The following is a 140,415-nucleotide window of genomic DNA, read 5'->3' as shown; positions in this document are numbered from 1 at the left end:
CTGATTCTGGTTTTCTGGTATTATGATTTTTTATCAAACAGACATCTTAACAGCAGGCCTTTTAAAATCTGGATTCTAAGCCCCAGTGCCCGATGTCATCTATTGCATGGAATTGATCAACTTCACCCTCCATGCATCTAGATCAGTGCCATCCTTCTGGATTCTAGATTTGCCTTTTTTTTTTTTTTTTTTTTTTTTGAGACAGGGTCTTGTTCTGTCACCCAGGTTGGAGTGCAGTGGCACAATCTCATCTCACTGCAGCCTCCGCCTCCTGGGTTCAAGGGATTCTCTTGCTTCAGCCTCCCGGGTAGCTGGGATTACAGGCGCCTACCACCACACCTGGCTAATTTTTGTATTTTTAGTAGAGACAGGGTTTTGCCATGTTGGCCAGGCTGGTTTCAAACTCCTGGCCTCAAGCGATCTGCCCACCTCAGCCTCCCAAAGTGATGGGATTACAAATGTGAGCCACTGTGCCCGGCCAATTTGCCATTCTTATGGGAATTAAGAAATAATCACTCGAATTATGTCATGTACTCTGGGTCAGATGAGGAATAAGGAACCCTGTTCGGATGAGGAAGCCCAGTTGAGAATAGTTGCAAGCTACCTATATCCTTAACCTTTCAAACGATGTTTCCTTTGCTTTCTTTCCTCTGAAGACTCAGTTCCCCTTCAATCTCAGGTTTAGTTTTTGTTGTGGTTGCCATTCTCATTTACCTTTGGTTTCTCAAGCTTTAAATTGCGCTGTTGTCCTTTCCATAGCTTTCATCTCTCTGTTCTCTCACCCTTTGGCAAAAATCCTTCCTCCCTTTAGGATCACAGGAACTCCCTTGAATTGTCTTCTGTTTATGAAACCTTCTTTTTTAGTTTTTTTCGAGTCTCGGATATGTATTAATTAGTGTAATCTCCAAAATAATACGTCAAGATGATTTCATGTATTTTAGAGGAGAAATGTTTCCTGGTTAAGTGGGAAATTGTGCGGATGGCTCCTGGAAGAGCTTCATTCTAAGCAGCTTTAGAGTGAAACATTTCATTTAGAAATCTGGGCCTTCTTGCTTCAGTTTGCTGTAATCCACATTCACCGAGTTGAACTTGTACTGATCATTGGCACCCAGTTTGTCTCAGGGTTTTTGGGTTATTCTTTCTGCCCCTACTAACATCTGATCGAACAGTGCCAGATGCAAGACATACAGTGCTGCTCCAGGACCTCCAGCTCCAATAAATATTAAGAGGAGGATCAAGCTTGGAAGCTTCTTGGCCTGGCCGAGGATCTGGTGGAGGATGTTTGCCGCAGAGGTCTGATTGGAAAGGAGAAATGCTATGAAGACTTCTTAAGAGATGCCTCCCCTGAAGGCTGTATCTTGACTGAGCCCCTTCCCATTCTCCTTCCTAGTTCTTTCTTTGCCTTCAGGGCACTGATTATTTTGTGACACTCATATAAAGACATATACATAACCTAGTTAATTATGTATATATAAAATTTTATGTAATTATTTTTATGAGTAGTGGATATAAATCTCATTCCTCAGACTCAGGTATGCAAGAAGTACAACTTAAAGTTTTTATTTTAGGCCAGGCGCGGTGGCTTACACCTGTAATCCCAGCACTTTGGGAAGCTGAGGCGGGTGGATCACCTGAGGTCAGGAGTTCGAGACCAGCCTGGCCAACATGGTGAAACCCCATCTCTACTAAAAATACAGAAATCAGCTGGGTGTGGTGGCAGGTGCCTGTGGGCCCAGCTACTTGGGGGGCTGAGGCAGGAGAAAGGCTTGAACCTGGGAGGTGGAGGTTGCCGTGAGCAGAGATCGTGTCACTGCACTCCAGCTTGGGCGACAGAGTGAGACTCTGTCTCAAAACACATATATTTTTTAAAAATTTATTATTATTTTTAAACAGGGCCTTGCTCTGTTGCCCAGGCTCGAGTGCAGTGGAATGATCACATCTTAATGCAGCCTTGACCTTCTGGGCTCAGGTGATCCTCCCACCTCAGCCTCCTGAGCAGCTGGGACCACAGGTGTGCACCACCACACCCAGCTAATTTTTAAATTTTTTGTAGAGTCAGGGTCTCCCTATGTTGCCTAGGCTGGTCTTGAACTTCTGGGCTCAGGCAATTCTCCTACTTTGGCCTCTCAAAATGTTGGAATCATAGGCCTGAGCCACCACACCTGGCCAAGAAGTACAAGTTTAAAATTTTTCTGTAACAGGGAACATTTCTGACTCTAAGCCTTCATTCAGCCCAGGTATGAAGCTTAATCCCAGTCATATCTGTGGCTCCCTACTGCTGCCTCTGGGGTTTTGTCAAGTTCAGATGGTTCTGCAGAGCTGCCCTGGTGGCAACTGCTCCTCTGCTTCTGCCAGGCCCCTCCATCTGGGCTCAGGCCTGGGTCGTCTTTCCCACCTGCACTCCCTCCGTGGCTAATCTTCTGCAATTCTTGGATGCTAAGTGTCATCTTTGCGTAGATTTGTCCATAGCCTCTAGGGCAGACTTCTCCTCAGAACTCAGGATGGGTGTATCCATCTGCCCACTTGGCATTTCCACCTCAATATCTAATTTCTCTTTTCTTTTTTTTCTTCTTTTCGGCATGTTGTCCAGACATCTAATTTCATCTTGGATTTACCTGAACCAAAGAGAACTCTTGATTTCGACCCTTTGCCTTGCCCCTCTCCCATCTTCTTCCGTAGCTCTAGCTAGACACTCATGAGCTCTCCCTGGTGCTTGTTTTCCCCATCCAGGCATTCAGCAAATTCTTCTGGCCCTACTCCCAAAATATATCCCCGGTCCATCCACTATTCTTTATTACCAGTGCTTTCAACCTAGTCTAGAGTATCACCTCTCACCTAGAATACTGGAAGATTTCCCTTACTTGTCTTTAAACAAATTTTTTTTTGAGACAAGCTTTTGCTCTATTGCCCAGGCGGGAGCGCAGTGGCGTGAATATGGCTTAATGCAACTTCAACCTTCTGGGCTCAAGCAATCCTCCCACCTCAGCCTCCTGAGTATCTGGGACCACAGGCATGCAGCACCATGTGTAGCTAACTTTTAAATTTTTTGTAGAGACGGGGTCCCGCCATGTTGCCTAGGCTGGTCTTGAACTCCTGAGCTCAAGCAATCCTCCCACCTTGGCTTCTCAAAGTGCTGGGATTATAGGCATGAACCACCGCGCCCAGGCCCTTACTTCCCTTTCGGCTTCATGCTTGTTTTCTTATAAGCGTTATTCCACACAGCAGCCAAAGTGTTTTGCTAGGACTAAGACTTGGACTAAAATGGTGAGACTATGTCGTAACTCAGCTTAATAGCCTCTGCTTCCCGCTAAACTCGGAATAAAAACCTAAGTTCTTCCTCACCGCCTTCTGTTATAGTGAACTGGGGTCTGCTTGCCTGGTGCAGTAAAACCAGACATCTACCCTGAGGTTTTGCAGTGACAGAAAAGTGTTCATTTGCAGGGCACCAAGCAAAGAGGACCAAGCAGTTAAATGCTCAAATCCTGACCTTCCCAATGGTTTGCAGGCAAGGGTTTTTAAAGGCAGGAGTAAATTTCAGGAAAGCAGAAGCTACAGGCAAAATCGTAAATCAATACATGGAGATTACACATTGACTTAGGCCTAAAAGGGGAGGATATCTTGAGGGGGGCTTACAGGTCATAGGTAGATTCGAAGATTTTCGGATTTGCAACTGGTTAAAGAAGAGAAGCTTTGTTTAAAAATTTGGGATCTGCAGAAAAATGTTAACTGGCTGGGATGGGGTGTGACTTTCTCTAAGCCCCATCAGGAAGAAGTTTTATCTTCAGTTTCCCCCTTATCTGAGGTCTAAATGCCAGTGGATCTGTTCGGTGTGGTTCCTCAGTGGGGGTTTCTGAAAGACAACTCAAGGACGTATGTTCAGCTGTTGTCTTTAGTTCCTACAGGGAAAGCAAACATCTCTGGAACTCAAACGTCCTTGGCTCTTGTTTTAGGCTACTATTACCTTCTTATTTACTTCTGGGGATAGTGAGGTGCCTGGAATTTCTCTTGAAGGAACTTAGGGTTTTTCTTTATTTTCATGCTTGGGGTCTTCAGGCTCCTAAGAAAGGGGCCCCTGTTGCAGCTCAGTTCCATCCTTGTCACTCCACAATCCTGAGGGGTATAGGGGAACAGACCACTCTGGCTACTTCCTGCTGAATTGGGGCAAAGATCGGGGACTAGGATATGAAGAGAGAAAGTTTCTATAATAGCATGGAGTTCACAATATTCACGAGTCCCAGGCATGGCACCGTGGTGCTGAACTATCATTGTATTAGTTGCTTTAGTCACAGCTTCACTACAACATTTTAATGCACATTTGGTCATAATAGAAAGCATAAGCACAATTAACAAGACTGACATGCCTAGTTTTAGCCACCCAGAAAACATAGACTGTTTTCCACGAGGAATCCAAGAAAACAGAAAAGAAAACCAGTCCTCAGAGACAGTCTGGGAGGCTGTTGTACCCAAGTGGCTTGCTCTCTAACTTTTCCTAGATGAGTTTCTACCTCCACGGATTCGTTTATGTAAATATAGCACGCGGTATTTGCAACCATACATACTCCTCCCTGCTCCGCTAAGATGTAATCTAGGGCTATCCTATTATCTAAGACAACCTGACCCAATACATTAATTCCTCTCTGCTGGGCTGCGATTGCAATTTCCTTGACAAGAATTCATAAAGGGAGAGATTTCTAATTCTGCGCTCATGGGGCACCGTTCTCCGCCAAGGTAACAAAGTTTATCTGAAGAAATACCCAGCTCTGTCTTCTTGGTACCAGGCAAGTATGAATCTGTATATCTCGAAAGTGAGTTGTGGACCATTTAGTTTTACCAAGTAATTTTAGGGAGCTTTTCCAGTGCTTGGTTTCAGCAGTTTTGTGTACAGAAAACTGGGATAAATGAGTATCCTTACAGGCAAGTTCCTCCTATATGCTAGCTGTCAATACATTCATACATCCAGAGGGTTTCTTGTTATCCCCTACAAACAAATAGATATTCTGAGGATGCACAGAGGAACACAGAAAGATTGTATAGATTAAGTTTAGAATCTTGTAGCAGGGCTTCGTGGATTGGATTAAACCAAGGACCTGGTAGGTCTATTTCCGAGTGTTGCTTTGTAGTAAGGAGTTGCTGAATTTAACTCGATCCAAGATACAGCTTGGAGGCATTCCTGAACAGGCTGTTAGGGAATCACAGTAATAAGAGTAAGGGCATCTAGAATTCCCATCAATCTGATAGTAAACTAAACAAAGGGGAGGCATATGATTCCTTCTTCGGCAAACTTGATCAAGGTAGCTCCTAGAAGCAAGGGACATGTAATGGTATTTCTCTCTCTTTTTTTTTTTGAGATGGAGTTTCACTCTTGTTGCCCAGGCTGGAGTGCAATGGCGCGATCTCGGCTCACAGCAACCTCCGCCTCCCGGGTTCAAGCCATTCTGCTGCCTCAGGCTCCCGAGTAGCTGGGATTACAGACATGCGCCACCACGCTCGGCTAATTTTGTATTTTTAGTAGAGATGGGGTTTCTCCATGTTGGTCAGTCTGGTCTCGAACTCCGGACCTCAGGTGATCTGCCTGCCTTGGCCTCCCAAAGTGCTGGGATTACAGGCGTGAGCCACTGCGCCCGGCGCTATTTTTCTGTTATGCAGTAATTTGTAGTTGAGTCAGAAAATGAGAAATTAGACAGTGGGTTAATTATGGTGAAATCAACAGGCTTGGGGTGGCTGAGGCTGGAGCATTGCTTGAGCCCAGGAGTTTGAGACCAGCCTAGGCAGCATAGTGAGACTTCATTCCTATTAAAAAAAAAATTAGCCAGACATGGTGCGTGCCTGTAGCCCCAGCTACTTGGGAGGTTGAGGTGGGAGGATCCTGTGAGCCCAGAAGGTCGAGGCTGCTGTGAGCTGTGATTATACCACTGCACTCCAGCCTGGGTGACAGAGTGGGACACTGTCTCAAAAAAAAGTGGCAATAAAGTGGCAATAAAGGCACTCTCGTTATCACTGTGTATGGGGAATGGAACCCCAAATCTGAGGAAAATTTCTTTCAGTAAGGCTTTTGAAACCCTCTCAGTGTGGCAGGGAAAGGCTTGCACCTGTCCAATAAATGTGTCCACCATGACTAACAACTAACTAAAATTTTCTTTAGCTCTTGGCTTTACGTTAAAGATCCAAATCCTGGCTACCATTCCCCAGGTCCTAGGGAATATTATAGCCAGGAAGCATTGCAATAAAAAAAACTTTTTCTTTTTCACAAGCTCAAAGCTAAAAGCAGCCCAATTCTGCAGAATACATCCTACCGGGCCACAAGGAGGAATAGAGCACACATTTCCCATTTTAGATGACAACCTTAGGTGACAAACCCTTAATGCCTCAGCTGGGCTTTGAACTGTGTTTAAACCAAGTCAAACAATTTTAAACAAGTCCAAAAATTTTAAATGTGATTTCCCAAGGTCCCAGTCCCTTCAGCTGTCTATGGGGTATCTCCCACCCAACGCTCTGAAGAAGCAGAGCGTAATATCTTGCCCAAGCAATGCCAAGATGTCTTGCCAAAGTGGGACCAAATGTCTGAAGGAAAAATACCTTGAGGCCGTTGTCCATGAGCCTGCCACTTAACGGCAGACGTCTTCCCAGCCAAGTGCCTTGTTTTTAACACTGCAATAGTCATAGCACCCCACGGGCCAGTGGTGCCTGGTTATCAGCCAAACACACAGATCCCTGAATGAAATAATTCGGGCAGCCGCTAGATGGGGTCTGAGGGTGACTATGACTAGAGGCTGATGTGCCATAAGCGAGATGCCCACTTCGGACTTTTGTCCCTTCATGGTTGTTAATTGTTTTAGAACTGAACTAGGACCCTTACCAGGCACAATAAAACCAGATTTCTATACGGAGGCTTTGCAGAGATAGAAAGAAAAGCTAAGATCAGGGAAGGAGAGACCAAGGCAGGCTTTTTCATTAGCAATGGTGTTGAGCAGGCAGTTTGGGTAATTTCTTTTCTTTTTTTGAGATAGAGTTTCACTCTTGTTACCCAGGCTGGAGTGCAGTGGTGCGTGCTCGGCTCACTGCAACCTCTGCCTCCTGGGTTCAAGTGATTCTCCTGCCTCAGCCTCTCGAGGAGTTGGGACTATAGGTGTGCGCCACCACGGCTAGCTAATTTTTTGTATTTTTAGTAGAGACGGGGCTGGTCTTGAACTCCTGACCTCAGGTGAACCGCCCGCCTTGGCCTGCCAAAGTGCTGGGATTACAGGCGTGAGCCACTGCGCCTGGCCTGGGTAATTTTCTTCTATACCATCCCAGGTTTAAATTCTGGCCATCCTTCCCTGTCTAGCTGAAATTCCATGGTCTGAATGAAATTTTTGTGTCCCCACTTGCAGGCACCTTACCATCCTCTGAATTTCTCAAGTACACTTTATATCTGTGTTGTCTAAGCAGATGGTTCCTGTCTTTTTCCCTCAACCAGACCATCAGCCCTTTGACGGCTTTCTTTCTATTCTTTTTGACTCCCTTTGTGCCCTCCCCTATTCCCTGACCCACTCCATCCCGTACCAGGCACAGTAATAGATACTCAACAAATATGTCATTAAATTGACTAAACGATCCCCTGCAGCCACATGCACCTGCCTGTGAGCTGGGTGACAGGCTACTTTATTATCTTTCCCATTCTTTATCACATGCCCCCTCCAAAAACAACATTCTAAGTGCTGTATTTCTGGGAGGCTCAGAGACCATTTATTTATTTTTTTAAAGGTTTTTACCTGCATTGTGCAGTGGAGGGGCAAATTCTAGGCCAGACCTGTGGTCAGAGCAGAAACGTAGAGTGGTCTGTGCTGCTCTCAACACTCATTCCAGGATCAGCTGCTGATGGCTGTATCATCTCTGCTGCAAGGCTTTGAGAAGAGCTGTATTCGGGCAGCTCTACAGGAAAAAAAATGTGATCACAGTCTCCCAGGTTTTCTCAGGCAGCAGCAGAAGGTAGTAGCAAACAACCCAGACAGTGGTGACCTGTAGCTGTTTAGGGAAAAATATAGGTGAGTGAATGAAGGAATGAGTGGAAGGAAGGATGGATGAATGAACGAGATCACAAATGAACAGCATGCTGTAGTGGAAAGAAACCTGGAGACATGGGGTTGGCATCCTAACATTTTCCTTATCCTTTGTGTGATGTTGGAAAAATTGCCTGATGTCTTCTCAGTTTCCTCATCTGTAAAGTGGGGCAAAAGTACATACTCCTCAGGGTGGTTGAGAAGATCAAAGGAGATGATGTTTGTGAAAGTACCTACTTCCTTTGAGGCCATGTCTAACGTAACCAGGGTCTCAGTGGACACGTAAGACTGGGTGTGATGGGTACGTGTGTGTCTGTCCCCCACACGTGGGGTTTTAATTGAGTGGGTTTCAATGTGGAAGGTGCCCACTGCATCCTGTCTCCCACCCCGTGATGATCGCCAGCTATTTCAGATGTGGACAGCGGTGTCCCTGGGGGCTGGGCTTGCACTGCAGCTGGAGTTTTAGAGATTCTGCTTTCCTGGTGAGCTCAACTGTGTGAAGGCTGATGGCGGGGTTCGGCCAGTGGCACCATCCGTGTTTGCCTGTGTGGGAAGAGCAGGTGCCAATCTGATGAGCTCTAGGGTCCAGGGCAGGCGGTTTGGCCCAGCTGCCTGCAACAACACTTAATCTGGGAGATCCCAGCTGATTCTCTCAAATGGAGACTTGCTGAGGCCATGCCTCATGTTCCAGGATTCCTGGGGAGCTGCTGAACCTGGGGAGGGGTGGAGGTACCTGACCCAAGTTCCCACAGCTACTCTGTCCCTGTGACTTGAGGTTGCAAACTTCCCCAGGGCTGAGGGCACGCTCTGCTGCTCTGTCTGAACCCCCAGCTCTGCCTCCTGAGCAGATACTGTGTGGCTCTGAACCAGTTGCTTAACGTCTCTGACCTTCACCCTCATTGGTAGACAGAAGACAATAATACCTACCTGAAGAGATTGGTATGATAATTTCATGTTAATTACCATTATTGAGTACTTTCTAAGAGTGCTAAACACTTTATAAACACTTTACAAACATGATTTCAACAGTAAACCTGAGAAAGGCGGTATACTTGCCATTTTACAGCTGAAGCAGCTGAAGCTCAGAGAGGTTAGGTAGCTTTCTCTGGGCCGCACAGCTGGTAGGTTTCAGAGCCCGTTCATACCAGCTGTCTTCCTCTTTGCTGCCCTCAGGTTGCTTCCTGCAGTAGATAAGATGAGATGCGAAGAGCACTCGGCCTGCAGTTGACTGGATCTGAATCTGACAGATCCTGTGGAATTTGCTGAGAGATTGATTGGGACTTTCTGGGGACTGGAAAAAATGGGGATGGGGTAGAGAGGAGATTAGTAAGCCTGGGACTGTGCTCCCCAGCCTTTGTAGGCGAATCATCCGAGTCCGGGCTGTGGGGGATTTTTGGTAGCAGGCTGTTGACTCTTCTCCAGGTTCAGTCGGAGGGGGAGGGCAGGTAATGATGCTGAAGGACACAGCTTGTTCTGCAAATTTGTGAAAAGCTCTGCAGGCTCACATCCCAACGTCATTGGACGTGCTCTGGGTTCCCTGTACTATAGGGAACATTTGAGAAATGTCATATGGATGTGCTTCTGCCATTAGGGAGCGCCCAGTTGTCAGACAGACATGGGCACGCATATGAGTGATTGGGAGCAGCAGCCAAGGCAGTGAGCAGTACGGGGTGAGGATCTGCAGGACAGGAGGTTGCTGCAGGTGACTCATCAGGGAGGGCTTCCTGGAGTAAGTGGGGCTGTGGCTGAAGCATGGGTAGAAGTGACCAGGAGAGGGATGGCAGCTGAGGTAGTGAGATACATCAAAAGAGAGGGCCCTTCCCAAATTTGGGCCAAGGGCTCATTGTATTATCCTGATCGACGTCTCCTTCTTCACATTTTTAAGTATCCCGTGTTGGCCACTCTGACAGGAAGCCACTGACAGAGACCTGGGTCCTGCCTCCTGATGTCTTTCCATCAAAGACAGACAGGCTGGTGCCCACTTATGTGAAATGTCACCTGCAAAACATTCTATGAAGCCATAAGCAGCAGAGAAGGTTCTGGTGCCTGTATTTTCCACCTTCTCCTTATACCAGGGCTACCTGTTGGCCTCAGAACAGAGGGTTCTTCTGGCCGAGAGACTTCAGATGTGGCTTTGCCTTCTTTCCTCCCTCACCAAGGACACTCCCAGTGGACAGCCAGAGCCACTGCAGCCTGTCCCGCCCGAGGCAGGCTGCCGTGGAAGGACTCGTGCTCTCAGTCCACTCTTCTTTCTCTGAGCTTGGCCCACCCTCCTGGTTGGGCTGGAATTGAAAAACTGGCTTTTCTCTCTGGAACAAATGGCGGTTTTATGGCTTAGGGTTTCAGCTCTCTGCAAGTCTCCCCTGTCCCCAGGCACAGAGAGGGCAGTCAGCTTGCCCCCGCCTTCCAAAGCTGGGGGTGGGCATTAGCACAACTCCTTCCAGCTGTCCCTGAGTCCACACAGCCAGCTGCTGCCTGCTGCAAAAGGACATTGATGCCACCGCCATCTGCAGCTCATTTCCCTGGAATCAGCTTTGCAAACAACCTTTTTAATCACGTTTATGACCTCAGCATATAATTGCTGCAGGTTTGAGTTTCCAGTGATGATGAAAAGCTTGGCTATAAAGCCAGCAGGTTGGGTTTCAAAATCTCAGCCTCATTTTGGATCCTTTCCTACCTTTTTCTCTTCCTTCCCTCCTCTTCCCTCCCCCTCTAATCCTCAAGAGGACTAGGATATTCCTTCATTTTCCTGTGCTGTTTATGGTTTACAAAGCACTTCTATTGTTCCTGTAAGGAAGATGCATTATCCCCACTCTATAGGTAGAAAAACTGAGAGTCAGAGAGGCCAAGTGATCTGTCCAAGGCTCCTGGTTAGAAGCAGCTGAGCTAAGCCTGTGATCCTGGTCCTGGATCTGCATCCTTTGTTGCTCTCACTCTGCGGGGCAGCCTTGGTCTGGCTGGCATGACAAATGTCCTTCCCGGGCATCTCAGAGTCCTCTCCTGCCCCACCCCCGGGACATATTGGGCTGATCAGTCTGCAGCTGCCAGGATCCAGCCTGCTTTGTGTTGAATTGTGGTTTGTGGCTTTTATTTGTTCCCACGATGCCCTGTGTGAATGTCACTGAGTTTGTCAGGGCCGGCTCCTTCTCCTTGGCTAGCTAGGAAAACCGAACCCCAGATGGTGCTCTTCCCCAGAAAGCTTGGCCAACTCTCCCATGTCTCATGGGGAGAGCCCTGGCTGGGAGTCGGGACTCCTGGCTTTAGATCCCAAGGCCAACTAGTCTATATTCCCTATTTTAGGGTAAAATCCCTTGCCCTTATTTCCTCACTCAACAATGGAGTTAAAGGTTACCTCTTCAAATCCCAGTCCCTAGTGGGGCAGCGTGAGGGTCCATTGGGAGAGTTAGCAGGGAGCAGCAGCGGATGCACTATTTAGTGCTTAGCTCTTAGGAGCAGGGGGCACCGAAGGTCTTTCGCCCATGGGTGTGCTGGCTGTGCATAGTAAACATGAGTAGCCGGCGGGACTGGCCCGGTGTCTGTACAGCACCTTCATCCCCAAGCTGTTTCCTCACTTCAGGTTCTCTCTGGTTTCCCCCAAAACATGACCACCCCAAAGGAATGACCTCCCAAAGGAGGTCAGGTGGCCATCTTCTCAGCCTGGAGAGGGGTATGTGGGTTCCGCAGGCACCCAGTATGGCAGGACATGGCTGGCATTAGACCTGAGGGCACCCTGATTTGTCCCTTGGTCCTGCCTTCTGTTTTCCAGGCCTGACTGTCATCCTGGGAGAGAAGAGGGCGAGCACACTCTCCTCCCTCATGAAAAAGAGGGAGAAAGGCAAGGCATGGAGGGGTGTGGGTGGAAAGCGAGTGGCAGGGCTGTTTTCACATCCTTGCTGGGAACGCGTGGCAGGAGACTGTCTGACTGGGACGTGGCCCCTGTCTGAGCCAGGCCTGCCTGTGCATGCTGCCTCCCTGACTTCAGCCTCTATTGTCTGTGAAAGGCACACACTTGTACACATGTGCAGAGGGGACGTCCCCTGTTGGTCCTAATTTTTACCCTCATTAATATGATCATCATGGCATCTATATTCCCATTTCCCCAGCCCTCCGTGGTGCCCTGCCAGGCAGCCTGGTCCATGTCCCTGTTCTGCTGCCTGAGGTGGATCCCAGCAAACAGGTTCTGAGGGATGGGGGCTCTCCTTTGTTTGCCTTGTAGAAGTAGCAGCAGCAGTGACTTCTGAACATCTCTTTGGGGGCTCTGCTGGGCTTTCATGTGATGTGAACTGGGTAGGGGTTAGTTGCATAGGTGCAGACAGTGGCGTTGCTGGGGCTGAAACCCAGGAGTCCTGGTTCCTGGTCTGCTCTCTTGGACTTGGTCTTCTTGGAGGGTTATCAGAGCTTCTGACAGGGTCGTGACAAGGAGGGTGAAGAAGAAGGCGATAAGCAAGGAGCTGAGTGGGGGTGAGGAAAACAGCCAGGGATGTGGAAATTGTGAAATGGAATAAAGGCAAAAGAATGCTGGCTGTAGGGCAGGAACAGGGAGGGCATCTCCAAGATAAGAGGTACAGAGAAGTTTGACAAAGAGGGACAGGCATCATGACCTTATGTAGTCCCCCTGTTTCTATTACTCGCCTTTTTCCTCTTAGCTTTTATATATTGTGGGAATATTTAAACATGCACAAAAATATGGTGAATAATGTAGTGAACCCCTATGTCACCCTCACCTGATGCCACATTCTACTGTGACTTTATTCCATCTACTCTCACTCCTTTTTTTTTTCCCTCCTGGAGCATTTTATTTATTTGAGCTGAGGTCTCATTCTGTTTCCCAGTTTGGAGTGCAGTAGTGCGATCTCAGCTCACTGCAACTTCCACCTCCTGGGTTTGATTCTTGTGTCTCAGCCTCCCGAGTAGCTGGGATTACGGGCGTGACACCGCATCTGACTAAGTTTTGTATTTTTAGTAGAGATGGGTTTCACCATGTTGGCCGGACTGGTCTGGAACTCCTGAGCTCCAGTGATCTGCCAGCCTCCTGGAAGATTTTAAAGCAGATTTAAGGAGATACGCAGGTGGGGTATCTCCCTGCATCTTTCCCCGCCTGCTTGTGTCTGGCTGGGTGGATTCACCTGTTCCTGGGCCTGAGTTGATGGGGGTGGTGCTGAGGAATGGTGCTTTCTTCTGGTGGGAGGTAAGTAGGTGCAGAGGCCCTGGGCTTCCTGCTATTAGCCAGCTCTCATTTTCGGAGGTATATACACTCCCCACTGCCAGCCCTCGGAGGAGGGAGGCAAGAGGGATCTAAGCCACGATGCTGCTCTCTGTGTCTTGGGATTTCTCTGAATGACTTTCTTCTCTCAGTCACGTAGCTGCAGGCAGAGCCAGCCACCGCTGAGAGCACCAGCCTTTCCCTGGTGCGGCATGCTAGCCCCTCCCAGCGTCTCTCCTTTCCCCAGCTCTGCATTAGGAAGGACCCTCTTACAAAGCAAGAGAGGTGTTAGACAGCCAGCTTCCTGCTGCCTTCAGTGTATGGGGATGCTGAGCTTATCCCTGGTCTCCTGGGGAGGAAAAGCCAGGATCTTTGGGTCCAGTTCCCTGCCTTCCCACGGTCAGCCCTCAGAGGATGAGGCCCTCTGTAAAGCGTACTCGACGGGAAGACTCGGTCTGACAGGCACACTTTTGGATGCCACACTGGACTTTAGTGACCTAACAATACAGCCCAGTATCACTGGCATCATCCTCTTCCCCCCTTCTCTCCGGGATGGGAGCTCTGCATACTCAGCCCTTTAGTAGTGTCCCCTGTGGTCATTACTGCCCCCTGCTGAGTCCCCTCGGGTGTGTGGCCGTGTGTACCTGCCTCCCCTGTGTCATCCTCACCTGATTCTCATGGGGCCCTGGAAGGAAGTGATGACTGTTTCATTTTATAGCTCCACAGCAGATGACACCCAAGGTAAGAGCGGTTAAGTTACTTTGCCAAGGTCACATGGCTGGTCCATGAGGGAGGAGACATTTAAACCCAGGGCTGTCTGGCTTGGAACCTCTGCTTCTCACGCTATGCCAGCCTGTCTCTACTGCACTGTGGTATTAACCACGAGCACAATATTAACTGCTGTGGTTTAATGTGTGTTTTATATATTACAGCAATGGCACTAAGATGGCAAGGATGTTTGAGAGTTGTGGCTTGCTGGTTGTTGCTGTAACTAGGTTTGTACATGAAATATTAGCAATCAATAAACATGAGAAGGAATGCAGAACATCACTAGTAATCAAAGAAATCCAAATTATGGCAACAATAGTATACTACTTTTTGCCTTTCTTTTTTCTTTATTATTATTCTTTTTTTTATAGAGATAGGATCTCACCTTGTTGCTCAGGCTGGAGTGCAGTGGTGCAATCATAGCTACTGCAGGCTCAAATTTCTGGCCTCAAGTGATTCTTCTGCCTCAGCCTCCCTAGTAGCTGGGACTACAGGTGCATGCCATCTTGCCTTCCAAATGTGCACAGATTTTTAAGCTGATAACTGCTAACATGATGCAGCCCTCTACTCCAGCACTGGTGGAGTATAGCGTGTCAAAACCTTTGAGAAAAGCCTCTTTGCAAAGGGTACTACAAGCCTTAAGAACTAAGGCTAAGGGCACTAAAGGCATATCTTTGGACCAGTAACTGCACTTCTAAAACTCCATATTAAGAAAATAATAAGAAAAGCTATCAAATATCTTATGTGTTAGAGTGCTCATTAAAGAGCAATTTATAATAAAGGAAAATCAAAAACAATTTAAATTTCTTACATTATGGGAACATTTTATTTATTTACTTTTTATTTTTTGGGACAGAGTCTCACTATGTTGCCAGGTTAACATGCAATTGTGTGATCTCAGCTCACTGCAACCTCTGCCTCCCAGGTTCAAGCAATTCTCCTGCCTCAGCCTCTTGAGTAGCTAGGATTACATGTGCATGCCAGCATGCCCAGCTAATTTTTGTATTTTTAGTAGGCATGGGGTTTCACCATGTTGGCCAGGCTAGTCTTGAACTCCTGACCATGTGATCCACCCACCTTGGCCTCCCAAAGTGCTGGGATTACAGGCATGAGCCATTGCACCTGGCCCATTAGGGGAACATTTTAAATAAAGTATGGTATGTGCATGGATGAGTGGGTTTGGGAAACTATTAAATGACACAGGGAAAATGTTCTCAATGCACTGTGAAGTTTACATACTATGTATATATGTATAATTATGTATTGTATTACCAACATACATGCCTTAAAGTTTTCTCTTTTTATTTATTTATTAATTTATTTTTTGAGACAGGGTCTGGCTCTGTTGCCCGGGCTGGAGGTGTAGTGGCACCATCTCAGCTCACTGTAGCTTTAATCTCCTGGACTCAAGCCTCAGCCTCCCCAGTAGCTGGGATTACAGGTGCGCACCAACATGCCTAGCTAATTTTTGTGGTTTTTGTAGAGACAGGTTTCGCCATGTTGTCCAGACTTGTCTCAGACTCCTGGGCTTAAGCGACTCACCCACCTCAGCCTCCCAAAGTGCTGGGATTATAGGCGTGAGCCACAACTCCCAGCTTTAAGTTTGCTCTTTTTGGTGTACAGTTCTTGGAGTTTTAAAAAACACATACAGTTGCAGGTGTGTCCATGTAATTTCAAGTGAGGAAAAATAGAATACAGTATTTTCCTAAGTTTTGAAAACATATATGTTTTCCTCATATGGCTGGAAGGAGAGCACTAAAGAGTAATCAAAGTAAGTGGACCTGGCTTAGTGGCCCTGGAGAAATGGCGTGCAAAATTTTAAACAAACATTTTCCTCCTGGGCCTCAGTTTGTTTTCCATGAGATACCATGAGTGCCCTCAGTCCTGCTGTAGTCAGTGTGGTAGGTGTGGGCTCCAGGCCACGATAGGCCCTGACTGTGGGCAGAGGCCCCAGACTTACCAGTGTGCCCAGTGGGGCTGGAGAGGCGGTGGGGCATGGCCAGCCTGGGGCTCTGGTGTGTGTCTCTTGGCTCAGTATAGAATGAAAGGCTGCCAGCCGGGGCCGTGTCCTGGCTGGAGAGCAGTGGAGGGCAAAGTCCTCTCCCTGCACCCTCCTCACTGTCTCTGCCAGGCAGCTGCTTCAGAGTTGGGGCCCAGGAGGTAGAGGGCTCCTAGAGAAGAAGTCTGCCAGTTCCCTTAAAGAACTAGAATCCTCCGTCTTCTTCTGGGTGGGGTCAGCTAATCAGGCGAGCCAACATTCTGCTGCCCAGCCCTCTCGCCGCCCCCCTGCCTCCTCTGGTTCCCGAGGCTGGCTTCATGGATCCCCTCTCAGAGCTTCCTTGGTCCCGTGAGGGTGGCGTTATTCTTACTTTGTTCCCAGTAGGGAGAAGCCTTTGTGTGTAGTTGGCTGAGCATCTAGAAGCTGCTCTTTCAAAGTCACTAGCCGGGGTGGGATGAGGATGGGCTGCTTTAGGGCCAGGGGGCCCTTGCCAGCAGCCTGGGAGGGGCTCTGCCACTTGCCCTGCTCTAGGTTGTTTTGGGCATGGCCCAGGCCCTGGACATGCCTTCTGTCCAATGCCTGGAGCCCTGGGATGCCACCCAGTCTGTCCCCTGTCCCCTCCTCCATCCACCAGTGAGCACGGCTCCCATTCTGCAGATAAGGAGCAACAGCCTAGACATGCGACACAGCCTGCCCAAGCTCCCATGGCCAGTTCTGGAAAGAGCCCAGAGTAGAATCTGGGTGCCCCGATGGCCAGGAGTTTTCTTTCCCCTTTGCCTGCCAGCAGAGGATGTAACAGACGAACAAGGGGCTCCAGTAGTCGCTGGGCTTGACCCAGGCCCGGGGCCTTTCCTTCTATGGCGGCCGCACCCGTACCTCACGCACATTCCCAATTGCGCAGAAGTGAAGTGTGGGCCTGTCCTAGAGGGACTCTGAGGCAGGGTATTCAGCCAGGAGTTCTGTGGAGAACTGGGTCCCCAGAGGCCTCGTAGCACAGCCTCTGAATCAGCCTGAGAAAGCTGGGGTGTGGGTGGTATATTTGGGGGAATGAAGGAGGCTATCATTGTTGAGTCTTAAAAACCAAAGCAGAGGCCGGGCATGGTGGCTCACACCTGTAATCCCAGCACTTTGGGAGGCTGAGGCGGGTGGATAACCTGAGGTTGGGAGTTCGAGACCAGCCTGACCAACATGGAGAAACCCCATATCTACTAAAAATACAAAATTAGCCGGGCATCCTGTAATCCCAGCTACTTGGGAGGCTGAGGCAGGATAATCGCTTGAACCTGGGAGGCGGAGGTTGTGGTGAGCCGAGATTGTGCCACTGCACTCCAGCCTGGACAACAAGAGCAAAACTCCATCTCAGGAAATCAAACAAACAAACAAACAAACACAAAAACCAAAGCAGAAAAAAATAACTGAATACAGAGGCGTCCCTGCAAGCCTGTCATAAGGATGTTTGTTTCTCATGAGCTTTTCCACCTTCTTCCTTGTTGCGAGTGGCTGCGCAGTGGTTGATTTCCATGTCTTATTGTCTGCTGGGCTCAGCCATCATGTGGTGGTGACCCCACTGCCATCACAGCCACCGTTTGTGGAGCATCTCTCATAGGCCAGGCGTGGAGCGGGGTGCTTTACCACCTCACTGAATTTCCGATACAACCCCAGGAGGTGGGAGCTCCTGTTTGTTGTTCCTATTTTGCACATAAGGGGGCTCAGAGTAGTTAAGTAAGTTGCTCGCGTTCCACAGCAGTTTGTGGGGCACCAGCTCTGGCTGACTTGAGGTCCTCACTCTTCCTCAGGGCTGTACTGATCCCTTCCTCCTCACATGGCTGAGCCCTGAGCCCAGGAGATAGAGCTGTTGGCTAAGCAGCTTAGTGTGTGCCCAGATCACAGCAGGAGAAGCAGCCAGGCCTCTGCCCCTCCACTCTCACCCTCCCTGGCTCCCTTTCCATGGGCTGGCCTTGCATGGGTTTGGCTGAGGAGGGCAGCGAAGGCCCCGTTGGTTTCCTGTTTCCTCTGAAGTGAGCTGTTGGGCAGACGGAGAGCCCAAGCCAGGTGCCAGCAATGGGCGGCAAAGGGGCGAGAGGTGACTGAGCTCAAGGGCACCGCCTTTGAGAAGCCAGCTCTGATCGTGCTGTCCTGAGGCTCCACTGTGCTCACAGGCTCTCTCGCTGGGAACCAAGGGCTTACCAGCTGGCCTTGGCTGTCAGTTGTAAGTTCTCTGGTGCCTGGCACCTGGGGCGAGGCTGTCCTTACAGCTTGTCCATCGGAACTGCTGGGTGTAAGTGTTAGCAACAGGGCCTGTCTGGGGGCACCTTGCCCCAAACAGTGCACTCCAAGGTGGAGGGTGCTTACGTGATGCTGTTTTTGACCCCAGCAGTCTGCGCAGAGGCAGGGAGATGACTATGTCTATGACTTAGGCTTCTTGACCCAGAGTCCCGTCCCCTCCCCAAGAGACTGTCAGCCACATGGACCCTGGTCCCTGTGGATGAACAAGTCCAGGCTGGCCTCATCCTCTTCCTGGGCCTCCTTTTCTTTCCCTGAACTTCCAAAGCCCCTCAACCATTTCCCCAAAGCCTGTGGACATCTCGGGAGGTGAGGAAGGTAGAATTCCCACCCGCTACCTCTCTGTCCCAGTGGGCAGGAGGCCAGGTCCTTCTCTGCCAGCCGCAGCCCTGGAGCTGGGTCCCAGCCCTCCCTCGATGGCACGAGGTGCACAGTTGGGAGGAGCAGAGGCAGCTGGTGGTGTGGGCTGGGGCCTCTGAGGAGTGGCCTGGCGAGCTCTCCTTTGGGAAGACATGCCCTCCAGTCACCTCCTGCCCACCAGACCCTGTGCTCACAGACAGCGAGCGCCAGTGGCAGCAGGTCCTGCCAGATGGCAAGGCCCCAGCTGCCCCTGTAACCGGGACCATGTGGTGGCTGGTCTCTTTAGTCACAGTGTGAGAGCCGGCTAATGTGGGAAGAGGGTTCACAGCGGCCAGTTCCTGCTGGAGTAGCAGAGAAAGGAGCGCGTGTGGTTCACTAGGCTCACACCACCCCAGCCAGGCTCAGGAGATGATTCCTGTGGAGTCAGTAGCCTTGGGGGCTTCCTTGCCAGGGCTCTCCCCTCCCCTTCCCCTCCTAGGGCAGTTGACCTGGTGGCCTCATCTCTCAGCATCCAGCAGCCTGCCTTGGGAGCTTAGGGGCCTCTTCTGCTGAGCCTCTCTCCCTCTTTGTGCCTTCCTTCTTGACCCTAAGAAGAAGGGCACTGGGTCTTTCCAAGGACTCCGGTAGCTCAGCTCACCTAGGTGCTCAGTGATCCTGGGAAGAATAGCAAACACCACCCACACCCCCAGGCCCTGCTCCCCTCCAGCCTAGGCAGGTGCATTCCCTCTGCTGCTCACTGGCAGTGCCTGGTTCTGGAACTCAGCACACACAAGGGCAGGGCTGGCTTAAAGGTTTTCATTTTAAGTCTCTTAAAATTAAAGGATTTTATTTTAAAGAAATTAAAATTTCTTCCATTTCTCTGAAGGAATGAGGCCTACCCATGCTAGGTAGGCAGCTCCATCAGGCCTGGTGGTAGGGGCCGTCTGTGGAGGTCAGGAGTGTACCCGCATGCCTGCTCCCCTCCACAGCACATTGTGGTTCTCCCACGAGTTTATCTGAGTTCTCCTGGTCTCAGCCATGTTTTATCCTGTGTCATCCCCACGGTAAGGAACTCCTTGCCTTTGCCCGTTGTGTAAAACTCAACTGCCGTTTATTTGTCCTTAGATCATTCTTTTGAGCTTCAAGGGATGCCTGGGGTTCTGTTTCAGGTCTGTGTCAGTTCTCTTTATTGTCCTTTGTGATTTTGCAGACTTGATCCAATGCCATCAGTCCTGTTTTTCCAGAATGGAGTTCCTGGCTTTTTGTATTCACCCGTCATGTCTCACCATTTCATGTGCCTCTTGGATGTCTGGTGTGCTTCATGTGTCAGAGTGAGTCTCCCCAGTAGAGTTGGGGTGCCCTGAAGGCAGGGCCTTTATCCCCCTTTCCTAGATCCACCTGCAGCCACACACACAGGAAGACCTTCCCACCGCACAGATAGACTCGAGAAGCCCCGTCTCTGCTCCCATTCTAGTCCCAGCCGGACCATGCTGAGGTCAGCTTCTTAGTGGCCACAGACATTGCCCATCCCAGGTTGGCTCAAGGCACCAGGTCCATGACACCAGAACCCTTTCCCGCTGCTGTGACAGGAGTGCTGAAGGTGTGCAGAGCTGGGCTCTTGGACTTCTTCTGTGTGATTGTTGGCTGCCAGGCTCAGGGAGCAGCCAGGTTAGTGGCCGTGATAGGCACAGCAGCCCTGAGGAAGGGCCTTGGATGCTGGGAGGGACTGAGGTGATAGGGTAGCCTATGGGGGTGGCACCAGGCTCTCTTCCATGCACCGCCTCATCTCCTGTCTGCTTCCCCTCCCTTCTCAGCTCCCTTTCTTCCTCATTGTTCTCCTCTTCCTTCCCTGCTGTGCTTTGGGAGTTATCTCAGTCGCAGGCATGCCCTCCCGCCACCCCATCTCCAGGAGAGAGCTCGGAAGAAATTCCTCATTGTTGGCTTCATACTGCCATGGGTTACTTAGAGGCTGGGGCATTTTTGAGATCAAAGGCTGCCGTTAGAGATGGTCAGAGAGCATTGGTGGCATGCAGAGCCACAGCAGAGACCACCTCCAGGACTAAGGAAGGGAGATGACAGTAAGTGTGCACCTGCTGTGTGACACATGCTGTCCACAGGGCCTGGAATCTGGCAGCAGAGGGAGCTGGGTGCTGTGGCCTTCCCAGCAATGAGCTGCCCTGGGGATGAAATCCCTGCACTGTGACACCCTCCTTGGTGTGAGTGTACCATGGGGTCTGAAGGAGGAGGGGGCAAGGTTGAGGGCTCTGAGTGGCTGATCTTGACAGATGATGGATGTGTCTGAGAGGGGAGAAGGCCCAGCCTTGCATTCTTGGGAACAGGTGCTGATTGCCTTCAGGGCTCCAGCCTCTTTTCTTGGCCTTTTCAATGCTCAGACATCCTCTTCCTTGCCCTCACCCCTGCTCTTCCCACATCTTCAAAGCTGAAGGAGTCTCCTTATTCTGGAGGTGAGGAGCAGTGAGGGAGAACTGCCTGTAAGTCAGCAGAGAACTGGACAAGGGTGCCTAGCCTTGCGCCTGGGTCAGGTCTGCAGGTGCCTTCTACACCAACCTTGTGCCTAAGTGCCAGGTTTCCAGCTAAATGCTCAACACATTTCTTCACCAAAAAGAGAGCTGAAATGAATGACTGTGGGGTTCTGTCTTGTCCATTCTGATAATGATAACAATGATGACAACAGCATCCAACACCTGTAGAATGTTCACTAGCCACCAGGCACTGTTTCTTATGTTAACTTAGTTTTTCTTTGCAATGATCTTGAAGGGATACATTTAACATATATGAAAAATGAGTTGCAGATGAATTGAGTCGCCAAGGGCTCTGTTTACAAGCATGCCTCCCCACCATCCTGTCCTTAAAATAGTGATTCCAAGTTAGTTTTCATTAATGATCCATGAGTGATGGCCAGCATGCAGCACCTAGTTTCATGTGGACATTTCTCTCTCTGGTTTATGACCACTGCACGGGGTGGATGGTTATTATTATTGGGAATAACCGTGTATCAGAGTGCAGCTCTTAGCCTGGAGAATGGGAAATGGAAAGGACCAGAGATTCAAAGAAGGCAATTTACCCAAGGTCACACAGCCCTTTAAGGCCAAGTAGAGCCTCCTAAGCATTTCTTGCCACACTCTCCCAGGCCCACCCACACCTCTGTTGCAATGGAGGGCCCCACTACCCAGGAGAGCAGGTCTAGGGCACAGTGCCAAGCCTGATGAATGTCCTTCATACCCTTTTCAAACAACAGGCTACGATTAGGCCTAATTATAGGGGCCTGGTCCCTTAATATTCTTCCTGGCATGTCTCTTGCCAATCAAATCAGTGCCATCTGCAGTGTGATTCCTGCTTTAGTGGCATCAAGGGGAGGAGTTAATTCAACCCAATGTAAATAGATTCTGCCCTCACTTTGCAATTTAAGGAGTGTTTTTCCCTCCTGTCCCGCACCCCCACATGCACCTCCTTCCTTCTGGCTCCCTAAGCTCTAGCCTGGGTGAGCAGGGTCTGGACACTCTATACCTAGAGTCACTAGCCACTGCCCAGTCTGTGTCAGAAGCAGGCCTCGAATTCCTCAGGGTTAGAGTGGGAAGAACCCATGTGTGCACATTTGCGTTTCCAACCTGGGCACCATTTGGCAGCTGATTCGGGCAATTCTCTCACCACCACCACCCTGCCCATGTACCCCTGTTTCCAGCCTCTATTTCCCTCTTCAGCCAGGGATCCTTTCTTGTGTACCCAAGGTGAGGAGCTGAACTGAGATCGTGTATGGACAGGGTTCCTGGCAGGTACCCAGCACCTTATAAGGATTGAAGAAATGTTGCCTCTTCTCCGAGCTCCTCCATTGTCCCTACCAAATCCCCAGTCCCTTGTCCTGCCCCCTCCCTCCCTCATTCACTCAGCAGGCATCAGCAGAATCCCATCTCCTATGAGCTCCTGGCCTCCCACCAAATGCTTTGTCTCCCATCCCCCTCCCCACCTCCCCGAAGCTGTGCACACAGTTGGGATGAGGGCTGTGCTGTCTCAACACCATGCTACCTGTGGTGAGTGGGTGCCGGTGGGCGTGGGTGGCTCTGATGCTACCCACAGGCACCACGACTCCTGCGAGGACCCAGCATTCCCTGGCAGGTCAGACCTATGCCTTGCCCGTCATCCCACCAGACCTGCAGTGAGAGGAGACCGTCCGGCAGGTGGCAGATGCCTGGCAGTGCCTGCAGAAGGTCTCCAGAGACATCTTCAGTAGGTGGGAGCTGCCACCCACCCCCACCTGATCAGAGGGGGTGGTTCTGGGCAGTCCTCTCTCCAGTCCCAGCAATACACCCTCTGGGAGCAGCCCCTTTGGGGATTCCTGGTCCTGGAAGACCCAGCTGTCTTCCCTGGGTGGGAGGGGCCAAGGTGAGAGCCCAGCTTGGAAGCTTTTGCTCCTGAGAGCCTGAGAGCTCACTGCCTTCCACCCCACTTTGCCCCCTGGTTTCCTGTGGTGGCTCTGCTCTCCCAACTCACGCTCTTCCTCCCACGGCGAGGGGGCTAGTCCTTCACTCTTTCCTGCAGCCAGAAAATATTTACCCAACAGTGACTGTGAGCGAGGCACTGAGCAAATCTCTATAGATCCAGTGATGAATAAGGCAGCGTCCCTGTCCAACTGGAGTGCATATTCTGGCAGGAGAGACAGACCTAAATAACCAATGCATGAGCAGTTGTTTAGTTACAGTTGTGATAAAGCCTATTTATAATATTCACTAATATGCATATAGCATTAACCATGCTCCACCATTGATCTGAGTGCCTTAACTCATTTAACCCTCACCACATTTTATGAGCAGGCACTGCTGTTATCTCCATTTTATAGATGAGGAAACCGAGGCACAGAAAGACAGAGACTTAGCTGAGTGGCAGAGCCAGGGTTCAAAGCCAGGGATCGTGGCCCTGGGTTCTGTGGGTTATGATCACCTCTGTGGAGGGGAGATGAGGTTCTGCGAGGCTCATCATGGGGGGCCTGGCTGGGTCAGGGAAGGTGGATGTGAGGAAATAGCATTTGTGGTAAAACCTGAGGGTGAGTGGGTAGGTCAGGGAGAACATTCCAGAAAGAAGGAAGCACATGACCTACAGCCCTGAGGTGGAGGACCTGAAAGGAGGCCAGTGTGGCTGCAGCGCAGAGAGGCCGTTGAGGAAGCCGAGCTGGAGGGCTGCAGTTCTTGTATCGGCAGCGCTGACCCCGCACAGTCCTTTGGCTCCAGTGACTTTTCACTCAGTGTTTATCTAACTCGAGTGAGTGAATAGTGTTTGCTGTTTCCTGCAAAGGTCCCAGGGGTTGTTGGGTACACAGGTCCTGTCTTTGGCCGCAAGCAACCTGAAATGAGGCTTGGTCTTCTTCCCGGGACCTCAGGCTGTGCCTCTTGAGGGACCCCAGCACGAAGTATGTGACTGCCTGACTCAGATCCCTCTCCTGATGCAAGCCACCCTCACCCTGGCCCACACCTGATTGTCACCAGACCTGGAGTCCCTGCTCCTTCACTGTGCAGCCTCCTCTTCTGTCATGAACTGGAAGCCCACCTCTTCCTGGAAGCCCTCCCAAACTAAAAAATGGGGGATGAAGCATAGTCATTGCCTCCAGATCCTCTTAACTATTCTGCCTCTCCCCTGCCCACTGACTCACTGGCCTGCTTCAAGCCTGTCTAGAAAGTCCCTGTAAACAAGAGGCTTTGCACTGAACTGGCTGAGAGGTTGCCTTGGAGCTGATGCCTTGGCTCAAATCTGGCTTCCCTGTTTGCTTGCTCTGTTCCCTTGGCAACTTACTCAATCCCTCTAAGCCTCAATGTCCTCATCTGTGAAACTGTGGTAATCATGGCATCTTCCTGATAGAACTGTTGCAAAGATTACATAAATTAAAACATGCAAAGGAATGGAACAGTGCCTGGCACCTAGGAAGCCTTCAGGAAATGCTAGCTCTTGCCTGTTGATAATCTCTACTCGTTGACTGCCCATTGAATGGTGGCCATTCATCAACTTGCTACCAACAGTTACAGAAAGTGTTGGACGCTCCTTTGTGCTTATTGTTATGCTAAATGTGCCCAAGGGATGCCTCGGCAAGAGGACGGAAGTCTTTAAGAGCCATCAGCCCCTGATTATGGCCGCCTCATGTCCAACGCTTGGAATGGAGGGGAAAACTATTCCCTCAGAAACTGTTTCCTCATCAAGATGAGGACTGCATGCTTGCCCTTCTCTGAGGGCAGCCTTAGATTTTGGTGGCTTTCCTTTCCCATCCTGGTACTAGGCACCTGTAGACAGTTGCATGTCCCCTGCCCAGGGATGGGATGAGGAGAAGGCAGGAAGGCATATCCTGGGGAAGGGAGTGCTGAGTTCGTTGAGAGTGGGTGCAGGTTCTCCAAGTGGCTCGCATGGCCCAGGGAGGGGAGGATGTCTCTCAGGAATCCTGGGCCTGTGTCCCAGCTCCCTCACACCTGAGTTCCAGGTCACCACATCCATCTCCCACCGTGTGCTCCCCATTGTGCTGGACCCTGAGAGACACCAAAGATGTGGCCAACACGGTGTCCTTAGGAGCTTAGAGGCCGGAATGGGAGAGCACAGGGCGAGGCTGATTCTTCATTGCATAGCATGAATCGCACAGGCTTCCAGGGGTCTAGAGGGGAGAGAAATCACTAAAAATTGGTGGCACCCTGTCAGTCGGAACTCTCCAGACCAGGTTGAGCAAAAAGTAACTAATCAGTAGAGCAGGCTTCGGAGTTCCAGGGCTTACACGACGTCATCCAGGCCTGGTTTGCTTTCCTTCCATGTCAGCTTGCTTCTTTTGGGCTGGCTACATTCCCAGACAGGCCTTGCTCTCGTGGTGGCGAGGTGACAACCAGTGGGGCTGGACTCATGACCCAGGGTTAGGTCTGGCAGGAAAGAATGCTCTCCTTTGTCCCCACTTCCTCCAGAAGCCACACTCACTCATCCCACCTGGCTTGGTCCTCGTGTCTGTCCCAGAATCCATCACTGAGGCTGGGGACTATGACACACTGATTGGCTTAGACTGAGGAGCTCTGGGGGCAGTCTGATCTGATGCTCATGAATTGAGATGGATTCCCCAGAGGAAACAGGGCCATTGCTTGAGTAAGGAGGCAATGGGTGCTGGAGAGGAAAACCATGTGCCTACTCCACACAGGGCAGGCTCCTGGAGGAGGGGGCTAAGGTAGCGAGGCTGGTGTGCAGGTCCCGGGGTGGGGTCTAGAAATGGAGGCCACAGGCTTGGAGAGAAGCCTGAAAGTGGCTGGGAACTCGGAGTATGACAGGCTGCCGGGGAGGCCGGCCTGCACAGGGGCTGGGGCTGGGACTTCTGCACGGGAAGCACAGACAGCGCTGCCTCTCCCTTGCACTCAGCTCCTTCCCTGCAGAGCAGGGGGTTGGAGGCTGACTTTCCACATGCCTGTGGGCCTGGTCTCTCTGGATGGTGCCACAGGAGCTTTGCCTTGGTTCCTCTGCGTCCTCCACGGTGCCATGGGAGGCTCCCTGGCAGGGTGTGGGGCAAGGCAATGAGTGAAGTTGGGATGAGTAAGTTAAGGCCCATGGGGTACTCAGGACAGGACTTCAGGTTTGATTCAGGAGGGTGAGGGAACTGTGATTGGGTCCTGAGCAGGGCAGGGATGGGTCAGAAGAGTTTGGGGAAGGTTCATCAAGCACCTGTCACAAAGGGGACAAGAAGGGAGAGAGAGAGCAGATGGCAGAGACACCCAGAGGCTGTTGCTGTAGTCAGGACATGGCGGGGATGAGGCTGCAATCAGGGGACTTGCAAGCAAGGAGGGCTGGGTGAGACATTCAAAGGGACCAACCACAGGATACACTGACAGATTGGGAAGGAGAATGAAGGAAAGGGAGGAGTCGGTGATAATTGGGAGTGGTGTGGGGAGCACCCACCGCTCCTCCTCCACCTGCCCCCTGCCTGTGGCAATGGAATGGGCGAGTGTGTGGGCTTTTCATTTCCCATGGGCTTTTTCAATGGGACTGTGACCAGTTTAGAACCTCCCCCTTTAAATGTGCTTCACCTGCTCGGAAACCACCTGCACAGAAGAGACAGGTGGGTAGAGGAGAGACTGTCTCTCTCCTCCCCACCACCCCATCTCATGCCCCAGACTGGACCCTGGCCTCATTGGCACCTGTGCCTTGTGACGCAGGCAGGTGAGCTCCTGGCAAATTAGCATTCCTGGCTATGCTCTCTCCTCCTGCTCTGTCGCAGTGGGGGAGCTTGCAGAGACTGGAGGGAATGACAAGCACCTCCCAGGCTCTCTTCAGCCCCACCCTCCAGCCCCTCCCAGCCACTTCTTCCTGTCCCTGCATCTGCCCCCTCCACACCTGGGAGAAGCTAGGCCCCAAAATATTGGGCCAGATATGTCACCTGCTTCCCAAGATATAGATGACAAGGCAGGGCGGGGGATGGGGGTTGTTGAGACGGCACGGGGAAGAGGAGGGGACAGACTTCGTGTGTGGAAGTTTGGATGCTGTTATCTGCCTTTTCCCGTCAGCCCCTGCCCAACATCTTCACCCAAGAAGCTGCACCACTGCCCAGCACCTTTCCTTAGAAAAAGGGGGAATTTTCTCTGCAAGGCTCTTGGTCCTTTCCTCCCTCTCTTTCTCCTTCTTTCCCCACTCCCCTTCCTTTCTTCTCCCTTTCTCCCTTCCCCTTTCCCCTTGTCCTTACTTCCTCCATCTGTCCTTCTCTCTCCTTCTACTCATTGGCATCTGGTGGCCCCCAAGTGGCCTGCATAATGAGCAGATCATTCTTTATTTTTTATTTCAATGGTTTTGGGGAGCAGTGTACACTACATCCAATGTGTGGTCTTTTATCCCAGAATGGAGAAGGTAAAGGTGAAGGCGAGAGCCCCGGTTCAGGGTTTGCTTCCCTGGGGTCATGACAGAGGCAGGGGAGGAGAAGCAGCGAATCTGGGTCAGGAGTGGGCGCTTTCTGCTCCCTTCTCACCATCAGCCTCTAGGGACTGGCATGATGATGGGCCAGGGCCAGTGGCAGCCCTGCAGAGGTCAAGGGCCAGCCTGGCTTCATAGGAAACATTCTCATGGGGAATGGGGATGTCGTCTTTGGAGGCGGTGGAACAGGGAGCCCAAGCATGGTCCTGCCCATCCCTCTGCCACCCCAAGAGGAGCGTGGTTCCTACTGCGGCTCCTTGAAAGGCACAGCTCCAGCCAGAGGCGCTGCTTGCTGTTGCTCTGCTGTTTCGTCCTCCGCGGTGTTCTCTTGCAGAGTGTCTGTCTCCTAAGCCTGGAGCTTCCCTCTCCGTGATCTGCTCTAGACCGCCTCCTCCCTGAAATTTTGCCTACTTTGCCCTGCCCACTTGTGGGAGTTCTGGGTTTCCTGAGTGCCTGAAGCCCCTCACTACTCCCCGTCTTGCAGGCAATAATAGCCAATGCTGAGGACCTAGCTGTGTCAGCCAGGACAGGAGCACCAGACATCACCAGCTCCTTTTCACCTTCGAGGTAATTCAGTGAGAGGTAATTCAGTGACGCAGAAGTGACCATTCCTGTTTTTCAGTGGAAGAAGCTGAGGCGTTGACCTGTTAGTGACCTCCTTAAGGTCATGCTGCTGCTAAACAGATGTGAAACCCAGGCTTGCGGGGCGTTGTGCTTACTGATGTTCCTTTCTTCCCTCCTGGGATCCCTGAATCTCTTTGAGAGTGGTTGTGTGTTGTCTGATTCGTCTCTGGCTTTCACGGCCCCAGCACTGTGCTTTACAAACTGAATGCACTCAGGTTATCTGTTGAACAGTGAGGGGTGGGGAGGAAAGGAAGAAAGTGAAGGACGCATTGTACAGATTATTTTGACCTTGGAGAGTCGACGACCATGTGTCTTAGGGATGATCTTCTTGTGAAGTATTTTTCAGGGGTCTGTGCATTTCCTGATTTTGAAAGTTGGCCTCTCTAGCTAGCTTGTGGAAGTTCTCATGAATGATATCCTGAAATATGTTTTCTAAGTTGCTTCCATTCTCCTAATCCTTTTCATTAATGCAAACAAGTCATAGATTTGGTCTCTTTACATAATCCCATATTTCTCAGGGGTTTTGTTCATTTCTTTTCATTCTCTTTTCCTTATTCTTCTTGACTGTCTTATTCAGAAAGCCAGTCTCCAAGCTCTGAGTTCTTTCCTCAGCTTGGTCTATTCTGTTGTTAATACTTGCAATTACATTATGAGATTCTTTTAAAGCATTTTCAGGTCTATTCGGTTGGTTACATTTTTTTCTATACTGGCTATATTGTCTGTCAGTTCCTGTATCCTTTTATTGTGATTCTTAGCTTCCTTAGGTTCAGTTTCAACGTTCTCCTGAATCTCAGTGATCTTCATTCCTATCCATATTTCTGAATTCTATTTCTGTCATTTCAGCCATATCAGCCTGATTAAGAACTCTTGCTGGAAAGCTAATGCAGTCATTTGGAGGAAAGAAGACATTCTGGCTTTTTGAGTTGTCATAGTTCTCATGCTGGTTCTTTCTCATTTTTATAGGCTGATATTCCTTCAGTCTTTGAAGTTGTTGTCCTTTGAATGGGATTTTGTTCCTTTTATTCTATTTGATGACTTTGGGGGTTTGATTGTGGTATAAGGTGGGTTTGATTTACTGGCTTCTTTTCTGGAAGATATTAGAAGGCCAAGGCTCAGCTCAGGACTCCTGAACTGCATGCACTAGTGCAAAGGGACAGGTCTCAGGTCCTGACTTTGTTCCCTGGCTCCTCAAGGTTAGGAACCTGATGTGCTGGAGGGACCAAGGTGCTCCCAGACTGCTGGTCACAGCATTCTGATGGGTGGTGCCAGCCAAAGCATTCTGCAGTGCAGTGGCAGCAGGATTCCTCCTCATTCACACATGCCACCAGCAGCAGCAGCTCACACATGCCACCAGAAGCAGCAGCAGCAGTGAGGTGGGGTGCATGCTTGTCAGCTTCAGCAAGGTACTAGCAGGTGCTGAGGTGCCAGCCTCTGTGCAGGTGTTCCCAGCAGCAGTAGTGGCAGCACAATTCTATGGGACAGGGGGCCCCTGCTGGTGACTGTATGCTTTCATGCCGATTGTGATGTTAGCATGGGGATAGGGGACTGGTGGGTGCAGGACCATGTGTGCCCTCTGCACATTCATGTGGATGGCAGTGGCCACTCAGGGCAGGGGTGAGTCTGCTGTTCTCCATGGCTAGTGTTACGTCAGCAACAGTGTTGGCACGGGCACAGGAGCAAGGCACTAGCAGGAGCTGGGCTGGTGGGCCCTCTGCCTGCAAACACTTCAATGACAGTGGCAGTGTGGCAGGGAGGAGGGGCGTGATGTGCACTCATGCCAGCAGTAGTGGCATGCTAGGGTGCGTGTGCACATGCACATTGGTGGGGGAGGAATGCAAACAAGGCAAAGTCAGGGGTGATCATGGGTGAGTGTATATCAGCAAAATGGTATGGGAGAGGCTGCACTTGGGAGGGAACGGGCAGGCTAGTACATGTCCATGAGGGCTGCTCTGTTGGAGCACTGTATTGGTCAGGTGAAGTCCACCAGCTCAGGAGCTATAATGAAGGCTCCCAGGAGGTACTTGGGGGCTGCACTGCAAGCAAGTGCAACCAGTCTGGGCCCCAGAAGAGGCCAGCAGACAAAGGGATGCTCAGGTTGGACTGACCTCATCTCATTTTCAAGACTGCCCCGCAGGGTTCGGGTCTAATACTTTCCCTAAGGCTAAAGTCTCCTATGGGAGCAAGTAAAGCCTAGGAGTGTGGGGGACCCTGGCCATGCTCCATTACAGACACTCCTGCAGCACACTCTATGGGCTCCACACTGGCTGAAATTCTGCCCTGCGATGGTTAATATTAAGTGTCAACTTGATTGGATTGAAGGATGCTAATTATTGTTTCTGGGTGTATCTGAGCATTTCTGGGTGTTGCCAGAAGAGATTAATATTTGAGTCAGTGGACAGGGAGAGGAAGACCCACCCTCAGGAAGACCTACCCACAATGTGGGTGGGCACCATCCAACCAGCTACCAGCCAGCTAGAAAAAGCAGGCAGAAGACGGTGGAAGGAGCTGGCTTGCTGAGTCTTCCAGCCTTCATCTTTTGTGCTGGATGCTTCCTGCCCTCAAACATCAGACTCCAAGTTTTTCAGCTTTTGGACTCTTGGACTTAAACCAGTGGTTTTCCAGGGGCTCTTGGGCTTTCGGCTGCAGACTGAAGGCCGCACTGCTGGCTTCCCTACTTTTGAGGTTTTAGGACTCAGACTTGGCTTCCTTGCTCCTCAGCTTGCAGACAGCCTATTGTGGCATTTCACATTGTGATTGTGTGAGTCAATACTCTTTAATAATCTCCCCTTTATATATACATCAATCCTATTAGTTCTGTCCTTCTGGAGAACCCTGATAATACACGCTGTTCCTGTCATTTGGGCTTATCCCCCAATCCCCAGGAACTGGGATGGAAGCTGTGTTGTTATAGGATAAGAGAATAAATTTTATTGACAAATATATAGATATACTGACAGTCCAGCTAGATATACTGACAGTCTCTCTCTCTCTCTCTCTCTCTCTCTATATATATATATATATATATATATATAGAGAGAGAGAGAGAGAGAGAGAGAGAGAGAGAGAGAGGAAGAAAGAAAGAAAGAAAGAAAGAAAGAAAGAAAGAAAGAAAGAAAGAAAGAAAGAAAGAAAGAAAGAAAGAAAGAGAGAGTCTTGCACTTTTGCCCAGGCTGGAATGCAGTGGCACACTCACGGCTCACTGCAACCTCTGCCTCCCAGGCTCAAGCAATCCTCCCACCCCAGCCTCCTGAGTAGCTGGGACTACAGGTGTTCACCACCACACTCAGCTGATTTTTGTATTTTTTGTAGAGACGGGGTCTCACTGTGTTGCCCAGCTGGCCCTATCTACTAGACTCAAACAACCCCCCTGCCTTGGCTTCCCAAAGTGCTGGGATTACAGGCATAAACCACCATACTCAGACTGACTTATATATTCTTAAAGTACCCTAGGCCCTGTGGATTTTCAGAGACTCCACTTCAGGAAAATGTGAGTGACTCTTCTAGTACAATTTGTGATAAAGGTTCAAGGAAAATGAAGGGAGTGTACTTTGTGGTACATAACACCCCTTTATGGGAAACCTTTTTTTTCTAAGTAAATAATAAATTTTCAGTCCCCATTTTACTTATGTATTTAGTAGTTAACCTGATTACATAATAAAATTGCTCCTCAAATTATAAGCAAGCAAGGAAGGCATAATGAAGTCAGCTATTTGGTATAACTAAAGGCAAAGAAAAAGTCTTGGATTTAAGGTTTATGGTGGAAAATTCTCAGTGTCACAATGAGTATGTAAGGTATTAAGGAACTGAGAGAAAAATACCATCTAAAGAATAGATGTGGGTAGATGAACAATACAGCTCTCTTACTCGCCCTTTTCTTTTTTTTTTTTGAGACAGAGTCTCGCTCTGTCGCCCAGGCTGGAGTGCAGTGGCGCGATCTCGGCTCACTGCAAGCTCTGCCTCCCGGGTTCATGCCATTCTCCTGCCCTCAGCCTCCCGAGTAGCTGGGACTACAGGTGCCCGCCACCATGCCCAGCTAATTTTTTATATTTTTTTAGTAGATACGGGGTTTCACCACATTAGCCAGGATGGTCTCGATCTCCTGACCTTGTGATCCGCCCGCCTCGGCCTCCCAAAGTGCTGGGATTACAGGCGTGAGTCACCGTGCCCGGCCCTTGCCTTTTTCAATAAAACCTTTCCCCAGTTTCTTTTTGAACAGAGTACTGAAGTCATTTTCCGTGTCCAGATTTTTATAGTAAATAATGAACATTTTAATTCAGGAGTGTTGAATGGAAAGTGCCAAGCTTTGATGTGATTATATTCATGTGATTGTGTATGTGTGAGTGTGTGTGTTTAAGAAGAGGTCTTCAGTAAACTAGACTACCACGGAATATTTCATGGAGGCTGTATAGCTCTGATTTGGAGAAGGTTTGTGCTATTGAAGCATCACATGGCACTTTTATGTCCACCATTCCTGCTCCATGCAAAAGTACTTTGAACAATGGGAATAATAATTAACTGTCTCTATCATTTTCTTATACAGTAATCACATACTTTTTTGCAATTTGAAATAAACTTTGTGTGTATATATATGTATATACATACATACATGTATACACATATATACCTACAATATGTGTATGTATATACATATACACATGGGTGTATATATGTGTATATGTATGTATACATGCACATACACACATATAGTATATGTAAGTATACATACACATACACATGTATACACATGTACATGTGAATATATGTATGTGTACAGATAGGTGCACATGTGTATACACATATGTATGTGTGTATGTGCATACGTATACATGCATATGCCCATATATATACACATATATGTGTATATATGTATGTGTGTATATATAAATGTAGATATATATATTTAATGAGTAGCTGAAACCCTTAACACTAACATCTCCTTTGCTATGTTCTAGAAATCTCATCCTGTTTCGCCACCTTCTCATTCCATCAATTTTATTGTCTTTCTCTTCTTTATCCTCAGCCTCTTTCTGTTTATTGTTTTCTTTTCCTTCCACCATCACATATAATCCATATCCTAAAGATGGATTATATCCATATCCTAGAGAGATGGATTATATTCCCATAATAATCACATTTTCCTTCTCACTTTCTGGATATTTAATGATCTTCATTTTGACCTCACTTTCTCTTACTATTAAATAATTTTTTTATGATTCTATTGCAAACCCTCTTCTCTTCTCACTATACACATTAAATATCCTGCATTTCAGTTACTGTCTGTATTTTTGTGTATCCCAAATATATGCCTCTATATTCACACTTCAGTTCCACATATCCCACTGCCTAAGGTGCTTCTTTAACTGAATGTCCCACAGGCACTTCAATAGGATCCATAATCTACTCCAAACCAGTTTCTCCAACTTAGATCCCCGCTTCGGTGTGTGACAATATCATCACCCATCACCTAAGGGTCAAATTTACCTCCTTCTCTCTCTCATCTCATTTTCTCTCAGTGTTGATAATTGACAATTGTTGATCTACCTCCTGAATGACTCATAGACCTACATGATTTTATCCAGCACTGCCATGCTGCTTTAGTTCAGACCTCCAGTCTTGAATGCTGATAGTTGCCAAATACTCTTCCTGGTGTTTGGGAAATATCAATGCATGAAAATAGTAAAAACAGCTGCCCTTGTGGTGCTTGCATTCTAATGGGGGAGACAAACAATACGTATAATACAATCAAACGAAATGCGCAAACATAATAATGAACATAATGGGTAAGCAAAGTCTAGGAAATTAAGAGGCTATAAGTGCTATGGAAAATATAAAATGAAGAGAAGGGCAGGAGGATATAGAACACTCTGGGAGGTGAGAAGACTGGAAAGCTAAACACAAGGCTTAGGATTGATATCATTGAGGCAACGACATTTGGGCAAAGTCTTGACGGAGGTTATGGAGTTGGCCACATAGACATCTAAGGAAAATCTAGGCCTGGCAGTGAGATCAGCTAGAAAAAAACAAGGCCCATAAAGTTAAAGTGTGTCTTGTGTGTTCAAGAAACAACAATTAAGTTAGCATGGCACTAGAGCAGACGGAGCAAAGAGGTGCATACAGTAGTAGGTAGAGAGATAAGAAACATGTTGGGGCACCAAACCAGGAAGGGGATCAAGGGTCATTGTTAGGGCTTTAGATTTCACTCTGAGCAAAACTGGGAATGATTTGCAGGGTTTTGGATAGAGCAGTGACCTGATCTGATTATGTTTTAAAATAATCAGCTAGCTGCTGTGTTGAGTATAGGCTGTAGGAGTGCAGGAGTAGAAGTGAGGAGACCTCGTGGAGGTTGTGAAAATAATCCAGGCAAAAGGTGATTGTGGCTTGGACCAGGGTTGTAGCAGGGGAGAAGCTGGTAAGAAGCAATAGACTCTAGGTATATTTTGAAAGTAAAACCAGTATGATTTCCTGATGGACTGGATACAAGGAATGAGAAAAAAAAAGTGATCAGAGATTATTCCCATGCTGTTGGCCTGAGCTAATTCTATGGAAAGAATTGCCATTACCTGAGCTATGCCATGGCTGACATAGGTTTGGGGTAGAAGATTAATAATTCATCTTTGAGCTTTTGATTTTATATACTTAAGTGGAGACATCAGGTTGGAGGCTGGACAATCAGTATAGGAGTTTGAGAGAAAGAGAGAGCTCTGAGCTAAAAAAAATATATACATTGTGGAATTGTGAGCACATAGACTGTGGGATGGGAAGAGATTACTCAGGCAGTGAGTCTGAATAGGGAAGAGAATTTGGGCCTTTTCTGTGAAGCTCTTGAATATGTGGAGGTTGGGAGGAAGCAGATTGCGAAGAAATCAGCCAAGGAGACTGGGTAAGAGAGAAACCAGTGAAGTCAGAGGAAGACCAAAACAGTGTGGTCTCCTGGAAGCCAGGTCAAAAACTGTCAGGGAAAAAGGAGTAGTCAACAGTGTCCAGTGCTGCAAGTGTGTCAAGGAAATTGAGGACTGTAAATTGATCATTTACTTACTTAGGCAGAAAAAAAGTTACCCATTTCTTTCATCCCATAAGGGACAGCATATGCCAAAATAAGCTGGATTTGTTCTTTTAAACCTCTAGCACAAGTGTACTAGAAGGTCACATTTTTCTTGGGTGGAGTTTCCTTGAACATGCTAGGAGCCTAGGTTTTTTTGTTTGTTTGTTTTTAATGTGACGTCTCACTTCGACCAACTTAATAGGATTGCCGAAGCAAGGCAGTGGTTCTCAAACTCTACTGTGTGTCAGAATCACCCAGATGGTGAGATTGCTGAGGCTCATTCCTGGAATTCTGACTCAATAGGTCTGGCTGAAGCACAAGAACTTGTATATATATATTATACTTTAAGTTCTAGGGTACATGTGCACAACATGCAGGTTTGTTACATATGTATACGTGTGCCATGTTGGTGTGCTGCACCCATTAACTCGTCATTTACATTAGGTATATCTCCTAATGCTATCCCTCCCCCCTCCCCCAACCCCACAACAGGCCCCGGTGTGTGATGTTCCCCTTCCCGTGTCCATGTGTTCTCATTGTTCAATGCCCACCTATGAGTGAGAACATGCGGTGTTTGTTTTTTTGTCCTTGTGATAGTTTGCTGAGAATGATGGTTTCCATCTTCATCCGTGTCCCTACAAAGGACATGAACTCATCATTTTTTATGGCTGCATAGTATTCCACGGTGTCCAAAAATGATAGACTGGATTAAGAAAATGTGACACATATACACCATGGAAGAACTTGTATTTTTAAGAGGATCCCAAGTGATACTGGCACTACTAGCCCCAAGACCACAATTTAAATCCCTTGATCTAAGGGCATAGCTTGGACATCAGGGTTATTCCAAGCTTCCCCAGCCATAGGTAATGGTGAACTGGGGTTCAAAGGCTCCAGAGCCTTGCTACTCTAAGTGTGGTCAGAAGAGTAGCAGTACTTGCATTGCTGGGAGGCTGTTGGAAATGAATGCAGAATGTCAGGTCCTACCCACATATGCTGAACCAGAATCCACATGTTAACAAGATCATCCTCAGATTGGGTATGTACAAATTAAAGTTTGAGAAGCACTGCTTAGACCATCTCTGGATTCTTCTTTTAGGAAACTCTGCCCATGTTAATATCATAATTGTTCTTGCTGTTCACTGATCTTTGGGAGCTCTCATTTTCTTTTTACTGTACCAAAGAATGACATTTTAGTATTTTTATCCTGCTCACAACTTTCTGTTCTCTCCTTCCCATCCTTCCAACACAATGCAATAGTCAAAGTGTCTTGAACAATCCACTTTTCTCTGTTTGTGGTTGCTCACACATGAGATTTTCCTCTTCTTTGTAAGTTTAGAGAATGTGTATTTTGCTCAGGCCTCAAGTGCTCTCAGATGAATCATGATTTTGTTTTTTAAGTCAATCATATTATCACAGTCCCCTCTTACAGTGATTGGAATCCACAGATCAGGTTCCACAAAACGGAGACTCTGAGATGAAGATTTGTGGGAAGAGGGTTTATTGGAGAGAATTCTAAAGATCAACACCTGTAGAGGATGAAGGAAGCAGGATTGTACAGAAAAAGGAGCTGTACTACAAGGCAGTCACAATAAAGTTATCAGTATATCCCGTGGGGAGCTGTGGGGTTGGGGTGATTGTTCAGAGTTGTCCTAATTTAAGGCAACAGAGCTGTGCATTTATACACACATAGTACCCATTATTGTGCACTGAGCTGCCCCTAGAAAGGAAGAGGAACCTGGGTGAAATGTTTCTCTGATGCTGAGGGAGGTTCTCAGAGGTGAATTCATCTGACAGCCAACAGCCACCAACATTCCTAGCAGCTAGGGTCATAAGTGCCTCTGCCATGAAGGGGATTATCTAGAGGGTACACTCTTTGGCCTAGCAATGAGAGATATAAACCAGGCGTGGATAAGGAGCTATACAGGAAAATTTCCTAATATAGCATCTGCAATAGTTTGTAAAAGAGGTGGGGGGCAGGAAAAGGGAAAGAGAGAAGGTGGAGGAGGAGGAGAAGGAGAAAGAAGGAGAGAAGAGAAAAGAAAAGAAAAGAGAGATGTAGGAGAAGAAAATTTTTTCCTGCTCACTCTTTTCATTCAGATTGAGATATTGCTGGGAAGGAATAATCTTTGCTACGTCAGGAGCCAAAATTGCAAATAATACTGACACATCAAGGAAGTAGGGTGGAAAGAATTTAGGAAACTGTTTGATGGCATGCATGAGCTGCTGAACCAATGCCAGTCCTCCATTCTCAGGATTTGTGCCAAATGAGATTATAAATGTTTGATTTTTTAAAAGTCTGTTTAGGTATTCTGTTACTTGCACCTGACAAAGATGTTCTTACTTTTCTTTTTCAATTCCTTTCCTCCTTTATTCTATAGCATCATTATATAGAACTTACGACATCTCATTTCTTTTTAGTTGTTTCTATATTGATTTCAGGAAAATCATTTTGGAGAGCGCTTGGCTGACATGAGTAATCCATTGTTCATACTAATGCTCTTTATGACTAGAATTTTGTAGGGTGTGTTTGGTGGTTAGGGGTGTAATATTTAGTCTCTGTAGAGGCTTACCCAGTGTTTACTGTGTCAGTAACTGTTCTAATCACTTTAAATATATTACTTGTTCAATTTCCACAACAAGCTTATAAGGTATGGTATTGTGATTATTCCCATCTATAGACAAAGGAAGGGAAGCACAGGGAATTCAAATAACTCATCCAAGGTTGATCATCTGAGAAGTGGTAGAACCAAGATCCAAACACTCACCATGAGGCTCCAAGGCCTTTGTCCTTCTCTGTAACTACCTTACAAGGAAAGGAATGAATGTTTTACACACAAACCAAATTCTTAATATGTTAATATTTTAAAGTCAGGTTGAGTAATTGTAGTTTTCTGAAAGCTACTGTCTATGAAAAGAGTCAAACTCTGTAAAATATTTGGAGAGAGTTATTCTGAGCCAAATATGCATGACCATGGCCCATGAAGACACAGCCCCAGGAGATCCTGAGAACATGCGCTCAAGGTGGTTGGGCCACAGTTTGAATCTACATGTTTTAGGGAGACATACGACATTAATCGATACATTTGTGGTACACGTTGGTTAGGTCTAGAAAGGCAGGACAGCTCAAAGGGGGCAGGGAACTGTGCTTCCAGGTCCTAGGTGGATTCAAAGATTTTCTGATTGGCACTTGATTAACATAGTTTATCTAAAGAGCTGGAATCGATAGGAGGAAGTGTCTGGGTTAAGATAACGGGTTTTGGAGACCAAGATTCTTATTATGCAGATGAAGCCTCTGCGTAGCAGGCTTCAGAGAGAACAGATTGTAAATGTCTCTTATCAGACTTAAAAAGGTGCCAAACTCTTAGTTAAGTCTCTCCTGGATCAGGAAAATGACCTGGAAAAGGATGGCGATTCTCTGTAGAATGTAGATTTTCCCCACAAAAGACAACTGTGCAGATCCATTTCAAAATATGTCAAAGAAATATATTGTGGGTGCGGGGCTTAAAACCTGGATGGCAGATTGATAGGTGCAGCAAACCACCATGGCACATATATACCTATGCAATAAACCTGAACATTCTGCACATTATACCAGAAGTTAAAGTAAAATTTTTAAAAAATGATCATGTTCGAGTAAAAAAAAGAAAGAAATATATTTGAGGGTAAAATACTTCAATTTCTTTTAGGCCCTGTTATCTGTCATGTTGATGTCTTATTGCTACAAAGAGTATTTTGTCTTAAGCTCTCTGTTTTGATGTTAATGCTGATCAGCAGTGCCTGTATTCCAAAGGGGGAAGGTGTAATCAGATACATCTGACCTCCCACTCCTATCATGGCCTGAACTAGTGTTTCAGATTTACTGTAGGATGTCCTTGGCTGACAGAAGGGGTTCATTCTATTGGTTGGGGGGCTTAGAATTTTATTTTTGGTTTACACTACAACAAAAGTATAACTTTCTTGTGCCAAGGTGTTGCATTTACCACAGGCCTTTCCCAACAGAGTGCATTCGGTCCTAACCACACTCTGCCTGAGAGACTACCTCTGCTTCCACTAGTAAGAAGCTCTGGAAATGTTTATAACTTGTTGTAACGGCTTTAATGCCAAATAAAACAAGTTTACACACCCTGATTATGTTCAGTAGTGGTAACTCAGAGGAGAGCACTGTGAGCCTGCCCTCATGACACAGCCCCACCACAGATACTTATGCTTGTGGGTCTTTACACAAAGAGAGGCCTTAAGGGAGAGAACAGATGAGCATTGCTTACCATTGGTTGGTATGAACCAGCTGCCTACTGAGGCTCTGGACAAAGGGCTTCTCAAGAACAGGTTTTGCAGAGGGAATGACGGGTTCCCATTTGTCCCATGACTCATGGTAAGTTCCTGGCAAATTTCCCTAAACCCTTCATCAATTGGCTACGAAGAAACACTGCATGCTTTGCAAAGTGATCACAGCCAAAAGTTGCAAAATGATTTGAATTATTTCCAGAAGCTTTGTATTTTCTTAATATCAAAAATGATCAATACTACCTAAAGATTCATACTTTAAAGAAAGTGAAGCAAGAAAGGTGGTGAAAACACAGGAGAGAAGTTATATTCTGAAAATGACTTTGGAAGAGTGAATAGATCTTCACTAAGCTTGGAAGCATAATTTATTCTTTTTCTTATTTTTCTTTTTACTTTTCATGAGTATATATTAATTTTTATTTTTTAATAGTATATATTACCTATAAACTTCAGTTACTTTGCATTGTAGGGAAAGGCATCTTGAATATAAAATGTTTTCTTATATTAAATATATGAATATTCACTGCCATAAAAGCAGACAATGTTTATTAATAACATTATTCCAAAGTATTCACAATATACTCAGACTTGGACTTATGTCTTACTTGTGTTTTATTTTGACAATTACTGAACTCATTTTTTTAATTTCATAAAATAAATTGCTGCTGTTAAAAAATTATAATAAAAGGCATCCCAGATGCATTTTTTTAAAACATTAGAGCAATGATCTTAAAGTTAGAAGCATTGATTTAGATTTTGTTTAGAATCCTTTTTTGTAGTAATGGTAAGGAGGCTTTAGCCCAGCATTGCACTTTTATAGTTGTAATGAAACACATCTCTGCTTTACAGGATGAGGAAGTGAACATTGGAATGTATGTGAATAAAGAGGGATTTTTTTCATATGCTGGAAACGGCATTCCCAGTTTGCCTAACAGACAACCCACACCATCATTTTTCCCACTCTCTCCACACCCTTAACTTTATGAATGAGATCCTTCTTGTCTAGTAAATGATGAAATCTTTTCCCACAGTAGAAGGGGATTTCCCATGCGTAGACTGAGAATTAGAAACAACTGCTCTGTATCCTGTATGCAAATAACATTGTTATTGTACTGTAAAAAACTTACGTATGTCTGTGTTCATGTGTATATGTGTTCTGTTATTCTTACTGTTTCCCATTTAAACAGTTAGAAGACTTTTACCAAATTTAGAAGGTGTATTAGGGAGGTCTATATTTATATCTATCTCTCAATTTGGATAATGTTTATGTACAAAGTTCACTTTTGAGATCTGGGGGAAAATCTAAAAAAATGAACAATCATACCTTAAGTCAGATGTAACTTAGAGAGTTGGAGGCAAGTATAAATAATATTAATAGAATTACTCCATATGTATTATAATTCCATGGAATAAGAAAATAAATCATAATTCTAAACATGAGTCCCAGATAGAAGGTTAGGGCATTTACTCCAAATTTTAGGTGCTAACTGGCAATCTAGAAAATTCTCATATGTGCAAGTCAGTGTAGTATGCTCATATATTTATTTATCAGAGGGGTATTATTCAAATATTTAATAGTTATGATTTCTTCAATCAAATCAGATAGATGAGATTGTATGTGTGTTTATAAAGATGAATTTAATTCTCCTTATAAAAGATAAGTGCACTGCAAGATCCACCTTCTACTCAACAAATTCAAACATTTGTACTAATTTGTCTTTTGGAAATTTCTTATATTAACTTTCCTGTTATCGATGTTAGATTTGGATTTCTAAATTGTAATGGGTTAATAAAGTCTGAGAAAGCATTTGATCTCCAGATGTGCCCTACTATTGGTATGATTTATATTTTGCATTTTAATTAGTAAAGATGCTCTATATGTAAGTACATGCCTGACTGTGTTCCTCAAATAGTAAGTGATCATTTTAGATTCACACTTTGGAATGAGTGTTGTAGCAAGGGGTAACGAAACCCCAAGGAATCAGTAACAGGCAAACATAAAGAGAGGTAGGTTTGGGTGTTGCTTTTCACAAAGAACAACACAAGTAGTCACTAATCTGAGACTGTTAGCCAACTGGGATATAAAGAGGAAGGAGTAGATTGAAAGCATAAAGTCCATTGTCTTAGTCAAATGATTAAGGGCAATTGTCTTTAGATTTGGCCAAAATTTCATAGGTAAAGAAGTGCATGATAACAGGCTTTTTAGAAAGGGTTATGTGAAAATAGAGTAACAATAAAATAAAAGCTAATGTCTCATTAAGTTGACCATACCCTAAATACAGATACTGGCTTTAATCTTTTCTAGTTCTCTGTAATATATAGCAGTGGGAAACCAGCAGAAGACATTATTAGTCAGAAAGATGCGTCTGCTTCTCACTGCATTACAAAACCTGTGTAAAACCTCTGGATAGAAAGCTAGCACCCCAATAATGGGTTTGCTTTAAAAGTCTGGGAGTCAAGAGTGCTTACTTCAAATGCAGCATAGGATGGGTTGAATGGAAAGAAGTGAATGGAAAGAAGCTCTCCTCCTGGGAGGGTTAATATTCTCCTATTTTGCTCCCCAAGAATATGGTTAGTTGTACACAGACACAAGATTCTATGGAAAACCTGAGACTGACTAAAAGTCATGATTGACTCAAGAAGTGCTTGCATTCATATACCACCCATTGGAAATTCAACAATGAATAAAACATGCAGGCTGTATCTCTGAGATTCCCACAGCCAAGTGGCATGTATTACATAAAAACTAAATATTTGTAGTGTGACATGACATCCTGTAATAGAGATGAGTACCTGTGTTATGGGAGCTAAAAGCAGCAACAACTAACTTCAGCTTGGGAATTATGAAAGTTTGAACCGAATCACAAAAGAACAAGGAGGATATATGTACCTGGTAGACAGGAAGTCATATAAAGAGAGGTTCTAGACAGAAGACTGAGCCCACAAATACACATGTAGAGATGAAAGGGTGTGGCACATTGCTGGTGTTTTCAGGGAAGAAAGCAGAACGTCTGTGGGCAAGCAGTGGGGGCTATAGGTAGATAAGAGCCTTAAGAAACTTTTTTTTCTAAAGAGTTTGGAATTTATCTTGTAGGTAATAGTGGACCATTAAGGATTTTTAAAGAGGATATGATATAATTAACTTGAATTTTAGGAAAAAACAGTTGGTAAATAGATTTCCTGCTGTTTTCAGTAAAAGGGCAATGTCAGAGGCTGAGCCCAATGAAACCACTTTGTGATACTTGATAAAGTCACAGCAATCGTGCGATTGTCTTCTAAGAGCATCTTATTTAGTCAAAACTCTAAAGACAAAGAAACACAAAATACCTGGCAATAATTTTGGTAAAGGAAAAGAAGAAAATGAAATGCAAAAAAAGAAAAAGTAATGCTTCAATAAACTTTCCTACCAGGATACTTTTATATAAAAATATGTCGTATGGAAAATACAACATCAACAATTAGTAATAAAAAAGACATGGTAATATTTAATTTTTTTTCAATTAGAGCTTCCTTAAGCCTTTGTTATTTTTACATTGCTTCCATTGTAATAACTATACAGAGCATTGCCAACCAGAAATTGGTACTGAGTTCTCAAAATAGATTTAGCTCTCAACCAAGAAATAATAGTGAGATACAAATTAATTTACAATGATTGAATTTACTGAAATGGGATTTAATTTGTTCTTGAAATTTTCACTCATAGGCATTGTAAATTATGTCTAGGAAATGCTGATGCAAGACTGTTTTGTAAATTAGATAACACACCTAATGACATGTAACACACTGGGAGATGGCTAAAATTTAAACATGACTTAAACTTTAAGAATGACTCAGGAAATACTGGCAAAATCTCCTGCATGGATATATAGTCCCATACTCGGCTTCCCTGACTAGTGAGAACGTCTGGGCTCCTAGAACACTGACCTGTATGTGGATCTAGCAGACACGGCATATTGACTTTTTCTTCATCTCATTGGATCATGATGTGGAAGATAATACATCTGGGTGTTTTTCTCTTTCATCTGTCTCTTTCTCAGTCTCCAAACTTGTCAGTGATTACACAGTTTATTATTTCACATGGAAGGCAAATAGAGCTTGGTATTAAAAATTCAGGCTGGGCACAGTGGCTTACGCCTGCAATCCCAGCACTTTGGGAGGCTGAGATGGGCGGATCACCTGAGGTCAGGAGTTCAAGACCAGCCTGGCCAACATAGTGAAATGAAACCCCATCTTTACTAAAAATACAAAAATTAGCCGGGTGTGGTAGCATGAGCCTGTAATCCCAGCTACTCTGGAGTCTGAGACTGGAGAATCGCTTAAACCTGGGAGGCGGAGGTTGCAGTGAGGCAAGATCGTGCCACTGGGCACTCCAGCCTGGGCGACAGAGGGAGACTCTGTCTAGAAAAAAAAAAAATAAATAATAATAATAATAATAATTAAACATTACATTTTTATTGCAGTGATTTGATTTTAAATAATTTTATCATTTTACAATATAACCCAAAATATGCTCATGGGACTAGTAAATTTCAAATTTGGTTGGCATCATCATCTCTGCCTCGTAGATATCCAGAATGCTGAGTAAGAGCTGTAACAGTGCTATATTTATGTTGAGGAAGAGGTGTCTGACAGCTGCTGGGGAAGGAACTGGACAAACAGTAGGCAAATATAAAACAGAATGTGCTGTGTCAGTTTGGGGGCAAAAGCATTGTACAAGAACACTGATGATGTTAACCTTTATAGAACTAATGACAAATTACCTGCTGATTTTTAATTGGGATTTCCTTTTTGACTTTTAAAAATTTAATTCATATGCCAACATCTTTCTGTTTCATACAGATTTAGCCATTTGATGTATTTCTAACATTTAAAAATAACATACTTCTCTTAAACTCAAAAATTCTTCAATTAACACAATAATTGCTAAGTAACTAATCACACATTCAATTGTAATGGTCTTGCTTGAATTTTGTAGGCAGTATGTTCTGCTGATTCCTTCTGTTCTACAAGAAGGCTCTTTGGATAAAGCTTGTGCCCAGCTTTTTAATCTCACTGAATCTGTTGTTTTGACGGTCTCCCTCAACTATGGTGAGGTCCAGACCAAAATATTTGAAGAAAATGTTACTGGAGAAAATTTCTTCAAATGCATCAGCTTTGAGGTAAATACTTCTTTCTGCTTAATATAGAAAAGAATATTACAGGTGCATGAACACCACCCACATAACTGATTTTTTAGGGACAGAGATCAGGCTATTTGACTGTATGTGTAAAGTTATTTTAATTTTTAAAAGAATAATATAGTCCTCAGTATGAGATGATGTTAAGTACAGTCATAAATGGTAACAAGGGCAAGAGCCAAAACATTTGATTTTATGATAGAAAATTGTTGAAGGGAATAAGACATATAGAAAGAATGACTCTTGTGCAGAAAAGGGAAGTTTTAAGAAAGGCAAAAGAATCCATTTAAATGGTGAGATAAGGAAGTGACAAAGCAAGAGAAATAAACAAGGTTGGTTATTGAAGAAATAGATATGACAAATTATGAATTAAAACTTTTAGTGATACCAACACACAGTGATAGAGATTTCTTAACAAAAAATCAGTTTCATGGAGTATTTATTTGTTCCCTAGGTTCCTCAGGCCAGATCTGACCCACTGGCATTTATTACATTTTCTGCTAAAGGAGCCACTCTCAACCTGGAAGAGAGGAGATCTGTGGCAATCAGATCCAGAGAGAATGTGGTCTTTGTACAGACTGATAAACCCACCTACAAGCCTGGACAGAAAGGTGAGTGTACCTAAATCAGGTTACCCTCAACTAATGTCACTTATATGATATTTGAATTGATGGTACACAATACAAGCTCAGAAATTTTATTGTATTAAAGTTTATTAGAGAACCTGCTTAAAAATACAAAATAAAAATATAGATTACATAGCCTAAATGTTAGAGATTTCATTTCCATGAGTCTGGGGTGGGGAGCCTCAGAAAGTGTATTTTTAAAGAGCACCTTATTCTATTCTAATAATATCCATATTATTCTAATAATATTCTAATAATATCCGTATTATTCTAATAACATTCTAATCACATATTTGGGGATTTTGAATTTAATTTACACAAACTTACAAGCTTATGGTTGAAATAGAAACAAAAGAGCAACAAAGTATGTCATGAACATGTAATGAGATACCCCTAGTGACTAGAGAATTGCCCAAGTAATAGAATGATCAGCATGATGTTGAATTAAGCTGAAAAGCCTCCTCTCTCCTCCTGGGTACAGAAGGAGTTGATGAATACAGATTACAGCAGTCAGAAGATAGACATTTCTGATGAGATGAATGGTACATAAAAAAGCACTGAGGTAGAATTAATTTAAAAACCATGCCGTAAAATGAGAAGTAGATAGACTTATTTGGAGTAAAGAAACCCAAATGTCCATCAATGATAGATCGAATGAAGAAAATGTGGCACATATACACCATGGAATACTATGCAGCCATAAAAAAGGATGAATTCATGTCCTTTGCAGGGACATGGATGAAGCTGGAAACCGTCATTCTGAGAAAACTATTGCAAGGACAGAAAACCAAACACCACATGTTCTCACTTATAGGTGGGAATTGAACAATGAGAACACTTGGACACAGGGTGGGGAACATCACACAACAAGGCCTGTCGTGCAGTGGGGAGAGGGGGAGGGATAGCACTAGGAGAAATACCTAATGTAAATGACGAGTTAATGGGTGCAGCACAGAAACATGGCACATGTATACATATGTAACAAACCTGCACGTTGTGCACAAGTACCCTAGAACTTAAAGTATAATAATTAAAAATAAAATAAAATGTGATATAATAAAAGAAAAAAAAAGGAAGGAAAAGAAGCTGCAGTGAATAGAAGAGTTAAAGGAAATCCCTGAATATAGAACTAAAGAGGCATTTTCATGTAGTTAAGTAACACCCATGAGGAGTCACTACAGATGTGGGGATCATGGCTTGAGGAGGCAGTCGTGGATGAACTGGGAATCACAGTAATCAGAGCCTGCTTAGGCACCAACACACTGTGATCCCAGAACAACACAAGCAGAGGGAGGTGAGGGATATGTGCTGGAGATGGAGGAATGCACTGCATGCATTGTGCTATCCCCAGCCTTCCACTCCTCTTCCCCTGACCCTTTGCCTCCCTCCCTCACTTCACAAAAGAGGGCATTCAGGTCAGTATTTAGGCACCAGAGAAAGAAGGACTAGACAAGAAAGACAGGGCATGGCTGTACAGTTTGGGCTGGCACCAACAACGGTGGAACAAACATTACGAGAGCATGCATGCTGGCGTGGGAGGTGCTTATGAGGGGGAAGAGTATATGTGCTTGACACAAGAGGATGTCCAAGGAAGGCTTCTAGGATTCTTGCTAAGGAGAGCTATAGAAGGCAGAGGTGGGGAAGGTGGCTGCTACTTCAAAGAGCACAGAAACATTAAACCTTAATTTAAAATTGCTTTTTTAAAATTTCTTATCCATCCACAGTCTAGTAAAGAGTCTAATGCACAGAGGAAAGGTTATAACATAGCAAAGAAATTGAGCCAGGAGTCTTACACAATTGAGAGATATTCAGTTTTCAAAAAATTGATCATTACAATCTGAGATTATAATGCTACAAATATTCATAATCTACCCAGCATCATGCTTCTTTTTGAATAAAAATATGGTGTGATATTAACTATGATTGCTAAAACCTCATTGCACAGTTTATTGTTGCTTCATATTTATAATGCAATATATTAACTACTATATAGTGGCATGAACAAAATATGAAAAAGCATAGTAAACAGATAAAATAGAAAGTGAGACCAGACTAATATGGTGATGGTAGTCTAAGACAGTATTTCAGCAGAAGACTACAATCTAGCTAGCGACAATCTGAGAACCAAGGCGATCAACAGTGAAAACTGTCAAAAGACAACGAATTATGACCTGGACTTCAGTCTTTACAACAGGATACCTGACAAATTTCATTTCATGTAGTTTAGAAACCTGTTAGAACTAAGCATTCTTTTGTGGTCTCTCAGATCAATCTATCAACTGAGCGCAGTTACGAAGAAGCTTCTGAAGCTTACAGAAGCTGTGCAGATGGTTTCTCTGTTAGTGCCTTTTCCTCCCTCCAAATTGTACTTCATCCTTAAGACATCGTCACTTTTAATCCACCTCCTTTCCCCATCTTCTATAGTTATGCTACATTCACTAGACTGTTGCTTAATTTTAATTTCCAGAGCAGGAATCTAATTTTTAGTGCTCCAAAGACCTTGTAGTAATCTAAATCCGAAATCACTTCCGTAAGATAGCATGTGGTTCCTGTTCTCCTTGGTTCATGGTTGAAGCTTCTATTTCTAAGAATGCAACTCCTCTATTTAACCAAGGCAGTGAGAATTTCTACTGCAATCCTTTGACAATCATCCTTGATTGGAAGCACCATGGGGAAGTAAAGGTCTTCTTGAAAATCAAAGCAGCTGCAGCATTATCATAACTCCCTTATTAGTTCTCACCCCCCAATGTTGACTTATTATTGTCAATTAGGCCAAATATGATTATCCAACTCCCTGCTTTAGTAATAACTACATTTGCATAAGAACAGGATTAATGGACTGTTCCCTCAAATATGGGTCATAGATAAGAAGATCATTTGTACCAAATGTTTATGGCAAGGAGTTTCCATGGCACAACAAACTGCATGTGCTTATGTATAGAGATGGAAATTGATGTAGCATTTCCAAAAATGATGGCAGCTAAGAGATTATGTGGTTTTATCTTTGCAAGCCAGTGTTTCTAATTGCTGGACATTATCTGGTTCAGTATTCCATTTAGATAAATAGATTCAATGCATGGCTGGCCTATGAGATTTGGGCATTCATAATAAATTTGACTACATAATAAAAATATAGTAATGATGCAACTGGGCTCATTATCAAATGAGCCAAGATATAGAGCATATACCTAGTTTCTTCTGCCCAAATCTTACATCGGTCTTTTCTTTCATTTTCTGCAATTTCATTGCTGATGGTGCCTTTCTTTTCCTTTAAGTCAGTGTTTTGTAGAATATTCAAACATACTTTTTCCAGAAAGTTTCATTTGCATCAAGAAGTTTCAGATCTTTCTTTAAACTTATCTTAAGACCTGGAACTACTAGTCCTCTAAAAAGAGGCCCTGTGTATGGACAGGGAGAGATAGTATGAACCAGAAGGGGACATGAAGGAGTTGTTGTATTGGTTCTTGGCTGGTTTATACAAGATTTAGTGCAGACAGTCATTAGTGACTACAGCAGAATCAGCCTCATTTTAATAATTGTTTTTAGAGAAAAATCAAGCAGCTTAGAACAATGAAAATGTGATTTTACTAGGTTCTTGTTCACTAGTTTTTTGAAATAGACCAAGCTGAGTTTAAAAAAAAATCTAAAAAAAAAAGACAAATTAAGTAATAAAAACTAAATTTGTTGAACACAGTTGAAGCCATCTGCATTGGAAGTATTACAAATAGCAAACAAAAAGGGATAGTACTCTAGGTTCATTTCTCATTATTAGAATCTCATCCAAATGGTTAACGTCTTCCCATGGCACCTTTGGGTAATATATTCTTCATTTTCTTCCTATGAGGAAATCTCATGAGAAGCTCTACCTCTCTTAATGCTTGAGTTAATGTTGCAGCAGTAGCTTTCTTCAATACCATCTCAATATTTCATCAAGATTCAATTCCATGAATTTAGAATAACAAGTAGGCCCTTAATTCAACTGTTATATTTCTCAGTTCCAAGAATTCTGGACAAGGTTTATGAATCCTGTTCTTATCTCCAGACACATTACGTTTTATTAGTGAATGAATGCTGCAATTAGTGGGAAGGAGCACTTAGCAACTTGGGGAGTGGGCAAAGGACCCTATGTACTCATTTTTAAAATTCTCATCAGCCTATTCACATGAGGGCTTCTGGCCTAGGAGTCTTTAATTTCAACTTGTTAGTTTTAAGGTCCTGAGAGAAAACACTAAGAGATGAAAGTCAAACTGTTGACTATAGGTTTAGAGGGGGCAAGAGTGGTAAACATGGAGAGAACTGAGAGGAGATACAGAGAGGTGGAAGGAGAAGGAAGAAGGAGAGGAAACTCTGCAAGGGAAACTTGGGCAAATGTCTACGTTTATTTACTTGTCTGATAAGGAAATGGTGGAGTATAGGAATGGCCAATAATCTAAGACAAAAAAAATTAGTGCTAGATACAGAAATCAAAATTGAAGCATTTCAAAAAGAGGCAACCAGCAGTGTAAAACATTGCAACTGTCAGAGTGAAGACTGACCACGAATTTGTTGATAAGGAAGTTATGATTCATCTAAGAGGGCATTTTTATTATGTTGGAGAGACCCAAGGGCAGGGTTGCTTACTGAGACTGCAGGGTGTATGTTGTGAAAGAGAGAGAAGTAAATGAAAATTCTTGAAAACTAGGCAGATGAGTTTCAATATAATCAATAGATATTCAAACTTTCAGTCAGAAATCAGTATTTGTTTGGGTTGTCCTAAATGTGTTTATGTTTCTTTGCTTAATAATAGATTTATAATTAACCTCTTCACTCATCTAGAAAAAAAAACCTTGAGTTCATATATTAACATTATTTTTATTTTTATTTCAGTATCCAGTGATCACCCTTCAGGTAAGATAACTAATAGTTGAAGAATTGTTTTCTCATTTTTTGAACATCTCTCTAAACCTCAAAATCAAAAGGCAGCTCACAGGGAAGATTGTCTATTTAAATTGTCGCAGAATTATTAATTTCATGTAGACAGCCTCAAGAGGACAGAAATAGGTTTCCACCCCCACCACCATGTGATTCATATTAGCATGCACCCATTAATACAGACAATAATAATATAGACAACGGGCAAGTATGATTGTATTTAATTTAATGTTTAGTTGTTGAATGTATATAAATGTACACTTAATGTTTTATGCACTGGGGATAAAATATGGCTCGCCTTTAAGAAATCAGAGATTGACACAGAAAATAAATGTAAAAAAATCACAGCTAGCTCTAAAATATACTAAGTACTGTAATATGCATCTATGTGACCTCAGATAGGAGAGTAACCAATTCTCCTTGGGTGATGTGAGGACACACTCATGTTTTGAATCCTAAGTCAGTTGGAAACCTAAGTAGGAAACACCTTGCTGAAACTTTATAATGAATAAAAACATCCAGCATGCAAAAATACACTTTCTTATTCTCAGGATCCAGAAGGCAATCGAATACAACAGTGGGTGAATGAGGAGTCTGTGGGAGGGATTCTACAACTCTCCTTCCAGTTAATCTCAGAGCCCATCCTCGGATGGTATGAAATCACCGTGGAGATGCTCAATGAGAAGAAAACATATCACTCCTTCTCTGTGGAAGAATATGGTAAATAATAGCAATGAAAATATTACCTATTAATAAAAAAATTATAAAATCTTTCCAATTTTGCAAGGGCAGGATTATTAAATAATGAATTTTCAAGTGAGTATCTCTTCCTTTCCTCTTTCCTTGTCCTCTGTTACTATTTTAGGGTTCTCCATCTACTGTGATTTTTATCTCCTAGTTCAGCCCATAATCTTCCTGCAATTCTCTGTTAACCTAGGCTATCTATCTTCCTTTTGTAGTATCTGGATTCTATTTTATATGATAGTTTCTGGGATGTAAAGCACTTCTTATGAGAAGAATGGAATTAACATTAGTCATATGTTAGCCATTAGTCCCTTCATATTTTCTCCTAAAATCTTCATAAAATTTCTATTGTAGTATCTTTATTACTATTTTAAAGATGAAGATATTGAGAAACACTTTCCCAAGTTCAACACCTGAGAAGTGATGAATTTGGAATTCAAAATATGCATTTTTCTATCCAATTCCAAAATCCAGTCTTAGGCACTTCAACGTCCTCCTCACACTGTTTATTAATGGCAAACATAAGCAAAGGTTGATGGTTTGTAAAGGAGAAACAATTGTTTTGTATGAATGTATTTATGTTAATATGTATTTATGTTAATAATATATAATATACACATTATAATATAATATATATATATTTTTTTTACTGGCAGTGTTACCCAAATTTCAAATGACTGTGGATGCACCAGAAAATATCTTAGTTGTGGACTCTGAATTCAAAGTGAATGTCTGTGCCTTGTAAGTTGAAATTGTACACAATAGAATAATGTATTCATAGAAAGATATTAGAATGGGATAGATGGCTAAAAAGAAGTAAAATATAAATGTGTAGAAGGTAAGGGAAAAAGAAGGTGTTAAATTATTTTGCTGATTTTATGAATTCTTCCATGCATCTATAATTCTTTTAATGCATGTTATGACACGTGGTTTTATGTAACAGTTTAAGACAACTGACTACTGTCTTTCTTACATCATAAGATAACATATTGTTTTGCACCAGCCAATACAGTAGCCGTGACCACATGTGGTTATTTAAGTTTTAATTAAAACTAAATATTCAGTTGCGTTAGCCACATTTCAAGCTGTCACATGTGACTAGTGGCCACTGAATTGGAGAGCATAGACATAAAACATAGAACATTCCATCTCCCAGAAATTTCCATTGGACAATATCTTCTGTTTATGATGATTTCTCAATTCAATCTTTATGTATTACATGATTATAAAAGAAAACTGAAGCTCAAGATGTATCACAGAGAAAACTGCTGTAAGAGTTACAAGTGGCTCTAGGGTAATGGCGGGGCACAGTGTGGAGGATACTAAGGGCAGACAGGGACTTAGGGGCAAATAGTGAGGATTAACGTGTGGCAGGAGTAGCAGTGAAGCAGGTCAGGTTGTTTTCCCCTCTTGTCACTAAGTTAAGCAACATTCACAGAGTTTATATAACCAGCAAAGAGAGCCAGGGTGCAAACATTAAAACTTTGTCTCCTCAGACCTGATGTGTACTACTTTTCCCTGACTCATGTGTACTACTTTTCCTTTTAATTTTGCATAATTAAAAATAAAAAAGTGACCTGGAAATTTCTAGTTATTAGGAGAGCTTCACTACAGTAATCTAAAATTCCATGCCAAACTTTAAGGTGAAAGCTTTGCCTGTCCTCCTTCCTGTGTCTACTTTAGGCTGGAAGTCTTTAAGAGTCAAGAAGAAGCATGGCTAACTTTTTGATGTCACTACCTTGTGCTTCACCTCCAGAGTTGGAAGAATACAGAAAAGGCAGAGACTGAAAAGTCTCATTGTAGTTGGGTCATAAAGGCAGGGAATTGCCAGCATTGCTGGAAAATCCCCTGAGTAACAGAAATCCCCAAAGCCCAAATGTCTAGGTACTTCCCTATCACAGTGGCTGTGTGTTGGCTCCTGTGTCATTTTTACTGGAGAAGTATTGCATAAGCAAAATAAAGCACTCTAGGACAAGCCAGCTGGGAATCCCAAAACATAAGCATGAATCACTAAATGGTTGAAGATTCTAATGACTTGAAATCAAGGTATTATATAAACAAAAAAAAGAGCAATATATACCTGAGAAAACTGTTGAACATCAATCAGAAAAAAATTTAGAAATAAGTAAAATGTGTATACTCAGATATGAGTCAATAGTGTAACTTTAAAAATAATTAAAGACCTTGGAAGTAGGCATATTATTAATTTAAAAATATATGTGTAGAAAGGCTGACTAGAAGGATCGATGATGCTTAAGAGAGAATTAGTAATTTGGAAGATGAAATTGAGAAATTGTCATAAAACGTAGCCCAGAGGAATCTACTGTTATTCCTTACAAGCAATTTTGTTCTTTGCTCTTTCTACCTATTTAAAATTTTTTAAATTATACTTTAAGTTCTAGGGTACATGTGCACAACATGCAGGTTTGTTACAAATGTATACATGTGCCACGTTGCTGTGCTGCACCCATTAACTTGTCATTTACATTAGGTATATCTCCTAATGCTATCCCTCCCCACTGCCCCCACCCCACGACAGGCCCCAGTGTGGGATGTTCCCCACCCGGTGTCCAAGTGTTCTCATTGTTCAGTTCCCACCTATGAGTGAGAACATGCGGTGTTCGGTTTTCTGTCCTTGCGATAGTTTGCTCAGAATGTTGGTATCCAGCTTCATCCATGTCCCTACAAAGGACATGAACTCATCCATTTTCATGGCTGCATAGTATTCCATGGTGTATATGTCCATCTATCATTGATGGACATTTGGGTTGGTTCCAAGTCTTTGCTATTGTGAATAGTGCCGCAATAAACATAAGTGTGCATGTGTCTTTATAGCAGCATGATTTATAATCCTTTGGGTATATACCCAGTAATGAGATAGCTGGGTCAAATGGTATTTCTAGTTCTAGATCCTTGAGGAGTCACCACACTGTCTTCCACAATGGTTGAACTAATTTACAGTCCCACCAACAGTGTAAAAATGTTCCTGTTTCTCCACATCCTCTCCAGCACCTGTTGTTTCCTGACTTTTTAATGATTGCCATTCTAACTGGTGTGAGATGGTATCTCACTGTGGTTTTGATTTTCATTTCTCTAATGGCCAGTGATGATGAGCATTGTTTCATGTGTCTGTTGGCTGCTTAAATGTTTTCTTTTGAGAAGTGTCTGTTCATATCCTTCGCCCACTTTCTGATGGGGTTGTTTGATTTTTTCTTGTAAATTTGTTTAAGTTCTTTGTAGATTCTGGATATTAGCCCTTTGTCAGATGGGTAGATTGTAAACATTTTCTCCCATTCTGTCAGTTGCCTGTTCACTCTGATGGTAGTTTCTTTTGCTGTGCAGAAGCTCTTTAGTTTAATTAGATCCCATTTGTCAATTTTGGCTTGTGTTGCCATTGCTTTTGGTGTTTTAGACATGAAGTCCTTGCCTATGCCTATGTCCTGAATGGTATTGCCTAGGTTTTCTTCTAGGGTTTTTATGGCTTTAGGTCTAACATTTAAGTCTTTAATAATCTGTCTTGAATTAATTTTTGTATAAGGTGTAAGGAAGGGATCCAGTTTCAGCTTTCTACATATGGCTAGCCAGTTTTCCCAGCACCATTTATTAAATAGGGAATCCTTTCCGCATTTCTTGTTTTTGTCAGGTTTGTCAAAGGTCAGATGGTTGTAGATGTGTGGTATTATTTCTGAGGGCTCTGTTCTGTTCCATTGGTCTATATCTCTGTTTTGGTACCAGTACCATGCTGTTTTGGTTACTGTAGCCTTGTAGTATAGTTTGAATCAGGTAGAGTGATGCCTCCAGCTTTGTTCTTTTGGCTTAGGATTGTCTTGGCAATGCGGGCTTTTTTTTGGTTCCATATGAACTTTAAAGTAGCTTTTTCCAATTCTGTGAAGAAAGTCAATGTTAGTTTGATGGGAATAGCATTGTATCTATAAGTTACTTTGGGCAGCATGGCCACTTTCACGATGTTGATTCTTCCTATCCATGAGCATGGATTGTCTTTCCATTTGTTTGTGTCCTCTCTTATTTCCTTGAGCAGTGGTTTGTAGTTCTCCTTGAAGAGGTCCTTCACATCCCTTGGAAGTTGGATTCCTGACTTCAAACTATACCACAAGGCTATGGTAACCAAAACAGCATGGTACTGGTACAAAAACAGATATATAGACCAATGGAACAGAGCAGTGGCCTCAGAAATAGCACCACACATCTACAACCATTTGACCTATGACAAACCTGATGAAAACAAGCAATGGGGAAAGGATTCCCTATTTAATAAACGGTGTTGGGAAAACTGGCTAGCCATATGCAGAAAACTGAAACTGGACCCCTTCCTTACACCTTATACAAAAATTAACTCAAGATGGATTAAAGATTTAAATGTTAGACCTAAAACCATAAAAACCCTGGAACAAAACCTAGGCAATACCATTTAGGACATAGGCATGGGCAAATACTTTATGACTAAAACGCCAAAAGCAATTGCACCAAAAGCCAATATTGACAAATGGGATCTAATTAAACTAAAGAGCTTCTGCATAGCAAAAGAAACTATAATCAGAGTGAACAGGCAACATACAGAATGGGAGAAAAATTTTGCAATCTATCCATCTGAGAAAGGGCTAATATCCAGAATCTATAAGGAACTTAAATAAATTTACAAGAAAAAGCAAACAACCCCATCAAAAAGTGGGTGAAGGATATGAACAGACACTGCTTAAAAGAAGACATTTATGCAGCCAACAAACATATGAAAAAAAGCTCATCATCACTGGTCATTAGAGAAATCCAAATCAAAACCACAATGAGATACCATCTCATGCCAGTTAAAATGGCAATCATTAAAAAGTCAGTAAACAACAAATGCTGGAGAGGATGTGGAGAAATAGGAACGCTTTTACACTGTTGTTGGGAGTGTAAATTAGTTCAACCACTGTGGAAGACACAGTGGCCATTCCTCAAAGATCTAGAACCAGAAATACCATTTGACCAGCAATTGCATTAGTGGGTATATACCCAAAGGATTATAAATCATTCTACTATAAAGACACCTGCACACGTACGTTTATTGCAGCACTATTCACAATAACAAAGACTTGGAACCAATCCAAATGCCCATCAATGTTAGACTGGGTAAAGAAAATGGGGCACATACACACCATGGAATACTATGCAGCCATAAAAAAGAATGAGTTCATGTCCTTTGCAGGGACATGGATGAAACTGGAAACCATCATTATCTGCAAACTATCACAGGAACAGAAAACCAAACACCACATGTTCTCACTCAGAAGTAGGAGTTGAACAATGAGAACATATGGGCACAGGGAGGGGAACATCACACACCGGGGCCTGTCGGGGGTTGGGGGCAAGGGGAGGGATAGCATTAAGAGAAATACTTAATGTAGATGATGGGTTGATGGGTGCAGCAAACCACCATAACACATGTATACCTATGTAACAAACCTGCACCTTCTGCACATATATCCCAGAACTTAAAATATAATAATAAAAAATGAACAGTTTTACTTCTTTCCAAAACAAACAAAAAGAAATTACCCCAAAATCTGATGACTTAAAATGACATTTATAAAAAATAAATAAATAAATATAATTTACATTTTAAAAGTAAAAACCATAAAATATGCTCATAATAGCAGTTTAAAAACAAAAAAACTAAAAGAAGCAAAATGTTATTTTATTTCATTTTTTGTTTTTCAATACTCCATTGCTATCAGTATGCAAAAAATATTATTTTTAATGAAATAATGACTGATGTATTTTTTTGTTTTTTTGTTTACATTGTATTTTAGTGACTTAGATATATAACGTCTACATGCCTATTTCAACCTTTTTAATTAAAATATATTTTTGCCTAAAGCATTCAGCTCAATTTTAGTCCGTACCATTGTTTTAGATTTCCTCCAGAAAATAAAATTTATGGTAACTAGCTATTTAAATGTTGTTACAGTGCTGGTTTCAGCTACTAAATAAAGGTTTCAAAACCCTATACAGATTAAAAACGACCTTGACCTCTGTAATTGTGTTGTTGTTATATTCTTCTATTAGATATACCTATGGTGAACCTGTGGACGGGAAGGTCCAACTTAGTGTGTGCAGAGAATCTACGGCTTATCATTCATGTGCTCATCTTATCAGTTCACTCTGTAAAAATTTTACCATTCAGGTAAGAGGTATATCAGCAAAATTATAAATAGGTTTCCATTAACTTTTTATCCTCACCTTCCATTTACCTTCCTTTCTTCCTGTTTTCCTCTTTACAGTTAAAATATATACTTTTATTCTATATTTCTATTCCTATTTGTAAATTTTATATTCCTCTTTTGTCATGCTAAGTTTCATTTTCTATTGACTGACAAAAAGCAAATTATAGTATCAGAAACTGAGTAGTAAATTTCGATTCTTAATTAAAAATACATTTGGTTTCATATCAAAATCTACACCCTATCAATTTACTGGGAACATATGTCCTGTTCTTTATTTTATACTTTGTGAATTTAGTCAGGGAGATGTGATGTTTCTGCATATTCAAGAGTATTAGATGTATAATTATTTTCCTCTCAACCTATTCTCACTGGAAATAAGTGTATATAGGAGCTCCAGATGGGAACCCTATCAGTCAGGTTCTTAACCACTAAAGAGAAGAATCAACTTTTCCAAACTGACAAAGGAGGAATTTCCTAAAAGATCTACTTGGAAGGTTTGAGAACCAACATTCAGAAAACGGACACAAACAGGCTGGTCTAGGATGTAGCAAGGCTTTCAGCTATAATCATGCCAGATCTGACTGTCTAATATACAACTGCCAGCTGCAATCCCCATACTACAGTGTGATACCATTTATCCACACACATGTGTGCACACACACACACAGGTGCACACACACAGTGTCACATATTCCTGTCCTGTTTAGAGAATACTTTAGGTTGGAAATAATTAAGAACCTTCTAATTCTTAAATTTAAAAAATGTGGACAATAAACGCTAACAATAGTAACAATTATAATAATAATAATTGCTAACATTTAATGGATGCTTATTTTGTGTCAGTCACTGAGCTAAGTAGTTTATGTGCATTTGATTCTCAAAACAAATAGTACCCTATGAGGGGGTACTATTATCGCCCCCTTACCGATGAGTGGATTAAAGCAGAAAGAGGTTAAATACATTGCTCAAGATCATGGGTGCAGCAAAACTAGATCATAAATACATGTCAATACATATATATTTTTAGACAGTCTCACTGTGTCGCCCATGCTGGAGTGCAGTGGCGCGATATTGGCTTACCGCAACCTCTGCCTCCCGGGTTCAAGCAATTCTCGTGCCTCAACCTCCCAAGAAGCTGGGACTACAGGCGTGCACCACCACGCCCAGCTAATTTTGTATTTTTAATAGAGACGGGGTTTCACCATGTTGGCCAGCCTGGTCTTGAACTCCTGATCTCATGTGATCTGCCCGCTTCGGTCTCCCAAAGTGCTGGGGTTACAGGTGTCAGCCACTGCACCCCAACCAAGTCATATAAATATTTAAATAACTAGTGGGGCTGTATCTTTAGGGATATCAGGGATACAAAAATTTTCTCCACAAATTCATTCAACAGATAAATATTGAGGTCTTTTAATATGCAAGAATAATTTTATTTAGAAGCTTCATTGTTGAGCAAGACAGATCAGGTACTATCCTCATGGGTTTTGCACTTTATGAAGCAGTCATAATCTTTAAAGATGCACACTCTAGAAGAGACTAAACCAATATAAGCCGAGTGCACAGGGTAGGTAGATCCCAGAATGCATTATCGAAGGTGGCTATATTATAGGATGCCCTTCAGGAGATTTGAGAGCTCTGGAAATTTAAAATGTACATGTAGGGTGGGAAGGGGTGAGGATCAAAAAAACTACCTATTGGATACTATGCTTATTACCTGGATAGTGAAATAATCTGTACACCAAACCCCCATGACACACAATTTACCTATATAACAAACCTGCACAGGCACCCTTGAACCTAAAATAAAAGTTAAAATAATCAAATGCACATGTAAAGCAGGAGTGTGGACTAAATAATTTATCTCATTATTCACCTTTAGTATAGTGGAAATTTTTCTAGATCTTTAAGCTTCTGGAAATGGTTCTAGACCTTCTTATAGTTTCAAGGACCCCCTGAAGTAGCACAGGATTTTGACATCTCACCCACATCTTGAGGACTAGATTTCCTCATATCATCATAAGATGAAGGAGTAGAATAAGAAATCAGTTTTTCCCCAATATTAAAGTCCAGGAACCTATGAGCACAATTTATCCCACATTTTAAAAATATTTGACAATTCATCCTGTTTAATTTTGGTTACTAATTGTGACACTTTAAAAATTTCACTTAGTGAGACATTGTCACTTGACTAGACACTGAGAGAAATGTAAAGGAATCTAATTTAAAAATCTACTACCTACTGAATGTTTACTAAGTGCCAGGCCCTGTGCTAAATAAACACTTTCCAGTTATTGTCTAATGTAATACAGTTCTACAAGCTCTTTATTAAGATTTCATTTTGTATGAAGTAATAAGTGGTAAAGCCAGGGTTCAAATTCTGGTGTTTGACTGTAAAGCCTGTGTTCCTAACTGCTGTGTAAATAGTCCCATAAATGTCCAAGGCATGGTAACTAAATAATATAAAACTCAGTTTCAAAACTGTAAAAGAATATGGCTGAAATTACCAAAATTGCAAATATCATGTGTGAATACGTGACTAGTGATGGATGTGTTTATTATCTTGTATAATAACAAAATAATGTCACCATGAAGAGTTTTTTAAAACACAATATTGTAAGAGTTAATATTTATTAAAAAATAAATAGTTATAGGTAAATACATGAACTGAAAATATAATTATAGAAACACAATGGATTATTTTAAAAAACTAAAACTTGGGTAATACAATATTCTTAAAGTTGCTTCAGTGAGGTCACACATTTTCCCTATTATAGCTATTTCTTACAGTCTTCCTTTACAATATAACTTTTTTTTATTGTTCTTTTCAGTTGGGGAAAGATGGCTGTGTCTCCAAGTTTATTAACACAGATGCTTTTGAGTGAAATCGGGAAGGATACTGGAGTTTCCTCAAAGTGCATGCTCTTGTTACAGAGGACGGAACAGGTAATGCTCTCTAAGAAGCCAGACCCCAATGGATATCACTGTCTCATTCGAATTGTTACCTGATTGCCAACTATACAATGTCAATACAATCATTTTTTCCCTGAGGGCTTTTCATTGGGTTCATCTGATTCAAATTCTGAATGTTTCATATATCAACCAAAATTTTCACACACATGTTGATGGATGGTCAAGTGTTACATTCAAATAAGGCTACAATAGAAGTAAGAATGCCAATTTATTGATTTATAATGGGAGTATCTGGTTTTAGATATAAGCATATTCCTTTTCCTTAATCATTCCACAGATAAATATAATTGAGACATGTAGTTGTCGATTATAAAATTTTTTTGGTGAGCATAGAATTAGAACATGGGAAGTAAAATAGTTTGGGGAGAATATTTTACTAAGCCTCTGAAAATAAATCCAGTGAAAAATCTTTATCTCATCCAGGAAAATCTGTCTCCCTCCCCACTCCCTCCCTCCCTCCCTCCCTTCCTCCCTTCCTTCTTTTTCTTTTTCGGAGTTTCGCTCTTGTTGCCCAGGCTAGAGTGCGGTGGCGTAATCTTAGCTCACTGCGACCTCCGCCCGCCAGGTTCAAGCGATTCTTCCGCCTCAGCCTCCCGAGTAGCTGGGATTACAGGCGCCCGCCATCACGCCCGACTAGGTTTTTGCATTTTTAGTAGAGAGACGGGGTTTCATCATGTTGTCCAGGCTAGTCTCAAACTCCTGACCTCAGGTGATCCTCCCGCCTCGGCCTCCCAAAGTGCGTGGATTACAGTCGTGAGCCACCTCGCCCGGCCAATAATATTTCTAATGACTAATTTCTTGTATCTCCTGGACCTAATACCCCTTCTTCCTAAAGCACAAAATGGTAAGTCTTAATCCTTGAAATGCTTTTTTCTGTGCTGACCACTTTGTGTTACTGTAGTACTTTTAAACTTACGCATATGTAACTGATATTTCAGCAAAATTTCTGTTCCTGAAATATTAAATTACTAATGTACTTATATCAGTCTTCAAAGTTTTAGAGGTATCTGTCACATCCAGAGGAAATTCAAGTATTAAACAAACATTTAATTGATAATTAGGTATATTTGTCATACTGAACTAAATAAATAATAAAAGAATAGCCAGGCACAGTGGCTCACACCTATAACCCCAGCACCTGGGGAGGCTGAGGCAGAAGAATTATTTGAGCCTAGGAGTTTGAGACCATCCTCGGTGGCAACATAGTGAGACCCCGTCTCTACAAACAATACAAAATTAGCTGGGTGTTGTGTCATGCAGCTGTAATCCCAGCTACTCAGGAGGCTAAGGTGGGAGAATCACTTGAGCCCAGGAGGTTGGGGCTGCAGTGAGCCATGATCGCACCACTGCACTCCAGCCTGGGCAACAGAATGAGACCCTATCTCAAGAAAAAAAAAAGAAAAAGAAAGAGAGAGAGAAAGAGAGAGAGAGAGAAAGAGAGAGAAAGAAAGGAAGAGAGAGAAAGAAAGAAAAAGAAAGAAAGGAAGGAAGGAAGAAAGAGAAGGAAGGAAAGGAAGGAAGGCAGGAAGGAAGGAGGGAAGGGCTTGCTACATGATAACATATGTCCATATTTATATGAGAAATAATGTAGCAATTAAAAATAAGTTTTTATAAGGTTTTACAAAAACTTTATAAAATAATGATAAAAAACATGTAAAACTACATATACATTTGCACATATTGAGTGTATGTGTGCATGTACACATATACACACACAATCTCAAACATATTAATATAAATGATAAATATAAAGAGAAATAGAACTTGTGGGAAAAAGCCTAAAATGCTAATTTTGGTTCTCTTGGAGATATCTGATATTTGGTAATTTGTATTTTCTTTTTTAAGCATTTCCATTTTTAATAATACACATATATTACAATTCTTACTATTAATAAATTAAAGCATATGTTTTAGGCAAGCAGAGAGTAAAAGAAATGTTGTTAAACAATCACTTAGGAATAATGAGAAATCAACGTTTACTAATCCATCATGAAGAAATGGTAAGTGAATTGGATATTTTATAAAAAGCAGCAACACCAGTTGGCACAAGCATTTTGTGCCATCTTGATTAACTTTCTTTATAAAAGACATCTGAAGTACCTACATATTAAAACTGCTTAGGAAAGGGAAGGGAAACTATTAGAAGGAATGGTGAGCTTTTGTGGTTTTTTTCAGAAGCTCTGTTTGTCTGTTTTTGGAAGTGACATTTTCTCAATAATACTTAATTGACTGCAGGTGTGCAGCTTACAGGCTCCAAGTACGTATACATAGACTCATCAGTGGTGAAGATTAGTTTTGAGAATATGGATATGTCCTACAAACAGGGACTCCCTTATTTTGGCCAGGTTAGAAAGCAATCATTTTTTACATACCTTATTCATTCATTCATTTGTTCTTTCATTTATCTACTAATCTTCCAACAGCTATTCCCTAAGAAATTACTATGTAGGAATCTCTGTGCTAAGCACTGTAGGGTGACCTACACTGTTGATTTTCATAGATCTGTCCTGGTGTATATGTTTTATCAAGTTGTAACTGTTAATAGTTACAACCACTTCACTCTAAAAGTGTCCAAGTTTGGACAATAAATTATATAGTCTATATCAGTATTAGGAATAAAATGGTGATGTAGAGAGGCACTTTTATCACTGCTTTTATGGAGTTTATAGTGTAATAGAGATAATAAACATTAAACAGATAATTTTACAAAGAATTATTGTAGTTGTGATAGGTGCTATGTCAGTGAAATACTGACCATTTAACTACTCTACATCAGGAGCTGACAAACCACAGCCCATAGGCAAATCAGACAGAGGCCTGCCTTGATACAGCCAGTGAACTATGAGTGGTTTTAACATTTTTAAAAGATTATTTAAAAAATAAAAAAATATATGAGAGAGAGACCATGGTGTTTTACAAAAGAAGTTTGCTAAAATCTGGACTAAATGATCATGGAAAGTTTCCCTGAGGAAGTAATATTTAGGTTGACACAAGAACACTAAAAAAGAAATACAAAAGTGGGTAGCCTGGCTTACATCTTACAAAGCAGTTTCTCAAACTGGCATCAGCATCACCTAAAGGACTTACTGAAACAAATTTCAGTAAAAGTCATTTAATGAACAAATTTAGATTGAAATACAGCTTTGGCAGATAGATAAATTTGATATATGTTCACTTCACTTACTGAATAGTGGTGGATAATGTTAACATAATTTTTTCTAACCTTTCTCTTCACTTTGTACATTTTTGCTTTATATATTTCCATGTTCTGTTACTAAATATATAAAACTGAGAGATATCTTCAAAGAATATAAAATTTTTTCTGAATATAAAATAATTTTATCTAGACTTGAGAATTCTCCATTTCCTCCCTCTTACGTTGTTGTTACCCAAGATGATTTCTTGGGTTCCCATTTGTCTCTTGTATCTTTTCTGTGCAATTTAAAAGTGTTTTCTGTGTAAAGAGCATTTTGTGTGAAAATGTTATATTTTAGCTTCCTTTCTGAACTTAATCTTCTGAGGTTTTTGTTATTAGTTTGTTTTATTCGATTGGCAAAGATCTCCAATTTGAATATTAGAGATGATAGTGGACTTCCTGGTTGTATTTTGCATATTTTGGGGAATGCTTTTAAAAATGTAATGCGTAAACCTACTAAGTAACTGTAGCATTTTGTGAGACATACTTTATCGAGTCAAAAAATTTTCCTTTTTTAGTTCACTAAGAATTTTCTATAATATGTTAGTTTCTGTATCTAGATATTTCTTATTAAATTTAGGTTTTAAAATAGAGGGCATAAAATATGTTCACTTATGATTTGAAAAAATAAATCTATCATAATTTATTTCCCCTTTTTTATTACTAGTTGTGTTTGTGTTTTTTTCCCATTAGTTTTTGGATTTGTTAATTATCTTTATTTTTAATGTTATTTTAAATGATTTTCATTACATCATTTATTTTTATTATATTTTTTCTTCTACCTCTTTTGGTTTTTTTTTTCTAGCATCTTGTTATAAATACTTATGTTAAACTTCCATGTTTTCAGATTTATACAATTTTTCCTGAATACTTCTTTCCTCCTCACAGGTGTTTTTCTATACTATTTTTATTTTTTAAATTATGAAAAAATGCACATATCAAATTTACCATCTTAACAATTTTTAAGTTCAATTAAAATCATTTTTGATGATTTCATTATTTTTATTTTTATTTTTACCTAAGAATTACTTAGAGTTTTAAGTTTTCTTCTCTAGTATGTGTGATTATGGTTGTATATTTTTTTAAAAAGTAATTTTTTCTTTTGTAGTAACAGCTACAATTTATTGAGCACTTACTAGGTCTTAAATATTTGCTAAATACATATACAGTACTCACAATAGCCCCAGGAAATGATAGATGTATTTAAGTTTTGGATCAATGATTAATGATTAGCTGAGTAGAAAGCTCTTTTCTACCCTATAATAAGCTAGACATTAGAGACCGACATTCCAATTAATAGAATTAACCCTGAATTTATAGAACTGTTTTCTCATAATAATGCACATCTACTGCTAAATGACTACTCTCAAAGTTGCTTTCTTTTTCATGTTCAAAGAAAATTACATTTGCTTTCCTCTGAGTTTTACAATAGAATACTCTTCAGTGCTACTATAGAATCTATTAGGGAATTCTTTGAAATATAAATCAATTTAAGCCCTAACATCAGAGCCCCGTCCGGGAGGTGAGGGGCGCCTCTGCCCGGCCGCCCCTACTGGGAAGTGAGGAGCCCCTCTGCCCGGCCACCACCCCGTCTGGGAGGTGTACCCAACAGCTCATTGAGAACGGGCCAGGATGACAATGGCGGTTTTGTAGAATAGAAAGGGGGGAAAGGTGGGGAAAAGATTGAGAAATCGGATGGTTGCCATGTCTGTGTAGAAAGAGGTAGACATGGGAGACTTTTCATTTTGTTCTGTACTAAGAAAAATTCTTCTGCCTTGGGATCCTGTTGATCGGTGACCTTACCCCCAACCCTGTGCTCTCTGAAACATGTGCTGTATCCACTCAGGGTTGAATGGATTAAGGGCGGTGCAAGATGTGCTTTGTTAAACAGATGCTTGAAGGCAGCGTGCTCCTTAAGAGTCATCACCACTCCCTAATCTCAAGTACCCAGGGACACAAACACTAAGGAAGGCCGCAGGGTCCTCTGCCTAGGAAAACCAGAGACCTTTGTTCACTTGTTTATCTGCTGACCTTCCCTCCACTATTGTCCTGTGACCCTGCCAAATCCCCCTCTGCGAGAAACACCCAAGAATGATCAATAAAAAAAATAAAAATAAAACAAAAAAAAAAAAAAAGAAAGAAAGGAAAGTGCCCAGAAATCACATGGCTTGTTCATCTTTCTGTGACTGGAAGGGACTCAAAGGATCTTTCTAGTCTAGGTGTACTAAAATTAGGGCAAACCTCTGTGTGATCATAAAGGCATGGTGTCACGTGTCTGTGGCCTGTGGATTGCTGAGACAAGTTGAATTTTTCTTAGAAGATCAAGCCTTGAGATGAAACTAAGTTCAAAATCTGTGTAGATGGTGCAAATGAGGCATCAGTCTACAGATGCTGAGCAAGAAAAAAGGATTGTGTTTGCTTGGACCAGCAGGAAAATGATAAGTGGCAGAAATAAGATGAAAGGCTCAAAGCAGAAGTTGTTTTGCAGAAACTGACTGAGCTAAAAAAAGGATGGCTCAGACAGTTCTTCTGGTTGTTGTGGCCTTAGATGTTGTTAAGAAGGTGCCTTTAAAGGCTTCAAACTGGCATAGATACTGATGCAGGCATTGTATCTACTACAAATCATACAATTTCAGAAGGGACTTTTTAAAGCAATCATTGCCTGTACTAGTAAGAGAATGAGAAAGAGATTTCTAGCGAATAACCATGGCCTATCAGAGCAGTCACTACAATGTTTTAGGGAGGATAATGCTAAATTTTGCATTTTAGAAAATTTGGTTTGATGCCAGTATAGAGAAAGAACAAGCAAAAGCAATACAGGAGAGAGAGACTGGATAGAAAAAAATAGAAGACGTATGAGGGAAAAAAGATAAGATATTGATACAAGGAATAGCAACAGGAACAAACGTGATCAGTTGGAAACAGAAAATGTTAAAAAGATACAATTGAAAATATTTGATCAACAATTGAAAATTATGGGAGAAGAAAAATAAAAAGTCTAAGATGTCTCTAGATATTTGACTTCAGTGACTAAGTGAATGGTTGAGGTATTCTTTGAGATAAATAAGAGAAATAGAAAAAAAGGAAGGTTGGGCACAGTAATAAATCATTCCAATTTGAGAGTTTCTGTAGCATTTTTATTATAAAAAATACTCAGGATGGTTAATTCTATGGGCCTGAGTTTTCAGAGATCTTCGTGGGCAGGAGAAACAGAGTTTAGGCTCATTAGTATATTAATGGTACATGTCATACACTCAACAGGAATAGATGAAACCACACAGGAAGTGCATACGCACCAAGGAGAGCAGGGGTCCCCATGATAGAAGCTTGGCAAATGCCATCAAAATGGATGCCCAAATTTACTACATGCTTCCGAAATGTATTTTCTTCCTCTTGTACAGATTAAATTGCTTAATCCAGACAACTCTCCAATCCCAAATGAAGTTGTTCAGTTGCATCTGAAGGACAAAATCGTGGGAAACTACACCACAGATGTAAATGGCATCGCTCAGTTTTTCTTGGACACATATACGTTTACATACCCAAATATCACTTTGAAAGTAAGTTAAACGAAAGGCAAGTAAAATAAAAACAAACAAGCAAACAAAAAACTGCACTGGCTAGCTAAGGTTTAGGTCTATGCGAAATTATATTTATGGAACAGAAATGAAAAGATACACCTTGGTGTGAATCTAGAGTACTGAAAAATAGTTAAATATTAAGAATATAGGCCCTATGAAAAGTAGGTTAAAAATTATTTTAAGAGTCCCGGGAAAAGACAGAAGGTTAGCATACATACTAAATTGTATAAAGGAGAATTAGCTGAAAATAAGCAACGCTTCACTTTTATTAAGGAAATAGAAAGAGAATTGTGTTTTTATAGAAGGAAATATTTGAGAAACCCTGTAATCTATTACCTTGGAATAATGTAAAGAATTTCTCTGGATATATTCAAGAGAGAAGTAAACTACTATCTGTAATAATTAAATATCAATCCTTCCTAGATATTTTTAAAGGACTCCTCAGACTTTTTGTGTTGATAATGGTAAATTACTATGGTCAGAGTAAACTCCTTGCTGTATTTCATAAAAACTTTCCCATCTTTCAGCAAAACTTCATATTATGTTATCAGTAGCAAGGTAAACGTTTGCACTCATGGGTTCTTCGTATTATAGTGAGGGAGATATAGCAATCTACTTGCTAGCAAAAGTAATAATTATAGTAAAGAATACAGTAAAATATTGAATGTAATATTATTGAAGTAGGACTTGAATAGACTAAATTGTAAAAACCATAGTGGTCGCTCTAGAGTATAACTAGAAAATGGGGAATTGGGTTAGATTTAATGTAGAATGGCTATAAAATTTTCTTGCAGAGATAAAGCAGCATGATGATAAACCATCTTATCAAATATTCTTTCACTCATCCTTTCTCTTTATCCTAAAATACCCGTAATTTTGATTTTTTGTCTAGGCAGCCTACAAGGCCAATGAAAATTGCCAGGCTCATGGCTGGGTGTTGCCTCAATACCCTCAGCCCGAGTACTTTGCATATCGATTTTACTCCAAGATGAATAGCTTCCTAAAGATTGTCCAAGAGATGGAAGAACTGAGATGCAACCAGCAGAAGAGGGTGCTAGTGCACTGCATTCTCAATATGGAAGACTTTGAAGACAAAACCTACACAGCAGACTTCAATTATTTGGTATGAGCTGAAAATATTCTTCCACAATCAAAATTGCTTCTTTTCTTTAAAACTTCTTTGAACCTAATGAAATCCCTGTACCTATATGCCACGAGGAAGCTCAAAGTTAACATAAATGATAAAACTTATATAACTGGTATCTATTTTTAAGAAAGGAGGGAAAAGGCCATGACACCACAACCCATATGCACTCTGTCATTCTCAGACCCTTTCTTCAGAGTTACCCATTTCTATTTGGACATTGCTGGGATCAAACCAGAGTTCTGATATGTACTAGCTTTGTGTTACTTTTTGAAAGCCACTTAAACCTCTAGAGAATCTTAGTTTTTTGTAATATATTGTCTAATCATCAAGATAATTATTTAATAATACATATAAAGCCCTTTGCCCAACTTCTGGCACACAAAAGATATTAAGTATTAGTTTGATTTTAATATATTGCTATTATGGATTATTTTACACTGTCTAAATGGGTGCATGATACTTCATTGAGATTTAGGAAGATGATATAAAATTAATGAAACATGAATTAATTCAATCAGCCAACACTTATTGAATGTTTTTCATATTCCAGGTGCTGTATTAGCAATTGTAACAATAGAAGAAATAGAAAAAGTATAACTGGGGACAAAACATATATTAGAATTACATAAGTGTTACAAACGAAACATGTATGGCCACTGAGGTGTTACAGAAAAATGAATGATTAACTCTAGCTGGAGTTTAGGACAGTGATTATCAGAGTATATTTCCTAGAGTAGCAGTATCAGCATCACCTAGGAATAATTTAGAAATTCTGGGAATAAGTGGCCAGGCGCAGGGGCTCACGCCTGTAATCCCAGCACTTTGGGGGGCCGAGATGGGCGGATCACGAGGTCAGGAGATCCAGACCATCCTGGCTAACACGGTGAAACCGCGTCTCCACTAAAAATACAAAAAGAAATCAGCCTGGCATGGTGGCGGGCGCCTGTAGTCCCAGCTACTCAGGAGGCTGAGGCAGGAGAATGGTGTGAACCCAGCAGGCGGAGCTTGCAGTGAGCCGTGATGGTGCCACTGCACTCCAACCTGGGTGACAGAGCAAGACTCTGTCTCAAAAAAAAAAAAAAAAAAAAAAAAAAAAAACATAGGAATAAGTTAGAAATCTTGTCCTCCGAAGCACATTAAAATTTGACAACCACTAGTTTAGGAAAAAGATATATGCCTATATATTTACATTTATATGTATATACATATTTTTAAGGAAAAAATACATAAAGAGAATATGCCTAAATAGGATTTTGTGGGATGAATAGGAGTTTTCTGGATGATTAGAGGATATGAGAAACACATTTAAGCTTATTTTAGGAAATAATATAAGAGGTCAAAGATGTCTGAAGTGTATTATTCTGAGAACTAAAGGTGTTTGAGTCTATCTATGTGAAGAATGAAAGTAGTACCACATGATTTCTCACATTTTGCAAACTTAGAATTCTGGAATAGTCTTTTGATACTTCTTTTTTTCGTGCTATTTACTGCATCACCAATTTCTATCACTTTTTCATTATATTATCTCTCGCATTTTTTCTTTCCTTCATCATTTCCACAAACATTAAAATATTTCAAACCAGCAAGGTATGGACACCAAACCATCAGAAAAGGTATGAGTGATAATTCCACTGAAGCCCTTAGCTAAGCCAAGCATGGCTCATTTAGACTGGGGGCAAAGTGGTGGGAGTGGGAGGAGCTGGTTGTGGAGGAGAGGTTCTAGGGAAGCAGGGAGGGGACTCTGGGGAGCTCAGGGAAGTGGCTCTTTACCAACCGGTACAGAAATCCTTCAACATGTCAACAATAATATTGCCATACTGGGGTGTGAGAAATACCAAGCATCCTTGAATGAGAAGCTGAACCTCTTTTTTTTTTTTTTTTTTTTGAGACAGAGCCTCGCTCAGTCGCCCAGGCTGGAGTGCAGTGGCTCGATCTCCGCTCACTGAAAGCTCCGCGTCCTGGGTTCACGGCATGCTCCTGCCTCGGCCTCCCGAGTAGCTGGGACTACAGGCGCCCGCCACCACGCCCGGCTAATTTTTTTGTATTTTTTTAGTAGAGACGGGGTTTCACCGTGTTAGCCAGGATGGTCGCGATCTCCTGACCTCGTGATCTGCCCGCCTCGGCCTCCCAAAGTACCGGGATTACAGGGAAGCTGAACCTCTTAACTAGTTTTTATAAAGACACTCCCACATGCCCCTGACTTTTGCCTTCTTTTCTGGCCACACCTCTGCTCGACTTAATATCCAATACTTCCTAATCCAGAGCTGAGCCATTTTGCAGGTCTGTGGTGTGAATTGATCTACTTGTCATCAGCTTCCCTCTTGAAATAGCGTAGGTTTGCCCCCCTCTGATCTGATAAGGCCTTTACAATTACTTTACCTCATTTCCATTTTAAATGAGTCTGCTAATAGCCTTTTTCTTCCTCTCTCCCTTCTTCCTTCCTCCCTCCTTTTCTTCTTTCTTTCTTTATTCTGGAAATCTAGAGTGATTTTTAAAAAAAGCAATTAGGATTATTTATTTCACTCCCCTAATTGAAATACAGTTAATGACTGCCTATTTCTATTGAAACAAATACCAGACTCCTTTCTTTTGCCTGCAACACTGTATCTGCTCTGCACCTGTGAAGCTCGCCCGCTTCATTTTGCATCATTCTACACTTCAGCCTTCTTTATTGCAGACACAGAGGGCTTTCATTTTCTTGGACAAGCCATGTGCTTTTCTGGCTCCGAAGCCTCCCACAGGTTTTCCCTTCTGCCCATAACAATCTTCGTTCCCATTTGCTACCACAGTTCCCAACCTGCCTGCACCTCATTTTCCGAGCTGATTCCTCCTCAGCATTCATCTCTTGGCTTAAATGAAACTTTCTAATCTCCTAGACAATTCCAGTCTTCTACATATTCTTTCATAATAGGCTGGGTGGACTTTAATTCTGCCTAGCAGGGTACACATCACAGAGAGAACCCTCAATATCATATTTTAGAATGAATGGATAGAGGCTGAATTAATTTGATTCTCAGGCTTTCAGTAATTAATTTGATACTCAGTCTTTTAAGCTTTTTTCTTAATTGTGTGACCTGACAAATATCAGTACCTCTGTGTGCCTCTTCAGTTTACTCATCTGTTACGAGAGCTGTCTTTCCATTTTGAGAAGTCAGTGAGCTACTACAGCCAACAGTGCTGAGACCTCTCAGGCTCATTAAACTTTGAGCTTTATGCCTTTTTGCAAATGTTCTAGTTCCCAAAACAATATTTTCCAGCTAGTTGAGGCTCAGTTCTTTTTTTATGAGCTAATAACCCAAACTTGGCACTTCAGAGATTTAAAGCAATTTTAATATTCAGTGAAATATTAAACGGACTAGGAGTACCAGCTCCTGCAATTTCAAGCTGCAAGATCTTACGGAAGCTTTAAATTTTCTGCAAGTCTCAGCATCTTTTAAAATAATATTCTAAAACTGTAATTTAAAAATTCAAGGAGTTTGTACTAGATTTCAAGTCTCCAGCCTTTGTTTGCACTTTAGAGATCATAACAAAAGTCTGCTGATGCAAATTTGCACACAGTTGCTGATAAAGGTGAAGTGAGAGAAGCTTTTTTCTGGAGCACCCCCAGCTTGCTACTTTATTTTCTTTTCTTTAAATTTTGGGTGGAGATGGATGAACAGGCCTTGCTTATACCTTGCATATCAAACACACCTTTCAGAAAACCAGACAAGCACTGGGAGACTCTTAATGCCTTTGTGTAACTTTGTTTCACTGAACTAAATAAATTTAGATGTAATTCAGCATTTGCAAATATGAATAAAAAGTTGTTTATTGGTCTTAGAAAACTGTTTTGGAATGTGGAACATTAAATTGCTTTATAGCAAGTTTATCTGTGACTCCTAAATTCTCTTGAATATAGCTGTTAGAGTCATATGCTTGTTTACTGGTAACCTGAGTTTACTAGTAAACATGTCAATAGTATTGCTCAGACAAGAAAAGGAGGTAAATCACATTCGTTTATAATTAAATGAAATTTAGTTTCTATCCTCTAAACTTTACGATTATATTTTCATTTTCCTAGGTGATTTCAAAAGGTGTAATCATTCTTCATGGGCAACAGAAAATTGAGATCAACGAAAATGGTGAGGCCTCTAATTTTAGCATATAATTTAATACAAATAGAATGCTTTAATTGGGATATATTTTACATTTTTCTTTAAAAGTCACAATCCTCCCATTTTAGGACTGTTTACTGCCCCCTAAACTACCCTTGGGGAACATGTAAAGACATGTGAATAGGCACAATGCCAAATGAAAAAATAATTACTTAATTAATAGTGCATTAATTATATTCCAAACACTACTATAATGGGAAAGGGTCATTGTCCTTCCCTTTCTTTTCCAAGAAAGACAGGTAAGTACTTTTACATTCAAACAAGAAGGGATTTTTAAAAAGAAACAAAAGTAGACTGAAGTTTGACGTAATAAGAAATGTTCAACTATTTCTTTCTTTTATAATTTATGGAATAGGTTATGAACTCCTCCTAGAAATGCTTTATAAATTAAATTTGGTGGGTCGGGGCAGTCTCTTTGGCAGTGGGTAGGATGGCTAGAAACTCAATGGAGGGTTTCTGCAAGATGACAGTCAGCTATCTCACCAAAGCACTTTTTCGGTTTGAAATTTTCTTTTCACAGGGAGGAAGGGCATATTTTCCATTTCTATAGACATTAACCCTGAATTAGCGCCCTCAGTACATATGCTTGTCTATAGCTTGCATCCTGGAGGAGAAATGGTCACTGATAGCACCCAATTCCAATTGAGAAATGCTTCGAAAATCAGGTAGGTGCCAAAAATGATTCTTTTTTAATTTGGGGGAAAACTAAGGAGAACTTAAGAGAGTGTTGGGTTTAAACTCCCAATTTTTCATAGAATTGCAAAATGAAAAATAAAAGAAAGCTATGGAGAAGTTAATATGTTGGATGATTGAAGAGTAGCAGGATTATAGCATTCACTTTGGATGTTGTTCCAAATCCAGTTGTTCCTAATAATAATATTATTAGGTGGGTAAAGCACAGAAAGCCCTTTTAACTTATGTGTGTTTTTAAAAAAGTTAAGAATAGTCTAAAAGATGATTCTTCTCATATGGCTTGCCATCCTTTTGCCCTTTTATTTTCATTTTCAGGTCAACTTAAATTTTTCTAAAGAAAAAAGTTTACCAGGATCCAATGTCGATCTTCAAGTCTCGGCTGCTTCAAACTCTCTTTATGCTCTTTGGGCGGTAGACCAGAGGGTATTGCTACTAAGGAATTATGGTCAGCTGCCAGCACAAACTGTGAGTGATTAAAACCATCTTTGTTTACCACCCACAGTATAGTTTTATGTCTTTACCTTTGGATAAAAACAGGATACCTTAAATAAACTAGAGGAGAAAAAAATTGTCCAGAGTTCCAGGCATAAAAAATATTTTAGGTTAGAAATCATGTACAATGACTCTACTCCAATTATACTGATTCTCTTATGGAAAAAATGAGCAACACTTTTAAAAATAAATAACAATTGCTAAAGGTCTACTATTTGACACTTGCTCTACTGAGTATTCCCATATCTATTATTTAATTTTATTCTCATATTAATCAACCCTATAGAACTAATGCAGTATTCCCATTTTGATTAATGTCTAATCTTAGGCTCAGGGAGATTTAGTAAATTAACCGAGAACATTCTCTAACAATGTCCTTGAATGAGTCCTCAAAGAGTATTGAGCAGTGCCTTTATCTGGAATGTATTAAAATCCAGTTGAGCCTCATGGACTTTTTGTTAGTTTTAATGTGATTTAGCCAGCAGTTATTTAACTGATTAAATAGTATTTCAAAGTTTTTACAGATCTAAGATCCTATACTTTCTCAATATGTGTTTATTTGGTATAGGTATGATGACAGTTCTACACAGGATATTCATAGGATTATATAGGTTATTTATATACTGCTTGTGGGGAAAAATGAATTGTTTTCTATGAAAAAATACAGTTGATTCTCTTCTAACATCTAGGTGTATAGTCAGCTACATTCCAGCGAACTACATGGCTATTATTTCAGAGGACTTAACTTAGAAGATGGCCTTAAAGTGCCGTGTCTTGAAGATGGACATATCCTTTACAATGGAATTTATTACACACCTGCATGGGCTGACTTTGGAAAAGATGGCTATGACCTTGTGAAGGTAAGGCAACTAAGTCTTAAAATGGTGAATATATGTGACAATATATAAATAAATAGAAATATTCATGGTGTGGGTTTTTAATCTCAGAATTCTTAGAGTACAAATTTACAATTAGTACTAATGTCTGAGAAATAATATCTCAAATAATGTTATAATAGCAAAAAGACTTAATAAAGTTCTTATAGTTATAATTATATAATAGTTATAATATTATAAAGCTATAATAGTTATTCTATATAGTTACAATAAATTATAGTTATAATATATTTTTAAAAGTTGTATTAATATAATTTTATTTAAAAGTTATAAAGTTATAATTATAAAGTTATAAGGTTATTATAATGTTATAATAAGGTTAAGTTATAAGGTTATTAGAACTTCATTATAAAACTATAATAATATTTTAAATAACTAATAATATTATAATATTAGGAAAAGAACTAATATGTGAGGGAATTATCAGCTTTCCTGACATAATATTATGTACATTATATACTGGTGTCTAATATAAATCCCCATTTTGCTCCTACGTCTACCCTCGAATTTGATTTCTACTATTTTAAAGTATTCTACTATATTTAAAGTGTTTATAAGTGAGATAATATCCCTAGTTCAACAAAAATGCCAAATTCAAAGTAGTGAAAGTACAGTGGGGTATGATATGAGATGTCTTTTTTTGTCCTCTCTTATTTAAAGGTTTTCATCAACAGCTCTTAATTAGGAAAATAGAGCAAAAGCCATTAGAATTAGAGAAACTAAGGAACTCAAAGACATGGAATTTAGGAAATGTCAGTGAAGTATCTCTAAATATATGACAATTAGAGATGGAGAAATAAATAAGTGGAAATTGAAAATATACATAGAACAAAAAACCAGTCCAGACTGCTAGTCTATGTTGTTATGTGATCTAAAATTGATTTTATCTTGAAAGGCAACAGGATTAAAGATTTTTACCAACTCTCACCTCCGGAAACCAGTATTGTGCAAGGATTCTAACCATCTTGAATCTACTGATTACATACCCTTAGGTAAGTCACAGTATAATGCGAAGGGCAGGTGACAGGTTATAATCTCTTAATGCTTTTAAACTGATTGGGAAAAGAGGGGAGGTGATTATTTTCTTTTGCTTTGTCTTTTAATTCATTTAATGTGCCTGTCATGTCAGATGTTAGAAATACAGTGAGAATAATGCAGGTAAATCTTTATATTCGTGAAGTTTACATTGAATTTGGGATGCAGACAATATACAAATGGCTGCATATTGTCATTTGTATATTTCTTGTGTTGCTGTAAAGAAATACTTGAGGCTGGGTAATTTACAAAGAAAATAGGGGCCAAGTGCGGTGGCTCACACCTATAATCCCAGCACTTTGGGAGGCTGAGGCAGGCAGATCACCTGAGGTCAGGAGTTTGAGACAAGCCCGGGTAACATGTTGAAACCCTGTTTCTACTAAAAATACAAAAAATTAGCCAGGCGTGGTGGTGCATGCCTCTAATCCCAGCTACTCGGGAGGCTGAGGCAGAAGAATCACTTGAACCCAGGAGGCAGAGGTTGCAGTGAGCCAAGATTGTGCCATTGCACTCCAGCTTGGGCAACAAGAGTGAAACTCCTTTTCAAAAAAAAAAAAAAGGAAGAAAATAGGTTAAACTGGCTCACGGTTTTGCAGGCTGTGCAGCAAACATGGTGCTGGCATCTGCTCGGTTTCTGGGGAGGCCTCAGAAAACTTACAGTCGTGGTGAAAGACAAGGGGGAGCAAGTGTCTCACGTGGCCAGTATGGGAGCAAGAAGAGGAGAGGCATCACATACTTTTAAACAATCAGATCTCACAAGAAGTCACTCACCATTGCAAGAACAGCACCAAGCAATGAAGGGTCTGCCCCCATGACCCAAACACTTCCTGCCAGGCCCCACCTCCAACACTGGGGATAACAGTTCAACCTGAGATTTGAGGGGACAAATATTCAAACTATATCAATGGCATAATTTCAGATGGTATTAAGTGCTCTGATAGTTAATCTTTCCTGAATTATTGCTACATACCAAGCAACATTCTAAGCATTTTACAAATGTCAACCCATTTATTCATCACAGTCTATAGATTGGAAGCTATTAACTGCAACTTATCAATGAGAAAAATGAAGCTTAGGCAGGTTAAGTAACTTGTCCAATGCAACAGATGCTAAATAACAGAGATGGGATTATAATCCAGACGTTCTGATCCCAAAGACCATGTTTCTCTATCGTGAGTTACTATCTCTCAAAGAACTACTGTAAGGAAAATAAAACAAGATAAAGGAAAAGAGCAGAACATCAGGACGCTATTTTATTTTATTTTTATTTTTTTTTTATTATTATTGTACTTTAAGTTTTAGGGTACATGTGCACAATGTGCAGGTTAGTTACATATGTATACATGTGCCATGCTGGTGCACTGCACCCACTAACTCGTCATCTAGCATTAGGTATATCTCCCAATGCTATCTCTCCCCCCGCCCCTGACCCCACAACAGTCCCCAGAGTGTGATGTTCCCCTTCCTGTGTCCATGTGTTCTCATTGTTCAGTTCCCACCTACGAGTGAGAATATGCAGTGTTTGGTTTTTTGTTATTGTGATAGTTTACTGAGAATGATGATTTCCAATTTCATCCATGTCCCTACAAAGGACATGAACTCATCATTTTTTATGGCTGCATAGTATTCCATGGTGTATATGTGCCACATTTTCTTAATCCAGTCTATCATTGTTGGACATTTGGCTTGGTTCCAAGTCTTTGCTATTGTGAATAATGCCGCAATAAACATACGTGTGCATGTGTCTTTATAGCAGCATGATTTATAGTCCTTTGGGTATATACCCAGTAATGGGATGGCTGGGTCAAATGTTATTGCTAGTTCTAGATCCCTGAGGAATCGCCACACTGACTTCCACAATGGTTGAACTAGTTTACAGTCCCACCAGCAGTGTAAAAGTGTTCCTATTTCTCCACATCCTCTCCAGCACCTGTTGTTTCCTGACTTTTTAATGATCGCCATTCTAACTGGTGTGAGATGGTATCTCATTGTGGTTTTGATTGGCATTTCTCTGATGGCCAGTGATGATGAGCATTTTTTCATGTGTTTTTTGGCTGCATAAATGTCTTCTTTTGAGAAGTGTCTGTTCATGTCCTTTGCGCACTTTTTGTTGGGGTTGTTTGTTTTTTTCTTGTAAATTTGTTGGAGTTCATTGTAGATTCTGGATATTAGCCCTTTGTCAGATGAGTAGGTTGCAAAAATTTTCTCCCATTTTGTAGGTTGCCTGTTCACTCTGATGGTAGTTTCTTTTGCTGTGCAGAAGCTCTTTAGTTTAATTAGGTCCCATTTGTCAATTTTGGCTTTTGTTGCCATTGCTTTTGGTGTTTTAGACATGAAGTCCTTGCCCATGCCTATGTCCTGAATGGTAATGCCTAGGTTTTCTTCTAGGGTTTTTATGGTTTTAGGTCTAACGTTTAAGTCTTTAATCCATCTTGAATTGATTTTTGTATAAGGTGTAAGGAGGGGATCCAGTTTCAGCTTTCTACATATGGCTAGCCAGTTTTCCCAGCACCATTTATTAAATAGGGAATCCTTTCCCCATTGCTTGTTTTTCTCAGGTTTGTCAAAGATCAGATAGTTGTAGATATGCGGTGTTATTTCTGAGGGCTCTGTTCTGTTCCATTGGTCTATATCTCTGTTTTGGTACCAGTACCATGCTGTTTTGGTTACTGTAGCCTTGTAGTATAGTTTGAAGTCAGGTAGTGTGATGCCTCCAGCTTTGTTCTTTTGGCTCAGGATTGACTTGGCGATGCAGGCTCTTTTTTGGTTCCATATGAGCTTTAAAGTCGTTTTTTCCAATTCTGTGAAGAAAGTCATTCTTAGCTTGATGGGGATGGCATTGAATCTGTAAATTACCTTGGGCAGTATGGCCATTTTCACGATATTGATTCTTCCTACCCATGAGCATGGAATGTTCTTCCATTTGTTTGTATCCTCTTTTATTTCCTTGAGCAGTGGTTTGTAGTTCTCCTGGAAGAGGTCCTTCACATCCCTTGGAAGTTGGATTCCTAGGTATTTTATTCTCTTTGAAGCAATTGTGAATGGGAGTTCACTCATGATTTGGCTGTTTGTCTGTTGTTGGTGTATAAGAATGCTTGTGATTTTTGTACATTGATTTTGTATCCTGAGACTTTGCTGAAGTTGCTTATCAGCTTAAGGAGATTTTGGGCTGAGACAATGGGGTTTTCTAGATAAACAATCATATCGTCTGCAAACAGGGACAATTTGACTTCCTCTTTTCCTAATTGAATACCCTTTATTTCCTTCTCCTGCCTAATTGCCCTGGCCAGAACTTCCAACACTATGTTGAATAGGAGTGGTGAGAGAGGGCATCCCTGTCTTGTGCCAGTTTTCAAAGGGAATGCTTCCAGTTTTTGCCCATTCAGTATGATATTGGCTGTGGGTTTGCATAGATAGCTCTTATGATTTTGAGATACGTCCCATCAATACCTGATTTATTGAGAGTTTTTAGCATGAAGGGTTGTTGAATTTTGTCAAAGGCCTTTTCTGCATCTATTGAGATAATCATGTGGTTTTTGTCTTTGATTCTGTTTATATGCTGGATTACATTTATTGATTTGCATATATTGAACCAGCCTTGCATCCCAGGGATGAAGCCCACTTGATCATGGTGGATAAGCTTTTTGATGTGCTGCTGGATTCGGTTTGCCAGTATTTTATAGAGGATTTTTGCATCAATGTTCATCAAGGATGTTGGTCTAAAATTCACTTTTTTGGTTGTGTCTCTGCCCGGCTTTGGTATCAGGATGATGCTGGCCTCATAAAATGAGTTAGGGAGGATTCCCTCTTTTTCTATTGATTAGAATAGTTTCAGAAGTAATGGTACCAGTTCCTCCTTGTACCTCTGGTAGAATTCGGCTGTGAATCCATCTGGTCCTGGACTCTTTTTCGTTGGTAAGCTATTGATTATTGCCACAATTTCAGCTCCTGTTATTGGTCTATTCAGAGATTCAAATTCTTCCTGGTTTAGTCTTGGGAGAGTGTATATGTCAAGGAATTTATCCATTTCTTCTAGATTTTCTAGTTTATTTGCGTAGAGGTGTTTGTAGTATTCTCTGATGGTAGTTTGTATTTCTGTGGGATCGGTGGTGATATCCCCTTTATCATTTTTTATTGCGTCTATTTGATTCTTCTCTCTTTTTTTCTTTATTAGTCTTGCTAGCGGTCTATCAATTTTGTTGATCCTTTCAAAAAACCAGCTCCTGGATTCATTAATTTTTTGAAGGGTTTTTTGTGTCTCTATTTCCTTCAGTTCTGCTCTGATTTTAGTTATTTCTTGCCTTCTGCTAGCTTTTGAATGTGTTTGCTCTTGCTTTTCTAGTTCTTTTAATTGTGATGTTAGGGTGTCAATTTTGGATCTTTCCTGCTTTCTCTTGTGGGCATTTAGTGCTATAAATTTCCCTGTACACACTGCTTTGAATGTGTCCCAGAGATTCTGGTATGTTGTGTCTTTGTTCTCATTGGTTTCAAAGAACATCTTTATTTCTGCCTTCATTTCGTTATGTACCCAGTAGTCATTCAGGAGCAGGTTGTTCAGTTTCCATGTAGTTGAGTGGTTTTGAGTGAAGTTCTTAATCCTGAGTTCTAGTTTTATTGCACTGTGGTCTGAGAGATAGTTTGTTATAATTTCTGTTCTTTTACATTTGCTGAGGAGAGCTTTACTTCTAAGTATGTGGTCAATTTTGGAATAGGTGTGGTGTGGTGCTGAAAAAAATGTATATTCTGTTGATTTGGGGTGGAGAGTTCTGTAGATGTCTATTAGGTCCGTGCAGAGCTGAGTTCAATTCCTGGGTATCCTTGTTGACTTTCTGTCTCATTGATCTGTCTAATGTTGACAGTGGGGTGTTAAAGTCTCCCATTATTAATGTGTGGGAGTCTAAGTCTCTTTGTAGGTCACTCAGGACTTGCTTTATGAATCTTGGTGCTCCTGTATTGGGTGCATATATATTTAGGATAGTTAGCTCTTCATGTTGAATTGATCCCTTTCCCATTATGTAATGGCCTTCTTTGTCTCTTTTGATCTTTGTTGGTTTAAAGTCTGTTTTATCAGAGACTAGTATTGCAACCCCTGCCTTTTTTTGTTTTCCATTGGCTTGGTAGATCTTCCTCCATCCTTTTATTTTGAACCTATGTGTGTCTCTGCACATGAGATGGGTTTCCTGAATACAGCACACTGATGGGTCTTGACTCTTTATCCAATTTGCCAGTGTGTGTCTTTTAATTGGAGCATTTAGTCCATTTACATTTAAAGTTAATATTGTTATGTGTGAATTTGATCCTGTCATTATGATGTTAGCTGGTTATTTTGCTCGTTAGTTGATGCAGTTTCTTCCTAGTCTTGATGGTCTTTACATTTTGGCATGATTTTGCAGCGGCTGGTACCGGTTGTTCCTTTCCATGTTTAGCGCTTCCTTCAGGAGCTCTTTTAGGGCAGGCCTGGTGGTGACAAAATCTCTCAGCATTTGCTTGTCTGTAAAGTATTTTATTTCTCCTTTGCTTATGAAGCTTAGTTTGGCTGGATATGAAATTCTGGGTTGAAAATTCTTGTCTTTAAGAATGTTGAATATTGGCCCCCACTCTCTTCTGGCTTGTAGGGTTTCTGCCGAGAGATCCGCTGTTAGTCTGATGGGCTTCCCTTTGAGGGTAACCCTACCTTTCTCTCTGGCTGCCCTTAACATTTCTTCCTTCATTTCAACTTTGGTGAATCTGAGAATTATGTGTCTTGGAGTTGCTCTTCTCGGGGAGTATCTTTGTGGCGTTCTCTGTATTTCCTGAATCTGAACGTTGGCCTGCCTTGCTAGATTGGGGAAGTTCTCCTGGATAATATCCTGCAGAGTGTTTTCCAACTTGGTTCTATTTTCCCCATCACTTTCAGGTACACCAATCAGACGTAGATTTGGTCTTTTCACATAGTCCCATATTTCTTGGAGGCTTTGCTCATTTCTTTTTATTCTTTTTTCTCTAAACTTCCCTTCTCGCTTCATTTCATTCATTTCATCTTCCATCGCTGATACCCTTTCTTCCAGTTGATCGCATCAGCTCCTGAGGCTTCTGCATTCTTCACGTAGATCTCGAGCCTTGGTTTTCAGCTCCATCAGCTCCTTTAAGCACTTCTCTGTATTGGTTATTCTAGTTATGCATTCTTCTAAATTTTCTTCCAAGTTTTCAACTTCTTTCCCTTTGGTTTGAATGTCCTCCTGTAGCTCAGAGTAATTTGATCATCTGAAGCCTTCTTCTCTCAGCTCGTCAAAGTCATTCTCCATCCAGCTTTGTTCCGTTGCCGGTGAGGAACTGCATTCCTTTGGAGGAGGAGAGGCGCTCTGCTTTTTAGAGTTTCCAGTTTTTCTGTTCTGTTTTTTCCCCATCTTTGTGGTTTTATCTACTTTTGGTCTTTGATGATGGTGATGTACAGATGGGTTTTTGGTGTGGATGTCCTTTCTGTTTGTTAGTTTTCCTTCTAACAGACAGGACCCTCAGCTGCAGGTCTGTTGGAATACCCTGCCGTGTGAGGTGTCAGTGTGCCCCTGCTGGGGGGTGCCTCCCAGTTAGGCTGCTCAGGGGTCAGGGGTCAGGGACCCACTTGAGGAGGCAGTCTGCCCGTTCTCAGATCTCCAGCCGCATGCTGGGAGAACCACTGCTCTCTTCAAAGCTGTCAGACAGGGACATTTAAGTCTGCAGAGGTTACTGTTGTCTTTTTGTTTGTCTGTGCCCTGCCCCCAGAGGTGGAGCCTACAGAGGCAGGCAGGCCTCCTTGAGCTGTGGTGGGCTCCACCCAGTTCGAGCTTCCCGGCTGCTTTGTTTACCTAAGCAAGCCTGGGCAATGGCGGGCGCCCCTCCCCCAGCCTCGCTGCCGCCTTGCAGTTTGATCTCAGACTGCTGTGCTAGCAACCAGCGAGACTCCGTGGGGTAGGACCCTCCAAGCCAGGTGCGGGATATAATCTCGTGGTGCACCGTTTTTTAAGCCCGTCGGAAAAGCCCAGTATTCGGGTGGGAGTGACCCGATTTTCCAGGTGCCCTCCGTCACCCCTTTCTTCGACTCGGAAAGGGAACTCCCTGACCCCTTGCGCTTCCCAAGTGAGGCAATGCCTCGCCCTGCTTTGGCTGGCGCACGGTGCGCGCACCCACTGACCTGCGCCCACTGTCTGGCACTCCCTAGTGAGATGAACCCGGTACCTCAGATGGAAAGGCAGAAATCACCGTCTTCTGTGTCGCTCAAGCTGGGAGCTGTAGACCAGAGCTGTTCCTATTCGGCCATCTTGGCTCCTCCCCTCCACAGTCAGTAATTTTTTAAAAAATCCCTCACAGGTAAATTATCAGCCTCTATCTAAGCACATACAATAATGAGGCATTTTGATTACAGAACTGCTCTGCAATAAATGAGAGTTTTAACATAAAAATTGAAAGTACTCACTTTTCAATGTATATCTTCAACCAAAAATTTAGAGCAACCTTTCTCAACTGTTATATAAGAAAATTGCTTTATTGTTTAACTCCACAGAGAATGTTTCGAGAGACCATTTGATGCATAAATAGTACCATTCAGGATACATAGGAGAGAATGGTACTATTTATGCATCAATAAATGTAATATTAATTCATTACATTCAGTAGCTGTATTGGAGACTTAGAGATAATTCTGTTACAGAACTCCGGATGGTAAGGGCTAATTTAAAGTTCCTAGCTTGTTTTTCTTTTCTTTAATTTTCTCAGAACTCTTAGAAGTGATCAGCCTGGTATCGTTCCATAGCAGTGGAAATTTGTGGTCCCCAAATGCTTGCTGTCAATAGGCACTTTGTCAATGGTGAACAGGAGATTATTTGATTATCTTTTTCACCAGTGCGTGATAGGGAGTGCTGAATTTTCATGCCTTGATATTTATATAATTTTCATTGGAGTCCACTTCAGTTAGGCAGACACCCATCCCTAAGGTCTCACTCCTATCTTTCTCAAAGACATTCTGCCTCATTACCAAAGCACATGAGCTCCTGGAAAGATAAATATCTAAATATTCTATAAAATACTGAATATTACCTCACTAATAACATCTGAGATGAGAGGCAAAGATTATGACTATCAGGAATAACCAGAATTTGGGGCCAAATTGTCTTCATTGTAGGACTAACAGAGACCAGATCCATCTTCTGGTTATTTATTCATTTTCCAAATGTGTAGGTATAATTGACAAGTCTAGCAATGATCAGAATTCCCACTGTGGCTCCTCGTGTGTGGAATAAACACATTGGAGTGGATGTGAAAAGGTTCTGCCTATCTTATCCTAAATGAACTAGAAGTTGCCATTATACTCACAGTTCCCTGAAAATAAACTCTTCCATGGCCTCCCCATTTCACTCCCTTCTGATTCCCAGTCTCAGAACAGAGCATCTCATTGGTCGAGCCTGTCATTTACCTGCCCCCTGGATTCAAGGTAATCTGGGAATGGAGTCTTCTAACTTCTTTACTGGAAGTGAAACGCATATGTTGGGAAATTACCAAAGTATATGACAAGTCTACAAATGGCCTGAGGTAAAGATGTACACTCTTTTATAAGCCTTAACAAATGTGTGGCAAGATGATCAGGGATTTAGAACAAGACACATTAAGGGACTAATTCCAAGGAAGTTGAGGAATGAAATTATATTAAAGGGCTTGTTTCTGTCTCTTCTAGAGATATGTCTGGGAACCAAGGTACGGATTGGTAGTGGCTTTTGCAGAATACTTGTTTTCCATCCTCAGGAATAGGAGTTGTTTTCATTTAGACCTTTTAGGATCCAGGAAAGAAGTATATTTTCATTAACATGCTTAAGAATAGTTTCACTGAATTGGAAGCTGAGAGTATTATCTGGCCATTTGGAGATTCCCACATCCAGTCCTCTGGGATAACACAGCCAAACTGTCAAGAAACAGTACATTTACTGATATACTTTGGGGACAGGAGGATGAATGCAACTAAATGGATCTCATGGAGCCCCTCCATGTCCCACAATGCAGTCTTTACATTTCATGGAAGGAGAATGTTACCCTCCCACCACGTTCAAGTGGAACCATCTATGGATCAGATTCCTCAATTTGTGAAATTAAGACCACACAACTGGTAAAGAATCTTAAGGATCTACAGGCTTCACTGCAAGAAAAAAAAAGAAAAGGAATAAAAACATCCTAGTAACTTTTTAGTAAATTCCTTTACTCCTCAAGTTAGCAGGAGAGACGTAATACATTTCATCTCTCAACGTAGATGGCTTTGATAATTTACTTCAAGCAGGATCAGACATTTTTTTTTACTTGTATCGATTGGTCTTGTACAGATTTATAGATTTTTATATTTAAAGAACAATATATTCTATGTAAGTAACATGGATTTAGATATAAAAATTCTGCTTGGCTCTTCTAAGATTATTTCTCCGAGCTTCTCACATACCTAATCTCCAGATAAGAAGGATCTAATAAAAATGAATGTCAAAAATATGAGGGCCCTTCATTGCATCACTTTTGTAACACTCAATAATTCATCCAATCAATTTTGATTAGGGTTGAAGTTCTGATTTCACTCTGATAAGAATGGATTTGCAATTCACAATTCCAGCAGAAAGAACAACCTGGAGCTAATTATCTCTAAGAATGACAGTATTACACACCAAGCCCTGTGAGTCTTCAAGGCCTAGCTAGTTCACAAAACATCTTTAATTTGTTTACTATACAAGTACTTTATTGATGTACCAGCACTCTTCAATATCAAAATATTGACGCAAAAGGTAGCCCTGTCTTCATATAAAATATAATTCATTATGGATCTTCCAGAATAAAAATCTATCCTAAAACAGTTGCTAAATGAACTTATTATGACAGCTTGTGTGTGTTTATTTGTGTAAACTCAATATAACATTTTGGCAAAATATATATTGAACTATCCATCCTAAACATAATCTAATAGGGCTGTTTTCTTCTTGAGATTACTTCTGCAACAAGTTAGCAAAACTATAGCAGAGATGGCCAGTTTTATTAGTACATCAAAAAATAGACCTATCAGAATAAACTTTTGGCCTGAATTCCTCATGTTATGTATTTAAATATTTAGACTAGGACTGGTCACTTCTAGATGTAATTCTTCCAAGGGTTCATATTTTTTTTGACTTGGCCTGGGAAGAGATAGAATTAAATATACAAGGAAAATTTAAGTAAGTTTTGTTAACGTGTAATTCAATTTGATTAGAACAACAATTATTAAGCCAACACTTTACTTAGACATCTATACCCTGATTACAGAATGTGAATTGCAGCCATAATGCAAGAAAATTATATGACTATAATAACAAGGAGCACAGTGGCTTAAAATTTTAAGCTAATATGGGCTGTGAACATGTCATATACATTTTTGTGCCTTGAGCACTTGGATCAGTCCTTGGAACACATCTGACACTCTACAAGTGTTTTAAAATTTTATTTAATCTGAAAAGAATGAAGAAGGAATGAGTTCTGGTGTTCTATTGCACAGTAGGATGACAATAGTTTACAGTAAGATTTAGCAAATTACAAAATAGCTAGATGAGAGGTTTTTGAATGTCTTCACCATAAAAAAAAAAGATAAATGAATGAAGTACTGGTAACACTGCCCCAATATGATCATTATACTAAATATATAGATATGTGTGTGTGTCTGTGTGTGTGTGTGTGTATTGAAACATCAAATTGTACCCCCCCACTTTTTTTTTTATTTTTGAGACAAAGTCTCACTCTGTCACCCAGGCTGGAGTGCAGTGGTATGATCTCGGTTCACTGCAACCTTCACCTCCCACGTTGAAGCGATTCTCCTGCCTCAGCCTCCCAAGTAGCTGGGATTACAGAGGCACACGCCACCATACCCAACTAATTTTTGTATTTTTAGTAGAGATGGGGTTTCACAATATTACCCAAGCTGGTCTTGAACTCCTTGGCTCTAGTGATCTGCCCACCTTGGCATCCCAAAGTGCTAGGATTACAGGTGTGAGCCACTGTGCCCCGCCAATTGTATCCTTTAAGTATGTACAATTACAATACTTTAAAAAAAGAAAAAAGAATAAAGGCAGTACAAGTTTGTATGACCAAAGCATAGTGTATAATCCTCTAAGATTTATAGACATTAGGGTTCTTAAGCCCTCACAGGCTCTACCAAAAGCTACTTGTTTGTTTCATAAGAGAAAATATTGGCCTAAAATAACCCTTGTGAAACTATCCGAAACTATCCGAAATATGGCAGCAAAGGGTAATACTCTCATACAAATTCTGATTGTTTATATTTTTTTCATTATTTTCTAGGATCCTCAAAACAATCGGATTTTTCAATGGCAAAATGTGACTTCTTTCCGAAATATTACCCAACTCTCGTTCCAACTGATTTCAGAACCAATGTTTGGAGATTACTGGATTGTTGTGAAAAGAAACTCAAGGAAGACAGTGACACACCAATTTGCTGTTAAAAGATATGGTAACCAGTTGCTATTTGTAGCTGTCCTATGTAGATGAAGAGTTTAAAGGATGGACCAACACAACATTTGTGTTAGACTTAGGCAGGAGTAGGTGAAGCTAGAACTGGTTTTCTTTGTCTCCCTTCCTTGACCTGGTTGGCTTTGTCATCAGCACTTTGCTGCTCCTCACTCCTTCCCCAGTATCCTTATTCTGATTCCTGCCTTCTTTTTCCCCCTAGAAAATATACATTTTTTCTAGAATCCCCACAGTCTTCTAGGAGAGATCTAAGAGATTGCAATAGAAAGAAAATGTGAGGCCGGGTGTGGTGGCTCACGCCTGTAATCCCAGCACTTTGAGAGACTGAGGTGAGTGGATCATGAGGTCAGGAGTTGGAGACCAGCCTCACCAACATGGTGAAACCCAGTCTCTACTAAAAATACAAAAATTAGCCCAGCGTGGTCGTGCATGCCTGTAATCCCAGCTACTCGGGAGGCTGAGGCAGGAGAATGGCTTGAACCCTGTAGGCAGAGGTTGCAGTGAGCCAAGATTGCACCACTGCACTCCAGCCTGGGCAACAGAGTGAAACTCCGTCTCAAACAAACAAACAAAAAGAAACAAAATGTGAAATTCTGAGGATAGGGAAAAGAAAAGAAAGAGGAAGAATTAATCATTAGTGAGACACCACCATGTAGAATGGTGCCACACAATTTGGGGCAAATGATACATAGCTCATACAGATGGAGGGTACAAGGAATCATAGTAAGCTATATGACTGCAATAAGGTTTGCTTGCCTGTGATTGTGCAGGCTAACGTATATTTCTCTTCGTTTCCAGTGCTGCCCAAGTTTGAAGTTACGGTCAATGCACCACAAACAGTAACTATTTCAGATGATGAATTCCAAGTGGATGTATGTGCTAAGTGAGTATTTCTTCAGGAGATTTACCTTCACAAGAAAACACAAAGCTCAGAGAGAATGAGAAGTGAGATTAACCATGAAACTTTAATTATTTATATGCTTACATTAATGTTATTAGAGAAGCAATGAATCCTCACTGTAGAAAATTTGAAAAATATAGAGAAAAACACAAGACATTACCTATTATTAATTTGACCAACTGCCATTAACATTGTAATGTCACTAACATTGTAAGTTTCCTCTAATTTTAATGAATATTTTCCATGACTGCAATCATACTTTTCTATTTATAATAATTAAGAAAACATGCCTACGTATTATGCCAATCTTTTCATGAATTCCAATTTTCTGCTGCACATATTTTTATGTGACTATACCCAATTTAATTATTTTATTATATAATATGTTGGCTGTTTCATTTTGTTTTCCTGGTAATTAATAATTTTGCAGTATATGTCTTTGTGTATAACATATAATAGGTAGCTTTTGAATGAAAAATTGTTTACTTAAGAAAGATTTCCAGAAAAGGAATTACCAAGACAAAATATGTAACATTCTTTTAGTCTTCTGATTGCCATACTCCTCACTAAACATGTTGTGCCAGTGTAGGATTCTAGCAGCTGGTGTGAAATTCTCATTGAATCTTTACTATCATGGCATATTTTCATTAAAATTAGAATATGAGCTATTGAAATGGCAAAGTGAAGACAAAGCATCTTATCAAGTTAATCTGAATTATTTGAATTCTCTTAATGTAAAAAAAATACACGATTTCAGAAATTTGTATTTTGTTTTTGGAAAATTATTTTTAATTTTTTTTTCTTTTTTAGTGCCTTTTCTCGAATTTCTAATAATAATTTATAAACAATTGGCCAGGCACGGTGGCTCACACCTGTAATGCCAGCATTTTGGGAGGCCAAGGTGGGGGAGGGATCATCCGAGGTCAGGAGATCGAGACCAGCCTGGCCAACATAGCGAAACCCCGTCTCTACTAAAAATACAAAAAATTAGACGGGCATGGTGGCAGGCACCAGTAATCTCAGCTACTGGGGAGGCTGAGGCAGGAGAATTGCTTGCACCCAGGAAGCAGAGGTTGCAGTGAGCCGAGATCATGCCACCTCACTGCAGCCTGGGCAACTGAGTGAAACTCTGTCTCAGAAAAAAATAAAATAAAATAAAAAATAAAATAAATGTTTTTTGAATGTCAACTAGTTTGTTAAGCTCTGCATATATCATTACCACAGTGCTATGAGATAGGAGCTATTGTCATCTGTATTTTATAAAGAAAGATAATAAGACACAGAGAATTAAAATAACTTATCAACAGTAATGGAGCTTGTTGATGGCAGAACTAGGATTTAGACCTAGGTTTTTCAGCTTCAAAGCTACTCTCCTAATCAATAACTGTCATATACTTTATAAAAACAGTTAACAATATTAATATTTGCCATATTTGTTAAGCACTTTGTTTAATTTATGACATGAAAATTACTTGCCTTTGAGTATTTCCAGCAGTCTATTAAAGATACATTGATTAAAGGGCTGTCTAATGAACGTGCAAGCGTGGTTCTTAAGATGCCTTTGATGCCCCAGAGAATCTTGCAAACCAGTTTTCAGCCTTCTTTTTTTTTTTTCAGTAGCATTTCAAATCTTCTTTTGACTTTAGGAAATGATTATAAATTTTTTTCTAAGTTTTAATGAAGAGTAGTTGAAAATACCAGAATTTAATATACGTAATAGATGAGAGACTGTGTAGATCACTGATGTTAAAAATGATGAGGTGATAAATTCAAGTTGGAAGAAATCCAGAATACTAAACAGGTTTCACTAGAAAAGCCAAACGCAAAGCCAGAGCTTTCAGTGGCATTAACATCTCATTTATTTATCTGCACGATAGTATGCTAAAAACAAAACCCACAACACATTGGAAGAACAAAAATGTTTCTCAAGCATGGCCTTTGGAAAATACTTGCAAACCACATGCTAACATGGAACTGGTAGTTCCTTAGCAGTATGTCAGGTTACAATCCATGATCCTGATTTCTTGAAATTTCTTTGATATTGTATTCTGGATAGAGTTACATAGGAGTAAATCAGTATCAGCAATAATAATATCTTGCCAGGAGACCAGGCAGCTAGACTGGAGCTGTGCTTGCTACAAAGTTATTTCTGGGCAGATTGTGAGAGCACTGTTTCTAGAAGGTTCACGTCAGTTGTATACTGTGTCTCAAATTGTATGATACTGTGTCTGTGTTTCTTTAGTCTTTTCTGGGATTTAGCTTGGAATGACTAGAGAAAACAAGAAAAAAATTGGATTATTTTAGCAAACAAAGTCAGAGATGACTTAGGCTTTTAAGAGGGAAGAAAATTTACCTACAGACAAAGAGATTTTAATACACTGCATTAGCATTCACTGAAAGCTTTTCAAATCACAAAGGGATTATTCTGTCCTGTTTTTAAAATTTAAGCTACATGTCTTATAGGCATATGTTAGCTTACAGATAATACTACAATAAGACTTTTATTGTATAAATAAAAGACATTAAGTAGAAATAAGAAGAAATGTTCAGGTATAATATGTGTGGCCAGATCTAAGTCTGGCCTTTATATAATCATGATTTTATTGGTATGATTTGACTCAGAATCTCAAAAGTGTTAGGAATTTTTAAATAGAAAGAGAAAAAGGTGAGTGGAAAGAAAAGGGCACGGGCTATGGAGTGAGGTAGATCTGAGTTCGAATTTTAGTTTCATTAATTACAATGTGGAGAAGTTACTTGACCTCATTTTACAAATCAGGGTCACTGGGAAAAATAAATGATATATATCAGTGTCCAACAATTAGAAAAAAGTATTATAATCTGTGAAAATAATATTCACTTTTATTATATGCTAGTTTTACATTTGTTGTCTATTAACAAAACAAAAAACTCCAATTGACTGGATTTGCCTTTGGTTGAACCTTTAAAATCTTGTGTTGTAGTTTTGTGTTTTAGGAGAAAATGAGATACTCAAACCCACCCTGTAAGGTATTATATTTTTGGTCAAAGCATAACCAGTTCATGCCAGCCCCATAGCCTTTATATTTATTGAGTGGTAAATAAAAATTCGTGTTTAAAATGTTGATCTGGAAATGTTTCAGGATCCTGAATCATCCAAGTTTTATATACATATATATTTTTCTGATAAAAGGGAAAGTGCTGCAATGTTATGATGTTTCTATCAGATTAAAATATATTTTTAAAAAACTCAATTTAAGCATTAAATCATATTCAATGAGATTTTAGATTATTTTAGATTCTGCCTTACCCTGAATTCAATTTTTTAAAGGCAGCCAAATCCTCCTGAGATCAAATGCCCAGTTTAACCTGAATTCTGTGGGGAACCTAAACCCTCACCAATAGGGAGAATTCCTAATTCAATTTGGTTAGACTGGGTTACTCACAGTTTAGAGACTTCCTATATAATTTCTGAAGAAGATCATAAAATATTGCTATGATATTGCTTATCTGTAATCATAACTACACCTTCCCCCATGAGGTACACCTTTGGCCAACCTGTGCAAGGGAAAACCCAAATCCGGGTGTGCAGAGAGTATTTTTCTTCAAGCAATTGTGAGAAAAATGACAATGAAATATGTGAGCAATTTATTGCACAGGTACAGACCATGATCTTTACTCCAAAAAAAAGTTCTCACTCATTTTTCATTCTTATTCTTTCTTTGATTTCATTTATAAGGGGAGCTTAACAATACTATTTTCATTTTATTGATAATGGAGTTTGCAGCTAAATAAAGTGAAGAAAGAGAAGAAAATACAGTGCTTAAAGCAGTTTTTTATTCCATAGACCATGTAAATTGTTCTCCACCTATAGATTCATGGGATTTTTAGAATATGAAAGGTATCGTGGGCTTTGTTGTTTTATATATCGCCTAGGTAGCCTTCCTGATTTTTCTTTGGAGAATCGTTAATCATCCTTTAAATGAGTCTGTGATATTACTCTCCATGCCACCTGGATTTTTTTTAGTGGAAACAGCTTACTTTCAATCAACTGCAATTCAGAGTACCCCCACTATGTTACTTTAGACTTGCAGTTCATATGTGAAGTCATCATTTGCTCTATCTGCAGCATCCTAACCTTAAGTGAACAGCTCTTCCTATCTCTTTGAAATTGTCTTTTGACTCCCCAAAGTGAAGCTTGTGTATGCCACATAGTTCATATTTTAAGTCCAATTGTCCTAAAGTTACTCATCAAATTTAGTGAACATCCTCTAGGTAAATATCAATAATTGACAAAGACAAGCAGAATCCTACCTTTACATAGGAAATGCAGGCAAAGAAAACTAGGGTGGAATTTTTCCATGTCAGCAGTACATTCTGATAGAGTTCAGTCAACCGTTTTACACAGTGATGGGTGTTCCCTCAGCAAATGGTTTACTTTTTTCCCCATGTGAAAAAAATACCAATAAACAATCTGGTAGAGGCTAGGAGCAGTGGCTCACACCTCTAATCTGAGCATGTTGGAAGGCTGAGGCGGGAGGATCGTTTGATTCCAGGAGATCGAAACCAGCCTGCGCAACATAGTGAGCCCCTTCTCTACAAAAATTAGCCAGGCACAGTGGTGCACATCTGTGGTCCCAGCTACAGGGAGGCTGAGGCAAAAGAATCACTGGAGCCCAGGAGGTCAAGGCTGCAGTGAAGTGTGTTCGCACCACTGTACTCGAGCCTGGGCAACAGAGCAAGACCTGCCTCAGAAAAAGAAAAAAAAAAAAATCTGTCCGGTGGAACTATCTTTATATATGAGAGGCTTTATTTACTTGAAATAAATTTCTTAGAGTGAGTTTCCTGAGTCAAAGGAAATATAGATAATGTTCATAGACAGATAATTTTAATTTTAATAAATATTAGCATATTGCTCTCCTAAAAGTTTTAGGCATTCAAATTCCTGTCAGAAGTACATGAGAATACTATATTTTCCAAATTACTTTCAGCAATATATTTAGAAGTTTTAAAAGTTTTTGTCATTTTGATAGACACAAATTTAGCTTGTTTTAACTTGTGCTATCTAATTTCGATTTAGTTTGAGCAACTTTTCATATTTTTGTTATCAATTTGGATTTGAGAACTCTTAATTACCCATGTTTTTCTGTTCATGTGAAATGGAAACTTTCAGGTAAGTACTGCCTTCCATCCTACAAGCATTTTTTTTCAAGCCTGTTATTTAAATAGGCAACTCATTTACTTTGTCATATTTTTGACATACCCACCTTCCTTATGTTCCTGGGTTTCCAGCCTTAGAAAAAAAATCTCACTGGCCCCTGTGTTGTACATGTGGCTATCTAAGTATGCTCTTAAGATTGTTTACAATTTTCTAATAGACATAAAGTTCACTTCCAATGATGTTCTAAAATGGGAATTTTTCTTCCAGATGTGGGCTGTGTTGTGTTAGCACCTATCTCACAATTTTGTTCTCTCTCACTCTTTGTCCTAAATCATGCCCACGAAAGTTTCGTCTATTTTATTGGTTCTTATTTTTACTATTTTCTTTCTTTTATTATTTTGTGTTCCTAAATAATTTATTTTCTCTTTCATCTTATTAATTCTTTTTCCTAATATTTGTAGTTGATTTTGTTGGGGTTTAAAAAATATATTAGCTGTTTCTTTTAGTAATAAGCACATTCACTGTTTTACATTTCTTCTGAACTGCAGCTGAATACCATTGACTTTGATGCGAAGTATTTTTTCATTACTCTAATATCTGGATTCTTATTGGTTTACTTTATGTATTCTCTTTGTTTCAAGGATTCCTGAAAAAAGGCTTTTCTCTTATTTTCGAAATAATTAAGGTTCTTCTGATCACTTTCTATGATTTCATTTTAATTTGACTATATTATCATTAGACAAAATAAAATTGCTTTTGTTGTTGATGTAATGGCTGTTAATTTAAGATAGAGAAGCACATACTCTGGAGCCAGAGCAGCTCCTCAGCACCACCGTCTCTTAGCTGTGAGATCTTGGACAGGTTACATGATGGACCTAGTTTAGTTTCTTCATCTATATAGTAAGATAATAACAGTACCTAGCTCATGTAATAGTTTTGAGTATCAAATAAACTAATATATCCTTATAACATTTTAAATCTGGAATAAACACTGTGTTATAAAATATAACTAAATTTATATTTCTCTAATTATTATTACTGATGATAGATTAACTATAGATTTTTTGTTATTTTAAATAAGCAATATACCTTAAAAAGTGTTTGTTTTGTTGTTACACATGTGCTGAGCGCTTCTGTTCCATCTGTTTTAGTGCCTTTCTAGATGATTAGAATTTCTTCCTCTTAAAACACTGTGAACCAAAAGTATCTGAGACAGATGTCAATCAATTTGCAAAGCTTATGTTGCCAAGGTGAAGGATGTACCTATGACAGCCTCCAGAGGTCCTACCAACATGTGCCCAAGGTGGTTGGGCTACAGCTTGCTTTTATACATTTCAGGGAGATGTGAGACATCAACAAATATGTGTAAGATGTACATTGGTTCGGTCCAGAAAGGCAGGACAATCCAAACTAAGGGGGTTTCCAGGTCATAGGTAGATAAGAGACAAACAGTTGCATAAAGAAGAAGTCTTTGAGGCCAGGTGCAGTGATTCACAGCTGTAATCCCAGCACTTTGGGAGGCCGAGGCGGGCAGATCACGTGAGGTCAGGAGATCGAGACCAGCCTGACCAACGTGGAGAAACCCCATCTCTACTAAAAATACAAAAATTAGCCAGGCGTGGTGGCAGGTGTCTGTAATCCCAGCTACTTGAGAGACTGATGCAGGAGAATCGCTTGAACCTGGGAGGCGGAGGTTGCAGTGAGTCAAGATTGGGCTATTTCACCCCAGCCCGAGTGACAGAGCAAGGCTCTATCTAAAAAAAAAAAAAAAAAAAAAAAAGAATAAGTCTTTGTCTTTGATCAGCCTTTCACTGAATACACAAATTACATGTGAGAGGAGGATAGAGGAATAGTCACTCCTGCCTTAGTGTGGCTCAGTAAATCTGCATTTTTACATAAACTATTAGGCAGAGGAAGCAATCAGATAAATCAGATATGTATTTGTCTCAGGTAAGCAGAGGGATGACTGAGTCTGTCTTTTGTCCCACGCCTGTAAAGATAAGCTATGAATTTATATTGCCAGGGTGAATTTCCAAAGAACTGTTTTAAGGAAAAGTTCTTGAGGCCCACAAAGAATTTCCTTGTGGGCAAATTGTGAGGGAGGTATGTAGTTTTTATCTTTGTAGCTACCTTATTTGGGAATAAAATGGGAGACAGATTTGCCCAGCTGTTCCCAGCTTGCCCTTTCCCTTTAGCTTAGGGATGTTGGGCTCCTGAGATTTACTTTCCTTTCACAATACCATTCAGCTTCATTTCCATCCTTTAATCTTTTCTCATCTACAATGTTTCCAGGAGAATTTCCTTGAAATCTGTAAAATACAGATTACCTCCTTCCGTTATTTAAAATGCTGATGTAAATATTCGCCTCCTCCTACTCCTCCTCTAATTCTTTGGCCATTTCAACAAGTTTATGAGGTAGAGCCGTGGCACGGGGTGGGGATGTTAATATATTTGTGCAAAAACCATATTTTAAAAGACACTTAAAAAAACCTCTTGGATCTCTAACATTTTAATTATACCTTCTCTTTATTTTTCAGTTGGAAAATGGTTGTGTTTCTCAAATTGTAAATACAAAAGTCTTCCAACTCTACCGTTCGGGATTGTTCATGACATTTCATGTCGCTGTAATTGTTACAGAATTTGGGACAGGAAATTACTGTATTTTTTGGACGACCTGGGGATATATGTATGGCAACTTACTGGGAGAAGCTTGTTGAGTTAGCACTAAGTACAAAATTCAGATTATTTCTAATTTAATACAACTGGGAATAGTTGCAAGTGCAAAAATTATTACTGAAAAATTTACAAGATTGCACAAAGTGAGTGTTCAATAAGTATTTGTTAAAAGAATGAAAGAAGAGGCCGGGCACGGTGGCTCACGCCTGTAATCCCAGCACTTTGGGAGGCCAAGGCAGGTGGATCACCTGAGGTCAGGAGTTCAAAATCAGCCTGGCCAGCATGGTGAAACCCTGTCTCTACAAAAATACAAAAAATTAGCTGGGCATGATGGTGAATGCCTGTAATCCCAGCTACTCGGGAGGCTGAGGCAGGAGAATCGCTTGAACCCGGGAGGCGGAGGTTGCAGTGAGCTGAGATTGCACTATTGCACTCCAGCCTCCAGCCTGGGTGACACATCAAGACTCAGTCTCAAAAAAAAAAAAAAAAAAAAACCAGAAAGAAGGGAGAAAGAGATTATTTAATTTGGAGTGGGAAAATCAGATTTAACTACTAATTATTTCTTGTTATTTAAAAAGGAGTTTGTGATTATGCCATTGTAAAGTGCTCTATATAAGCATACTTGATCAATATCATGATGCTATTCACACTGGGCAAGCTGGTCACATTTATATTGCTGTGGATGGTAACTTAGATATTTTCACTCTGCTGTGTTCATCATTCCTTACAGGTATGCAGATCAGTGAGAAGACCTCAGTTTTTATCACTCAATTGCTTGGAACTGTAAACTTTGAGAACATGGATACTTTCTACAGAAGAGGGATTTCTTATTTTGGAACTGTAGGTTTGACTAAAGAATACATGCTTCCATTTCATTTTCTTGGATCATAGATTGCCCTTTGAAAATTTCTGGTCACTTTTTTCCTACTTTTGTAATACATTTTAAGCACTACTATGTCTGAGGTGCTAGAAAGTGTCCTAGATTGAAAGAAGCAATAGATAACAGTATCATTTTTTCCATACTTTATATTATATATCTATGTATTTAATAGAGCATCTTTCTGTCTGTTGGAATTTAGGAAAATGACTAGGGATCACATTTATGAGTAGAAAACTATTTCTCTGTAAAAATGTAAACATTTTGTGTTTTAAGTCATATTAATTATTCTTTTCTTGTACAGCTTAAATTTTCGGATCCCAATAATGTACCTATGGTGAACAAGTTGTTGCAACTGGAGCTCAATGATGAATTTATAGGAAATTATACTACGGACGAGAATGGCGAAGCTCAATTTTCCATTGACACTTCAGACATATTTGATCCAGAGTTCAACCTAAAAGTAAGACATCAAAGAACAGAAGAAGACCATTAGACATCCCACAGAGGATTTGGATATCAGAAATGTTAAACATTAGGAATATCTCAAAAGATAGCTTGTATACAGAATCTATTTTAAAGAAAATTTAAAATGTAACTTATTTTATAAATTTGCTTGTTCACTAAATAATACATGAGAATACTTGTTCAAGGGGATGGGAAGCTAAAAGTCTATCACGATTGTTATAAATTTGCTAACAACTAATATTTTCCTCTAGGAAACAAGAAGTAGCTCATGAGGATGATTTGACTTTCTTCCTCAGATCATTTCATGCATAGATAGGGGAGATCCTATACTTTCTGTTTATTTTCCGCTGCTTAAACAGAATTTTGCAGTTAAATAATTTGTCAGTGTTCACATGTAGCTGAAAGAAACAGAACTGAAACCCAATTCTGTGGCTTCAATTAAAGTGTAAAAAACATAACAATTCACCATCAGTCTAATGAAATATTTACACAATCTTTCATGGTCACGTTTTGTATACAAAGAGCAGAGTGCTATTATTATTTTGATTCCAATAACTTAACATTAAAACGTCAGCCACAAGCTGAGATTCCTCCCTACTCTGGAGAGTTGAGAAGCCTCCATTCTCAGTAACAACTGTCTTCGGATGTCATGATACTAAGACCCTTCACTTTCTTTTGTCATCTCAGGCCACATATGTTCGACCTAAGAGCTGCTATCTTCCCAGCTGGTTGACGCCTCAGTACTTGGATGCTCACTTCTTAGTCTCACGCTTTTACTCCCGAACGAACAGCTTCCTGAAGATTGTTCCAGAACCAAAGCAGCTTGAATGTAATCACCAGAAGGTTGTTACTGTGCATTACTCCCTAAACAGTGAAGCATATGAGGATGATTCCAATGTAAAGTTCTTCTATTTGGTAAGTCTCAGTCAGTGGGTTCCTGGAATCCTGTTCAATTGCACGTCTGCTTAGCCCAGCACAGCTTAGAAATCATGCATCAGTCATGCCACGGTGACCAGAGTAAGGGCAGCCTTCTCACTTTGCTGGTGAATACTGTTCGATCCATTAACAACAAACAAACACATAGAACGATCTAAGGCAATTAAAGTTTCCCTAAGGTTGAAGAACTTGCTGTTCAGAGTCCACTTGTTTAAGCATTCAAATGTAACTCATATCAAGTATTTATGACACTTTGTAATAGTAAAATATTGGGCAGATGCCAGAAAGTAAGGTGGAAAGCTTATGTTGATAAGCAGTAAAAGGACTTTATTCTCTTGGTTCTGTCCATTTTGTCTTTCTAAGGAGGAGCCCCCAACCTTTGTGGCACCAGGGACTGGCTTCATGGAAGACAATTTTTCCACAGATGGGGTGGGGATGGTGGGATGGCTTCAGGATGATTCAAGCATATTACATTTATTGTTCACTTTATTTCTATTATTATTACATACTCACCATAATGTGGAATCAGTAAGAACCCTGTGCTTGTTTTCCTGCAGCTAGATGGTCCTATCTGTTGGTGATGGGAGACAGTGACAGATTTTTAGGCATTAGATTCTCATAAGGAGCGCACAACCTAGATCCCTCACACGTGCAGTTCACACCAGGGCTTGTGCTCCTATGAGAATCTAATACCACTGCTGATCTGACAGGAGCTCAGGTGGTAATGCTTGCTCACCGCACTGCTCACCTCCTGCTGTGTGGCCTAGTACCTGACAGGCCATGGATACGTACCTGCCGGTACACAGCCTGGGGACTGGGGCCTTCTGCTCTAAGGCCTGTTGAAGAGTGATAAGACACAGACCTGGAAATTAAGACATTAACTTGAATCCCCCACCCTCTCCTAGTTAGCATGCAAGTTAGTGCATCTTGGACGGATTGTTTGAACTCTTTAACCCTTGGCTTCCTCAGGTGTACAGTGTAATTGGAGATTATAAGACTTACCTCTTAGGGTAAGTGTTCTGTGTCAGGCACTGTTATAAAGATTGTATATGTGTTAACTCATTTAATTAGCCTTATAGATATCTCCATTTTACAGATAATGGAACAGAGGCAAACAGGTAAAACATCATGTTTTAAGTCACAAAGTTAATGAGCAGGTGAAGGCGTATTTGAAACCGGACAGCCTTGACAATTTCAGAGCTTTATGTGCCACTTTGCACAGTGCATTGCACATAGTTCACAAAGTTTCCAGTACATGATAGAATCTCAATCAGTTTTAGTCACTTTCTCTGCTCTTTTCCAACTTACGCAAAGTCTATTTTTAATATTTGCTTGTGGAAGCTACCCTATCTTATGGAACAGAATTACCATTAAGTAATGAATTACCTAATCTCAATATGAGAATATGATGACATCAGATAATATATTGCATGTTATGTTTTCTTTGTTCCACACAGATGATGGTAAAAGGAGCTATCTTACTCAGTGGACAAAAGGAAATCAGAAACAAAGGTATACATAATGTATTCATTTTAAAATATGTGCTCTAACTTCATTTTTTCTTGTTAAGGATATATAGACATTATATATATGGGGATTATATATATTAAGAAAATATATTTATATATAGTCAAACATATATGTGTGTGTGTATATATATATGTGTGTATATATGTATGTGTATATATATATAGTGAAAAGAAGAACGAGCACTTATTTCAATTTGTGGATGAAGGGAATAGTTAGCACAGCCTGAGGGAAGCTACTAAATGTCCTGATGAAGGAGAGTTCTACTGTTTCTTTTATTGTCAGATCATTGAGTACATTAGAAAAGTGGTGTACAACCGCATATTCTCACTCATAGGTGGGAATTGAACGGTGAGAACACATGGACACAGGAAGGGGAACATCATACTCTGAGGACTGTTGTGGGGTGGGGGGATGGTGGAGGGATAGCATTGGGAGATATACCTAATGCTAGATGACGAGTTAGTGGGTGCAGCGCACCAGCATGGCACATGTATACATATGTAACTAACCTGCACATTGTGCACATGTACCCTAAAACTTAAAGAATAATAATAATAATAAATAAAAAATAAAAAAAAGAAAAGTGGTGTACAAAATCCCAGTATTGTTATTATCTAAATTATGCAGTCTTCTTTATTTGTGTATGTACTTCCTATTATTTGATTTATTTGTCTTGAAAACAGGGCCCAATTTACTCTTTCTGTCCATGAGCTATTCTCTTTTATCTAAGTGTACCAGTGATTCAGGAAACTTTCAGCATCGTATCTCTTCGTCTCCTATTTACACAGCCTGGAATGGAAACTTCTCGTTCCCACTCAGCATCAGTGCTGATCTGGCTCCTGCAGCCGTCCTGTTTGTCTACACCCTTCACCCCAGTGGGGAAATTGTGGCTGACAGTGTCAGATTCCAGGTTGACAAGTGCTTTAAACACAAGGTGATGTTTCTCCTATTTCTGGCCTGAGAAGTGGGAACAGTTTGCTCCCTGCTGTCTTCTCGCCTGACTGCTATCACCTTCACGTGGGAAACTTACACTCAGTGCTGGCATAATTGAATTATTAGGGGATGTGAGAATCACCAAACACAATGCATGATCCTTGGCAGCAGTGCCAATCCTGAGACGGCAGCACGTGGTGAAGGGGGTCTCCTGCAAAGAAAGCTGAGGGTGAGAGTGGGCAAAGGAAATACCGTATAGAAATCTATAAGGATTTATTCAGGAGAGATTAAATGTATTCAGATCATCTTTACATAAAATGGTCTCTACTCTCATCTCTTTTTTTTCTCTACTTTAGGTTAACATAAAGTTCTCTAACGAGCAGGGCTTACCTGGTTCCAATGCTAGTCTCTATCTTCAAGCGGCGCCTGTCTTATTCTGTGCCCTCGGGGCTGTGGATGGGAACGTCCTTCTACTGAAATCTGAACAACAGCTGTCAGCTGAAAGTGTAAGCTCTCTGACTTCCTCGTTTTTCATGTTTCTCTGGACTACCAGAAGTCTTATCCTTCAGATGATGTCTTGAACATGTTGAAAATATTGAATGTTTTCTTCCTTTGTTCCTTCGTGGATTATATACGTATTTTTCTTGGCTATCCTAAGAGCATGCTTATAACAATACAGAATTTGATAGATAATTATAACAGTTTAGGAATTTTACAACTGTGATTTTTAAAAATCATAGGTGTAATCACAGAAGTGGAAACTTGGAATAAAATGAAATCTCTATGTTCAAGGATATGCTTGGATTCAGTGTAAAGTTATTATCTATAAATGGATATTGTATTTTCTTAAACATTTCCAGACCTGGAATTCCAGAAGTTCACATCCAATTTATTTCGCTTAACAATTGTTGGATATTTTCCGTTTATTTCTAACACAATTACATATAAATAACTATTGAAATTTATGATCATATTTAAATCTAATTTAAATTGTGTACTTTGTGCAAAGTATACAAAGACATAAAGAAGGAAATCTTTAAAATCATTTATAGTCCTAACACTTAGGCATCTTTATAGTTTTGCTGTAATTTTTCAAGTCTCTTTTCTGAAGGCATATATATTTTACAAACTTGAGATCTCACCAAAAAATAGTTTTGTATTTTGCTTTCAACATTCTGTAGTAAGTCCAGTTTTAAGTATAAAATTATAGAATTCAGTAATAATATTGAATAACTATAGATCATTATATAAAACATTTTTCTCAATGCAAAACATAAATACATTTAAGTTTTCTATTACAGGGAGCAAAAATACTTTTAGTTAGAAGCTTTCAGAATCTGAGGGGACATCAACAAATAAAGGATAAATTTATCTATAAATATGGAATATGGCCATGTGCTGTGCTCACGCCTGTAATCCCAGCACTTTGGGAGGCCAAGGCGGGCAGATCGTTTGTGCTCACGAGGTCGAGACCAGCCTGCACAACATGATGAGACTCTGTCTCCCCCGAAAATATAAAAAATGAGCAGGGCACAGTGGTGTGCACCTGTGATCTCAGAAACTTGGGAGATTGACATGGGAGGATCACTTGAGCCCTGGCGGGGGCAGAGGTTGCAGTGAACCAAGATCGTGCCACTACACTCCATCCTGGGTGACAGAGCGAGACCCTGTCTCAAAGAAAAAAAAGGAATATGTATATATATATGTGTGTGTGTGTGTGTGTGTGTACATATATATGTTTATATATGTACACACACACACACTCCTTTTTTTTCCCTTGAGAGTTTCATGGATTCAGAGTAAATAGCTTCTGCTCATTCTTTCTACAGTTGGAGGTGGCAATATCTTAGGAAAACTGCCTCAAGAAAAGACCATCAAGGGACCTCAAAAAGAAAATTCTAGAGGCATTATTCAGGGGTCTCAGAATATATCAGAGCCAAAAGAGGTTGCCCTTGTTTATTATTGATAGCTATATTAATAGTATAAATCAAGTGAAGTTCTATAAATGAGTGAATTCCAATTTATATTCTATAAGTTTATGTTATTTTTTGTATTATCTATGTAAGCTTAGTTTTTAGTTTTAAATAATTTTTAAAAGTGCAAGAATTACACAGAGAACTCCCGTAGACCCTTGGCCTGATTCACCAGTTTGTGAACATTTCACCGTACTTGTTTTCTCTTTCTCACTCTCTCCACCCCTACACACACACACATACATACACACACACACACACACACACACAGAGTTTATGCCATTTCAGTTTTTTCTGAATCATTTGAGACTAGGTTACATACATCAGTCTATTGTGAAAGAAAAATACAAACAACTCCGGACCCCAATTCACGATGCTAAAAGGACAAAAAATGAGGCTGAAAACTGAGTCATGGAAGAAGTTGTTTTTCTTTTGTTCCTAAGCAGATAGCTACTTTTTCTTCCTTGTTAGATTAGTTGGTGGTTTACCTATTTTGCCGAGTTTTCCAAAAACATATAATTTTAATTTATTAATGTGATGTAATATGATGTGAGGTTTTTTGCTACTCCATCACATTAATTTCTATTTTTATCTTTATTATTTCCTTACTGGTGCTGTATTTTGTTGTTATTTTTAGCTTTTTCACTTAGAAATTTACTTCATTTTCATTAATTTATTTTATTGGGCTAGGTGTTTTTAAGCCTATAAGTTTTTCCATGATTTCTACTTTTGAAGTATCTCATAGATCCTGATACATAGCAATTGCACCATTTTTATTTTTCAGAAATTCCGTAATTTCTGTTTGTATTAACCCTTTCACTGAAAATTTACTTACTGGAGTACTTTATAATTTTCATATAAAAAGGAATTTATTTTAGAGTTTTCTTTTAAATTTCAAGTTCTATATCTTCATGGCCAGCAATATTTCCACCGGTATATTTTTGTGCCCAAATATATAATGAGTTTTTGCGAATATATCTCATGTGTTGAGAAGATATAGTCTCTATTATCAGTTTGTTTTCTATCCATGAGGTTGGATTATTTTGATTCTTTGTATTCTTACTTATTTTGTAAAATTTATTTAACCTTCTTCTGCTGAGTGATGTGTTAAAATACCCTACAAATAGTGCTCTGTTTCTTCTTGCATCTTCTGTAGTTTCTGCATAGATAATCATAACTGTTGTGCCTTTATTATGAATTGCAGCTTTTAGCAGTAAGTATTCTTCTCTATCTTGTTTGATGTCTTTTGGCCTTACTTCTACGATTTCCGATAACAGGAGGATTGCAGCCTTTGCATTCTTATTATTTTCCTTTACTTTTCCTTTGGATTTCACCTTTTGAAATATGCACTTCACTTGTTTTTTGTATGAAGTACAGCATTATGTTTTGTTTTAAATATGCATATCTTTGTCTTCTAAAGGAGAATAAAGTCTATTCACTCTATTGATATGATGTATGTGTTAGGCCTCAGCTCTATCATACTATTTTTCTTATGATTCTGTATTGTATTTAAAGCTACTTTATTTCTTTAGCTTTTATGTTTGTTTGTTGTTATCTTGCTTAAAGCTTCTTTGAGTATTCAGGCTAGCTTGAATTTTTATTTTAGTGGTTATTTTTATATTTACATATTTTATAATATCCTAATATCCTAATCTCATTTTTTCTTGCTTAACCTTAATATCTAGTCAGTTATGGCCGGGCGCGGTGGCTCACGCCTGTAATCCCAGGACTTTGGGAGGCCAAGGCGGGTGGATCATGAGGTCAGGAGATCGAGACCATCCTCGCTAACACGGTGAAACCGCGTCTCTACTAAAAATATTAAAAAATTAGCTGGGCGTGGTGGCGGGTGCCTGTAGTCCCAGCTACTCAGGAGACTGAGGCAGGAGAATGGCATGAACCTGGGAGGCAGAGCTTGCAGTGAGCCGAGATCGCGCCACTGCACTCCAGCCTGGGCGACAGAGCGAGACTCCATTTAAAAAAAAAAAATCTAGTCAGTTATTTTTAATCTTTGAGTCTTAACTGCTACCTACACAACAGTCAGTAATCTCTAGTTTCCACTTTTCTCTCCCTCTTCTCTCATTTTATTGTTGCATCTTTCCTTTTTTGTCAGAATATATAATGTTTACATTCTGTATTGTTTCTCCTATTCATCAAGTCTTACTAATTTCCTGAGTCATCTTTTGGTTACATAAAGCTCATTCTCCAGGAGGCTGGGGCGGGAAGATTGCTTGAGCCTGGGAGATCGAGGCTGCTGTGAGCCATTATCATACCACTGAGCTTCAGCCTGGGCAAGAGAATGAGACCCTGTCTCAGAAATAAATAAATAACAATTTTTAAAAAGTGCATTCTCTACTAGAGTCCTCAGGACATCACATAAGTATAGAATTCTCTGACATTTTCATATTCAGAATTATTTTTTCTAAAGCCTTAATAAATGAAAGACAGGTATTTGTATATTAAATCTTTGGTTTATACATTTTAAAATTTTTTGAAATGCTACCTTACTATTGACTTGCTTTGAATATGCCTTTTAATAGTGCTGACATTAGTTTAATTCATTTTCCATTATGGGCTACTTTATCTCTATGTCTGAAGGCCTTGAATGTTTTTTTCCCCTTTATACTTTAATCTAACAGTTTCAGTAAGAATGTTATTCTGTAGAAGTTTTGCCAGGTACACAGTGGAGTCATGCAATATGTAAACTCAAATCTTCTTTTATTTTCAGATAGTTCCCCTGAATTATAATTGTAAATATTGGTCTTTCCATTTTTTTTGTTCTAAAAAAATCTCTGTACATTTGTTGGATCTTCCTTGCCTGCTTTCCAATTCAATCACTTTGTGACCTGTTTTAATTCATTCTTTTTCAGTTTTGTTCTGTTGTTTTTCCTCTGTGCTGCTTTTAAAGTTTTCTCTGAACAATTTTCTCTTGATGTCCTTGTACTTTAGAGTTTATTTATGATATAATTTTGTCTAGTTTTCCTGAGTTCAATAAAGCCTCATTTTATTTCTTCTTGGGTTTTGTCCATTTCTGTATTTTCTTAATAGAATTTCTGACTCATGGTGCCTTTTAAATACCTCAAATACATGCTTGAGAATATTTCACTCATGTTAAATTATTTTGGCATGGCTTTTCTTTGTTTACTTATTTATTTACTTAGTGACTTTAGTGGAGAAGTTTCATTAGCTGAAGTGTTTTGGTTTGCATTTCCTATTTTCTCTTACAGAAGCTTTGTATGGAGTTGATTTTTTCTAGTTCTTGATATTTTGTGCAGGGTGTTCATAGGTGAAGAGCGCCCTTTCTATTTTTTTTTTTTTAGTAAAATGCATTATTTTTAAAATGTTGGTGATGGAAATGAGGGTGGAGGGAGTTATTTTATCCTATGACATCCTTTCCTTTTTTAAATTCCCTGTCTCCAAGGATCTGCATACCTCTTCTTGTGATCTGATTATTTCCCCTTAGCCATGTTTTTTGGAAGCTTCCACTTCCAGGCCCATTCAGTCCAAGCCCTTTCCCTGTGTGCTGTACTGGGAACTGTTGAGTCCGAAAACTATGATTTGTATTTTTAACAATGCTAGACTTTCTCTTACCTGGAGTTGACTTGGTGTGTGTTTCTTCTCATTTCTCCATGCCATTCTGCTCTCTTTTTCTCTGCAGTCTCTTAAGCCTTCCCTCTGCAATAGCAGTAGAAGCTCTCTTGGCATTTGGTGTTTGTTTCTCTACTAAGAAATAATTTGAAGATCATGGTATTCTCTGTATTGTAGTAATGTTAAAGATATTAGTCATGAGTATCCTTACTTGTTCTCTTTGTTGATTTTATGTTTTCTTCAGAAGATTATGTAAGAAGATTTAAAATCAGGCAGCTAAGATTATTCTCCAGACTTAGAAATTCTAGCATTATAATTGACTGTGTGTACAATGGGCCTTGGATTAATCAATAGTCAGGCATTGCTTTCTTACATTCTCTCTTAAATCCTGCGCCCAAGCTGAGAAATTCTGTGAACATGACATCAGTTGCCTAAAACAAAACTGGTTTGCTCTTTTGAAAGGAAGAGCTTATGTGAAAATACTGGATTAAATATGATGGCCGTGCTCTTAAAGAAAAGAACAAGAATAAATGGTACAGTAGACAATTTGCCAATTTTGTAATTTTAAAAGAAGTGCTTAAAATTATTGGGAAATGTTTTTTCTCATAGGTGTATAACATGGTTCCAAGTATAGAGCCGTATGGTTATTTCTACCATGGCCTCAATCTTGATGATGGCAAGGAAGACCCTTGCATTCCTCAGAGGGATATGTTCTACAATGGTTTATATTACACACCTGTAAGCAACTATGGGGATGGAGATATCTATAATATTGTCAGGGTAAGATCACTAAGGATTTTGGAAAATATTTCATCACAATTTTTAGTATTCATAATGCATATTAATGTTTTCTTAATTATGTAGTTTTCTTCCTATACTTTGAGATTCGTGTCTGTAATCTGCCAATAGAGTACATAGAAATTGTCTTATAAAAAGGAGATATTAATTTTGTTGATTTTAAAATTTTCTGCTGAAAATAAATCATGTAGCTATAATTACAAAACCTCACTTAAAAAAATAAGACAGCCTCCAATTAATACAATAAATCTTATGCAAAGATTGTCAAATCAAGAGGCTAAGAGAGTGTGGACTCCAGATATCCCTAGGCCATTAATGAGACATGCTGAGCCTTCCATGAAATAATCTCTATAATTAACATCACAAGTGTGTAAGAAAAGGGGTATTGAATCAGACAGACTTTATCAGGTTCCAGTTCTTTAATTTACTGAGTGTGCCGGGTGTGTGTGTGTGTGTGTGTGTGTGTTTGATGTTAATTAGGGTAATGATAGTGCTGATCTCATAAGTATTTTCCACTTAGGATGAAATGGAGAATAATGGAAAATACTTAGAAAAATGCTAGCACATAATAAGTGCTAGATAAATCATAGTGATTATAATTTTTTCTCTAAATTAGGGATTTTCCATAAGTCAAATAGAGGTAAGTTGACTTGTAACTTCTCAGACCTTTGTTAACACAGAAAATATGGATACTTATGATCCATTTATCTTTGCAATATAAATAATAGGCCTTTTATAGTTCTTGCATGAAAAGAATGAACAATATTTTTGTTGTTTGTTTCTTTAAAGAACATGGGTCTCAAAGTCTTTACCAATCTCCATTACCGAAAACCAGAAGTATGTGTGATGGAGAGAAGGCTGCCACTCCCTAAGCCGCTTTATCTAGAAACAGAAAATTATGGTCCAATGCATAGTGTTCCGTCTAGAATTGCATGTAGGTAATCTTACATTTTTTTGTTGGGGGATGACCAAACCGCTTTGTGGAATTTAGTGTATTTGGGATAAATGATGCAATTTTGGAATTTTATGTGTGAATTATGCCATGTTTTTGGCTACAATTAGACATCCTATAGTTGGATAAAGCAGAATAAGACAGACTAGACATGCTTTTGGCTATAACAAGAAATTAGCTTCAGATGTGAGATGTAGTTTATTTTTATTGATAAAATACAATGTCAGAAATACAGTCATGCTTCACTTAGTGATGGAGAATTTGTTCTGAAAAATGCATTGTTAGGTGATATTGTTGTGCGAACATCATAGAGTGTACTTACGCAAACCTAGATGCTGTAGCCTGCAACACACCTATGCTATGTGGTACAGCCCATTTTTCCTAGGCTACAAACCTCCGCAGCATGTGACTATACTGAATACTGTAGGCAGTTGTACCACGATGATAACTATTTGTGTATCTAATCATTGCTAAACATGGAAAAGGCACAGTGAACATGTGGTATACAAGATAAAAAAAAGTTATACTTTTATATAGAGCACTTCCCATGAATGGAGCTTGCAAGGTTAAAAGTTACTCTGAGTGAGTCAGGGTACAAATATATTTTCTTTGTTTACATTCTTATTCTATAAGCTTTTTCCTATTTTTAAATTTTCTTTAACTTTTATACTTTTTTGTTTAAAACGAAGATGCAAACACACACATTAATCTAGGCCTATACAAGGTCAGGATCATCAATATCACTGTCTTCTACCTCCACATCTTGTACCGCTGAAAGTTCTTCTGGGGCAATAACATGCATGGAGCTGTCATCATCTATGATAGCAATGCCTTCTTCTGGAACATCTCCTGAAGGACCTGCCTGAAGCTGTTTTGCAGTTAATTTTTTTGATAAGTAAGAACAGTACACTCTAAACAGTAAACAGTATAGTATAGTAAGCACAAAAACCGGTAACATAGTCATCATTATCAAGTATTATGTACTGTACAAAATTGTGTCTGCTATATTTTTATAGGACTGGCAGTGCAGTAGGTTTGTTTACACCAGCATTACCACAAACCCATGACCAATGCATTGCACTACAACGTTATGATGGCTTTGATGTCAATAAGTGGTAGGAATTTTTCAGCTCCATTCTAACTTTATGGGACCACTGTAGTCTAAGTGGTCTGTCATTGATCACAGTGTCATTATGTGGTACCTGACTGTGTAGGGGAACAGGCAATGTATGGTGATACAGGAAAACAGTCATAGTAAGTGACTGTGATACAGGAAAGTGAGGTGTTTTATGGAGACCTTACACCCTGATAATATATAGACTATAATTTGCAGAGTCCAAGGTCTGAATAAGGTACTTCTTCCTTTTTTTTTTTAGCTAGTGGAATCAGAGGGGAGAATGCTGACTATGTAGAACAGGCTATAATTCAAACAGTAAGAACAAACTTCCCAGAGACATGGATGTGGGACCTCGTCAGTGTCGAGTGAGTTTTAACCATTTTCTCTCCTATGTGTCTTTATTTCTATTTTCTTTTTCTTTCTTCAGGTTTATTCCTGGGTATATAAAACAGTACCATATTTGTAAAATATATATCATTGATTTGCATGTACTTATCATACATTTTATTTTATTTTTTTCTCTAGCATTGTTTTCCCTTCACCAAGAGTTTCTCTTCTATTCATTTTATGCAGACAGATTTAACCTGCCCCAATTAAAAAAAAAAGTGGCGTTTAAAGAAAAATGACCTTTCTATACTCAAATTTTATAAAAATCCAGCTCTCATTATTTTTATCTAATGCCCCATCCAAACAATATAACTCACTTTTGAGCTTCAGTCAATACTTTTCTGCTTGCTCTGCACTTAATTTTAAGTTCTTGGTTCAGACAAAGAATGTGTTTTACCGATAACCTCTTCTTCCAGTTCCTCAGGCTCTGCCAATCTTTCGTTCCTCATTCCTGATACGATAACCCAATGGGAGGCAAGTGGCTTTTGTGTGAATGGCGACGTTGGATTTGGCATTTCCTCTACAACCACTCTAGAAGTCTCCCAACCTTTCTTTATTGAAATTGCCTCACCCTTTTCGGTTGTTCAAAATGAACAATTTGATTTGATTGTCAATGCCTTCAGCTACCTGAATACATGTGTAGAGGTGCGTTGTTCTGTTTGATCTGGAGGCAAAAATCTAACAAAGCTAAAATATTCTTAATATTTCCATATTCTCTTTATCCTCAAGTGCAAAATGCTACTATAAAGGTATAAGACTTAGGTCCATATTCCTCAAACAAATACAATTGCTTTCATTCACAGTGACAGTTTAAACAGTGTATTGAGCATGGTGTTTCATAGTGATGTGTGTTCCAGTGCTATCCTCATTGCCATGATTGTTTTCTTAGATTTCTGTTCAAGTGGAGGAGTCTCAGAATTATGAAGCAAATATTAATACCTGGAAAATCAATGGCAGTGAGGTTATTCAAGCTGGAGGGAGGAAAACAAACATCTGGACTATTATACCTAAGAAATTGGGTAAGCAGCTATCTGTCTACACCAGTCACTCATGGAAAAACCAGCCCATATTTATTGTCTCCATTTACTTTCCTTATATTGTCTATACAAACGTGATTTTCTCCCTCACATTTTTAAAATTCTTATTGTAAATTCTCCATTAGAAATTCTAATCTATAGTAATCTAATTTCTGGTTGTTAATGCTGTGTAGATCAAAACCACCATTCATTTTTACAAGAGCATAATGTAATTAAAATACAATATAAATGCTAACTGGCATGACCTATCATGGACTATATGTTTGGCATATGCCATATCCCAAATGAAGGCCATGCTATCATTAATGCCACCTTAATTATTTGACTTCTCGCTGGGTCCTTCACCTACCATCATGAACCCAGGCCACCTTCAAGAAAATTGCTGCTCCATCACAATGACCAATGAGGGAATTGTCAGGTTTGTAAATTTACTAGATGTGCCATGGGGATACCAAAATCACTAAATGATTGGATTGAGATAAAAAACTGAGAATATTGTCTTAGTGCCTATGCTATCTGCAAGATGGAAAAATAAACTTGTCTCCTATTGAAATATTGAAAATACATGGAATGGAAAAAGTTTAAAATTCTAGTAAACAAGGAATGCTAGATACGATGTGCGTGACACTTTTAATCACTACTTTTAAAAAATGGCCATTCAAATGTTCTTTAATGTACTATATTCATTGTATTATTTTAACAGCAAATAATATATCTATGAGATTATTTTAGCTCAGTTGTGATGCTGTTCTCAGACTATTTTTCTATTAGATTTGAAGTTTCTCAATATTTCTACTGCACAAGATCTTCAAAATCCTACCTTGGCAATTGAGACAGAATACTGTACCAACTTGTATAGTTTTATGACATTAAGTCGAAGACACAGTTTTAAGAGTGAAATAGCAAGCTTCCTGAGACAGAGAAACACTAAAACACAACAACAACAACAACAACAACAAAGAGAACAATATATTGGTTATGTATATTGGTATATAGTCACGTAAATAATAATAACCTTAAAGAATGAATGATTGTTTTCAATCCTGTAATTTTCACAAGCAAGGAAACTGGAGATCAGTTCTAATTACATAATGTGAAATCAGGAAGTTTAAAAACAATGGATTCCTTGCTAGGACATTATTTCAATCCAGTGCCTATCTACTATATCATATTTTACTATGCTTGCTTGATTTTGGGAAGTTAGGAGCCCTAGTTCGCTGACATTATTAGCCTATATTGTCATAAGTAACCTTTATAAACAATCAATATCAGGAAATTGACTCAGACAACTTTGTAAAATGTTACTTTTCCTAAAATTTCTTAAGTTTTAATTAAGTAAATTTATCATTTAATGTAAGGAATCATGAAAATCATGGAACAGGTGAAATGGAAGATACCACATTATACCTAGGAAGGAGAAGAAATAAGTTATTTTGTTCTAAGCATTAACTTAATGATAGAATTTGGTTAATCCAATTCAAGACATGGTTCACAGACTCTAGTCATTTCTCATTACAGAAGGGACCAATGATCAATTTAATTTATATTTGGGAATGTCTTCCAGGTAAAGTGAATATCACTGTAGTTGCTGAGTCCAAACAAAGCAGTGCTTGCCCAAATGAAGGAATGGAGCAGCAAAAGCTAAACTGGAAAGACACTGTGGTCAAAAGCTTCTTAGTAGAGGTATGGATATGCAAACAGTCAAGCTTTTCCTGAAAAGAAACAGACATCTAAGAGGTTTTGTATTAAAAGATCTTCTCATTGAAGAGACTTAATTAGTTGACAACATTTACTTTTGACACAAGACATGCCATTTTAAATGAATTAAAACAGCATAAAGTTCATCCTTTCTTTAATTAATACCTCACCCAGGATAGTAAAACTTAACATTTGAAATAGACTTGACAATTTTTTGTTTGTTTCTGAGTCAAGATGTTTCCTGTACACCTATTTCTCTTCCTTCTCTTTTTCTGATTCTCAAATTCAAGAGACAAATCTACTTGTCCTACACTCCCATGCAGTTCCCGTCATCCTCAACAAGAATCAGCACTTGTCAGAGGAACACTCTTGATTTGCCTCTTGGCAATCCCTGCTCCACAAAGCACTTTTAGTTGTTTACTGGAGATGCTATACAGGATCAGAGGAGCTGAGAGTGTCCCACAGTGACATCAAGATAATGCCTGTCCAAGCTACAGAACGCAGAGGCTAAAATGGGTACCGGTGATGTCCCGTGCCTTCCAGATATGAACAAAAGGGGAAGATGAGTTGGATCTTCTCTCAGGGATAAACTTGCACCAGCCATGCTTAAGTGAGCTGGTGCTTAATCACTTTTCCTTCATGGACAGAGGATCTAGACTCATTCTTCTGTGCTTGTTTGTGTTATTCTTTGACAGCCTGAAGGTATTGAAAAGGAAAGGACCCAGAGTTTCCTTATCTGTACAGAAGGTAAGAGGATCTTTTAGGGAGTCAAATTAGTCCTAAATAAAATTCACCAAAAGAATCAGTTCATGTCCTCTCCTTCCACATGAGTCCATGTGCCCTGTGATTTCACTTTAAATAACTCGTGGAGGATTCTTGTGTTTCATGCTTTATCTTTATGGTATAATTTTAGCCATCAAAAAGAATATTCAGGAGGTGGTTTTTAGTTCACTTTCTGAGGCTGGTCTGCTCCTATCTATTTTTTTTTCCATCATGTGTACTCTTAGCTCCTCTTATGATATGGTTGTCACACAATATTGGACAATGAGATATTAGGATTGAGGCCCAATAGCACATAATATAATCTTGGCTTTTGTACTCTTAGGAGAAAATAACCCATAGATACATCACTGCCCCTGCACCTCAGTCTCCGGTTTTATGGCCATGAGGGGTATTATTTTACCTGGTTGATGGTGATCTGATTATACTCCTTCATCTGAGTCTTCAAGCTTTACCTTTTGTGTGTGTTGTTTTATGTGTTACAGTCAGTGTAGTTTTTACATTTTTTCATACATAAATAGTTCAGGCACTAAACCAGTGAAGAACGGGGGCCACAATCTAACACACAGATTTATATGCCATTTTCTGAATGTACTATTATCCTAAACTGGGTCAAAACTCCAAATTCATCTCCTCTAATAAACAACTTGTAAAATAAAAATAAGTAATGGAATCTTATTTCCAATATGTTTATCCCCCAAATCTGCTGATATAAAGAAGCCATCACATTTTTTAAATCAGTATTTTCATTCTAGGTGCCAAAGCCTCCAAGCAGGGAGTTTTGGACTTGCCAAATGATGTAGTAGAAGGGTCAGCCAGAGGCTTTTTCACTGTTGTGGGTAAGTTGATCAAATTTTGTGTTTCACTATGATTTGAAAATCTTGGTTGAGGTGGTCTTTAAAAATCCTTAAAATAATAGAATAGAGAGATTTTCCTAAGCTATCAATTGGAGGGAATTATTGATCAGATCATCCTCTATGTTTCCTGATGGGATCTAAAGGGATTACAGTACCGTTTCCAGACCTATATTCCCAGGAAACCTTAGCTTGGGTAGATGGTAACTAGTGTTCAGAAAGCAAGAGGTTCTTTATAATCATTAATCTGAAATATGAAATTCACCTCTTGGAGAATCGAATTGACTTTGCCTGTTAATGATGTTGGGAGTTTTCTCAATAAAAGGAGAAATTTTTGTTGTTGATACAAAAGGCAAACTTCTTTGTCTGTTATTAACATGAACATCTCTTGGAAGGGATGGATTACACTTTGTAATTCATAGGATTGATTGATTAAAAAAAACTAGCAAACAAGCAAACAAATGCATTCTCCTAACTTCCTCCTCTCTCTGGTAATGAGATTTTCAGAAATATTTTTCATAGCAGTTTAACTTCACCCTTCATGGCTGTCTCCTCTTTCAAATTGCTTCATAAAACTTTCTTTGTTTCCACCATTTAGACTCAATTTTAAATGTTACCTATTTCACTATGCCTCTTTTGTCTATAGTTATTAATGCTGAGATGGCAACTATAAACAATACAGCTTTCCGCTTTTCCTGTTTTTAGGGGATATTCTAGGACTTGCCATGCAGAATCTGGTTGTTCTCCAAATGCCCTATGGAGGTGGAGAGCAGAATGCTGCCCTACTAGCATCTGATACTTATGTTCTGGACTATCTGAAATCTACTGAGCAACTGACAGAGGAAGTTCAATCTAAGGCTTTCTTTCTCTTATCTAATGGTGAGAAGATTTAAGTAATTTCTGCCCATAATTTTTGAAAGCAATTGTTACTCATACCAAGATGTCATAAGCTGTTTTTATGCAGTAGTCTGGTGAAAGAAAAGTGAACCTGAACCGAGGAACTCTCAGTCCTAGCGCTGTTTTCCGTCTGACTTCAAAATCTGTGTGGTCAGCTAGCGTCATAATTTACAGCTGCAAAGTTTTCAAGCTATGCACTTAATTTTTTTTTAATGTCTGGTATTTTGCAAGCTACCTTGTTTATTGTTGTTATTATTGTTGTTTTTGTTAGGAGTTGTTGTCAGTGGTTCATCTATCAACGTCTGTATTTGTTTGCTCAGCTGTGGTCTGTTGCAGTGAAGTGATTGGCTTTGTATACACAAAGAGGGCCAATGTTGTGAACTGTGAGGTTAAGGAAAAGTCCAGGAGCATAAAATAATCTTCTTTGGTTTTTCTTCTCAGAAAGATAACACTGAAATAAAATGACCTTAGGGGAAATATACTGAATAGTTAGTAGGTACCAATGACGAGGCAATTACTGAGCCAGACATATCCATGTGTATTATCTTGTGATCAAAATCCTATAAAGTAAGAGTTATTTTTTCTCCCTTATGAATACAGAACCTGAGTTTCAGAAGTTCAAATGGAAATGATCATCCTAGTGATTTGTGTCTAACACCAATACCTAGGGCTTGCACTGCACTATTCTTTCTCTTCTAACTTTCTTAGGTTAAAAAATAATTTCCTACAATGTTCTATTTTAGGTTATCAAAGGCAATTATCTTTCAAAAACTCTGATGGTTCCTATAGTGTGTTTTGGCAGCAGAATCAGAAAGGAAGCATATGGTGAGACATAAAAATTTTATTTTATATAATATAGGAATTACCTGAGGAGGGCTTGCAAGGAGGTGAAGGAGGATAGAGTTCAGTGGGGATTTAGAAGCAAAGTGGGTTTCAAAGTCAATTTACAGAAGAGAAATAGATAAAACTAAAGATTTAGTGATTCCAATTCTAATGCAACAATGTTCCTTCAGTCTCATGACGATTTGCTTAGCAGTCTGATCCTTTCATGACAGCCCCTAGACATGCACCGCTGGTTAACTCCACCGAAGAGGGCACGGCACGTCTTACTCTGTGCTTCTCAGAGTCCCATATAGATTCGGGAAAGTGAAATTAGAAGGACCCAAAATACCTAATTACATCATTTCTCTCTCCATGTGCAGATAATCTAATGGGCTATATACAACAGGACCTTTGGGTGCAAACATGCTGAAAATTACCTACTCTAATTTCCACTTATTGCTAGTCATAATATTTTCCTGACCCAAAGGAAAGGGCCACTAACAATAAAGATGGTTTACAGTAGATGAGTTGAATGCATCCTTTACTCAAAGGGAACAATGGTGATGAAACTGTGGAATTGCTGACATTGTCACTTCCTCTTTATCTAACTTTTGCTTTGGTGATTTGTATTACAGGCTCAGTGCTCTTACTTTTAAGACATTGGAGAGAATGAAAAAATTTGTATTCATTGATGAAAATGTTCAAAAACAGACCTTAATCTGGCTTTCAAGCCAACAGAAAACAAGCGGCTGCTTTAAGAATGATGGCCAGCTTTTCAACCACGCCTGGGAGGTGAGAGAGGAGAAGCACCAGGCTTTCCTTGTTCCTGGGCATTGCCTGCCTTGCCCTGCCTCTGGCTTTCCTGATCTGGAATATGAATATTCTTCCTGTGCCTATGAAACCTTCTGAGGCACTGCAGTCCTGGGCCTGTGGTGGGTTGGTCAGCAGCACCATTCCTGCTTTGTGCATGTTTAACTACAGCCTGGATGTGACTCCTTCTGAGTCTCTTGTCTGCCTTATTCAGTCTCTAGTCCTTCCCGAGTCAGTCCTCTTCAGAAATTAAACTAGAAATAGAAGGGAGGGGAGAGAAAGGGAACCTAGAAAAGAAACTTTCATAAATTTGGAGACAGTCAATGTATAAAGGGAGGGGGCTGTGAGTGTATGAGGAAGGAAAGTTTATTCCTGTCCATGAATGGCAAGAAAGTTCTGGGGAGAATATCTAGTAATTCATATTGTTTCAATGAAGCAAGTTTTTCTAAGACCCTCTCAAGGAAAAATTCAAAGGCCAAGCTTGCCCCGGGGCCAAAGTACAAATGAGGTGAAGTATATCCTTGGCAAAATCCAACCCTTTTCCTGTCCATATTTACGTAAATCCCTCCCTTCCAACTTCCTTTCTTTGCAGATACCTGTCCATCTCCAGCCCATCTTCTATCTCCTTTCCCCTCCTTTTTTCCCCTGTGGTTGCTCAAAATCTCCTATCATGGCATTTTAGCATGCTCTGATGGCCCCTGAAATACCCTGAGCTTTTCTTCAGCATCCTTCCTCATAATCAGCACTCCTGTTCTTGAAACCCAGAATGCATATCTAATCCACCTCAAAATATGAATGAAAACAGACACTCTGATATTTAATTTGCATGCAAATTGTATTCAAATTGCTTTGTGGTATTTTTAATGTATTCCAAACTTATTCCTTACAACAGGAGGACCCTGATGGAGAAGAGCTCTTACTCCTTCATAGAAAAATCAAAAACTTTCCCACGTTCTCTTCTAAAACATCTTCACATCTTTCTTCTTATTGGATTCATTACTGGTGAATCATTGCTGATTACTGCTACAGTTTGTCTGATCTTACCTAGTATTTTCTCTATAATTAAATATCTGTGTGGGTGGGTGTCTGTGTGTGTTTTGAGTTGAGAGAAATAAAAATGCAAGGGAAAAATCAAAGCTTACACTGCTGAGGAATGGTGATCCCACTTGCTGTAATTTAGATGTACTGACAGTCCTCGTACCTCATGTTAGTGTCTACCATATGCTGTTATTTCCATCTTAAACACTTGGTTTCTCAGAAGTATTTCTTTTCTGAAGAAGACAGGAGTTGTCCTTTGCTTAAATAGATAAAATGGGAAGCTTCTACAAGATCAGTAGATCCCAGATGCCATTCTGAATGCTATTTGCATCAGAGTCACTAGAGCACCCATTAAAATGCATTTTGCTGTCGTATTCCCAAGTTTTTTGAACCAGAATCTCTGTGTAGACACTGGTTGATTTAAATACCCCAGGGGAGTTTTATGCACAGTCAGTTTGCAAACCACATGATTTATAAATGAGTTTCTCATTTTACACTCTAAGAATCTGAGACTTGATTCTGGTGATCTCCTAGGGTGCTTTTCCAGGAATTTCCAGGAATCTTCACGGCAACTTTCTGCTTCACCTCATTAGAAATTCTTTGTTGGCTTTTTTCAGATTTATACCAAGCGGAGACAAATAGAGTCCTGTGAATTCCTTAGAATGCATGCTTAACACCAGGCCACATAAATATGATTGAAATTAATTGTTATAACAACTTAATAATTATGATTTAATTATTGCATAGAGTCTGAATGAATTCTTGCTTAGATAGTATGGTTATTAACCATCTAATTTAAAAACTACACATGTTCGGGTGTTTTTATGAATAATGGTATTTGTTCCAGTATTTTTTTCATACCTAGTTTTACTTCAAAAGAATACTTGCTATTTTGTGCTCTGCTGTCCCGAATGACTCATTGTTCCTTTGTTTTCAGGGTGGAGATGAAGAGGACATTTCACTCACTGCATATGTTGTTGGGATGTTCTTTGAAGCTGGGCTCAATTCCACTGTATGGATTCCCGTCATTTCTGATTTCAGGCAGCTGAATGCACATTCAATAGACTGTAGAGTCAGAGTCACTTGAGATTCTAAGACTGGATGAAACCCCGAGATAACATTTAGTTTATTACCACCCTTTAAATTCATGCTGTTCAAACTGTTTTTCATTCATAGACAGCTTTGAAAAACAGGATTGGGTTTCTCCCTAGGGAGAATACACATATGCACACAAAAAAGAGTTATTCACACAATTGCAGGCATTCACATCTCTCCTGAAGTTCAGCCATGAATTTCAGATTAAGAACCACTGTTCTAAGTAAAGCCGTGGCCTAGTATTCTGTTTCTCTCTAAACAATAAGTGAGTAAACATTTTCAACTTAAGTGTGGCTCACCCTAGCCACCTCCCAATCCATAGATTAGATTTCCAAAATCTATTCCTGAACTAAGATGCTAGGAATTGTCAGGGTCATTAGTATACCCTGAAAATTATCTTCAGAAATGTAAGCCTCTATTTTAGGCATTAGAAAAAAAAAACTCTTAGGCCTATGATAAATTTGGATGCTTTGCCGCATAGAAGACATTCATAACTAAAATATCACTGATCAAATATAAAAACTGCCATTTTCTTACTAAATTTCATTGGGCCGGGCATGGTGGTTCATGCTTATAATCCAAGCACTTTGGGAGGCTGAGGTGGGTGGATTACCTGAGGTCAGGAGTTCAAGACCAGCCTGGCCAACATGGTGAAACCCTATCTCTACTAAAAATACAAAAATTAGCTGGGCTTGGTGGTGCATGCCTGTGATCCCAGCTACTCGGAAGATGGAGGCAGGAGAATCGCTTGAACCTGGGAGGTGGAGGTTGCAGTGAGCTGAGATCATGCCACTGCACTCCAGCCTGGGTAACAGAGCGAGACCCTATCTCAAAAAAAATTATTGCTTAGGTACTAATAATGACATTATAAATTTATTTTAATGATATTTTTGAAGGATAAAATATATGTGTGTATATAAATGGATTTGTATGTAAAATATACTTTGAGGATATATTATATATATTATAAACAATGATTAGTTTAAATGTTCAACAAGTTCATGGAATGTTCGGGTATCAGTTTACAATATATGATTCTTCTTCCTGACCAACAGTTTCCTGCTCTACGAAACGCACTCTTTTGCCTTGAAGCGGCATTGGACAGTGGTGTCACTAATGGCTACAATCATGCAATTCTAGCTTATGCTTTTGCCTTAGCTGGAAAAGAGAAGCAAGTGGAATCTTTACTCCAAACCCTGGATCAATCTGCCACAAAACTAAGTAAGCGTTATTATTCATTGTTGCTAATGGAGGTGATCTTGGAGCACAGTGAGGAAGCGTTCTAAGCAGTCACATAGGAGCTCCCTCTTGACCAGTATGTTTCTGTTTCTCTTATGGAATTTATCAGTGGCCTTTATACCTTTCAAGAACGCTACATATTCTAGACTTTCCTCTTTTGCTTTATGCTAGCTTCCTCTCAAATGAGTGATGTCAGGGGAATCAAGCCTGGTGACCAAGCCATAGGCTATCAAAACTGCTGGGGAAGCTTAATCACCTGCTACTTAGAAAGTTGCTATTGAAGGCTGTAGTAGTTTGCTATAGCTGTCATAAAATACCACATACTGGATGACTGCAGCAATAGAAGTTTATTTTCTCATGCTTCTGGAGGCTAGAAGTCTAAGTTCAAGGTGTTGAAAGTGGTTTCTTCACCTGCAGATGACCACATTCTTCCTTTGTCTTCACAAGATCTTTTGTGTGTGCACAGCCCTGCTCTCCCTTTTGTGTGTCCAAAATTTTTCTTCTCATAAGGTCACCAGTCAGATTGGATTGTGGCCCATAAGCTTCATTTTAACTTAATCACCTCTTTAAAAAGTCTTATCTCCAAATACAGCCACATTTTGAGGTACTTGGTGTTAGGGCTTCAACATATAATTTTAGGGGAACAATTCAGCACAAACAGAGGTCGGGAATGGAATTTTCATCCTTCTTTATGTGTAACCCATGACTTTTATGCAGACTATGTGAAAATTCTTCCTTTTTCTCAGATAATGTCATCTACTGGGAAAGAGAAAGGAAACCCAAGACAGAAGAATTTCCATCCTTTATTCCCTGGGCACCTTCTGCTCAGACTGAGAAGAGTTGCTATGTGCTGTTGGCTGTCATTTCCCGGAAAATTCCTGACCTCACCTATGCTAGTAAGATTGTGCAGTGGCTTGCCCAACAGATGAATTCCCATGGAGGCTTTTCTTCCAACCAGGTGATTAATGTAGGCCTGATATTAATAGCAATATGTTTAATGCAGAAGCTGTAACTCTATGACGAGTGAGATATTAATAGTAAAGCTATCACAACAAACCCTTTCTGAGAAGAAGAATCTTTGGTAATAAGATTCTTATTATCTTATTAATCTTATTTTATTTCCTCAACAATTATTTATTGGCCAGTTATTGTGTATGAGGCACTCTACTAGGAAGCCTCTAAATAGAAATGAATGAAATGAGGTCTCCCGTTCCAGGAATTTATGACCATTAGTATCTTCATTCACACAGCGAACATAGAATAAGTCTAGAGGACATTTTTGTCGTAAGCACCACTCTTGGTGGTACATTAGACACCTGATGATACTCTGTTCAAATTATATACGGGCCAAAAAGAAAGCTTTCGCTCTAGTTCTGTGGGCTATACACTGGGAAAAGCAAATGAAAAGAAGGAAAACAGGAGAAATGGGGGGTATGAGAAACAATGACATGTTTTTCCTTACTTGGAAACAAATTGAAAATGCAAAAAAGCAGTTTTATTTCCATGAGAAAAATCTGCATTTCTCTTTGTGTTTGGTCTTAGTTTCGGAGTAAAACCATATGCTAATGAATTTCCAAAGATCTTTTCCTGATTCTGAATTCCCTTCTTTGAAGATGAACAGAAAAAAAAGAATTATCCATGGCAGCCACAGGGGCCACTGAATTATGTAATGCCTTAACTTTTAGAAAAGCTTTGACACCATTTTTAACCAAGTAGGCTATATTTTATTAAAAATTTTTAGAAAGTAAAAATATAATTAACATTTGTTGAAAAAAATTAAGTGGAAACAATTTGCACAAGCAAGGATATTTTCCTATCATTCAGGATATTGCTTCTTGGTGTTTTGCTGACCTGTTTTAGGAAGGTTTCTAAGGGTTGATATTGAAGTCCATGGTCAAATGATGACCAATATTGTGTTGTAACTGAGCTTGGATCATTGTTTGTGCTGTTCTGTGCAGGAAACTGCAGTTTGTCTTCTTGCCATAACCCGCTACATAACCCGTGAGGCGGGGACTGAGAGCCAGGAGGGGAAGAGGGGGAGAGGATGATAATAATTTCAGCATCGCCGGCTGTGTTCACCCAGCCTGTGAAATTGTTATTAATATCCTGAAAGGGAGAGAATGATATTACTCCCCATAATAGACAGATACGACTCCGCATAATAGAGCACGAGGTATACACCCACCCTGTGATATTCTTCCTCATATTCAGAGGCCGAGAAGTTGATATTACTCCCAATATCACAGGACGTATACACCCTCGTGTTAGATGGTCCTTAATAATATTCCAAGGCGGAGTGGGTGATGTGACTACATATATGGCAGAAAGGGTACACCCCCATGGGATATTGTTCCCACGATCCTGGAGGGAAGAAAATGATATCACTTTCAATATGACAGAAGGTGGACACGGCCCCACTGATATTGTTTCTCATTGCAACGTGGGAGAGGAGGATGCGACACGCGATATCGCAGGGAGTAGAAACACCCCTGTGATACTGTTCTTAATATTCAGGGAGGAAGAGGATGATATTACTCCCAATACAGACGGGTGTACACCCTCTGTACACCAAGGTTGTACACCCGTCTGTGAAACAGTTCATAATCTCCAGAGGGGGAGATGATATTACTCACAATATGGTAAACAGGCTGTGAGTCCACCGCGGATCCTAAGAGCCAGGGGGGGAAGAGGGGCTGGCTCTCAGTCACCACAGCATGGGTGGCCTTTATGTTCAGGTTTTGCCCAAGAGTCAGCTTATTTGCTTCTAGTACTAGCAGGGTAGATGCTGCCAAGGCCCTCAAACAGGGGGGCCATCCTTTAAAAACCCTGTCTAGTTGTTTAGAGACGTAGGCCTCCGGCCTCAGCCAGGGCCCCACAGTTTGGGTTAAAAGTCCAGCTGCCATCTTTTCTCTCTCTGACACATACAATGGAAAAGGTTTTGTCAGATCGGGTAGCCCCAGGGCTGGGGCTGCCAGAAGTTTTTCCTTTAACTCATGAAAACCTTGCTGTTGTTGGGATCCCCATTCCAAAGCTTCCCGGTCCCCGCCCCCTTTGTGACCTCATACAAAGGCTTGGCTAATAACTGGAAAGTTTGGGATCCACTGTCTTCATAACCCCACAGCTCCTAAGAATTCTCTCACCTGCCTTCTGCCCTTAGGCTCTGGTAGATTGCAAACGACCTGCTTTCTTTGTGATCCCGGGCTGCATTCGGACCCCTGTCGGACAGTAAATCCCAAGTAAGGTACCTGCCATCGGTAGATCTGAGCTTTCTTCTTGGACACCTAATACCCACAGTCCTCCACTTGGGTCCTAAGGGTCTTAGGATCCACGATGGGGGTAATAGCCAGGGGGGGAAGAGGGGCTGGCTCTCAGTCCCCGCCTCGCGGGGGGTGCCTCCCCCCTCTGCGATGGGGGTTCCAAGAGCCAGGGGGGAAGAGGGGCTGGCTCTCAATCCCCACCTCACGGGGGGTGCCTCCCCCACTGCGATGGGGGTCCTAAGAGCCAGGGGGGGAAGAGGGGCTGTCTCTCAGTCCCTGCCTCGCGGGGGGTGCCTACCCCCCCTGCGGTGGGGATCCCAAGAGCCGGTGGGGAAGAGTGGCTGGCTCTCAGTCCCCGCCTCGCGGGCGGTGCCTCCCCACACTTCGATGGGGTTCCCAAGAGCCGGGGGGGTAGAGGGGCTGACTCTCAGTCCCCGCCTCGAGGGGTGTGCCTCCCCCCCCCGCTATGGGGGTCCCAAGGGCCGGGGGGGAAGAGGGGCTGGCTCTCAGTCCCCCCCTCGCGGGGGGTGCCTCCCCCCCCTGCGATGGGTGTCCTAAGAGCCAGGGGGGTAAGAGGGACTGGCTCTCAGTCCCCGCCTCGCGGGGGGTGCCTCAGCCCCCTGCGATGGGGGTCCTAAGGGCCAGGAGGGGAAGAGGGGGAGAGGATGATAATAATTTCAGCATCGCCGGCTGTGTTCACCCAGCCTGTGAAATTGTTATTAATATCCTGAAAGGGAGAGAATGATATTACTCCCCGTAATAGACAGATACGACTCCGCATAATAGAGCACGAGGTATACACCCACCCTGTGATATTCTTCCTCATATTCAGAGGCCAAGAAGTTGATATTACTCGTAATATCGCAGGACGTATACACCCTCGTGTTAGATGGTCCTTAATAATATTCCAAGGCGGAGTGGGCGATGTGACTACATATATGGCAGAAAGTGGAAACCCCCCTGGGATATTGTTCCCACGATCCTGGAGGGAAGAAAATGATATTACTTTCAATATGACAGAAGGTGGACATGCCACCACTGATATTGTTTCTAATTGCAACGTGGGAGAGGAGGATATGACACGCGATATCGCAGGGAGTAGAAACACCCCTGTGATACTGTTCTTAATATTCAGGGAGGAAGAGGATGATATTACTCCCAATACAGACGGGTGTACACCCTCTGTACACCAAGGGTGTACACCTGTCTGTGAAACAGTTCATAATCTCCAGAGGTCTCCAGAGGGGGAGATGATATTACTCACAATATGGTAAACAGGCTGTGAGTCCACTGCGGATCCTAAGAGCCAGGGGGGGAAGAGGGGCTGGCTCTCAGTCACCACAGTTTGGGGGGGCCTTTATGTTCAGGTTTTGCCCAAGAGTCAGCTTATTTGCTTCTAGTACTAGCAGAGTAGTTGCTGCCAAGGCCCTCAAACAGGGGGGCCATCCTGTAGAAACCCTGTCTACTTGTTTAGAGACTTAGGCCACCGGCCTCAGCCAGGTCCCCACAGTTTGGGATAAAAGTCCAGCTGCCATCTTTTCCCTCTCTGACGCATACAATGGAAAAGGCTTTGTCAGATCCGGTAGCCCCAGGGCTGGGGCTGCCAGAAGTTTTTCCTTTAACTCCTGAAAGCCTTCCTGTTGTTGGGATCCCCATTCCAAAGCTTCCCGGTCCCCGCCCCCTTTGTGACCTCATACAAAGGCTTGGCTAATACTGCAAAGTTTGGGATCCACAGTCTACAAAACCCCACAGCTCCTAAGAATTCTCTCACCTGCCTTCTGCCCTTAGGCTCCGGTAGATTGCAAACGACCTGCTTTCTTCCTGATCCCGGGCTGCGTTCGGACCCCTGTGGTATAGTAAATCCCAAGTAAGGTACCTGCGGTCGGCAGATCTGAGCTTTCTTCTTGGACACCTAATACCCAGGGTCCTCCAGGTGGGTCCTAAGGATCTTAGGATTCGCGATGGGGGTCTTAGCCAGGGGGGGAAGAGGGGCTGGCTCTCAGTCCCCGCCTCGCGGGGGGTGCCTCCCCCCCTGCGATGGGGGTCCGAAGAGCCTGGGGGGGAAGAGGGGCTGGCTCTCACTCCCCGCCTCGCGGGGGGTGCGTCCCCCCCCCTGCAATGGGGGTCCTAAGAGCCAGGGGGAAAGAGCCGCTGGCTCTCAGTCCCCGCCTCTCAGGGGGTGCCTCCAACCCACTGCGATGGGGGTCCGAAGAGCCTGGGGGGGGAAGAGGGGCAGGCTCTCAGTCCCCGCTTCGCGGGGGGAGCCTCCCCACACAGCGATGGGGGTCCCAAGAGCCAGGGGGGAAGTGGGGCTGGCTCTCAGTTCCCGCCTTGGGGTGTGTGTCTGCCCTGCTGCGATGGGGGTCCTAAGAGCAAGCGGGGGAAGAGGGGCTGGCTCCGGTAGATTGCAAATGACCTGCTTTCTTTCTGATCTCGAGCTGTGTTCGGACACCTGTCGGATAGTAAATCCCAAGTAACGTCGGCAGATCTGAGCTTTCTTCTTGGGCACCTAATACCCACAGTCCTCCAGTTGGGTCCTAAGGATCTTAGGATCCGCGATGGGGGTCCTAAGCCAGGGTGGGAAGAGGGGCTGGCTCTAGTCCCCGCCTCGCGGGGGGTGCCTCCCCCCTTGCTATGGGGGTCATAAGAGCCAGAGGGGGAAGAGGGTTTGGCTGTCAGACCCCGCCTCGCATGGGGTGCCTCCCCCCACTGCGATGGGGGTCCGAAGACCCGGGCGGGGTCGGGGGGGGCGGAGAGGGGCTGGCTCTCAGTCCCCGCATCGCGTGGGGTGCCTCCACCCCCTGCGATGGGGGTCCCTAGAGCCAGGGGGGGAAGAGGGGCTGTCTCTCAGTCCCCGCGTCGCGGAGGGTGCCTCTCCCCCTTGCGATGGGGTTCCCAAGAGCCAGTGGGGGAAGAGGGGCTGACTCTCCGTCCCCGCCTCGCGGGGTGTACCTCCCCCCACTGCGATGGTGGTCCCAAGAGCCAGGGGGGAAGTGGGGCTGGCTCGCAGTCCCCGCCTCGCATGTGGTGCCTCCCCACTCTGCGATGGGGGCCTAAGAGCCAGAGGTGAAGAGGGGCTGGCTGTCAGTCCCTGCCTGGCGGGGGTTACCTCCCCCTCTGCGATGGCAGTCCTAAGAGACGGGGGAAAGAGGAGCTGGCTCTCAGTACCCGCCTCGCGTGGGGTGCGAAGCGCCTGCGATGGGGGTCCTAAGAGCCCGTGGGGGAAGAGGTGCAGGCTCTCCGTCCCTGCCTCTCGGGGGGTGCCTCTCCCCCCTGCGATGGGGGTCCTAATAGCCAGGGGGGGAAGAGGGGCTGGCTCTCAGTCCCCGCCTCGTGTGGGGTGCCTCCCCTCCCCGCGATGGGGATCCCAAGAGCCGGGGAGAAGTGGGTCTGGCTCTCAGTTCCTGCCTCGCAGGGGGTGCCTCCCCCCTCTGCGTTGGGTGTCCTAAGAGCCGGGGGGGGGGGAAATGGGCTTGCTCTCAGTCCCCGCCTCGCGGGGGGTGCCTCCCCCCACTGCGATGGGGGTCCTAAGAGCCACGGGAGGAAGAGAGGCTGGCTCTCAGTCCCTGCCTCGCGGGGGGTGCCTTCCCCACCCGCGATGGGGCTCCTAAGAGCCAAGGGGGGAAGACGGGCTGGCTCTCAATCCTCGCCTCGCCGGGTGGCCTCCCACCCTGCGATGGGGCTCCTAAGAGCCACGGGGGGTAGAGGGGCTGGCTCTCAGTCCCCGCCTCGCGGTGGGTGCCTCCCCGCCCTGCGATGGGGGTCCGAAGAGCAGGGGGAAGGAGAGGGGCTGGCTCTCAGTCCCCGAATCGCGTGGGGTGCCTCCACCCCCTGCGATGGGGGTCCCTAGAGCCAGGGGGGGAAGAGGGGCTGGCTCTCAGTCCGCGCCTCGCGGAGGATGCCTCCCCCACTTGCAATGTGAGTCCTAAGAGCCAGAGGTGGGAGGGGCTGGCTCTCAGTTCCCGCCTCGCGGTGTGTGCCTGCCCCGCTGCGATGGAGGTCCTAAGAGCAAGGGGGGGAAGAGGGGCTGGCTCTGGTAGATTGCAAATGACCTGCTTTTTTTCTGATCCCGAGCTGCGTTCGGACCCCTGTCGGATAGTAAATCCCAGGTAAGGTACCTGCGGTCGGCAGGTCTGAGCTTTCTTCTTGGACACCTAAAACCCCCAGTCCTCCAGGTGGGTGCTAAGGATCTTAGAATCCGCGGTGGGGGTCCTAAGCCAGCGGGGGAAGAGGGGCTGGCTCTCAGTCCCCGACTCGTGGGCGGTGTCTTCCCCCCTTGCGATGGGGATCCTAAGAGCCAGGGGGGGAAGAGGGGCGGGCTCTCAGTGCCCGCCTCGCTGGAAGTGCCTCCCACCCATGAGATGGGTGTCCTAAGAGCCAAGGGGGGGGAATAGGGGCAGGCTCTCGATCCCCGCCTCTCGGGGGGTGCCTCCCCCCCTTGCGATCGGGGTCCCAAGGGCCAGGGGGGGAAGAGGGGCTGGCTCTCAGTCCCCGTCTCTCGGGTGGTGCCTCCCGCCACTACGATGTGGGTCCTAAGAGCCGGGGGTGGGAGGGTCTGGCTCTCAGTCACCGCCTCGTGAGGAGTGCCTCCCCCGCTGCGATGGAAGTTCTAAGACACAGGGGGGGAAGAGGTTCTGGCTCTCAGTCCCCGCCTCGCGGGGGGTGCCACGCGCCTGCATTGGGGGTCCTAAGAGCCATGGGGGGGTAGAGGGGCTGGCTCTCAGTCCCCGCCTCGTGGGGGTTGCCCCCCCCCTGCGATGGGGGTCTCAAGAGCCTGGGGGGGAAGAGGGGCTGGCTCTCAGTCCCCGCCTCTCCGGGTGTGCGTCCCCCCCCTGCAATGGGGGTCCTAAGAGTCAGGGGGAGTGAGCGGCTGGCTCTCAGTCCCCGCCTCGCAGGGGGTGCCTCCCCCGCCTGCGATGGGGGTCCGAAGAGCCTGGGGGGGAAGAGAGGCAGGCTCTCAGTCCCCGCTTCGCGGGGGTTGCCTCCCCGCACAGCGATGGGGGTCACAAGAGCCAGGGGGGAAGTGGGGCTGGCTCTCAGTTCCCGCCTTGCGGTGTGTGCCTCCCCCCCTGCGATGGGGGTCCTAAGAGCCAGGGGATGAAAAGGGGCTGGCTCTCAGTCCTCGCCTGGCGGGAGTGCCTCCCCCCCCGCGATGGGGGTCCTAAGATCCTGGGGGGGAAGAGGAGCTCTCTCTCAGTCCCCGCCTCGCGGGGGGTGCCTCCGACTCCTGCGATGGGGGTCCTAAGAGCCAGGGGGGTAAGAGGGGCAGGCTCTCAGTCCCCGCCTCGCTGCGGGTGCCTCCGTCCCTGCGATGGGGGTCCTAAGAACCAGGGAGGGAAGAGGGGCTGGTTCTCAGTCCTCGCCTCGCGGGGAGTGCCTCCCTCCACTGCGATGGGGGTCCCAGGAGCCAGGGGGGAGGTGGGGCTGGCTCTCAGTTCCCGCCTCACGAGGGGTGCCTCCCCCCACTGCGATGGGGGACCTAAGAGCAAGCGAGGGGAAGACGGGCTGGCTCCGGTAGATTGTAAATGACCTGCTTTCTTTCTTTTCCCGGGCTGCGTTCGGACCCCTGTCGATTGTAAATCCCAAGTAAGGTACCTGCCGTGGGCAGATCTGAGCTTTCTTCTTGGACACCCCATACCCACAGTCCTCCAGGTGGGTCCTAAGGATCTTAGGAACCGCGATGGGGGTCCTAAGCCCGGGGGGAAGGGGGGCTGGCTCTCAGTCCCCGCCTCGCGTGGCGTGCCTCCCCCGCTTGCGATGCGAGTCCTAAGAGCCGGGGGTGGGAGGGACTGGCTCTCAGTCTCCCCCTCGCGGTGGGTGCCTCCCCGCCCTGCAATGGGGATCCTAAGAGCCAGGCGGGGAAGAGGGGCTCTTCTCTAAGAATCAAAACACTGTCACCTTTAGCAGTGAAGGATCCAGTGAGATCCAGTTTAACGGTCATAACCGCCTACTGGTCCAACGTTCAGAAGTAACACAGGCACCTGGACAATACACAGTAGATGTGGAAGGACGCGGTTGTACATTTATCCAGGTTACAGAAATCTGCCTAAGAGGGTGATGAGTGTTTGCCAGTAAAAGAGTCAGACTGTCTGTTCAGTTCTACGTGAAGTGTTATTTGACCGTTTTGTGTATTTACATGATCAATAGCCAAAATTGCAAGTTACTTTATGAAAAGCTACTCAGCTGTCTAAGAGAAGTTTGAGGAATATTGCTATTAGAAAGTATTCTATCTTCATTAAATTACGTTATTCTGAAAACTAAAGAATTTAACCTGATTCCCTGATGATAAAGATGTAAACTGCATTAGTAATAGAAATAAACAATAGGTTCTTTCTTTTTAAAAATGTTTTATTTTTAATTTTTGTGGGTACATAGTAGGTGTAAATATTTACCGGGTGCATGATACAGGCATGCAATGTGTAAGAATCACATCAGGGCAAGTGGGGTATGCATCACCTCAAGCATTTATCCATTGTGTTACAAATGATCGAAGTATACTCTTAGTTATTTTAAAATGTAAAATCACATTACTACTGACTATAGTCAGACTGTATAATTCTTAATACAGGATGGGTTTTCTTATAATTTGCTATCCTTTCTAGGCCACCCTTAAGTACAATGTTCTCCTACCTAAGAAGGCATCTGGATTTTCTCTTTCCTTGGAAATAGTAAAGAACTACTCTTTGACTGTTTTTGACCTCACAGTGAACCTCAAGTAAGTGTCATATTTTGACAGTAACTCCCACGTGAACAAGATGGTAAAATATTTTAAAAGTTCAAACAGTAGTGAAATAACAAAATATAAATCATGGTAATGAGTTCTCATGTTGGTGGTGACAATTCTACAGCACAGTCACTTTTTAGCCGTCTGTCCGGACACCACAATTTAGTACATCTTCAGCTAAATCAGAGCTAAAATGAGGCAAGAAAACATGCAGTCTATGTGAGCAGGATTTGAAAGCTTTCACTGCACTGATGTTTCAATGATACTTTTTATTCTGTTGTATGGAAGTACTCCTAGTTTTGAAAAACAGAGATTCTATATTTCTTTCTCAAGACAAGCATGCATGGTCATATAGTAGCAAGCCCACAAATGTTTATTTTGTAACTGTAAAGAGTAACATTTTAGATTTTTACTTTTCAGAATAGAAAAACGAAATGATCCTCTTGAATTCAAGCATGATTTATAGATGCTAAAGGCTTTTAGCCTTAGTTAATATGTGGAAAACATTGAGTAAAATTAGTTTGGGAGATATTTTTTAGAATTTCTAAATAAAAATCGCTTGAGCTCCAGGGCTAAGAACTCAATGAATTGGGGAACTCTTTTTCTTTTTTGGTTTTTTTTTTTTTTTTTTTTTTTTGAGACAGAGTCTTACTTTGTCACCCAGGCTGCAGTACAGTGGCACAGTGGCACAATCTCAGCTCACTGCAACTTCCAGCTCCTGGGTTCAAAGGATTCTTACGGCTCAGCCTCCTGAGTAGCTGGGATTAGAGGCGTGCACCACCACATCTGGCTAATTTTTCTATTTTTAGTAGAGTCAGAGTTTTGCCATATTGGCCAGGCTGGTCTTGAACTCTGACCCTCAAGTGATCCACCCACCTTGGCCTCCAGAAGTGCTGGGATTACAGGTGTGAGCAACCACGCCCTGATGAACTATGGAACTCTTAACTTCATACCCCAATAGTCTTATCCAGAAGCAGGAAACTGAGCTAGAAGTTCTCCTGGGGACACATCTACTCTATAATTATGCTCATATACCACCTTTTAAGCAAAGATGTCCTCTAAGTGTTACGCAACTCTAACACTAACCTAAGTATATGTAAAAGATTTAGAAGCTCTGTTTATCAGTTCAAACTTTGAGACTGCAGGTAAGCTTAAAAGCAGGGTTTGGGGAAGATTTCATGTCCAGATAATTCATTATTTGCTCCAATTTCTGTTGCTATGTATCATCTCTTTCATTATCATTCTGGTTGTGCCTATTCACAGATGCTTGAAAATGACTTTCTTCCGATATTTTCTCTTCAGCTTTTACCTGTCCTCCAGATTTCTAGCCAATTAGTATTTATCCACCTGGCACTCTCATTATGAGATAAGTCACTTTTTAAAATTGATATCTAAACGAGTGTTTTCTTAAAATTTTCAGATACACTGGAATTCGCAATAAATCCAGTATGGTGGTTATAGATGTAAAAATGCTATCAGGATTTACTCCAACCATGTCATCCATTGAAGAGGTAAATAATAGAAGCCTAATCTTTCATCACAAAGACAGCTACATAGAGTATAAAGATAAAATAAATACTTGTTTAGCCGTAGTTTAGCAAAACAAAACTATAGAATTCTTCTTCAACATTCACCTTTGTATTTTTGCGCTAACACTGGAGAGCTGGTGTACTTCATTTGTACCAATTAGCAGTCAGTATTTCCCATGGTTCATCATATGTTTTTCTTTAGTTGCTACCTGTGTTTATGAAAACATCATGGCACCAAGGAATGTTCCATAAAACAGAACGTGACGTAGAAAAGAGTGGACATTCAGTTCTGCAGTGGCGCTGTCATTTGTTCTAATATCTATTCTCTATCCTTCCCTAACAATTTCTTCAAAGCTTGAAAACAAGGGCCAAGTGATGAAGACTGAAGTCAAGAATGACCATGTTCTTTTCTACTTGGAAAATGTAAGTTTAGCCATATTTTTTTTTCTTTAAAGTTTTTCTTTTTTCCTTCCAAGGATAATTGGATGCTTCAATTTCTTATAGATATGTATGATAGGATTTGTAAAAGGAAAAAATAAGGGACGTTAAGGATTACCAGTGTTTTATCCCACTGATCATCTTCTCCTTGCTAGTTCCAAGGCTATTTCATATATGCCCTGGCTATGTGACTAGATAGCTTTCCATTTTAGAAACATCATCTCCCTATCAAACACAGTCTGGTCACAGAGTAGATATGTAATTATTTTATAATTTGACTAAAGTCTTACAAAGTTTGCCATAATTTTTTGAAATTACAATTGTGTATTGAAGGTATGTGGTGTGATGTTTTGATATATATAGTGAGCTGATTGTTATCATCTAGCGTGACTATATGTGAATTAGCTGGCTAACACATCCCTCTCTTCACACAGTTACCTCTTCTTTTTTTGTGACAAAGCACTTAAGATCTACTCCCTTAGGGAATATTACATATACAGTACAGCATTGTTAACTGTAGGCCACCGCTGTACCTGAGATTTGTAGAATGTATTCATCCTGCACAGCTGAAGCTTTCTATCCTTTGACCAGCATCTCCCCATTTTCCCATCCCTGATAACTGCCATTCTACTGTCTGCATCTATGAACTCAACTTTAGATTTAACTTACAGGTGAGATCCTGCAGTGTTTTTTGTGTGTATCTGGTTTGTTTCATTCCACATAATGTCCTCCAAGTTCTTCAGTGTTGTTACAAATGGCAGAAATTCTTTCTTCTTTTAAGGCCGAATAATTTGTATGTGTATATGCCTCAGTTTCATTATCCATTCATCTGTTTCGAACGCTTAGGTTGATTCCTTATGTTGGCTATTGTGATTAATGAAAGAATTAGCATGGGACTGCAGCTGTCTCTTCAAAATATTCATCTCATTTTCTTTGGATGCATACCCAGAAATGGGATTGCTGGATCATAGGGTAGTTCTATTTTTATTTTACTGAGGAAATGCCAAACTATGGCATGCGCTTTAGAGACATCCTTTCTATGTGTATTGTTACCACTCACATAAATGCCTACATTCCTCTGAGACTTCCAGCTAAATTCCTCTCACCTCAATGTAAGCAAAGGAACTTGAAATTTTATATGATTTAAGGTTAACAACTCATTATTTTGCCAATATGTAAGTTAATCATACCCTAGATCTATTTAATTATGTAGATCATAAACTTCTGCGGATAATTTTCTCAGTGATTATCTTTTCTCAGACCTGCTACAATGTAATTATAATTTGTGTCATGATAGGTTTTTGGTCGAGCAGACAGTTTCACTTTTTCTGCTGAGCAGAGCAACCTTGTGTTCAACATTCAGCCAGCCCCAGGCATGGTCTACGATTAGTACGAAAAAGGTAGGCAAGCAACAGCCATGCCCTAAGGTTATTGAATGTGGTGTTTATATCTAACATTCCCTGAGCTACTAAACTTTCCAAAATCAACCTCTGTCTTCACAGAGTAAACAATAAATGGCATTACTTTGTGTTCTGGTTTCTTTATCCCATGATGTGTCTTCTGACTGAACCCATTTTCCAGTTACCAGAGTTTTTCAACACCAGAATCCTTGCAATATAACCTGACAGGGCTCCACTTGAACTTGAAATACAAGCCACACTAAGCTTCCAGGTCTTTTTGTTATTGTCATTGTTGTTCATGCTAAGACTGACTGTTCCAAGCTACTTCTGTGGACTTTGACTTAAAAAGAGGAGTGGGGAATATTCTGAAATGTTAACTTAAAAATTTGATAGATTAATTTCTAAAACATATACTAAAATGTTGTAGAGACCATACAACTGTTCCCTGGAAGGTTGGTACTATTTATTTCTTGTTGAATGCTGTGTGAAGTTTGTGGAGTGTTTGAATTCTGTCTCTATCATTTACTAATAGAATATATTTCATCAAGTGTCTTAAATATTATTAGCATATTTCTGCATAATGTATAAAATGGGAAAGTAATTGTCTCTATTTCAAAATTATTGGAAGGATTAGATCTAATGTGCTTATATCATCTATTTAATAAAAATACATGTTCCCTTTATTTTTTCAGAAGAATATGCCCTAGCTTTTTACCACATCAACAGTAGTTCAGTTTCCGAGTGAGACAAAGCAATTACTGGAAGAAGTAAAGAAATTTTATTACGTCATAAACCATTGAAAACACATCTAGTAAGAAAATGAAAACCTGAATAAGATAGGACAATAGTTGAAGAAAGAAAAGTCTCTGGTACTTCATTAGACTTGTGTAGCTGTGTACTGCATGAGTAATCTGATAATCATTAAGATTATATTAATTTCTTTAAAAATAGCTTTAAAGAATTCACAGCTATATATGTACCTTTTATAAATCTCTCATTTTTGTTTTGTAAGTTGACAGGTCAGTAAAAATTTAGGCATATATATTTGTACATATGTGTGTATATGTATATACATGTCTATGTGCCTATATATGCATGTTTTTATTTCTAAATATCTATTTATATATACATACAAATGTGTTTATTGTTTAAATGATGTTTTAAATCCCAGGTGGAGAAGCATTTCTTTTAACAAACTGATTCTTCTGTATCAAACCTGGAAAAAAATCATGAACCATCTGACATCGTGAACAGTCTGCAGTGGGCTATGGTTTCTTGACAAGTCTTATTTCCTTATCATCCCATTAAATGTTGTCATTTTGCATCTGAGTCTATGACTTTTTTTTCTTCCAGTACTCTATTCACAGTTTTAATCCTAGAAAACGCAGGGATTTTTTTTTGACAGCAACTTGAATAATTTGCTGTATGGCTGTCAACTCTAAATTTGAGTATTTAGACATTATGGAACACAGAGTTAAATTCTTCCATATACAAAGAAAGAGAGAGAGAGAAGTGGGGGAAGAGAAAGAAGGAGACTAAGTGAAAGTTGAAATGGACTCCATGTTAATTCAAGGAAACGAAAATAAACGCACAAAACACGTAGACTTGAATGTATCTTCCAAGATCAAATCTGCCTCAGGCCTAATCCAACGTTGCCCATCCCGTTGGAGCAAAGGCATTGCTTGTGCAGAGGATCGGCCAGGACGTCCTATGCTTGCATCCTTACTCACCAGGTAAACACGCTCCTCATGCTCCAGATGTAGCCAGTTGTCACCCCCGGGGGATACTGGTCAGGTACTCAGGGATGGTTAAGAAATGGTTGTGGCCCGCCTCAGACCACCCCACGCAGTGGGCTGAGTCAATTTCCAAAGCGCAGAGACAGCATTGCAAAGGCACAGTGTGCCGGGATGGGCCCTGGACATACACTGTGCAATCCATCTCAGATGAGGTATTGGGAGCAAGTTGGTGTGTCCCAGGCCACAGGCACTTCTCACATCCCACCTGAGTGGGAGCCATCACAGGCTAGCATCCTCTTGTCCTGCCCTGATCCTGGTTTTCTGCCTGGCTTTGCAGAAAACCTGGAAGGATCCTGGGGGAGACATCTCACAGAAGACAGTCCCAGAACATGGAATGTGACCTTGTTTGGAAATTGGGTCTTTGCATATGTTACCAAAGTAAGAGAAGCTCACAGTGGATTAGAGTGGGCCCCACCTAGTCTAATGATTGCTGTCCTTAACACACACATCCACACACACACACACACACACACACACACACACACACACGCGAATGTGCCCGTGAAAAAGGGAGGCAGAGGTTAGAGTGATGTGTCTACCAGGCATGGGAAGTGAATGGTTGCCAGAAACCAGCAGAAGCCAGGAGAGAGCCATGGAGTTGATCTGCCTCACAGCCTCTAGTTGGAACTCATCCCGTCAATACCTTGATTTTGCACTTCTAGCCTTCTCAACTGACAGAATAAACTCCTGTTGTTTAAAACCAGCCAGGTGTGGCATGTTTTCACAAGAGCCCTAGGAACCCAATACATCGACTTTCAAGGGCCGCATCCCACTGACTTCGAAGCAGGCCTGGATCTGTGTGTTGTCTCAGTTCTGGGAGCTCCCATGAGCCTGCAGAGAGACTGCAGGGTCTTCCTGGACAGTTCCTGAGGAGGAAAGAGAGACTCAGAGGATTGCCCCGATGTTGCCCCTCCCTCCTCCTAAACTCTGCTGGGCTCTCCCACTCCCCCAGGAAGACTTACTTCCCTGCTAACTTCTGCCCTGCAAGTTGACCCTGACATTTTCAAGTGCCACCCGCCCCTGTGAACTTGAATGGATTGCGCTGTTCTTTGCACAAGAACAGAAACGTCTGCCTGGAGTGCAGCTTGTGCTAGTGGCTGGGACTTCCCTGACACACAGCTCCCCTTATCTGTTGTGGAGCGGTCTCACTGACATCTGAGCAAGCAACTGGAAGAAGCTTCAGCCCCAGTTCTAAAAGTTCACAGTGACTGACAGCTGGGGTTGAGACAGACCCGCCTTCTGTAGGTGGACTTTGGCGCTGGCCTTAGTTATCCTTTTATAGACATTACCTTTGGAGGGGGCACAATTTTCACCCTCCTGCCCTGCCAGTGTGGCAGAGTATTTTTTATTCTTTGTATCCAGTTATTTCTTGGTGTTTCTTGGTGAATTGAATGGAAGATATGCTTTTTCCTAAGCATGGCTATGGCACAAGAGGCTTTCTGAAGCAGCTGCTCAGGTGGCTCAGCCTGGAAACTGGGGCAGGCTGTGAGGGAGAGTCTTCCTGAGCCCTCAGTATGTCATCCACGAGGGACAGGATGGGCTCTGGGGACTTGTTCTTCACCCCTTCCAGAGCTGAAACCAGAATGAGACTACCTGTGTCTCCAAAAAATAAAAAAAATTATCTGGGCTTGGCAGCATGCACCGGTAGTCCTAGCTACTTGGGAGGCTGAGGCAGGAGGACTGTTTGTGTGTGCCCAGGAGTTTGAGGATACAATGAGCCATGATCGCACTTAAGCCTGGGTGACAGAGAAGGACCCTGTCTCTTAAAAAAAAAAAAGAAGAAAAAGGAAAAGAAATCACCTTGTTTGTGAATAGAGACAATTTCTTTCTTTCTAATCTTACTACCTTTATTTTGTGTCATTTTCTTCCCTTATTGTATTGGCTAGGACTTCCAGTACCATGTTGGATAGGAGTGATGATGAGAGTAAACATCCTTGCCTGGTTCTCAAATCTTATGGGGAAGGCAATCAGGTTTTCATCACTAAGTAAGATGTTTGCTGTAGGCTTTTTGAAGGTGCCATACATCAGGTTAAGAAGCTTGCTTCTATTCCTAGTTTGCAGAAAATCTGTAATAGGAAAATATGTTGAATTCTGTAAATTTTTTTTCTATATCAATTGATGTGATCATGTTGATTTTCTTGTTAGATTATTACTATGGCAGATTACATTGACTGATCTTCAAGTATTGAAGCAGTCTTGCATTCCCAGGAAAAACCCACTTGGTTATGGTGTATTCCAAGGACTACATACACACACACACACACACACACACACACACACACACACACACACACACGCACACACATTCCAGAAGTAGCACAAGTTCAAAATACAAAACTCAATTTCATTTGTATATACTAACAATAACTAACAGAAAATCAACATTTTAAAATAATTGCATTTGTACTATCTCTGAAAAAATGATTAAGTCTATATAAGATCTGTATGCTGAAAATGTACAAAATGCTGTAAACAAAATCACAGAAGACCTAAATCAATGAAGAAATACATGGATCCATGGGTAGAAATACTTAATAAAGACTTCAATTCTTCCCAAATTGTGCTTCCCAAATGTGCTGGGATTATAGGCATGAGACACCATACCCAGTGATAAGAACTTATGATTTATTTATTTATTTATTTATTTATTTTTGAGACAGAGTCTTGCTCTGTCATCCATGCTGGAATGCAGTGGCGGAATCTCAGTTCACTGCAACGTCCGCCTCCTGGGTTCAAGTGATTCTCCTACTTCAGCTGCATGAGTAGCTGGGATTACAGGTGTGTGCCACCACATCAGGCTAATTTTTTGTATTTTTTTTTTTTTTTTTTTTTTTTAGTAGAAATGGGGTTTTGCCATGTTGGCTAAGCTGGTCATGAACTCCTGGCCTCAAATGAGCCTCCCGCCTTAGCATCCCAAAATGCTGGGATTACAGGCATGAGCCACTGTGCCCAGCCAAGAACTCTTTTAAAAAAAAAGCAAAATTGCAATACCATTATCATACCAACCATCGCACACTACTATTCTTTAATACTACCAACTACCCTACTGTCTCCAAATTTCCAGTAATTTCATTTTTTTGTTAGTTTGTTTGAATCAAAATCCAAATAAAGTCTCTCCTTATGATTGTTTGATTTGCCTGTTAGTATTTCTGGATCTATAGGTTTCTCCTTTCATCAATTGTTTCTCCTTTGCAATTTATTTATTGAAGAAACAAGACTGTTTCCCTGTATTTCAGATCTTGCTAAATGTGCTTCACTTGGGGGACCCCAGCATGAAGTATGTGACTGCCTGACTCAGGCCCCTCTCCTGGTCCAAGTCACCCCCACCCGGCCCCATCCCTGGTTGTTGCCAGACCTGGAGTCCCTGCTCCTTCACTAGTGCAGCCTCCTCTTCTGTCACCAACTACAGTCAGGAGGTGACAGGGATGAGGCTGCCGTCAGGGGATTTTCAGGCAGAGAGGGTTGGGTGAGACAAAGAAAACGACAGGACATGGTGACAGATTAGGAACAAGAACGAAGGAAAGGGAGGAGTCAGCCATGACTGGGAGTAAGGTGGGAGCGCCGACACCTCTCCCCCTCCACTTGCCCCCATCCTGCAGCAATGGACAAGCATGTGGGCTTTTCATTTTCTGTGGGCTTTTTCAGTGGGGATGTGACGTGCTCCTCCTGCTTGGACACCTCCTGCACAGAAGAGACAGGTGGACAGACCTTCCTCCTTGCCCCTTGTCCTCACTTCCTCCATCCTTCTCTCCCATTCTACTGATTGATTGGCATCTGGTGGCCCCCAAGGTTACACAGCACTGGATCAGCTGCCTGCATAATTAATTAGCAAATCATTCTTTTTTTCTTTTTTGAGACGGAGTCTCACTCTGTCGCCCAGGCTGGAGTGCAGTGGCGCAATCTCCACTCACTGCAAACTCCGCCTCCTAGGTTCACGCCATCCTCCTGCCTCAGCCTCCCGAGTAGCTGAGACTACAGATGTGTGCCACCACGACTGGCTAATTTTTTTTGTATTATTTTTAGTAGAGACAGGATTTCACCGTGTTAGCCAGGATGGTTTTGATCTCCTGACCTTGTGATCCACCTGCCTCAGCCTCCCAAAGTGCTGGGATTACAGGCATGAGCCACCGCGCCTGGCCAGCAAATCATTCTTAATTACCCCAGAGTGGAAGAGAACAAAGGTAAAGACAAGAGCCCAGGTTCAGGATCTGCTTCTTTGGGGTCATGACAGATGCGAGGGAAGCAGTGAATCTGGATCAGGAGTGGGTGCTCCCTGCTCCCTCCTCCCCAGTAGCCTCTAGGCCAGCTGCTAGTCCAACTCCGAAATCCACCACCCCTCAGCCACCCAGCCCTCCCAGGAGAAGCTGAAGTCCTTTCCTGTGTGTGTGAGCGCCAAGCTGGAGCCCAAGGATGACATGGAGGAGGCGCTTGGGGGGTCTCCCCAGGTCTCCATGCTGCTCGTCAACATCAGAGAGATCCTGTGTAGCAGAAAATGGAGTCGCAGGGTGTGGGTGCAAGACTCAGCCTGACTTAATGGGGTCCTAGGGCATCACACTCAGGTGCAGCACAGAGGTGGGAGCCAGAAGGTGACCAGGGTGGCTTGGCTCAGTGGCCTGGGACCCCTCAGTGCAGTGTCCCTGATGACATGGGAGAGGTAGGTCAGGAACATGGTCCCAGGACAGCAGGTGCCGGCTTGCCTGACCTCCACGTCGCCCCTGTAGATACAAGAAGTCTGTCTTCCCAGACGGACTGGCTGGTGCTGTAACAAAGACCCATGTGATGCTGGGGGTAGAGACAGATAAACTGTTCAGTGCCCCTTGTCCATCAGTGAGAGAGCAGCTGGAGCAGAAGGTGGAGAGGGAGGGGCAGGTGCAAGGGCTGGGGGCCCTGCCAGGCTCCTCTCTAGGAGAGGCTCTATTGAATCCCTTATGCCACCACAGCTGTGCAGGGTGCACATGAGGTCTCGCTAGCTGCTCCTGCAGGTCCCTGTCACCTCTCACATGTCCCCACCTAATCCCATGGGTCCCAGAGAACTACTTCTACATGCCAGACCTGGGCCAAGTCCCCCAAGGTCGATGTGCCATCCTACCTGACCTGCCTGGCAGACCTCAAGTATGGTGCCAGCCTGGGCCCCAGCATCACCCACTCTGCCCTGGCACCAGGCTCAAGTCGCTCAAGCCCAGTGAGCTGGGTGTTAGGATGGCAGCCAGGCTCCCTGCTCAGTCACCTCCTTCCCTAGGCACCCCACACTTTCTCCCATTTCCACTTCCTACCTATAAGATGGCACGTTAACAGCACCCCAACCTCCCCCAGCTGCTGCGGTGCTGGTCAGTGCACCCTCATCCCCACCCCAGGCCCCGGCCACTGCAGTCCAAGGCGCCGGGCAGGACGACAGCAGCAGCATCCCCTTCAGGAGGGAGCTCTCTGAGGCCACCTCAGTCTCATTTCTGGATCCCTGGCGGATTTTCTGTGGGGTTGTTAGCTGGTCAGAAATCCCTTATTTTTTTTAATAGTTGTCATTTCTTGTTCTACTTGGCTCATAAAATAGTGGTTTTCAAATTGTAGCTCCCTGGAATTCTCACCTCTACGGTAGAGGGAGCCTGGACAAGGGTGGCCCTGGGGCCCCCATTCCTAAACCAAGGAGAAAAAAGGGTCTAATAACAAAAACACTACAGGGGACAGGAACACGGAGCCGGGGGTCAAATGTGACTGAACCCCACACCCCACTCCGTGGCTTTCCTATTGCAGTGAGAGCCGTAAGCCAAGGCAGGGAACTGATGTGGGATCTCTTCAACAAGCTGGTCCTGAGACGCAAGGGTAGGAGGCAGGGCCGCTGTCTGCCATGGGCTGTGGCATCGTTAATTCTCTCTTGCCTTTTTC

At 41.5% G+C, this 140,415-nt stretch overlaps 1 long non-coding RNA gene and 2 pseudogenes across 5 annotated transcripts, besides 7 other annotated features; 2 read left to right on the top strand and 1 right to left on the bottom strand.

The window, feature by feature from the left end:
* Positions 11,599 to 11,768: an enhancer, noted in NCBI's record as "experimental_28233 CRE fragment used in MPRA reporter constructs". NCBI's record gives its function as "activates a minimal promoter by MPRAs in K562 erythroleukemia cells, with activity observed for both the introgressed and non-introgressed 12:31386971 variant alleles {active_cell/tissue: K562}" and the evidence as "EXISTENCE:reporter gene assay evidence [ECO:0000049][PMID:34662402]".
* Positions 16,648 to 17,205: a silencer, noted in NCBI's record as "fragment chr12:31381449-31382006 (GRCh37/hg19 assembly coordinates)". NCBI's record gives its function as "represses an EF-1alpha promoter that drives an FKBP-Casp9 reporter gene in an ReSE screen in phorbol 12-myristate 13-acetate-treated (for megakaryocytic differentiation) K562 erythroleukemia cells {active_cell/tissue: K562(+PMA)}" and the evidence as "EXISTENCE:reporter gene assay evidence [ECO:0000049][PMID:32094911]".
* On the top strand, positions 22,644 to 23,319 carry LOC107987168 (uncharacterized; annotated as a pseudogene).
* Positions 24,181 to 24,925: an enhancer, noted in NCBI's record as "OCT4-NANOG-H3K27ac-H3K4me1 hESC enhancer chr12:31373729-31374473 (GRCh37/hg19 assembly coordinates)". NCBI's record gives its function as "activates a minimal SCP1, AML or CMV promoter by ChIP-STARR-seq in naive H9 embryonic stem cells {active_cell/tissue: H9 hESC(naive)}" and the evidence as "EXISTENCE:reporter gene assay evidence [ECO:0000049][PMID:30033119]".
* On the top strand, positions 44,485 to 134,068 carry OVOS2P (ovostatin 2, pseudogene; annotated as a pseudogene). Its single transcript, NR_153414.1, has 45 exons — positions 44,485 to 44,668; positions 45,141 to 45,297; positions 50,179 to 50,199; positions 50,775 to 50,943; positions 51,624 to 51,708; positions 57,034 to 57,151; positions 60,020 to 60,134; positions 66,759 to 66,917; positions 67,831 to 68,061; positions 72,146 to 72,206; positions 72,760 to 72,904; positions 73,248 to 73,397; positions 74,114 to 74,284; positions 75,216 to 75,312; positions 86,666 to 86,834; positions 87,650 to 87,734; positions 96,296 to 96,405; positions 96,747 to 96,905; positions 97,598 to 97,825; positions 99,304 to 99,358; positions 100,165 to 100,310; positions 100,666 to 100,815; positions 106,477 to 106,647; positions 107,455 to 107,599; positions 108,994 to 109,099; positions 109,538 to 109,766; positions 110,011 to 110,140; positions 111,723 to 111,841; positions 112,552 to 112,603; positions 113,392 to 113,475; positions 114,196 to 114,369; positions 115,131 to 115,212; positions 115,845 to 116,001; positions 117,995 to 118,069; positions 119,208 to 119,373; positions 120,138 to 120,349; positions 122,549 to 122,627; positions 124,437 to 124,581; positions 126,723 to 126,757; positions 128,236 to 128,300; positions 129,251 to 129,363; positions 130,793 to 130,883; positions 131,256 to 131,324; positions 132,637 to 132,739; positions 133,911 to 134,068. The product of NR_153414.1 is annotated as an ovostatin 2, pseudogene (transcript).
* Positions 121,093 to 128,460, bottom strand: LOC124902912 (uncharacterized). 4 transcript variants are annotated; one of them, XR_007063267.1, is made up of 7 exons: positions 126,767 to 126,822; positions 125,065 to 125,215; positions 124,420 to 124,494; positions 123,455 to 123,630; positions 122,532 to 122,606; positions 121,577 to 121,752; positions 121,093 to 121,497 (listed from the first exon to the last, which is right to left on the bottom strand). It is a non-coding gene; the product is annotated as an uncharacterized LOC124902912 (long non-coding RNA). The 4 variants fall into 4 exon arrangements; XR_007063265.1 differs by lacking the exons at positions 121,577 to 121,752; positions 125,065 to 125,215; positions 126,767 to 126,822 and adding an exon at positions 128,179 to 128,460; XR_007063268.1 differs by lacking the exons at positions 123,455 to 123,630; positions 125,065 to 125,215; positions 126,767 to 126,822 and adding an exon at positions 128,179 to 128,460.
* Positions 124,214 to 124,743: an enhancer, noted in NCBI's record as "H3K4me1 hESC enhancer chr12:31273911-31274440 (GRCh37/hg19 assembly coordinates)". NCBI's record gives its function as "activates a minimal SCP1, AML or CMV promoter by ChIP-STARR-seq in primed H9 embryonic stem cells {active_cell/tissue: H9 hESC(primed)}" and the evidence as "EXISTENCE:reporter gene assay evidence [ECO:0000049][PMID:30033119]".
* Positions 127,396 to 127,925: an enhancer, noted in NCBI's record as "H3K27ac-H3K4me1 hESC enhancer chr12:31270729-31271258 (GRCh37/hg19 assembly coordinates)". NCBI's record gives its function as "activates a minimal SCP1, AML or CMV promoter by ChIP-STARR-seq in naive and primed H9 embryonic stem cells {active_cell/tissue: H9 hESC(naive and primed)}" and the evidence as "EXISTENCE:reporter gene assay evidence [ECO:0000049][PMID:30033119]".
* Positions 127,926 to 128,456: an enhancer, noted in NCBI's record as "H3K27ac-H3K4me1 hESC enhancer chr12:31270198-31270728 (GRCh37/hg19 assembly coordinates)". NCBI's record gives its function as "activates a minimal SCP1, AML or CMV promoter by ChIP-STARR-seq in naive and primed H9 embryonic stem cells {active_cell/tissue: H9 hESC(naive and primed)}" and the evidence as "EXISTENCE:reporter gene assay evidence [ECO:0000049][PMID:30033119]".
* Positions 135,568 to 135,768: a silencer, noted in NCBI's record as "peak1651 fragment used in MPRA reporter construct". NCBI's record gives its function as "represses an SCP1 promoter by STARR-seq MPRAs in K562 erythroleukemia cells {active_cell/tissue: K562}" and the evidence as "EXISTENCE:reporter gene assay evidence [ECO:0000049][PMID:32103011]".

The sequence above is a fragment of the Homo sapiens genome, chromosome 12 (genome assembly GCF_000001405.40).
Source record: "Homo sapiens chromosome 12, GRCh38.p14 Primary Assembly".
NCBI classification, from domain to species: domain Eukaryota; kingdom Metazoa; phylum Chordata; class Mammalia; order Primates; family Hominidae; genus Homo; species Homo sapiens.
Note: the sequence above shows the minus strand (reverse complement) of the source record. Positions and strands in the feature narration are given on the sequence as shown.